General features: G+C 38.2%; 1 protein-coding gene across 19 annotated transcripts; it reads left to right on the top strand.

Annotated features, from left to right (window-relative positions):
- The first annotated feature begins 22,075 nt into the window (after nt 1–22,075).
- PUM2 (pumilio RNA binding family member 2) lies at nt 22,076–98,266 on the top strand. Of its 19 annotated transcripts, none has more exons than XM_058179329.1 (22): nt 22,076–22,228; nt 32,007–32,075; nt 43,035–43,140; nt 43,295–43,482; nt 44,335–44,507; nt 51,458–51,728; nt 52,647–52,740; nt 53,457–53,564; nt 61,260–61,402; nt 63,741–63,879; nt 71,045–71,188; nt 73,637–73,918; nt 74,042–74,104; nt 76,756–76,992; nt 83,116–83,383; nt 83,900–84,029; nt 87,183–87,317; nt 87,956–88,093; nt 88,799–88,924; nt 91,076–91,197; nt 92,610–92,802; nt 94,623–98,266. In XM_058179329.1, exons 2-22 carry the CDS (start codon nt 32,025–32,027, stop codon nt 94,752–94,754), a joined length of 3,243 nt encoding a protein of 1,080 aa, XP_058035312.1. In that variant the 5' UTR covers nt 22,076–22,228; nt 32,007–32,024; the 3' UTR covers nt 94,755–98,266. The 19 variants fall into 19 exon arrangements, with proteins under 19 accessions (XP_058035312.1, XP_058035283.1, XP_058035303.1 ...); XM_058179300.1 differs by having other exon boundaries at nt 53,442–53,564; XM_058179320.1 differs by having other exon boundaries at nt 51,455–51,728.
- Nucleotides 98,267–122,806: the final 24,540 nt, after the last annotated feature.

Here is a 122,806-nt window from a genome sequence, read left to right as displayed (position 1 = left end):
TATGGTGAACATTTTCAGTTTCACTGCTGGAGTCCTGGCAGCAACTGAACAGGTCTTCCTAATATTCCCTGGTTTTCAGAGGCAACAAAACCACATACCCTCCGCACTGTCAACAACAAAATCAAATGGGAGAAAAAGCCTCAGGAATGCCCTTGAGCCTAAGCTCCTAAAACAGTCTACTTTGCTCCCACACACACCCCACAAATGGAAACCAACACTAGTACTCAATCAGAGATATAGCCAAACCCCCCCATAAGAACCAAAACAACCCCTGTATGTTATTGTTATGAATAGTACCAGTGGCTACCAAGCTCTTCAAGAAACATCACATGACCTCCCATGGCCATCACCACCTTATGTTGCTCCGGAGGTGTGTTTGTGGGGGATTTTATCATATAGTCACCCTTAGGAAAACAAATACCTATTCCCACCCATCCCACAACACAAGCACACAGAAAAAGCTGTGCCAAGGCACGATTCTCACACTGTATCAAAGCAGTCTATCCTACTTTGGTATCAGTGCAATAGAACAAAACCTGACAAAAGCAGTTTGTGCCGTCTTTGGACTCACTTGCCTGTCAACATTCCAGCTAAGGTAAAACTACTGGTGACTTCCAGGGATGAGGTTTAGATATTGGCGAGTGGGAAAGTGTTGGTTTTTGGAATGTTCGTCACAATATTCAGCCAGAGCACCTCCAAAATATCTGCTTTAGTTTAACAGCAAGTCATCACGATAATCTGGCTGTCTCTGAGTTGCAAATAGCTTTGACCCTGTACAAAGTAGCTTTCAATATTACCTATTTTACTTCAGTACCATATGTGTTATGGTTAAAAAAAAATATGTATCATTTTCTGTTAGATGGTTTGTGTACTACTATATGAGTATTATGACTGTCATAAAATGGGTAACAAAAGGAAAGTTATTTAGGATTTAGGGAGTGAGGATATACCTTGGTGGTAGAAGGGGATAGATTCCTCCCACATTTGCTTCTTTGTATCAGGGATGTGTGCCACCACATTGTAGATAATAGGGAATGCTACTACAGCATAGTGTTTCAGGTTGTGGTGGAGAACAATGTGTATTTCATGGGTGTCTTATGCAAAGGGTTCCAGTTCTTGTGACACCTTATTTTTGAGGTTCCAACTCACACTATGGCTAGAAAAAGGCTTCCTATGGCAGAACCATTGATGCTAATGGATGGGATGCTATTTGGTTCCATTGTCTAGGAAAAAAAGTCTAAGCAAGCAGCTTCCGGTGATGAAAATGGCAGCTTATATGTTTCCAATGTTCTAATCTTGGAGATGATGGGATAGTTTGTTTTGCTCCCTGCACAGCAAGGGCGCCCTGTCTCTTCCTTTGGATTTAAAAAGAAAACCAAAATTGACCCATGTGAGCCCTGGACAGTCACTCCTTGCAAGTAAATTGCAGATATTATTTTTTTTTGAGATGACTGTCATGTCTTTCTCTCTCCCTCTCTCCCTCCCTCTCTCTCTCTCCGCATGTGTGCGCACACTCATACAAGTGTGGAGGGGTTTCCATCAAATTCACAGCTGTGATGTAGCCAACTTTATGGACCCTAAGGTAAAGCTTTCCCTCACACATATGTGCTATCACTCCTGATTCTAGAAGGTGGTGCTCATCTCCGTTTCAAAGCCAAAGAGCCAGCATTGTCCAAAGATGTTTCCGTGGTCATGTGGCCAGCATGACTAAATGACAAAGGCGCACAGAACACTGGTACCTTCCCACCAAAGGTGGTCTCTATTTTTCTACTTGCATTTTTAAGTGCTTTCAAACTGCTAGGTTGGCAGAAGCTGGGACAAGTAACGGGAGCTCACCCCATTACGCAGCACTAGGGATTCGAACCGCTGAACTGCCGATCTTTCAATTGACAAGCTCAGTGAACTCATCTAATTCATTTCTAAATCACTTTTTAGATGTATTCATCTTTGTAGTTAAAGAGAAATTTTCTTTCTTATATTTGTCTGAATTGCAAAAACTTGGAAACAAAAGAGACTCAGAGCATCCAAAGAGAATTAAGTTGATTTTTTATTTTTGAAACACTATTTTTTGATGAATTTATGTTCTTCAGCTTGGAGCATCAGATTGCTCTGCTTGTTTTGTCTTTCTACTTTTCCATCGTTTTGTTGGATTTATAAACAATTATTGCCTCCTTTGAATTAAAGGCTGTTAATAAATCTTTTGCCAGCAGTGTATGATATAGACCATGGTTCCACATAGGGGTATCAAGATCAGGGTTTAGAGATGAGCAGCAGCTTCCACTGTCCCTTAATATGATTATTTGACATCTTGGGTACAACATTTGCAAAATCTTTAGAAGTCTAGTTTAAGACTTTGAAACACTTTTTAAAAAAAGACTGGATAAGATTTCAATGGAAATTAAACCATTTTAATGTCAGGATGGAACTTTTGGAGGAAAAAAACCCCAGAAATTAGGGATCTGAGGAGAGGACTGGACAATTTGGCAGGCAAATTTGGCTCTGCTGAAACTCAGAGAGAAGGAACTCTGAGGTTTAGGGTCATTCTAAACAGAACTCTTTTGGAAATATATGAAAAATGTTTATTCAGGCATTAGTTGATTTGTTGAGCTGGGAAGACGAACAGATGGTGGGCAGGGGCAGGTTTCAAAACCCGTTGCTACTGGTTTGCTTGTGGGTGCGCTCGCAACACTTCTGCACATGTGCAGAAGTGTCCGGGTGGGTGGACGGAGCCTCCCATTGCCACCGCTACTTTTTTTTAAATTTGCATGTATATCCCGCCCTTCTCCGAAGACTCAGGGCGGCTTACACAGTGTTAAGCAATAGTCTTCATCCATTTGTATATTATATACAAAGTCAACTTATTGCCCCCAACAATCTGGGTCCTCATTTTACCTACCTTATAAAGGATGGAAGGCTGAGTCAACCTTGGGCCTGGTGGGACTTGAACCTGCAGTAATTGCAAGCAGCTGCTGTTAATAACAGACTGCATTAGTCTGTTGAGCCACCAGAGGCCCTACTGATTTGCATGATCCAGGGTGAACCCATCACTGATGGTGGGACAATTGGACAAGGTCTTATCTCATAAATTCACATCAGACTTCACTGAGAATTTCTTCATGGAATCAAATCAATGATATATACATCCCCAAAGGCTCCAATTATAGTTAACGGTGAATTGATTAACAATTTGATATTCAGAAGAGGGACAAAACAAGGTTGTCCTCTGTCCCCTTTGTTGTTTATTTTGGTTTGTAAAGCTTTGAATAGAGATATTAGACAGGATGAGAAGATAATGGTCTTAAAAATAAAAAAAAAGACCTTTAAATTGAGAGCTTTTGCTGATGATTTGGTTTTGATTTTATAGGATTCCCTGAAAGGGATTGATTCTTTGATGAAAAAACTGAAATGTTTTGTTGCGCCAGCAAGTTTTAAGATAAATAACTAGAATACAAAGATGTTGGTTTAAAATATGACTCAATCAAATCTTTATTCAGTCATAGACCAGCAAATAAAATACAAAAGTCAATTAAGACCCAAGAAAAATATAGTTATTCTAAAATATCTAAAAAGGGTTAGGGTTCATGCTATGGTATACTGTGCAGATTATAGAACAGTACTTGACTGTAGTCGAAGAAATAATATTAGATTGATGCAATAATATCACCTTGAGATAAAACAGATTGGACTGATCAGGATGTTTAATAAAGAGTAGAAATAATAATTGTTAGCAAGCACCTGCACGGAAAGGGCAATAAATAGCATGTTCCATTGATTCAATTATTTCTCCACTGGGAGAAAGGGGATTTTTTGGTATCTTCCTTCAGTAGCAGCTGTTGTGAGGGCATCGAATCTGACTGAGAAGGCCCTTCTGAATGTGGGGATTTTTATGCGATTGAGATGTCTAGTCCAGCTGGTTGGAGAGGATGTTCAGAGGGGTTCAAGAAGGTATTTCTGGGTAGGCTGGAAAGTCTGCTTGCAGCTCTAAATCAATCACTCGCTATTTGAGATCTTTCCGGTCAACGTACATTTCAAAAAAATCATTTTATCAGATATGCCATATTGAGAATTTGAAACAGCTATAAGGCAAAATTGTTTCCTAAAATTCCTTCAGGTTTGGCAGCCCCCAAACCCATTTTTATAAGGGAAATGATAGCTAAACAAAAACGACTTGCTGAATTTTTCTCAAGGAGTGCATAACTTAAAAAAACAAGGGAAGATTTTGGAAGGCTTTACATGCCATTGTTTTCCTTTTGTTCAGCTAATGGAAAGATTTAAGTTGGATAAGAAGAATTATGAATTTGGAAAGGAAGGGCCACCAAAGGGGCAGGATGAATGAATAAGGATTCTAAGTCATCTTTTGAATCAGTGCTTGTAATACTGTTTTTGGTGACTTTTTCTTTCTACTCTCCTTTCTCTTTCTCTTTTCATAGCTACTGTTGCTTGCTTAGTTAAAAGAAAGAGATGGGTGGTATCATGAAATTTTGCCAGCATTTTCTTTTAGCAAGAGTTCAAGGGATACCAGGAACCTTGTGTCCAGTGCCTTCAAACTGGTTATTTTTACACATGCATCCCTGCTAGAACCACTAAATGCTAATTGGGCCATGTATTATACAATGAGGCCAAGGAATATATACATATTACATTAAGCCAAAATCAGATGAACCACATTTGGGCTGTGCTTCCTTACTTGCAAGGGTAACCCTATCACATGTTGGTGGAAGAGACCACAATGTGGGTCAAACGGAATGCTTTACAGCAAAGCTAAAGACCTAGTTTCATTCTGGCATTTGCAGGAAATGGATTAGGTACCACAAGAAGTTATATCAGAGATCCTGGAAAGCTACTCCATAACAAGCTATCCAAAATCGGTGGTTGATCTATATCTTACTTTCTTTACCCAGCCTAATCTTATTAAAGTTTGTAGAAATATAAGATTACAGTGAGTCCCACAGAATGATAGTCTTGCATACAGAACTTCAAGATGAAGCTATCTTTTGAAGCTATCTTTTGCAATGATTGGCCAAGAATTCTGAAGTATTTATATGGCCAAATGACCAGCTTCTGTGAAAGGCCAAGTTTCTCTTCCAGTATTTCTTCAACATCCCGGGCATATTTGCCTGGGCTATATTACATGAATGTAAAGCAGATTAATATTTAAACTCATTTTTTGCATTCCAGGGACCAGCAAAGCAAGTTTACAATATGGTGTGAAGTTATCCAGTGTTCCAGCCAATCAGCCATGTCATCCTCTAAGATATTCTTTTTCTTGACTATTTTGTTTTCATTTCTCCTGGCATCTCCTCCTAAATTTCCAGTGTTGCTGCAAATAAGCAGTCTTACTTGGGCTTTCGGATTTTTAGGTCCTGGGTTTTTGATATTTTCCCTTTAAGCTGATATGCAAAATGTGTGTGGTCTTATGGCTCTTATCTTGCTTGGCTGTAGATAGTACGGGCAGTGCCACTGAACTATATAACAATGGTTCTCACTTCTAAGCATGGAAGATAAAGAATATATCTCTAGCCAGTTGGCTAAAAGAGACTGCTGGGCTTATTCTCCATTAAAACAGCATCCACCTGATAGTTTGCCCACGGCTGGTCTACTGTTCTGGAAGTCCTGAAGATAAAATGGAAGATTCATCAGAGAGAAACTATGGATATGGATGGTTCATACTAATCCTCTTATACTGAACTATACCTTAGAAAACCCTCAGCTGTCATTTACTTGAGAAAAAAATGGTACGAGGACTGGCTAAATCCTGACTTGTATGATTTGAGGGGATTAGCCCTGCTGAAATAATGCTCCTCGGCTATGGGTTTGCCCCAGCTGTTTCATCATGCACTCTACACACTTATATGCATTTCTCTATATTTGGCTATGAAAATATAGCCAAATTTTTGCCTAGCCTAATTTCTAGGCCCAAATTGGATTTCAAGTCTTTTTCCCAGTTTGGTTGATGAGTGAGTGAGCACTGATGATGTTACTTAGTTCAGTTAATGAAACATCTGCAAGAAAACAACCAAGCTCAGAGAGCACCAAGGACCCCATATTTCAATATTCTCCTTTGTTGGTTTATCAACCCTTTCAGAGTTAAGAAGCACTTGCAACATTTTGTAGCAGTGCCCACTTGCCATGGCTAATCTACATGGGTACAAATTTTCTTTCTGAATATGTTGAATTCCTTTTTAAAACGAATAAAATGGAAGCAAATTTCCAGCTGCTTATATAGACTTGTTCATTACTGTACAGAAACCCTACTTATTTCAGAAAATTGTTTTATCAAGATCACTATATTGGCAACTTCTACCTAAAATGTATTAGCTAGCAAGCACCATACCCTTGATAAAAGAATTTTCTGAAAAATGTTGGGTTAACACAACAAGTTATTTTTGTTTCTTATGGGTACTTGAAATATTCCCCAAGTTATGGTAGAGGTCAATAACATTCAGTGCCTGCCTTCTTTTCTATTTTGTTCTTCACTGAATAGATTGCTGTATATTCTGAAATAAATTGCCTTGTACTTGAACAAATGAATGTATAATTTTATCCTTCTTAAAAGCTGGAACTACTGGATACAGAAAAGGCAATCAGTAGATATATTAACTGGGTTCACATACTACTAAGCCATGATTTGCTTAGCCACGGTTTATTCAGTAAGTCACAATTGTTGACTTTACATGACAAGCTGAATTACAAGATTAAAGTTTAATACTTTAGACTTGGCATGAAAACCTTTTTCTGTAAAGGGTCACAAGACTCTAGTAATCAGCAATAAGAAAAATAAATAAGGTAAACAAACAAAAAGATCGTGAAGCTTTAATATAAAGGTATCTAAGCAAGGAAGATTTTGCTTTAGAAAAGTCTGATTGGTACATACGTGTGCCATTTTTAGAGACAATTATGAGCGGGCCTATTTTCTTGATACAGAATAAATGTAAGATGAGCTATACTTTAGAAGATAATGGATAATGGATATATCTCATGACATAACTCTTTAATGAAGACAGTAGGTGGCATCTGACCTTAAATGATTCTTAATAAAGGCACAACAGAAACACAGGCAGGAGAGTAACTCCCACTTCTAGTACAGCTAATTCTGGAAACCAGATGGGTACATTCTGTAGTGTTTCTGGAACTGGATTTTTACATCTAACTTCTTTTTTGAAATGAACCCCTATTGCCATCTACTGGTCTTTAAATAGTAAAAGCTTCATTTTATGAAATGCCTGCAGGTTGCACATAGCACTCAGAGACGGCTTCCATAAGCTTTACAGAGAAGGCGCATAAACCACAAAGGATTGTATTTTAACACTGGGCAGAGAAAGGCAGCTACCTTAAACAGCTGGTTTGAATTATCACAAAAGGCAAGAAGTTGTTAAATGCTTTTTCATAGCTGACGAAGGCAGTCACAGAAAACTTCTTGTTCAAAGGAATTGTACCAATGAAGAACTGTACCACAAAATTATAAAATCTTTGTAGAATGAGACCTATTATATTTCATTTCATTTACATTTATGCATTTACTTTTACTTTTTGTATTGCCATCCAAAGTCATCACTGGAGCCAAGAGAGAGCTAGTTGGATTCTGGGCAAAATAACAACTCGGTCTTCTTGGAACTTCTCCTTGCTTCTCCACAGGCCAATCCTTAAAGTACCAGGTCAAGGCTTCTCCTGCATCACTGCTCAGCATGTGTTGGAGAGGTATATCAGGGTACCATCAAAGTACTGATATCTCATCCCAAACTTAGAGATGATTTCTCCAAGAGGCTTCACATAAATGAAACTTGCAAATACATACACCTAACAGCTAAACATTTAATTGTGTTTACCTTCTGTCTTCATCTGAATTGCCCTATAAATGTTGTTGGGGGTTATGGACCAAAGCACCTGATGGTGTCAGGTTAGGAAGGCTTCTTTTATTTTATTTTTTTATTTTTTTAAATTTATTTTGTCACACAGTATATATAAGCATAAGCATGAAATAACTATACAATATATAAACATATATATAAGGATAAGGATATAACGAAAGAAAACAATAGGACAGGAACGGTAGGCACGCTTGTGCTCTTATGCACGCCCCTTACAGACCTCTTAGGAATGGAGTGAGGTCTTCTCTACATCTGCAATAACTTTTCTACTTAGAGAAAGTATAGTGATGTATATAAACAGCAGCGACAGAAACTTCGGCTCTGAAAGTTTTTACTTTTTCCTTCTCTGCTTCCACATAATCTTTGCAAACCAGGAAGGAAGGAACGCTTACATTTGTAATCAAGCTCAATAATGGCACTCCTAAATAATGGTAGCCATACATGGAATTCTTCCACAGTTCCCTTGATACCAGCATGCTGGGAGGGAGCCTATGAAATGCTTAGTCACCGCTTTACTGCCCAAGGTGGTGGTGGTGGGGGGACGACACAGTTCTACATTAAAGCATTTCTAGGATTACAGAGGTTTCTACATATGGTAAAGCTTAATGAGGAGCCTACTGTATTAATGCCAGAAAGAAACAGAAGTAGTATTTCAAACTGAATTTACAAATAATGCCTTGGAAGACATATACAAGTATGAGCCAGGCCTCTCAGAACTATAATTAGAATATAACTCTGACAGAGATGCAAGGGACAAGCTAGTATGTGGTTATCAGTGATGAAAAATTCATGACTACAACCTGAACCACAGTATCCATCTTTTGACGTTGCTACAAAGCTTCTCCAGGAATCAGTATAGAAGCAGTAAATAAAAGTACACCGTCTTTACTCGCTTTCAAAAAAATAAAAATGAAGGGTTTATTAATAAAGTTGTGAAATTTGCACCATGGAAAACCCAGGTAGTAGTTACATTAAAAGAAGATGTTCCTTGGTGCACACATGGTGAATAAAAATGTTTATAAATCAGATTTTCCAGCTGCAGCAATCACCTGCTTCCTAAAGTAGAGTTCTTTTGCAGTATTAATGTGCTACATAAGCCTTAGAATTAGGGCAAACAAGAAGCAAAACAGTTGATTTCATGAGCTTCAACTGCTCAGTTGCAAATCTTTCAACAGATTAAGAGCAAGCTAGTAGAATCTGAGAGCTGGAACAACCCATAGAGAACATTTAGTCCAACCCTTTAGGCTACGGGTGCAGGATTCACGAGTGAATAAGATAAGGCAGATAAGAATCTAGCCTCTGATTGAAAATTTTAGTAAAACAGAACTAATTCGGTCATTAGAAAACTTAGAACTCTGCCACCTTCGACAGGACCTGTGCTTAACTTATAGAATCATCTATTGCAATGTCCTTCCTGTTGAAGACTACTTCAGTTTCAATCATAACAATACAAGAGCTAACAATAGATTTAAACTCAATGTTAACTGTTTCAATCTTGATTGCAGAAAATATGACTTCTGTAACAGTGTTATTAATACTTGGAACACACTACCTGACTCTGTGGTCTCTTCTCAAAATCCCCAAAGCTTTAACCAAAAACTGTCTACCTCACGCCATTCCTAAGAGGTCTATAGGGGGCGTGCATAAGAGCACAAAATGTGCCTACCGTTCCTGTCCTATTGTTTCCTTTCATTCAGTCCGGCTTCAGGCCTGGGTACAGCACAGAGACAGCTTTGGTCGCGTTGGTTGATGATCTCTGGAGGGCATGGCACAGGACAGAGGCTGTTCCTCTGTTCTTGTCCTGTTAGATTTATCAGCGGCGTTTGATACCATCGACCATGGTATCTTGCTGCGATGGTTGGGGGGTTTGGGGGTAGGAGCCACCGTTTTGCGGTGATTCTCCTCCTACCTCTCCAACCGTTTGCAGATGGTGTTGACAGGGGGGCAGAGATTGACCGCTAGGCAACTCACTTGTGGGGTGCCGCAGGGGTCGATTCTCTCACCTCTCCTGTTCAACATTTATATGAAGCCGCTGGGGGAGATCATCCGTGGTTTCGGGGTAAGTTGTCAGCTATACGCTGATGATACTCAGCTGTACATTTCCTCCCCGAACCACCCCAACGAAGCCCTTGATGTGATGACTCGGTGTCTTGAGGCCGTTCGAGTTTGGATGGGGATGAACAGACTCCGACTCAACCCATCCAAGACGGAGTGGCTGTGGATGCCAGCGTCCCGGCACAGTCAGCTTACTCCATTGCTGACTGTGGAGGGGATCGTTAGCCCCCAGGGAATGGGTGCGCAATTTAGGCATTCTCCTGGACGCACGGCTGTCTTTAGAAGACCATCTGACGGCCGTCGCAAGGGGAGCTTTTTATCAGGTTTGCCTGATTCGCCAATTGCGCCCTTTCCTGGACCGGGACTCGTTATGCACAGTCACTCATGCCCTCGTCACTTCCCGTCTAGATTACTGTAATGCTCTCTACATGGGGCTCCCTTTGAAGAGCACCCGGAGGCTCCAACTGGTACAGAATGCGGCCGCGCAGGGGATTGAGGGAGCACCGCGTAGCTCCCATGTAACACCGCTCCTGCGCAGGCTGCACTGGTTGCCGGTGGTCTTCCGGGTGCGCTTCAAGGTGTTGGTCATCACCTTTAAAGCACTCCATGGCATGGGACCGGGATATCTACGGGACCGCCTGCTGCCATCAGTTACCTCCCATCATCCGGTGCGTCCAGTGCGCTCCCACAGGGAGGGCCTCCTTAGGGTGCCGTCGGCCAATCAATGTCGGCTGGCGGTCCCCAGGGGAAGAGCGTTCTCTGTGGGGGCCCCGGCCCTGTGTAACAAGCTGCCGGTGGGACTCCGTCTTCTCCCTGATCTTCGGATCTTTAAGTGCGAGCTCAAGATCTTTTTTCACCAAGCGGGGCTGGCCTGATTGATTTTAAATATTGTGGGTTTTTAGTGGGCTTTTATCTTTCTGTAATTTTCTTATTTAACTATTTTTAACATACGGCGTTTAAATTAGATTTTTAAATTTGGTACTGTATTTTAAAAATTTTCTGGATTATTATTGTTTTATCTGCTGTACACCGCCCTAAGTCTTCGGAGAAGGGCGGTATAAAAATGTAAATAATAAATAAATAAATATCCAATTAATATAGTTATTACATACTTATGCTCATTTATATGCTTATATATTATATAGTTATTTTCATGCTTATGCTTATATATACTGTTGTGACAAATAAAAAAATAAAAAAAAATAAAAAAAAATGGGAGCCTCTTTCACCGATAGCTCCCATAGTCAGGAAACAGCTTGACCTTCCTTCTATAGTTTTAACTGATCTGATTGTACTATGCTGGGCAATAGAGACTACGTCTACTACTGTTATATGATAATCTGATATATTTTTTTTATTTGCATTTATATCCCGCCCTTCTCCGAAGACTCAGGGCGGCTTACACTATGTCAAGCAATAGTCTTCATCCATTTGTATATTATATACAAAGTCAACTTATTGCTCCCAACAACCTGGGTCCTCATTTTACCTACCTTATAAAGGATGGAAGGCTGAGTCAACCTTGGGCCTGGTGGGACTTGAACCTGCAATAATTGCAAGCAGCTGCTGTTAATAACAGACTGTCTTAGCAGTCTGAGCCACACAGATATTGCCATTATATTTAATTATATATTTCATTATATTTCTACTTGGTTGTCTTTTCAGGAGACCAAACATATCTCATATGTTCCTTGTTAGGCTTAGTTTCCAGGTTCCTCCTTGGTTGCAGTCCTCTGTACTTGCTCCAATTTGTCATGCCCTTTTGGTGCCCAGGAATAGGACATACTATTTCAAAGGGGTACTTTTATCCACTACCCAAATTCGATAAAGATTTCAAAAAGTAAAATTCAGAGTTTCTGCCATGCAAATTATTTATTTGTTCATATTTATTACCGGAAGCTCTATGTTGCTTTACCCCAATACAGTTCTAAGCAGCAGCGGTAATTTTAAAAAATAATCAAATAGCACTAATCAGTGGAGCAGATTATAATACATACATGAATAAAAATATTAAAAATAAAAAAATAAAAGTTTTAAATATCATTAGTGCAAGCTCACTGGAAGTAATTGCAAGCTGAAAAGCCAGTTCATCTGAAAAAAAGCTATGGGGCCAAACATCTATGGAGACATTTCTAAAAACTGGTGCAAAAGTCAACTGCAAGTTAGTTCAGAGAGCAACTGACAAGAAACCAAAAGGAAATCAGTCAGGCAGGGAATTGTTTCAGGTACAGGAAGGAGGCTGGAGTGTTTTCTCATACAACTAGAGATTTCAACTTCACATAATTAAAGGAATACCTTCCATTCTCAACAACAGAAATTTTGGGCTCAATTGTGGTCATAAGTCGAGGACTACCTGTACAGTTAAAATGCAGTCCTTTTATCCTTGAGTCAGGGAAAAATAGTACATTTGTTGTCTCCACTATCAACTTCTGGCCTACCTCTGTTGGAAAAACCTGAGTTTAATTCTTCCATTTTTTTTTTTTGTTGTTGTTGTTGTTATTATTATTGTTTCGATTTCTATACCGCCCTTCTCCCAAAGGACTCAGGGCAGTTTACAGTCAAAGTAAAATCAATTAATACAAAGGAAAATTTAGAGTTGGTTGAAGAACTTAAAACCAATAAAACCCCTTATTAAAACCCCACTAAGCCAGTCCTGCACGGTGAAACAGAAATGTTTTCAGCTCGTGTCGAAAGGTCCGAAGATCAGGGAGTTGACGGATACCTGGTAGTAGCGTGTTCCAGAGGGTTGGTGCCCCCACAGAGAAGGCCCTCCCCCTGGGTGTTGCCAGCCGACATTGACTGGCCGACGGCACCCCAAGGAGAACCTCCCTATGGGAGCGCACTGGTCGATGGGAGATCGCCGGTAGCAGCAGGCGGTCCCGTAAGTAACCCGGTCCTATGCCATGGAGCGCTTTAAAGGTGGTAACTAACACCTTGAATTGCACCCGAAAGACCACCGGAAGCGAATTGTTAACGTCGAATTATGACCACAATTGAGCCCAAAATTTCTGTTGTTGAGACATTGGTTAAGTGACTTTTGCCCTGTTTTATGACCTTTCTTGGCATAGTTGTTAAGTGAATCACTGCAGTGGTTTAATTAGTAACATGGGTTATTAAGTGAATCTGGCTTCCCCATTGACTTTGCTTGTCAGCAGGTTGCAAAATGGGATCACAGGACCCTGGTGCATTCCAACTGTCATAAATATGTGTTAGTTGCCAAGCATCCAAATTTATATCACATGACCACAGGGATAATGCAAAGACCGTAAGTGTTAAAAATAAATCTTTTTTTTTCAGTGTTGTTGTAACTTTGAACAGTCTCTAAACTGTTGTAAGTGGAGGACTACTTGTATTCTGGGAAAAGAATGAATGCTTCCCAACATTTTGGTAACCCTGACCATCTGCAGAACATTGAGTGGGTCCTTATTATTTCATTTTTTTTAATGTCATGTCCAATGGTGTTGTTTCATGGTGATGAGCCATGGTGGCACAGCGGTTAGAATGTAGTAAGTACTTCAGGCTACTTCTGCTGACTGCCTGCTGCCAGCAGATTGGCAATTCAAATCTCACCAGATTCAAGGTTGACTCAGCCTTCCATCCTTCCGAGGTCGGTAAAATGAGGAGCCAAATTGTTGGGGGCAATAGGCTGACTCTGTAAACCGCTTAGAGAGGGTTGTAAAGCACCATTAACGGGTATGTAAGTCTAAGTGCTATTGCTATTGCTGTTCTCGTAACCTAACTTGTTAGACCCCTGTTGCAGTAAGTAGGTCCATAGCTACTAGTTGCAACTGTTCAATCTATTAAATGGTAACATTGAAGAAAATAAAATTCCTGTAATTTGTCATTAAAGAAAATTTTGAATGCTTTTGCAACAATAATGACATATAAAGTAGGGGTCTTGAGTCTTATAGCTATAATAGTGAAATAAAGCCAATTAATAAGATAATCTCACCCAAAAGATGCTAAAGCAATTATTGCTGGGTTTTTTTTTAAAGCCTCGTTATGGACATTCCTTTAACTTGTTCAAAGTAGCTCTTACAGCACAGACATATGAAGATTCAAGTATTTATTACATGCTCAAAATAACTGTTGCAAAAACCAGCTTGACAGAGAATTGGTTTTAAGATGCAAACATTCTTTTTTTTTTAATGAGGTGGGAAGATTGTTGGTCTGGAAAATATAATATTATTTGTGTTGCATATCTTGCCACTTCTGCTACATAATTATTCATGTTTAGACTGGAAAGAATACACTGTTATATTTACAGTGTAAAATTGCATAATAATGCACAGACTAGACATAACACTGGACTCACACTGGCATGCAGTGCCCTGACAACTTTGGTTTTGCTTGAGAATAAATTGAAAGTAATTCCTCTACAGCTGGTCTGCACAGCTGGGCTTTTGAATGTTTTTTTGGGCATAAGCAGGAGAGTAATGGGAGACCAGGAGACAACCAACCAAGTGGTGAAATCCAAATTTTTTTTACTACCAGTTCTGTGAGCGTGGCTTGGTAGGCGTGGTGTGGCTTGGTGGGCATGGCAGGGGAAGGATACTGTAAAATCTCCATTCCCATCCCACTCCACTCAAGGGGAAGGATACCGCAAATCCCCATTTCCTCCCCACTCTTGGGGGAAGGATACTGCAAAATCTCCATTACCACTTCACCCTGGGACCAGCTAGAGGTGATATTTGCCAGTTCTCCAAACTACTCAAAATTTCCGCTACCGGTTCTCCAGAACCTGTCAGAACCTGCTGGATTTCACCCATGAACCAACCAACCGACAAACAAAATTTCCTTCCTTCCTTCCTTCCTTCCTTCCTTCCTTCCTTCCTTCCTTCCTTCCTCCTTTCCTTTCCTTTTCCTCCTTTCCTTTATTTTGATTTTAAACTAATAAAATGCAATACTTATAAATATAAACTGTGTTTCCTACCGCTATAAACATTACAATTTGGTTGCCACACCTTCCAAAAATTGTTACTGAGGGGAGCTTCATATGGCAACTCTACAACTTTACCAAGCAAACAAAAATAAATTATCATGTTGGTTGTGACCAGGATAATTTTTGACATAGGGCACTTTGTCTCCCAATTTGTATCCCTCCAAAAGCTGCTAGCCGTTTTATTTATTTTTTAAAATTCTATGCTACTTCTAGTTTTTTTAAAAAATCACAAAACACTTTACAATTAACTAAGCAGGTATTAATAGTAATTAATTAATTAATGGTAACATTTAATATGATACAGGAGGATGTCAGCACAAATACAAAGGCTTAACTCTATAGATCAAGGGTGTCAAACTTGATTTCATTGAGGGCCATATAAGGGTTGTGTTTGACCTCAGGGGTCGGGGTGGACATGGCCGAGGTGGGCATGGTCAGGGTGGGCGTGGCCAACTCGACATCACTCGTGTTGGGAGCACCTGTGGTGGCCTGGACGGGGCTGGGGGAATCCACTGTCTCCAGCAGAGGAAGGTGAGACCAGGGAGAATGCCAAACCTTTGTCCTCCAGGGGAGCCTCCCTGTCCCTCTCAGGCCACGCAGAGGACCCTGGATGGTGGTGCAGACTGTACAGAGTCGTAGGCAGCAGAGGGCAAGCACCCAACCTGGCCCTTGAGCTCCCAGGGCACCAGAACCCCACAGTCCTGAGCTCCGTTTTCGACTGCGACGGCCTCCTGCAGCAGTCTGTCAGCGAAAATGGAGCTCGGGAAGGCAGCACATGGCCTTCCCAAGAAGGCCATTGCAGCTGAAAACAGAGCTCCCAAACTCCTTTTCGCTGGCAGACCGCTGCAGGAAGCTGTTGTGCGACCCTCCTGAGCTTTGTTTTTGCTGGCAGAGGCACTGCGGGCCTATCTTTCGATGTTTCCAGGGTAGCCCCACTGGCCAGATCTAAGCACCCCGTGGGCCGGATCTGGCCCCTGGGCCTTGAGTTTGACATCCTCTGCTATAGAATAGAATAGAATAGAATAGAATAGAATAGAATAGAATAGAATAGAATAGAATAGAATAGAATAGAATAGAATTTTTATTGGCCAAGTGTGATTGGACACACAAGGAATTTGTCTTGGTGCATATGCTCTCAATGTGCATAAAAGAAAAGATACGTTCATCAAGGTACAACATTTACAACACAATTGATGGTCAATATATCAATATAAATCATAAGGATTGCCAGCAACAAAGCTATAGACAAAGTATGTAATTGTCTATAGGAAGAAACAAGAAGAAGAGGACCACTGTCAGCAAGATTGATAGATTCAATTACAACAGCAATGAATACACTTTTAAAAGACCTAAGGACCACATTGGGAACAGATCCTCCTGGAGAAAATTATTTTTATGGTCTCTAAGGGTGTACCTTATTATTATCCTTTATTATTTTGTATAATGACAAACATACCTAATACTCCTTCCTTCTCCTTATTTTCCCCACAACAACTCAGTGAGTTGGGTTGGCCTGAGAATGACTTGCTTTTTTGTCTAAGGCAGGACTAGAACCCGCAATCTCCTGTTTTCTAGATTGATACCTTAACCCAGGGGTAGTCAACCTTTTTTATAGTATATTTTCAGAAATTTAAATTGTCACAGGGAATTTAATGAAAACCTAATGAAAATGTTTTTAAATAATGCTATGAAATTTTTTTAAAAAGTCAATTAAATTAAAAGAAAGGAAAGTGCTTCAGTATCGGACAAAACCCCTACCACCCACCATGAAAGTTGGAACGCCCACTAGTGGGCAGTAGGGACCAGGTTGGCTACCACTGCCTTAACCAATAGACCTAACCGGATTCTTATTCCACTTATTATGTTTATTATTATGCATATAACATAATTATTAGTACATGATAAAATATATTAAATATTTAAATTATACTGCATTATAAAATTATTGTAATAAATATATTAAAAATGGAGAACATAATCATTATTACCTGTTCAGAATATGAGAACACAGCTGCCAATTCTTTAGCTGGTATTGGCTTTCATGCAGATTTGAGTTTTTCCCAAAAACCTAGGATGTTGTAATGTATTGGCATAGTACATGTGTAGCTCCAAGCAACTCACTTTTGCAACTGACAGAAGGAAATTTTGTCAATTATTAATGATAATAATCATCAATAATTACCATTAATTATTAATCAATACTACTAATAATTATTTATTATACTCATGTCACATAATCATAAGGAAGCAAAAATTTTAAAATGCACCACAGACTAGCACTGTGAAGGCAGCGATGAAGGCCTTGGAAAAGGTATTCTGGTATCATGACATGTATACACAAGGATGAGAATTGTGGATTGTCATTTTCCTTGGAAGTGAAAATTAGACTTTGAAGAAGCAGTACAAAAAAATTATTGCCAAGAACTTTGTTGTTGGCGATGATGAGAATACCATGGATACCAAGAAAACAAACAAATGGATCATTGAACACATCAACCCAGAGTTTTCACCTGGGGAACAAACGACCAGGCTCAAATTATCATATTCTGTATACCTCATCCAAGAACCTAGCTCTTTTGAGAAGTGCAGAATGCTAAAAAAAAAAAAGTTCAAAAGAAGAGGATGACCTGTAACAAGGTGGATGGATTTCATTACAGCAGCAATGGTTGCATTGTTGGAAGTCCTGAAGGGCAAGATCATCCTGGAGAAGGTACTGGTAATCTTCAATTTACACCCATTACTGAACCCAAAATTTCTATTGCTTAAGTGAGACAGTTGTTAAGTGAATTTTGACCCATTTTATGGCTGTTCTTGCCACAGTTGTTAAATGAATCACCACAGTTGTTAAGTTAGTAATGCGGTTAAGTGAACCTGACTTTCTCATTGACTTTGCTTGTCAGGTCGCAAAAGGGATCACACGTCCCCGGGATCATAAATCACAGGGATCATAGATCACTGTCATAAATGTGAGTCAGTTGCCAAGTGTCTGAATTTTGATCATGTGATCATGGGGGTGCTGTAATGGTGGTTAAGTGTGAACAATGGTCGTAAGTCAATTTTTTTCACCACCGTTGTAATTTAGAATGGTCACTAAATGAACTGCTGTAAGTACTACCTGTATACATAAGTCACGGGTATCAAACTCATGGCGTCACATTGCCATCATGTGACATTTTGCAATTTTTCCCTCTGAGGAGCTGGGATGGGCGTGGCCTGTGCGTGACACATCTGGCCTGCAGGCCACCAGTCTGACACCCCTGACATAAGTGGTAGTACACAAACTATCAATCAGTTAATGACTGACAAACTTTAACAATGGGCCCTATCCAACAAAATGGAATTTAATGTAGAGCAGGGGTGTCAAACTCGCAGCGTCATGTCATGTGACATATCATGACTTTTTTCCCTTTCGATAAAATGGGGGTGGGCATGACCAGCATGTGACTCATCCGGTCCGTGAGCCGTAGGTTTGACACTCCTGATATAGAGAAAAGCAAAGTTTTACACCTGGGCAGGAAAACCCAAAGGTACAAGTACAGATTAGGTGAAACCTGACTCAAAAAACAGTAACTGTGAGAGGGACCTTGGAGTCTTAGTGGACGATCACTTAAACGTGAGCTAGAAATGTGCGGTAGCAGCCAAAAAAGCTAATACAATCCTTGGTTGTATAAACAGAGGCATAGAATCAAAATCATGTGAAGTATTAGTACCGCTTTATAAAGCCTTAGTAAAACCACACCTGGAATACTACAGCCAGTTTTGGTCACATTACAAAAAACATATTGAGACTTTTGAAAAAGTGCAAAGAGCAACTAAGATAATTAAAGGCCTGAAGACTAAAACATATGAAGAATAGATGCAAGATTTGGGTTTGGCTAGTCTAGAAAAAAGAAGGACTGGGGGGGACATGATAGCAGCATTCCAGCATTTGAGAGGATACCACAAAGAAGAGGGGGCCAATTTATTTTCCAAAGCACCAGAGGGCAGGACAAGAAACAATGGATGGGAACTAATCAAGCAATCTGGAATTAAGGAGAAACTTCGTAACAGTGAGACAATTAACCCATGCAACAGCTTTGTCTTTAGAAGTTGTGGGTGCTTCATCACTGAAGGTTTTTAAGAGGCTGGACAGCCACTTGTCTGAAATAATATAGGGTCTCCTGCTTGAGCAGGAGGATGGACTAGAAGACCTCCAAGGTCCCTTCCAGCTCTATTTTGATTTTGATTCTGAATTACTCCTGTATTTTCATTTTTCTTGAAAAGTGCATCGAGAACATGATTGCTAAGATCCCACGATTCTAAAATGGGAGTGAGAAATAAATGAACATGCCACAAAAATAAACGGGGTGGGCTGGGGGGAGGGAACACTCAGTATGCTGCAGGTGACCTTGGACTGTGGATGCTGAGGAAGCGTGGCTCTTCGCAGGTGTCCAAGATAACGGAGTAATTTTTGCACGCCTATTCGGAGGAAAAGTCCAATTATTTCAGAACACTCGATTAAAAGGCACCTTTAAGTTTGCGCAGCTTTGACTTTTCACGCCCTTTCCCTTGCAGTGGCATCCCACTTTAACACAGACTGCAATCCAGGGCCGGAAGTCTTCTTGCTACTTTATGACGACTCGCACTCTTTGCTTGAACGGGTATGGGCTTTGTTTGAGTGTATGCCCCCCCACCACCCACTTCGCACTGCCCCCGCCCCGGCGTCCGTCCATCCGTCGTACGCACGCGCAAAAGCGGACGCCAAGCCATCGCCGCACGCTTCGGAGAAATGCGCTCGGACGCACGCGTCCGCGCGCGCGCGCGCTGTCAACTCAAGCCATCCTACCGTACCTCCCTTGTGCCGGCGGCGCGCATGCGCACTAGTGGGCAGCTGCTGCCGCCGCCGTGTATGTCCGTCACAGCAGCAATGGTTGCATTGTTGGAAGGGCAAGATCATCCTGGAGAAGGTACTGGTAGTCCTCAACTTACACCCATTACTGAACCCAAAATTTCTATTGCTTAAGTGAGACAGTTGTTAAGTGAATTTTGACCCATTTTATGGCTGTTCTTGCCACAGTTGTTAAATGAATCACCACAGTTGTTAAGTTAGTAATGCGGTTAAGTGAACCTGACTTTCTCATTGACTTTGCTTGTCAGGTCGCAAAAGGGATCACACGTCCCCGGGATCATAAATCACAGGGATCATAGATCACTGTCATAAATGTGAGTCAGTTGCCAAGTGTCTGAATTTTGATTATGTGATCATGGGGGTGCTGTAATGGTGGTTAAGTGTGAACAATGGTCGTAAGTCAATTTTTTTCACCACCGTTGTAATTTAGAATGGTCACTAAATGAACTGCTGTAAATACTACCTGTATACATAAGTCACGGGTATCAAACTCATGGCGTCATGTGACATTTTGCAATTTTTCCCTCTGAGGAGCTGGGGTGGGCGTGGCCTGTGCATGACACATCTGGCCTGCAGGCTACCAGTCTGACACCCCTGACATAAGTGGTAGTACACAAACTATCAATCAGTTAATGACTGACAAACTTTAACAATGGGCCCTATCCAACAAAATGGAATTTAATGTAGAGCAGGGGTGTCAAACTCGCAGCGTCATGTCATGTGACGTATCACGACTTTTTTCCCTTTCGATAAAATGGGGGTGGGCATGACCAGCGTGTGACTCATCCGGCCCGTGAGCCGTAGGTTTGACACTCCTGATATAGAGAAAAGCAAAGTTTTACACCTGGGCAGGAAAACCCAAAAGTACAAGTACAGATTAGGTGAAACCTGACTCAAAAAACAGTAACTGTGAGAGGGACCTTGGAGTCTTAGTGGACGATCACTTAAACGTGAGCTAGAAATGTGCGGTAGCAGCCAAAAAAGCTAATACAATCCTTGGTTGTATAAACAGAGGCATAGAATCAAAATCATGTAAGTATTAGTACCGCTTTATAAAGCCTTAGTAAAACCACACCTGGAATACTACAGCCAGTTTTGGTCACATTACAAAAAACATATTGAGACTTTTGAAAAAGTGCAAAGAGCAACTAAGATAATTAAAGGCCTGAAGACTAAAACATATGAAGAATAGATGCAAGATTTGGGTTTGGCTAGTCTAGAAAAAAGAAGGACTGGGGGGGACATGATAGCAGCATTCCAGCATTTGAGAGGATACCACAAAGAAGAGGGGGCCAATTTATTTTCCAAAGCACCAGAGGGCAGGACAAGAAACAATGGATGGAAACTAATCAAGCAATCTGGAATTAAGGAGAAACTTCGTAACAGTGAGACAATTAACCCATGCAACAGCTTTGTCTTTAGAAGTTGTGGGTGCTTCATCACTGAAGGTTTTTAAGAGGCTGGACAGCCACTTGTCTGAAATAATATAGGGTCTCCTGCTTGAGCAGGAGGATGGACTAGAAGACCTCCAAGGTCCCTTCCAGCTCTATTTTGATTTTGATTCTGAATTACTCCTGTATTTTCATTTTTCTTGAAAAGTGCATCGAGAACATGATTGCTAAGATGCCACGATTCTAAAATGGGAGTGAGAAATAAATGAACATGCCACAAAAATAAACGGGGTGGGCTGGGGGGAGGGAACACTCAGTATGCTGCAGGTGACCTTGGACTGTGGATGCTGAGGAAGCGTGGCTCTTCGCAGGTGTCCAAGATAACGGAGTAATTTTTGCACGCCTATTCGGAGGAAAAGTCCAATTATTTCAGAACACTCGATTAAAAGGCACCTTTAAGTTTGCGCAGCTTTGACTTTTCACGCCCTTTCCCTTGCAGTGGCATCCCACTTTAACACAGACTGCAATCCAGGGCCGGAAGTCTTCTTGCTACTTTATGACGACTCGCACTCTTTGCTTGAACGGGTATGGGCTTTGTTTGAGTGTATGCCCCCCCCCCCCACCCACTTCGCACTGCCCCCGCCCCGGCGTCCGTCCATCCGTCGTACGCACGCGCAAAAGCGGACGCCAAGCCATCGCCGCACGCTTCGGAGAAGTGCGCTCGGACGCACGCGTCCGCGCGCGCGCGCGCTGTCAACTCAAGCCATCCTACCGTACCTCCCTTGTGCCGGCGGCGCGCATGCGCACTAGTGGGCAGCTGCTGCCGCCGCCGTGTATGTCCGTCCCTCTCTTTCTGTCTTTCACTCGCCATGTTGTGAGCTTTCTTCCCGTTGACAACGACGGTGGCGGCGGCAGAGGTGGAGGTGGTGGCGGAGGAGGAGGGGGAGGGGCGGTGGCAGGAAGGCAAGGGTGGCAGGGAGGGGGCAATTGGATCGTTGTTGGCAAGAGTCTTCCGGGAGGAAGAGGGAGCCCCCTCCTTTCCGTGTCCGTTACAACAAACAGCGCTGCCCGCTCACCCCAGCTCGTGAGTATCCGGCCGTGGCAGAGGAGGAGGAGGGTGGGGGGGAAGATGGAACGGAGGGGCAGCGCGCGAGGGAGGAGGAGCAAAAGGGTAAACACCCCCCCACCCCCACCGCTAACCGCGCGCGCCTTTCCATTTCCCCCACACGGCGGTTCACCCACGTCCTTTTGTTTCGTTCGCGGGGAAAGAGCGGCTGCAGCCGCCCGGGGCCTTGGCTGGTGGTTTTTCGCGCACGTCGCAGCCTCGCCTCCAACCTTTTCCCCCTCACCACCTCCTTTCTTTCTTCCCTCCCTCCCTCCTTTGTGTTGCGGGGAAGTAGTAGGCCTTGTTAGGCAGGCCCGGGCTGGCCGAAGCGAGGAGGAGGAGGAGGAAGCCGCCTTGTGTAAAAGGGGAGGAGGGTGGGGGTGCCGCCGAGAGAAGAAAGGAGACGGTCCGTGTGGGTGTGGTGGTTGGAACGAGCCAGTATGGTGGTGATAGGAACGTTCGACCGGGTGGGTTTGTTTCCGTCTCTCTCTCTCTCTCATTGTTATTATGGCTGCATTTCGGGCGAGGAGGAGTCGGAGAGAGGGGTGGGTGGGTGGGTACCTTGGCTTGCGTATAAAACGGTGTGTGTGGAAAGGAATGGTGGAAGTGGCTGATGGGTCGTCTTCTTTTTATTTTATTTTAATGGAAGGGCCGTTGAGGGGAGGGAACTGGGGGTTCTTTTCGTGGGGGGGGGGGGAAGGGAGCGAGGGAGGATGCGCTTCAGCTCTTCCAACCATTCGGTGGGGTTTTCCCCTCCCCACCAAATCTTGAGGAGGATGTGTGGAGTAAACGGAAAGGCGGTTGGGGGGGGGGAGCGCTCCCGCGAAGGCAGCGTTTGACCGAGCGGACATCATTTGCAGAAAGGAGTGCTTGAGGGCCTATTCTACGGGTGGGGGAAATCGAGCCACTGGAAGGGAGGAAGGAGGTCTCTTGAAGATATCATACCCTGGATCGGTCGCGAATAAAGTACTTACTGTCTTTGTTTCGGAGACGGGATTTGTCTCTGCGTACTGACGGGTTCTCCTCCCCCCCGCCCCCTTCCGCAAGCGTTAACGTTGGGTTGCTAAAATGTCAAGAACCTTAGCTTGGGTCTTTTAACCAGGGAATCGGAATGGTAACCGATCACGCTTTCGTTGTGTAATAAGCAGTCTGTGGTTAATCCGAGAAAGGGTGAATGAATGCAAGGAAAAGAAACGGTGCTGGAAGTGGAAGGCAATAATCATTAGAATTGCCTTCTGCTTGAAAATTTGTAAAAGTATTTTAAAGGTCTGTTGTAGTAAAGCCTAGTTGCAAATGGATAATGTGGTTTGTTTGCCCCTTTGAAGTATAAATGTTCCTTTTGGAAAATACAGACGGTTCAAAGGGACAATTTAGCTATTAATTTAGACGTGATCTATTTAGCTCCATTCTCCCTACGGTTAGGTTCACCGAACGTATTATGCTAAAATATGGGCTGCTGATTGTGGCTCAGTATGTTGTGCTATAATATATTAATTGTAGTGTTTGATGTAGTTGAACACATTCTTACAGATTTTTTTAAAAAAGCTGATCTTAAATGAAATGTGTAAGAACAGTTTGTTTTGGTGCCTGTGGGGAGAATCTCTGGAAAGTGCAACCAGATATTATGAATGATACAACAAAGGTCAATAAACAGGAAATAGTGTGGGGAAATTGTATACTATGGTTTTTAGGGTGTAACAAGATACTCAAAAAAAAGTTCTTGAACTTTTTGGTTTTAAAAAAAAGATATTCTAATACATTTGTGAAGCATAAAGTCATGATTTAAGCAAGGCAGATAAGCATGTGTTTCACTGCAATTTTAAATTCAAGTAAGTTAAATCTGAGTGATGTGTGAATAAAGCATTTGTTTAAAAGTTTGGATAAATATAGTTCTGAATATCATTTTCCTTTTTTGTCTTTTGTAGGATATATATGGTACAGATGACAATAACTTGGGTTTTAATTGGTTTTAATTAACGTTGCAACCAGAAAAAAACTTTTTCCAGAATTCTTGATGTCCCTTTCACTATACATTGAATAATGCAATTCAGATTGTTTAAAAATGGTTAGTTTAAATAGTACATGTTATTGTACATTTCATTGAAGAATCTAGATTATTGTTGCAGGTACAAGCCAGTGGAACAGGATATATAAACATACATTTGTTTACACACAAACCTATAGTGTTTGTCTCTGTCAAAAAACATAGCTTAAGAGATTCTTCATGATCCAGTAAAATTGAATATTCATTAACAAAAACAAACCAAAAACACTTTGTGGATTATATCTAGAAATAACATATTCTGAGAGTCAGTCTCCTGTACTTTCTGTATAGAGTTCTGTGTAGAGTAGCATTTGAAAAGGTATGTCCAATTAATGCCTCCTCCCAAATATTCTGTTCTGGCACTATTTTGGCTCTTATTATTTTTATTGTATTTATGTATCAAATTTATGGACTTTTCTCACTCAAAACAATTTCTTGGGAGATAGAACAGAAGGGAGATTTGGGAAGAGAGATGCTACCCTACATTCACAATAATTTTACACTCTAGCCTGTGTTGACAAACTATTTTCAAGAAACACTCCTTAACACAACTCATGGGAATAAAAAAATGGCACAGTTTCAATAGCTGTGATATTTTCTGTATACTAAGTCTAAGGGGAGAAGCATAATGTTTAAAACTCCCAACCCACAGCCTGTAGTGCACTTATAGCTCACATTAATCACATCTTTGCAGTCATTGTTTCTCTATATTATTCAAGACCTAGAAAGATTTTCTAGTGGCAGTGCGGTCCTTTTTCTCTCATAGTGATATAACAGTGCGTGTTACTCAGCCAAGATTGAACCTACCAGAAAGTCCAGAAAAACGTTGGACATGAGATTATGTCTTCTTGTACCATACATACACTTAATAGCTTTGGTTTGGTTTTTTTTAATCATGGTGCACAGATAAAAGGAAGAAGACTCATATAGCTTTCCTACATTGGATTTACTACATTGAAAATGCATGTCCCTGCTCAGTTCAGAAGAGAAAACAATTATGAAGTATAGGGGACTTGAACAGGCAAAGAACACAGCTTATGGACAAGCAACTTTTAATATCTTACTTGCTTGATCAGGATCATTGATGTCAGAGGCAAATGATGACTGAACTGATGGATTGAAACCCATACTGTAATATCAGGAGACAGTTTCATGTGGTTGAACATGACAGACATATAAATGCCAGGCATATGTTGCTCAGGCTAAATATCTAATGTGTGCTACAATCATGTGAATTATAGAAGAAGCCATTCTGGAAATTTCTTAATCACAGAGTGGGTCTTTCAACTCTGCATGGAACTAAGTGTGCTGTAGATCATATTACTGTGGAGAGCGGTCTATGAAGAGCAAAATATAAACTGAGAAAAGAACAGCGTTCAGCATGGTTCCTGGATGAACAATGGATTATATTTTGGTCAAGAAATTAGGGGTAAATGAAGTGAATGAAGTCACCAACATTAATTGATGGTATTTAAATCCTGTAAAGGCTGTCCTTGATTTACTACCATGTGTTTAGTGGCGATTTGAAGTTACAATAGTACTGAAAAAAGTGACCTATGACCGTTTTTCACACTTAACTGTTGCAGTATCTTCATCAAAATTTGGACGCTTGGCAATTGGCATGTATTCATGACCATTGTCCCAGGATCATGTGATCACCTTTTGTGACCTTCTGACAAGCAGAATTAATGAGGAAGCTAGATTCACTTAACTACGTTACTAACTTAACTGCAGTGAATCACTTAACTGTAGCAAGAAGGGTCGTAAAATGGGGCAAAATTCACTTAACAACAGTCTTGTTTAGCAACATAAATTTTGGGCTCAATTGTGGTTATAGTCAAAAACTACCTGTAGCTTTCCTGTCTGCAGAGTTGATAGTGGTGTGCAGTTAAATTATAGATTCGTCTGTTGCTTACAGACCTGGTTTTGGTGCTGCAAGGCAAATAAGGGCAATGAGTGTTGGAGCCTGCAGCTATAATTATTAGAGCGGAAGACATTATTTTTTTCACCAGAAAGTCCACCTATGTTGAAAGGCATCTTTTGTAGTTGAAGAGTAATGATTTCTTCTTATGAGGATGTTGTTTAGAGAAAAGCTGATATTCATACATGGGTGAAGGGCTTGAGAATAGGGGATACTTACATGTAGTTCTCAATTTAGGACCACAATTGAGCTCAACATTTATGTGCTAAGTGAGACATTTGTTAAGTGAATTTTGTCCCATTTTATGACTTTTCTTGCCACCGTTAAGTGAATCGCTGCAATTGTTAAATTAGTAACCTGGTTGTTAAATGAATCCAGCTTCCCCATTGATTTTGCTTGTCAGAAGATCGCAAAAGGGATCACATGACTTTGGGACACTGTAACTGTCATAGATGTGAGTCAGTTGTCAAGCATCCATATGTAAATCATGTGACCATGGGAATGCTGCAATGGTTGCAGTGTGAAAAATGGTCATGTCACTTTTTTTAATGCTAGTAATCTCAAACAATCACTAAATGAACTGTTGTAAGTTGAGGACTACCTTAAAGCATTTTTAAAATATTTACAGCACTATTTTTTCTAATTTTCTTACTTCCTGACCAGAACATTTTGTTCTCATCCCCACCCTATCCTTTATTAGAGAATGTAGATTATTGGTTGGATATACAGGCAGTTCTCAACTTACAATAGTTCTCTCAATTTACAACAGTTCATTTAGTGACCATTCAAAGTTATACCAACACTGAAGAAAGTGACTTATGACCGTTTTTCACACTTTATAACCATTGCAGCATCCGCATGGTCACATGACGCTTGGCAGCTGGTTCTTATTTATGGCGGTTGCAGTATCCCAGAATCATATGATCACCTTTTGTGATCTTCTGTCAAGCAAAGACATTGGGAAACCAGATTCACTTAAGACTGTTTTACTAACTTAAGAACTGCATTGATTCACTTAATATCCGTGGCAAGAAAGGTCATAAAATGGGACAAAACTCACTTAACAACTGTTTTGCTTAGCAACAAATTTTGGGCTCAGTTTTGGTCATAAGTAGAGGACTAACTATATATGGAGTCTCAAAGATTGTGATTAGAATTTTAGGATGAGAGTGCCTCAAAATACTTCACAATGGTTTCGTTCCTTCGTATGTTTTGAGTTTAGATTTTATCTGTTGCAAAGTATATTCCATTGGTTCCATCAGTAGAGTTTTCTCTTGTGACTGTGAGTCCAGAATAACAATCTGTATATTATCTGAATTGCGGATTACATGTCCAGGTTTTAATATGAACTGGTGATACATTGTTCTTGGATGCTGAATTACACCGTTCCTGATTATTTGGGGCATAGGGTTCTGGGAAACTCATTAATAAAACAACATCCTCAAAAATTTTGAAATATTCTGTCCCTCCTCTGGATGCTTATTCTAGGTCACAGGTGTCAAACCTGTGGTGTCAATGTTTTTCCCATTTGTGAATCTGGGGTGTGTGGCCTACGCATGATGCATTTGGCCTGCCGGCCGCCAGTTTAACACCTTCTAGGTGAAGCAATTGTTTTAAGTAAATCCTTCAACTGAAACCTTGGAATACTTCAGCTCACTTCTGGTTCAAACAATTTACTTTCAGAAATCAACAAACTATATTTAAGAACAGCCTGGTCTAGAGAAGGATCTGTTATGTTTCAGACTGCTCTATTCCTGAATTACTGGATTTTGTATGTTTCTATTATAACTTTGTCATTATTTTTTCCATATCCATGGAATTCATGAATTTGCCTTGTGCAAATTCATTGGGTTGCAGTTATCCTACTGAAGTGGAAGAATTTGGGAGAATAGAGATAGTACCATAACTGTGATATACTGCTAATACCTATACTGTAATTCATGTTTCAGCTTTTCATTTGCAGAACAATTCTAAGGATGTATTTTGCCCTCTATTCTACCTTTAATACTGTAATATAACATAGATTTCATCTATGGCGTATCTCTGCTGTTTTTACCCATTCCCACATTTCATAAATGTGAAGAATATGATATGGTGCCTATGCTAGAGTTCTAAGAGTTTGTTGAATATTGTTAAAATAGAGGACAGCCCTTGTTTTAGGCAGATTGAACCATGTACAATCTCACAGGAGCCCAAAAATCAGAAGTGTGCAGAGAGCCTGAGTTCCAAGTGATATTTTTTGAACCTCTGACAAAAATTGATGGAGCAAAGGTTTGTTTCAAGTTCTCATTATGCCTTAGGACAGAATACTTTAAATGGTTCATCTTTCATTCTACTGCGAAAGGATTCAGCTCTGACAGAATTTTGTAAACTGTTTTATCCGAAACTTGCACACTCATATAAATTTTTGTAGGATGGTGATTTTATGAGATTATGAAACGATTTCCAACATTTTAAAAGTAGAGAACTTTTTTAATGTTAAGTTGCGGGTATCTTGTTGCTAACCGCTTTTACAATAGAAATACATTAAACAAGATTTATATGTACCACATGTTATTTGATTCTGCGCCTATTTGTTTAGTTTAGTATTTGAATCATTAAGTTATTTTGGACAGGTTAATTCTGAATAGAAGAATAGCTGGAGAGGCATACTAGTTATAGCAGGTCACTTAACCAAGATTATAGTGATAAATGGAAACCATTGTTAAAGATTTTCATTTATGAGTTTTTCACTTTAAACTAAAATGTAGAATAGAATAGAATAGAATTTTTTATTGGCCAAGTGTGATTGGACACACAAGGAATTTGTCTTGGTGCATATTACTTCCCCACCATCTTCATGATAAGGAATTTGGATAAATTATAACTTAATCTTATTGTTTTTACCCTGTAGTTTTATAGAGACCTGGTCCCAAATCTGGCTTTCCATTTTAATTTTGCATGTTATTTTTCCCCAAACAACTATAATTGAATGATATAAAAATAATTTTCCCCTTTTTATTTCACTGCTGTCACTTCACTCTTTTTAAGAATGTGTATGAGTTAAATAACACAATTTCAAATGGAGTACTTATTAGTTGTATAATAAGTATGCTACAGAATATTTACAATTCAATACAGGTAGTCCTCGATGTACGACCACAATTCAGCCCAAAATTTATGTTGTTAAGTGAGACATTAAGTGAACTTTGCCTCATTTTACGACCTTTCTTGCCTCAGTTGCTAAGTGAATCAATACAGGTGATAAGTTAGTAACCCAATTGTTAAGTGAATCTGGCTTTCCCATTGACTTTGCTTGTCAGAAGATCACAAAAGGTGATCACATGATCTTGGGACACAGGTACAGTCATAAATATGAACCAGTTGCTAAGCATCTGAATTTTCATCACATGATCATGTAGCTTCTGCAAAGGTCGTAAGTGAAAAACAGTCATAAGTCACTTTTTCAGTGCCATTGTAACTTTGAACAGTCACTGAATAAACTGCTGTAAGTCGAGGACTGCCTGTATTCAAATTATTTCAAAAAGTAATGCCAATTAATATGGAGAAAAATTCTTTTAAAGAATTCATTTGCACAGAGAATATGATGGGAACTTCATACCTGTTCTCAAACTTGAAGGTGATAGTGTCATGGATTGGGGGTGTTTTGCTGCCTTAGGATCTGAACAGCTTGAGGGAAGCATGAATTCTGGCTTATATCAGAGAATTCTAAGGAAAATAAAGCTCTTCTTGATTACCAGAAGAAGGAGCCAACAGGAAAGATTTAACTTCAGCTTTTCTAGTTAGAAGGCAGTGCTTAATATTCTTTGCCATTTGGTAACTGCTTCTCAATCTTAGTTCTACCTTTTGCAGACCAAGAAAGGCTCTTTGGTATTATTTTCAGGCCTAGGAGTTTTAAAAAAAGATGGAGGAAGGAAAATCCTTTTTGGAAGCACAGTGCAAGAAGTGGCAAGCAGACAGCTCCAGCATCAGTACCCTTTGCTTCTTTGTCTTCAGTCATGGAGAGCCAGTTGATAGAAAGTAGCTGTGTTAGCTGCAATCTGGCCAAGAGAGTCTGTTGGAGTTCTTCTCCAATCCCCAATTCAGCAATGGGCCAAGAAGTCCCTCATGTCTCCTCCCATTTTTTGTTTAGTCTGCTATCATCTCTGTATACTTTCTACAAGAGTCAAACATATTGACTGGCACTAGCTGCAGAAGATCTAATTTCCCTCCCATCACAAGCAATAGAGACTCATATGGCTCAATATGACTGGGCTGATTGCAAAGAGACACAGGTAGTTTGGGTAGTTGAGTAACGTAGTTTGCTTCAGTTGTGGTGTCTTTTGATGGCCCTTCCTTCTCCAACAGGAGCTGGTAGATAAATGTAAATCCAATTTCCAGTTAATCTCCCATCCAGTGCTGGCTAATGGCTGGTGGTAGCGATTCCAGTTGTCTGCAACATAAAGCCTTCTGCAGCTTCTAAATTAGGACATGTACCTGTCCCCTCACCTTCTTCAAGTATTAAGATGAGAGTACTGAATTAGAGATGCTGTTTGCAGAGGATGTGGGCTAGGCTATAGCTGGGGCTAGTTCGGTCTAATGGACCTAGAATTTTGGGAAAGAGCAGTTCCCAGTGGAGTCAACGGCAGACTCTTGGGTGGATACAAATTGCAATCTCCCAAATATCAAGCGAAACAGTAGAATTCTTGGTGCTGAATCATTCATTGGACTGGTCCAAAGCAGTTCATAACTCATTTAGGTTTGAGGAGCCATCAACCATCACTTTTCTTATCTAAAGATCTTAGGGTGCTCTTAATATAACCAAATACTCACAAGAGTCCCTCTAGGAAAGGAGAGGTAAGAAAGATAGCAAAGGAACCAACAGAAGAAGCTCTTATCCAAACTCAGCTTTGAATTCCTTAAATGGAAAAGAAAGCTCCTCGCAGATACAGTGCATGAGTGTGAGATCTAGGAAATCAAATGGGCCAAAGGCTGCTTTTCAGCAAAGAATAGCTTTGTGATGGGGAAGATGGAAATACACTCTGGCACAAAGGTTCCAGAGGCTGTTCAAGTCAGATGTCTACAATGTGAAAGTCAAAAAGTTGGCAGAGTGCTACTGCTTACATTACTAAAAAGATCAGAGAGGTGCCAGGCACATCCACGCCAGACTGGGATTGCCTCTTCCTGATTTTCCCCCTGAAATGATTAGTAAGGAATGGGTGGAACCATTGAAGAACAGAACTGAGTCTTCCTTGTTTGACTAGTTTTATTTCCTGTCTGGGGAACATATGGACTAGATAAAAACCTGGAACAGAATTGGGGAGTGTACATGGGGCAGGAGAAAGTCCTTCTGCATAAGGATTTCATCTTTAGTTTAAATAATAAAATTGCATGTTGTCTCAAAATGAGTATATATCCTTAAAATGTTATTTGTTAGAATGGTTGATTCAGATTTCGGTTGTGCTGTATTTATTTATGTAGAAGTTTCTCAATATAAACTCATTTAATGTTCTGTGTTTGTCGTTTGTATTTTTAAAAATTCCTTAACATTTGAATGTGGCAAATATTTATTCACAAAGTTTAATATTTTTTTGAGGACAAATAATATAATTTATAGGAAATGTTTTCATAAAAATAAGTGATAATGGAAACAATTAGTAAAAACTATCATTCAAACAATCATTGTTTGAAAATAAAATAATTCAGTTTTATATTACCTATACTACAATTCTGTGCAATCTGATATTGCATAACATTTCATATAAAATCAGTCAATATTCTGTTTTGATTTATTTTTCCTGTCTCTTTTTTAGGTTTGCTCTGTGGATGAAATGAATCATGAGTTTCAAGCTCTTGCATTAGAATCTCGGGGAATGGGAGAGGTAAATATTTAAAAATGCAATTTGCAGAATATTTATATTTATTTGTTAATTGCAAATTTTAAGACCTAGAAGTGTTACTCTATTTAGAATATATAATCATTCTTCCAAAATGTGATTATTTTAATAATATATGCACAAATGAGATCAATTTTTAAAAATTCTCATTTTAAAAAACTGAGTTTTTGCTTGTTAATAGAAGTTTAATTATTGCAGGGTATTTCCTCAAGAGTTTTCAATTGTGTTTCTAAATATACAAAAAAGTAACGATCTTAATGTTTTTTCTTTAACTGAAAATACAAGGAACAGAGGCTTCCTGGAGTATGCAAATCATAGATGTATTTATTACAATAGAGGCTAACATTTGTTGCATGCAAATTTTTTGTTCTGCATGGCGTTAGAATGAGTTTTTAAAAACATTTTGGTGCATTGACAGTGTTAATTATTCCTGGCATTTACAAATTCCATATTCACCTAAAAGAAACATTGCCTTGAATTTAAGAGAATCCCTTTTAAAAAATAAAATAAGACAAGGTATAAAATTGCAAAAAATTCTACACTCTTCCAGTCTTTTCTGTTCTGCCAGCTAGAATTGTCATCTCTCCCTGAAACCAATCCTGAGTATGAATTCTTCAACGGGTGTATATTTGATTCATTTCGTTTATGCATAAATGGTTTTGTACACTCCAAAAAGAATACAGAACAAAATGTTAATTGAATTAATAAACACTGACTATTGATTAAAAGTGTTTTAATTTAATTCATTTAATTTACATAAATTAACTCCATCTATGGGAATGTGTATCTTGTATATATAGATGTGCTCACAATATATACATGTACATGCAAAGATGACATGCATACACATAATCAAACCATTCTCTAATATATAATGCTTCCTCACACAAGCACACAAATACATATAGTTGTGCAGAATAACTTTAAGATGGTTAATAAAGGTATGCAGGCTGACTGCAGTAAATCCCATTGTGTTCAGAGGTCATCTAGACCAGGGGTCCCCAATCTTTTGGACCTCAGGGACCACCAAGTTCATTATTTTAAATCCCACGGACCACTGGATGGGTTAGGGTCAGTCGCCTTTCGGGCCTACCTCTCTGCTTCTGCGAGGCCTCCGGGTGGGAGGGCCAAGAAAAAGTGCCTAGTCCAGGGACACAGCCTGGAAACCTCTTTTGTGTTGCTTCTCTCAAGAAGCTTGGTCAATCTGAGTGAAGGAAAACAAAGATGAGCAAACTGACGATGGCTTACTGACATTGGTGGGAAAGTCGGTCCCATATTCCAGAGCTGTGGTAGTCTCAGGACTGGCCCTTTGATCATCCCGGAGCAGCTCCTCCACCCGGGTGCACCAGCCTGCAGGGAAGCTGCCTGCTCCCCGGCAGGCCGATGCACCCAGGTGGAGAAGCTGCTCCGGGATAACCAAAGGGCTAGTCCTGTGACTACCACAGCTTTGGAATATGGAACTAGGCCGTGGTGGGGCTGGAAATCTCCGCCATAGGGGGTGGCAAGTGCAATGTGCAACTTTGCAGGTGATGCAACGTGCAAAAAGGAGTGCAGCCCTTGCCGGCCAGAACAAGATAATGGTTCTATTGTGGAGTGGGGGAGGGCGGTCCAAGTGGGCCGAAGCGGTGGTGGCGATGGCTGGAAAGTGCAGGAGCGAAGCACTACTTGCATTTTTGTGGCATCAGCATTCCACCTTCCCCGCGATATATTTGCGCCACCTGGTGGCGCCAAGGCAGCCCCGTCTCCTGCCGCTTGGGGCTTGGAGCAGTAAACCGCATCCAGGAAGCCCTACAGCTTTTTTCCATTTTATCATTTCTTCCCTACATTACAGTACGCTGTTCATAACTGTCCTATTTTAAATATAATGAGCATCAACCTAGAACCTTAACCGGTGCACCATTATTATTTTTTGCACAACATAATCAAGGCAATGCAGCAAAGAAAGCAAAGTTAACAAATCTCAGTTCCCCCGTTTCATACTAAATTTCTTTTAAGAATTTATACTCATTCCCATTTTAAATGCATAGGCATATTCATGCCTGGGATTTATCCACCAATCCAATACAAAGAGAAGTCTTTAAAGCCCGGTGTTTCTAAATCTTTGTTTTTAAATCACACAGGCAAAAAAAAAAAAAAAAAACAGATTGGAAGCAAATGGAGGACTTGGGAAAGTAATGGTTGGGGGGAAAAAATCAATGAGAAAAACGGAGATGACCAGAAAGGGACGGGCGATGTAAATAATAATAATAATCACAATCAAAGGGGATTTGGCAGCTAACGCTGGAAAAGCAGGCTTTGGAAAGCTCCAGTTGGGTACAAAAAAAGAAGGGGTCTTTTTTTCCCCAGAAGGAGCCACAGAGAAAGAAGGGGGAAAAGCCAGGCGAGAGATAAGCCTTTGTGCAGAAAAGTCGGGCAAAGATACCCTACTACCAGGTTTCCTCCTCCTGCTCCTGGAACCGTTGCTGCTCTTCTTCCTTTTCTTCCCAACTGTAGCCAGCCAGCCTACGGAGATCCAGTATTTTCACCTCATCCAAAAGTCTGGCTGGGGGCAGAAGGATGGAAGGGGTGGCGAGGGCTTTGTGGGGTCCCCCAATGGGGGATGGCTTGAAGTAGATGAAAGGCTCAGCTTGGTATACGAGAGCTGGGGCTGGGCTCAACCTGCCGGCTGGAGGGGAACTGCTGCAGGGGACTGATGAGGCGATGCTTGGGATTTGGAGCGCTTGGGTCTCGGAGCGGTAAATGGCGTCCAGGAAGCACTACAGCAAAGAGAAGCAGCCGGAGTCAACCCCAGCTTTGCTGTCCATTGCGGACGCTATGTCGGCCCCCTGCAAACTCTTGTCTCTTGAGGAGCCCGGCTGAAGTTTCCTGCGCCTCTTCAGCGAGCGCTCCTTGAGAGACAAGAAGTTGCAGGGGGCCAATCTAGCGTCTTGCAATGGACAGCAAAGCTAGAGTTGACTCCGGCTGCTTCTCTCCACTAACAGGCGGCCAAGCCTGAAGGACCCCATCCTGTCCCTGGGAGTCAAAGCGCTGAAGCACGAGCAGCACATGAAACTTCGGCTGGGTTCTTCGAGGAAAATGCAAAGATTTCTCTGCAGACTACCAAATTTTTCCGCGGACCACCAGTTGGTGACCACTGATCTAGACCTAGTATTATCTGGGATGCTGGCCTTGCTCCCCTCTCATTCCTGTCTCACATTGAGAACAAAAAACTTCAATGAAGAGCCTCTTTACAGAGTCCCCATTCAGTAAAGATCCTGATCTTCTTGTTTCCTCATTTACATGGAGAATCTCTATTGAATAGAAGCATTTCAATGCTGAAAAAGTTGTGCATTGTTTACACATTCAAGAGAACAAGGGGAGAATAGGGTTAGTATGTTTATCTCACGTGTTCTTCCTCTCCTCAGTTTCAGCCATGAGATTCATTATTTCCACTCCCTTTTCATGAGCTTGTTTTAAGCTGCTTCTAAAAATGTGTTCTCTGCTGCAAGAGATAGATAGGGCTAGCATATTCATCCCAGTTCCCTAGCTGCCATTTCTCTCTGTCCAGCTTCTGTTTCAGTCTCTTTCATTGCTTCTTCTACCAGTTAGCTTTCTATCAACAGCAGCTGTGATTATTACCAGTAATGTGATAATAAATACCAATAGCAGGATGAATCCCTGCCCCTCCCATCCATAAAAATAATTATTTCCATGTAAGAAGAATAACTTGGAAAATGTTTTGTTTTCCCAAGATAATTTGGGAAGCCCTTGTGTAAAATAAGATGTTAAATAAAATATTCAAATTATTGTAAATAACATTTATTAAAGTAGAGTTACATTATTTTGGAACGAAAAACTGTATTCAAACCTATTATTGTTTTCCCTAAGCTGTGTTACACTAATTTAAGAAAAAGAATGAATATAAAGCAAAAGATTTAAAAGAAATTCTATAAAGGTCTAGTTAAATAGGTTATATTATCTTGCTTCTAAATTAGTTTTACTAAATATGTATATTGTCTTTGAATTGCTTTATTTATGCATGCTGTTCCTATAGTCATCCATCTTATATCAGTTACTTTAGATGGTATAGAGAGGATTATTTTTTAAAAGGAGCACAATATACAATGTAAATAACCAAACTAATAATCTGAAATAATATTAATATATGCCTGCGGTCTAGAAAACATTCTATTTTCAATCATATAGATCAAAACAAATAAATCCGCCAACAGGACTGGTTCATCTCCCAGCCCAAATGTCTGAGGGAATGTCCATGTTTTTAATGCCTTATGAAAGATCAGAAACTTCGACGGTCATCTGTGTATCTGGGAGGACACTACTCTATAGTGTAGGTCCTGGACAGACAAGGTATAACTCTTTAAGTAAGTCCTACAATACGAAATTTCCTAATAGATTGGAACTGGAGCATCTATTTCTGCTGGCTGTGGTGAGGTAAACAGAAACATAGATGGTCCCAAAATAACTCTACCATGTAGAGCTTTGTAAGTAGCAAACAGAATCTTGAGTTGCATCCTGAAGCCCATTGAAAAGCACTGCAGCTCACAGGGCAGAGATGTCATGCGGCTATTTAGTAGTATACCCTACACTGCCTGTTCCACTGCATTCTGGTCAGTTGCAGCTTCTGAATGCTCTTTAAAGGTAGTCCTTATGTAGAACACATTACAAAAATCCAGCTGGGGCTGGAGAAGTCTAAGGCTTGAGTTACTACAAGTAGAGCCTCCCAGTAAAAAATGAACATGTTTGGTGCATAAGGCAGACCACCACAATAATAGCCTATCTCAATAAAATATAATTTTAGTCTTCCTGTGGAGTTCATTTTCTGGTCTGGTCTAAGTAATAGGACTAACAGAAAAGGGCCCAAAAACTATAGCCACTTGTTTTTACTAGGTTTTGCTTAAGCCTGTTCTTCCCCATTCAGATTCCCAAAGCCCCCAGACATTGGGACAGAACTTTGATAACATGACTTGGTTGGCATGGGACAGAGATGTATATTTGTTGTCAAATATACATCAACATACTGATGAAACTGTACTTTGCCCCATGCCAGTGGATGACCACCTCCAGGGGTGTCCAGTAGATGTTAAATAACAGAAAGGAGAAAGCAGAAGTCCCAGGGCCCCTCACAAAGGAGGGGCCTCTGGCTTGATCACCCATTTACCAACATTGTTGGAAGTGGCCTGGGAAAAAGGAGGAAAAATTTCCTGCTGTTGCCATTAAATAGTTGGAATAGTGAGTTTGCTAAAGTACATGAATGAGAACTAGTAGAATTCTGCTTATAGTTAAATGTATTGAATCTTTCCTAATGCATTTGGGAAATAGTGTGAGAGGAAGCAGAAGTGGAAATGGCCATGTCAATCTCCAAAGATGGCTTAAGAAGGACCTCACTTAGGTTATTGGAGGAATGTCAGAAGACTGAAAAATTGATGGGGAAAAAAGAAAAGATGACCTTGGGGACAAGGGGAAGAGATGCTGCCTAGGAAACAATTGGACAAGAGAGGGAGGAGCCTCCCAGTGGCTTATGGTCAGGAAAAGAAACTTAGGATCTGATCTAATTGATCAAGCAGTTAAAAGTATGGCAGGAAGTCTGTACCTTTGGACTTGCAAGATTAATGTAGCCTTGCAGTAAAGTAGAATTAGCTCATCTAATTGTGCTGCCAGTCTGGTTTATCTTGGAGGGATTACAGTGGGTGATTGAAGAATTCTTCTCTAGCACTGAAGGGAAGGAGAGAAGAAATTGGCAGCTAAAGTCTTCAGAGGGACTTTGCAGTTGATATAGACCAAACTGAAAGAAGAAGAGCTAATAGTCCAGATGGACTATTAGCAATCCCAGCTTCAGAGTGTTTAAGTCCAGATTCAACAACTGGCAACATGAATTAGATCAACAATAAAGACAGCCAAGCAAGAGGTAGTTGGTAGTTTCTTGGACCTAAATAGATGTGAGGTTTTGCTGGAAACCAGAAGTAAATACTGGTTTCCGGCAAAAACATAATGAATTGGGATCATGTAAGTGGAACACTGGAAATGGTCATTAATGCAAACCAGTTGCTGAGCATCCAAAAATCCTATTGTGATTGAGGTGGGAAGTGATGAAATGTTCTGGAATTTTTTTATTTTCACAAAAAAAAAGGAAACACAGGTAATTAAAAAATGGAGTATAATCCATTATCTGATAAAAAAAAAAGCAAAACACAATGATTATATTAATAGGGATGTATGTATGCATTGTCAAAGAGAAGAGAAATAAAAACACGTTAAAAGTGCCTTAACAAATAAGTGAAAAAATACAAAGCAAAAAATATAAAGCAAAGCATATATCAGTTTAAGTGTAAAAATTCATATTTCTATGCATACTATGCATACTTACCTAATTTAAGTACATACACATTTCTAACACATTTATGTGATAATAAATTCTAACCTATTTTATTTTGTATAAATGAGCAACATATTTTATTATATTTGTATATACAAAGTCTATTATAGGCAATTACTTACTCATAAATGGCAAGTGCGATCAGGTCTTCAATCCAGGAGCCATACATTTATCTTTCCTTTTTTTTCCCCTATACATTTATCTTTCCAATGTTGCAAATCTTTCGGATAATGGTATGGGCACAGAGAATACATTTATGTTGTCCATTTTTCAAATTGCATATACTAAGTATATAGTCAATAGTTTAGTATCCTCTGAAAATTTTAGCTTTTGTTGCTGTTCATTTAGTGACCATTCAAATTTACAACAGCACTGAAAAAAGTGACATGATTGTTTTTCACATCTATAGCCATTGCAGCATTCCCATGATCATGTGATCAAAATTTGAATGCTTGGCATTTGGCTCATATTTATGATGTTTGCGGTGTCCTGTGTCAGCTGTTTTACGACCTTCTGACAAAGTCAATGGGGAAGTCAAATTCAGTTAACAAACGGGTTACTAACTTAACTACTGCAATGATTCATTTAACAACCGTGGCAAGAATAGTAGTAGTAGTAAAATGAGGCAAAACTCACTTAACAAATGTCTCACTTAGCAACATAAATTTTGGACTCGATTGTGGTCATAAGTCGAGGACTACCTGTACTTTCTCCCAAAACTTGGCAAGTATAGGACTTTGTAGACGGCAATGTGATGTGGCAAATTTGATACCCATGCTCTAGTGTCTCAGATGTATCAGAAGCTGAAAATACTGCTGGTCCAAATAATGTTAACAAAGATTGTAACTGTAAATGTTGCCATTCGGTTACATCTGATAAACCATACTTGTCCCTTAACACAGAGTAAAAATTGCATCTTTATTACCTATCGATTAGTCTGAAGTCAATATCCCCACTTCCATCCAATTTTTCTAACATTACCATCTCTTCCACAATTTTTAAAGTTAGGTTTCTCCATAAAGTCAGTTTCATATGAAAAAGGGGCTAAATCTTTTATTAGACATTTTATTCCATAACTTTCGAAGTAACGTAATTGTTTCCAGAGATAACTAAAATTTAAGCATATTTAGATCCTTATACTATCTATTCAACTAAAGGTGCTCTAAATGTAGAAATTCTTTTCTAAACAAAGGATTTATTTTCTGAAAATATTTTCCAGATATATAAATTGGAAACTCCTTTCAAAACATGAATTAATTTGGGAATAATGTTCATTTTTAAAGCATTCACCTTTCCCCAGAGAGTAAATTTTAATAACCCCCATGTATCGATATCTGAAGAAATCTCTATATTTTATTTATATCATATACTACCCACTTAGTTGTATCCTAAATATTTAATGAATTTAGTACAAATATGGAATTAATGTGCCTTAAATGAATTTGTAAGCCAATTTTGGCATCAATTCCAATTTGGACCAGTTTATGGAGCAATCCTGCTAAAGGCATCTGTCTTTTACATCAACACTGGGATAGTATCATAAGCTTTAATAATAAACAAAAGAATGGCATCTGCAAATAAAACCAATGTGTCCAGTTGAGTTATCTATTACATAAATCTGCCTACATTGTCAAATAGCATAAGCTGAGGGTTCCATGGAGATAATCAAATCAAAAAGCAAAGGTAAATGTTGACATCCTATTCTGATTCCTCTGAATAGTGGGAAAGTAAGAGATAACATGCCATGAACCTTTACTTCACCTGTGGATGATTCATATCAGTCCATTTTATGAATTCCAAAAGAAATCGCAATCTATTTACTAGAGCGAATTTGCACTGTTTATATGTACTATCAAAGGTTTCTTCAGCATTTAATTATTAAATTACAAATCGATCTTTATTCAACTCTGTTAGAGCTACATCTTGAGATTACATGCTCCTTAAAAATAGAAACGAGCTAAAGACCAAGGAAATCTACAAAACTTCAATTCATAAATGTGGGAAAAATGAAAAATTAGGTAAATCTTACAAGTGGCAAAACCTGCAAGGAAGGTTTGTTCAGATATAACAGTAGAAGGAGGAAAACAAATGAGGCATTGGGCTCATCGTTTACTCCAAATGAAGAAATCTTCATAGATATCAAAGAAAATATAAAGGAATTCATATCCTATTTTGTTTATGTCTATATCCACAGCAATCATCTGAAACTAATCTTGTCTCCTTTGACAAGGTAGCTAATGGAAAAGGGTTTGGATATGAGTGCCTCAATTTCAGCTTTTTTAAGCAAGCTTTTTATAAGATTGCATGTGACAAGCTTATTTGGATGGCAGTATGTTAAGGTGGTCCATAAATGCCTGACAAAATTACACTCAGCATAAATGGCACTTCATTGAGCTAGAGAGAAGTAACTATTGGGGTCAAGCGGGGATCTATCAAAAGGCAAGTATTATTCAACATGTTATTAATGTTGGGGTTGAGTTGCTTGTCCAATTTGCACAAAATTCAGAGGTCTGGCCAACATCCAGGAAAATGGAATGAGATTACAACTTAATCTGGAAAGATTAGACGTCTCAGTGGAGAGTAACAAAATGCTCATCAGCAGGAAAAATATAAAGTATTACATTTAGCAAAGAGAGATATATGGCATATATACAAGATGCAGGATTTATAGCTTGAAAGCTTTGTGTCAGCAAAGGACTTGGGCCTATTCACTGATAGTCAGCTGAATGTGAGGTAGCTACTAGCACAAATGCAACTCTGAGCTGTGTTATAAAAATTCTTATTCTCTCCCCTATTGATAAAACAACTTCTGCAGACCTGTGTGTGGTTCTAGACTCATCATTTCCATAAATATATTGATGTTCCCTTAAGAGGCCGACAAAGATTTTTTGACAAAGGTTTTGTGATAAAGGCTAGAAGAACCTGAGATGTTGGGGCTTGAAACAAACACTGATGGTAGACCTGTGAGTGGTCAGGTCCTTAAAAAGGCATCATGAAAAAAATATTTAGAATCTATCTATTACTGCATAAGACAAAATCAGATATAATAAGTGCAAGTTGCAACTATAAATTCTGTTTAAAGAAAACCTTTTTGATAATAAAAACTGCACAGGAGAATAGTCTGCCTAGGGAGATTATGGATTCTCTCTCTTTGGAGATTATTTTAAGAGGCCAAACATTCATTCATTGATTCATTCTTCACAGTTTTGACCTGCCCATCTCTGTCAGAGAGGGACTCTGAGTAGTGTACAATAAAATGTTAAAATATACATACAGTATTTAAAAATGGGTTAATTTGTTTTCCTGTAGCCTACAGAGAGATTGACTACATCATCCTTGTGGTCCCTTCTAACTCTACAGTTTTATAACTCTACAATTTTATTAACTCTTGTTAATACTAAAAATTTTTTTTATAATAAAATCAATTTCCAGAAGGAATTGGTATGAATGCGACTTGGTTAGAATAGAATAGAACAGAATTCTTTATTGGCCAAGTGTGATTGGACACACAAGGAATTTGTCTTTGGTGTATATTCTCTCAGTGTACATAAAAGGACAAGATACATTCGTCAAGAATCATAAGGTACAACACTTAATGATAGTCATAGGGTACAAATAAGCAATCAGGAAACAATATCAATATAAATCGTAAAAATACAAGTAACAAAGTTACTGTCATGTAGTCATAGTGGGAGGAGATGGATGATAGGAATGGTGAGAAGACCGATAGCAATAGTAATGCAGCCTTAGTGAATAGTTTGACAATGTTGAGGGAATTATTTGTTTAGCAGAGTGATGGCGTTCAGGAAAAAACTGTTCTTGTGTCTAGTTGTCTAGGTGTGCAGTGCTCTATAGCACTGAGGGTAGGAGTTGAAACAATTTATGTCCGGGATGCGAGGGGTCTGTAAATATTTCCACAGCCCTCTTTTTGATTGAAGTGTATACTATCCTTGAAACTGTAACTCCATCATTTGGTTGGAAAACATTTAGCATCTACTGTATTTCAAGTTCATGTTTATTTATAAAACTTACATAGATGTTAATCTCCATACAAGACATTGGGAAACGGATAAATAAAAAGATAGCAAACCAATCCAAAAAAAAGAGTGACTTTAGGTCAGTCACACATACTCATCCCAACCTACATCACAGGGCAGTTGTAGGAAAAATAGGAGGAAGGAGTATTAGGTTTGTTCACCATCTTCTTATAAAGTAATAAAGGCAGGATAAAAATTAAAGATAGATAAAAGCAATAAGAACTATAAAACCATTTAAAGTGAAAGCAAAATTCATAACTGAGGTAATAATTTTATAACAGTCAATCTAGCCATTGCACCAACATTACCATACCTGCCTATCATCATGCTTCTCAAATACAAAAGTATAGCATGTAATAAAGTACATTATTGGTTTATTAAATGCATTATTGTTTAATAAATACATTTATATCAAAAGGGATAAATGCACAAACTCCAGGTTCCTTTCTATAAAAATATAATTTATGACTATACATCTGGGCATTAGTTTGTTAATAAATAATCATTAAATTTGAGATGTTTCTTTTATAACAGCTGCTACCTGCCAAAAAATTTTGGGAACCAGATGATCCAGCAAAGGATGGACAAAAAGGGATATTTCTTGGTGATGAGTGGAGAGAAACTGCTTGGGCAACACCTCGTAAGTGATACTTGTTTAAGTCATTATGTAAACTATACAATTCATTGTGGGAAAAAGACTGTTCCTAGGTTCAGTGATGGAAAAATCTGCATTGATCTGCATTGTATTAATTTGCATATTGAGTTTTAATATCTCTTTTTTAAATTTAAAATAGACCACTCCATGTCACAACCTATTATGGTTCAAAGAAAGCCTGGACATGTTTTTCATGGAACAAGTGAAGTAAACGCTGTCTTATCTCCTCGATCAGAGAGTGGTGGCCTTGGTGTGAGCATGGTCGAATATGTGCTAAGTTCTTCTCCAGCTGATAAATTGGACTCCCGGTTTAGGAAAGGAGCTTTTGTAAGTAACTTGTTTGTATCAGTAAAAATAATTGTAGGCTAGTCTACAATATTACTACCTGTTAGATTTCCCTCATGCTGCTATGTAATTTAGCAGCAAGTATCATAATTATTTAAGTTTTTGTGGTCTCTAGAAAGCAGTGCTTTATGCTAAACTAGATCTTATGTATCTATATTCAACTGTTTCATGCTACTGTTGGGAAAATGGCTTCAAAATCATATCTGTAACATGAAGTGTTGTATATAGATCTTGCATATGCCCTCCAAAGATTTTTCAAAGGCTTTCTGTTCATAATTAATCCTTTGAAATAGCTGTATTTATTCCAAAGGCACTTTCCATTATGAGAAAGAGCAAGATGTCTTGCAAAAGGACACACCAAGCATAAAATGGCATTTTGGTTATATGTTATTCAGTCATTCAGTGACTTCCAATTCTTCGTGATTTGATGAAGATAATTTTACCTGGATTGTCTATCTGTAACCGCTTCTTTGAGCTTATACCATTTTAATTTCATATGTTTTATAGTATTTCACTCTAGACAGTGTTGCAGGGAAGAAGGGAGTACCAAAAACTGCCTCTCTTCACTGTCTTATGTGCAGGATTAGATTCCTCTGGATCATCAAAACCTCTCACAACTGGAAAAGCCACCCTCACTTTGTAGGACATTTACCTTCAGCTAATGTTGATTTTTCAGTTTTATCCTGAAAACTAGCTTTATTTTATGTATGTACAACACACTTTATTTAAGACAATCAAGGTAGCTTACAACATTAGTTAGATTTGATAATGATACCTTGTGGGTGCTACATTTATTTTCTGCTAGATTCAGACCAAACATGTTTTTTTACTTAGGGCACTAGAGAAGCTGAAACAGATGGACCTGAGAAAGCAGACCAGAAAGGCAAGGTTTCTCCATTTGAGGAGGACAAGAACAGAGATCTTAAACAAGTTGATGATGACGATGTTACCAAAATAAATGGCAGAGGCTTGCCAAATGGAATGGATGCTGATAGCAAAGATTTTAAGTAAGGATTAGATTTTTGGGGGGTGGGGAGGAAGATATATTTGTTTTCAATAAATAAAAGTTATGGATGTATGGGTTCAGGTTCAAAGTTTCATTTAGGTTTTATGATATTTTGCATAATGGTTGCCATTTTTATACATGTTAAGTTTTATGTTTTAATTATGGGATCTGTGCGGGCTGTAATACAGATGGGTGTCCTGTTGCTATCACTAAACTTAATTAATGGAAATTGGAGTTTGGCAACAACTTCTGGGAGGCTGTAAGTTGTCTGTTTTGCTAAAAAAAAAAAAACACCCTCCAAGAGGTTTCCATTCTTTTGAATTGTAACTCAGTCTTCAAAATCCATCTTCAAGTAGAGAGCCTATTCTCAATCTTTGAGACTACATTAAAGGATATGATAATTTGTACTTTTTCTTTTCAAATATTTTTCCCCTGGCTACATTCATGGATGAGCCATGGTTTTCTGCATTGATCAAGACTTGTTCAGATCTACCTATATGTATGTATCCAAATAGGATATTGAACTCTCTGCTCGTGTTTCCTTTATATCATACAGAGTCTTTACTTAGCAACTGCAGTTGGGACTATCATTTCTATTGCGAAGCGATTTGGTCATAAAGTGCAGTATCAGATGACCTCATTGCTTAGCAATAGAATTCTTATTACAGGTCATTAAGTGAGGACCTCCTTGAAACTTCCTTCTGGTTTTAAGTGACTTTAGGATGCTGCGGCTGTTTTAAGGGTGAGGCTCTTACCAAGTGTCCATATTGTGATCTGACCCTTGCGGTCACATGATCAGAACTTTGAATCAGTCATGTGTACCCCTTTGATCAATGTTATAATTTGGAACAATTACTGAATAAGTGCCGTTTAACTAAGGACTACCTGTACAATAAATGTCCTGGTTAGCTTAGTTGTATATCATCATGGAGAACAGTCTGCTGAACAGTGTCAAATTCTGACAGAGATATTAGCAACTTAGTATGAAAGGAGGCCAAATAATGACTATCAGAAATCACAAAGAATGTGTATATTGTATTTCATTGGAGCATGGGTATGTAAACAGGGAGGATTAACAAATGTTCCTGGGAAGTTCAAAGAGAGAAAAATGACACACACACCCCCCCCCCAAATGTATGTTTGGAATGATTGTGTAAAGAACTGTAAGGGCTGAAAAGGTCATCTCCTGAATTAACTGCTGATCAGAAGGTGTATGTCCTGAGAATTACTTATCGCCCATTGTATATGATTGGGTGACTGGTAAAGGAGAATATTTGTAGCTCAAAGTTGAAATAAGTGTTTATGATTGGGTGACTGCTTTCTGTTGAATAACCAGAGTACAAGGAATATAAGGTAACTTGATTCCAATAAGATAAGTGGAAAATGAAATAGAACAAGAAAGAGAAACACAAAAGAGACAAGAAAAAGAGTGGATAGAAAGAGAAGGAGCAGGAGGAAGGGTCGTAAGAGAGACAAGAAGCACAAAAAAACAGATTAAATAAAAAATGGGAGAGGCACTCAAGCTTTTCTCGGTAAACATTAACGGCTTAAATATACCAAGAAAAAGAGCTCAAACGTTCAATAAATTAAACTTTCGAAGTTTGTACTTGGCTAATCCAGAAACCTGAAGGGGAGAAAAAATGAGAAATAAAAGATTTTCTAGTGATAGTTTAAGAAGTGAAGTTTAAATCAAGGGTCTGTCTCTAACTCTGATCTCCAGTGCTTCTGATGAGTTTAATTTCTTTTATTTTATCCCACTATTATTGCTCTTATAAATAACTTAAGGTGGCAAAAATACCCAATGTTCATTCCTCCTCCTATTTTCCCAACAACCACCCTGTGAGGTAGGTTGGGCTTTGACAGAATGACTGGCCCAAAGTCACCCAGCTGGCTTTCATGCCTAAGGTAGGGCTAGAACTCACTGTTTCCTAGTTTCTAACCTGGTGCCTTAACCACTGTACCCCAGACTGTCTTTTTTTTTTCTTTCCTGAAAACACATTGGGGTAAATTTCCCCAAAATATCTACTTATAGCAGTGCCTGAAGAAAATGACAAAAAATTGGTGCAGCAAGTAGCTAAACTCCAATTGATGAGAAAAGACAAGGAATTGTGTTTAAAGAACACAATTTAAAGGAAACTCTACAGTGGAAACAGACCCTGAAAGTTGTCCATCATATGATAAACACAGTGGATGAGAGTAACATCTAGAAGCAAGAGTAACAAAATATATGCTGCATAGCTGAAATTCCAAAGCAGCTTTCAGGCTCATGCAGAGGAACAGCTCTGAGCTTTGGAAGAAAGCAAGAAAGAGACTATATATGAGAAATAGGAGAGTGGAGCCAAGAAGGGCAGGGACAATGTAAGCGTATCAAAAGAGAAACACCCCAAAAGGGAAGAGAAGATTCAGAAGAAGTAAAAAAAAATTATGGTAATTGGTAAGTCATTACTATGAGGCTTTGAAACAAACATATCATATAGAACCCTTTACTTGTGACTTGTGCTATTTGTGAGCAAGAATCGGAGATGAGATAGAACAAGTCTAATAATTACTTCCTGCTGATATATATGGGAATTAATACTGCAAATGGTAATTCAAAGGACAACTGGAATGTTTTATCATAGATACTGAAAATCACAAAACAAACCCTGGGGGCTTGAATTGTGTTCTCATATTAAATGCTTTCACGCCATGGAAGAAGAATAGAAATGAAAAGAAAAATACTGCAAATCAATGAATGGCTATACAAGTTAGGTTAATAAGAAAGACTTAATTTCTGAGACTGGGGCCTGTGGTCCCATATTTACATTCAGAACTACTGACATAAGATACGTTATATGTCATAAAGGGTGGAAAATGTGTCTGAGCCACACATGATAAGGTTGATTAGAAGAGCTTTAAATTGAATCAATATATGTACACTCCTAAAGTAAGACTCTTCATTAAAGTCTTGTGTACTGTACAGATGTCAAGTACAGTACTGTACTTGAAATGAACTTTTAAGTTAGTTTAAAAAATAGGCTTGCTTTCATCAACTTCATTGTCTGTACTTTAATGTTCAGAATGTATAAAATAAGATGAGCTTGCTTCTCTTTGGACAGAAACGTAAATAAGATTTAAAGTTATAGAAATGACGGGGTGGTCTGACTCCTTTGACTGCATTGTGGCATTTGAAGAGGAAATCATTTTTTGTTAAGAAGAGAAGCAGTTGCACTGTCTGTTAAAAAATTGATTCCTACCCATAAAGCCAAATCAACCAATCTGGAATTGTTTAGCCTAGTATCAAAAAAACCCTAAACTCAGAATGAGCAGAGGTTAGTGGAGATGCTAAGAAGAACAAAAAACAACCTTGTTAGATAAGTTCAAAATGAAAAGAATCAATACACCAGCTGATCAATAAAGAAGGAAAAGTATTTACAGGCGACAAGCAGAATCACTGAAGCTACATAATTTGTTTCATTCTTCCAACCACAAAGAAATTGTGAAGCCAGAATAATAGAGTAGGATTGAAGCTTGTGATTGATGGAAACGTGATCGGGGGGGAAAAGCTCTTTGAATGGGTTTTAATCTTTTGGGCTAGATGAATTGCATGGTAGGGTGCTGAAGGAACTAGTTGATTGGCCTGTTATCCTGGTGAACAGATGACGTTCCAGATGAGTTGCGGAAGATAAAAGGGAGGAAAGGAAGATCCCTTGTGCTACAGCCCAATGAGTCTGACATCAGTAGCTGGGTAGGAGATAAAGAGGTTGGTCTGTAGGCTCTTTCAAAGCATTGTGATAATTGCTAATTGGGTTTTTCTTGGATAAATAAATTTTCTTCATTTTTTTTCCATAGGATAACTTCCATAATAGATTGTGGGAGTACTGTATATCTTCAACAAAAAAAAATAACAAAATACTCAGTGACCCTTGATTAAGGCTGGTCAGAAGACATAAATTACATTCGAAATCTTGATAGTGTGTAGAAATGGGCTGAAAAGGGTAGAATGAGTTTAGCAGAATCAATGATAAAGTTTAAACAAAAATCAGATGTACAACTGTAGATGGCTTGGTATTAATATTAAATAGTGTGGCTTGACAATAGTTATGGAAAAGATTGGAATATAGGCAATATTCTTTTTACGAACGGGTTGCATTCTGAGATGCTGTTCATAACTCTGTTTTGTTTGCAAGTTCAAACAAATATATATGTGGCATACTGTAAACTAACCTCCTCCCAATTTCTGGAACCTTTTCTGTTGTAGTTGTGGACAATTTTTTCTGTATTGGTAAAAGTTCATAACTCAAAAGTTTGTAAGTGGAATAATGTTTTGTAGTTGATTCCAAATTAAATATGAGCTAGCCATGTAATGCAACTCCACAAAAAGCAAATATAGTTGTAGGCTGCAGCAACAGAAATACCATTTCCTAACTAAGGAAAGAAATTATTTCACTCTGTTCTGCTTTGGTCAGATCCTATCTTGAGTATTACATCCAGTTCTGGAAGTTATAAGGAGTTAGAAAAATTTGAACAAGTTCTAGTAAGAAGAATGAAGCTAATCAAGGGACTAGAAGCTAGATTGTGTGAGGAGAGATTGAAAAAATTAACTGTGTTTGAGAAAAGACTAAGGATGACATGACAGTAACACTTCAAATAATCCTTTTTGAAGAAACTCTTCAAAAATCCTTGGTTAATGACCATCATTCAAAGACTCTTATTAACAATGCTGAACAAGTGGTACTTATGACTGTTTCTCAAAGTTCTAGCTGTCCTAGCACCACCGTGATCATGTGATTGCGATCCATGGTTTGGCAACTGGCTTGCACTTAGGAGGTTGCAGTGTCCCATATCACATGATTGCCATTTCCTTCCCTGCTGGCTTCCCACAAACAAAGTCACTGGGGAAGCTGGCAAGGAAGGTTGTAAGCCATTCCTGTAAATCATTCCCATTCAAGCCACTTTCCTGCGTGCCCTCCCACCTTCCACATGGCCATGCTTGCACCAGCAGCCTTGCACTGACTTGCTTATGAGCCGCCTGGTTCTTACGATTTTCTGTCAGCATCCCCATTAACGTTGCTTAAAAGCTGGCAGGAAGTCAGGAAGAGGTCCTGAGTTAAAGATGTTCGTTTCAGTTATGACACGAACATACTGCCAGGATTGCCATCACTAAATGATGGGCTTACATAATGTGCTTTATGACTCTATCACTTAGTGATAGAAATTCCAGTCGTAATTATCATTATTAAGAAGGATTACCTATACCCCAAAACAAATCACATAGAAGGAATTCAAGATTGTTCTTCCCTGTCCCGGGTACAAGAAACAGTTAATAGATTGTTACAGGAAGGCAGGTTGTGTCTGAATGTGAGGAAAAAAATATCTGTCTATAAATGCAGTTTGACGTGATACCTATTTCCCAGGGAGATAGTAGACTATTATCTACTAGAAGACTACTCTTCATTGGATATTTTTCATTGGATATTTGTTTGTTTGCTTATTAAATTTATATAGCAACCCATCTCACTATCATGACTCTGGGCATTGTACAACAAATCAAATAAAAATAAATCTTAAATAACCCAAACAAAATATAAACACAGGAGAATGCACAAAATCTCACTTACAGTGCAACCATCTTACAGTCTCTTCATTGTCTTGGGATCTCTAAGGTTTTTAAAAATTACCACGTTTTTAGAAATTTCTGGAAAAACAGTAGGTAGGACCTAGAAAGCCAAATTTGTGGTATACTTTCATTTGGATTCTTTCAGTAAATGGAGGTTGGAATCCATGGTTCTAGCTTACTTTATGTTCATATTTTAATCATAAAAGCTCTTTCTCTTGTAAGAGGAGCATGGTTGCTTCTTCGTCCTATAAATGACCAGAGAGAATACTTCCCAAATTGACTGACTGTGCTCTGATAGCTCTTAAATGTCTCACAATACAGAATGTACATTGTTTCTGGCTGCTGTATATTATTTGATCTCTGTTATGCCAAAATCCAAGTGTTTTTTAAAAAATACAAACTAATTTCTTCATTTTATCTTCAAAATATGATTTTGCCTGAAATGTTTTAGTAGAAATAGTATTCAGTTATGTATCTTTTTCAGTGTAAAAGAAACATAGTTATAACTCCTATAGGCCTGCTCTATAAATGACTCAGAATATGATTTCCTGAATGTTGTCCTTTTAAGATTCACAATTAAGTTGGTTTTGAAGACATGAACTTAGCTTTGAAGCCTGAGTTTCCCATATCCCTCCAAGCATGCTCTCCTACCACCACCACCCTCAAATTGTAGATCTACTCTTTTTAAAGTCTGAGCTTTCTACTACAGCATATTTATTAAGCATTTATGTTACTTTACCAGGAAGTACTGAGCACATACATGCTGTTTCATGACTTGGCTTGTTCAAGAAAAACAACAATAGCAGCAGCAAACGCAGGTTAATTTTACCAACTGTTTACCCTAGAAAGCAATATCTATAAACTTTGATCACAAACATTAACTGTAGCTATATTTATCATAGATAAAAGTAAAACAAAAATTTTAGGAAATTGAGAAAAAAGGGAAATGCATTTTTATAAGATTATCATATTTTTAGCAAAAAGTTGAGAATGTATATTTTAATGTATACATTTTTGTGCATTAATCATTCAAACATGCTAATTTTCCCGTTCGCTGTTAACATTCCATTGCTCCTGAAAGTAATTATTAACATAATATAAAATAACAAATAATATTTTGTTATTATTATTTGAATTACGGTACCAATTAAATGTAAAATTATAGATGGATTTAATTTTCAAACAATTTCATCATTAACTATCCTATAGAACAATTGTATGCCATTTTCTTATAAATCAAGGAGCAAAAAATTATTGTGACATCTTTACTTATATAAAGTTTTTCAACATCTTTTTAGCCAGTTTTTTTTTTTAAAAAGCTCATTTTTGTTTTTCATTTTTTTTCTAAGCAGTCGTACTCCTGGAAGCCGACAAGCATCCCCAACTGAAGTAACTGAGCGTTTGGGTCCAAACCCTAACACTGCTGAAGGCTTGTCTTCACTTTCTAATCCTTCAACTCACAAGCCACTGGTGGAAGAATTTTCAAACTCCGAATCTCAGAATTTGGATGCTATGGAACAAGTGGGTCTTGATTCTCTGCAGTTTGATTATCCTGGAAATCAGGTACAAATGGATTCTTCAGGAGCTACTGTGGGACTCTTTGATTACAATTCACAACAACAGGTTAGTTGTTGTTTTTTAAAGCCATATTACTGATTGGAATTACAGCTTTATATAACTCACTGGTTTCAACTAAAAATGGGAGCTTTCTAAAGTTCTTACATCTCTTTTTACTGTTGCTGTTGTCATTGTAGTAAAAAAAACTTGTTTACCCCATGTCTTTCCATATCAAGAGAAGACACTGTCTGGATTCATATAATCTCGGTCATAATGCCTTAGCTTTGAATTGTCATTCATGCCATTGTCATTTATGAATCATAATTCATTGCTCAATATTATGCATGGTGTTTGAGTTGCATTGGTGGGATTCAACCGGTTTGCACCACTTCAGCCGAACCGGTTGTTAAATTGCTGGCTGGCCCTGCCCCGCCCCTTTCAGAAGTCCCCAGGTGCCCCATTTTGGCTCCCAGGTAAGTGCAGGCCCAAAACGGGGCACGGGGGGGCAGCACGCCCTCCCCCCGCAGCCTGTTTTTGCTCCCAGGGGGGTGCAGGAGGCTGAGTGCTGCCTGTCACACCCCCTGACCATGCCCACCATGGCCATACCCACCCAGCCAGTCATTAGGGCAGAGAACCGGTTTTTAAATTATTTGAATCCCACCACTGCTGAGTTGTATGTTATTCAAGATAATTTAACTTCTACCACCAGCTAGATTGTACAGTATACTAAAGAGAAAGAAGAAGCAGAAGTGACATTTCCGATAGTAGTTTATTATAATGTGGAATTCTTCCATAATATTCTTGAAGAATTATTTCTATTTAAATTTGAAATTCACAGTGTTGAACAGTCCTGTTTGTAACACTCCATGGAATAACTTTGGGCCAGTCTTATGAATTAATTAGGACTAGAAATGTGTTTGTTAATATTGTAATATTATTCTCCAAAAATCAAATCCCTTTTGCTTGTTGTCATTTTCGTCTTAGATATTTCAGAGGACTAATCCTCTTACTGTTCAGCAGTTAACAGCAGCACAACAGCAACAGTATGCACTGGCAGCAGCTCAGCAACCACATATAGGTGAGACATTTTAAAATTTGTAATAAAAAGTTTCTGGATTTCAGCTGGTATAGGGAACTGTGATTTTTTTAAATATATACATATTTATAAATATATACACATTTTGAGTTTTTTTGCCAGTGGTAATAAGCAGAAATATGTACAATCATTTTTTTTTCCCCAGCTGCAAAAGCGCTCTTGTTTCCTCCTCAAAAGACTATCCATAGGATTGGTAGATCTTAACCAATCATAGTCGGCTGTGTCTTTAGCTGCTGCAGTTGGAGGGAAGGAATTATCTAAACTTGGGAACCTTAATGAGAAGTGCCAGATTCTTCCACTTGATCTTTAGCGGATGCAGGGCAGGCACTGTGAACTGCTTTCTACCTGCACTACATTGTATATCAGCCTTGGGACTGCAGTGCTTGACACTGAAGATTGTGAAAGTGCAAAGTAGAGTCATAATAATAGCAAAATAAAAATATTTTATAGGAATGTACATTCTATTGTGAAATAAGCTTACAAAATGCTCTTTGGCGTATTACTTATATATTTTACATACTGAATTTTTAATATCGGCAGACAAAATGAAATTGTCAGTTACATTTAAAGCCTTTTCAATTTCCTATCAATATTCTCTGAAATCACATTTAAAAACTTGTGTGGTACAACATTATGTGCGGTGTCTGTTTTTGGTGAAATTGAACCTTTTGTTACTGTAACAGGTGTATTTTCGGCAGGCTTGGCTCCAGCTGCTTTTGTGCCAAATCCCTATATTATCAGTGCTGCTCCCCCAGGTGCTGACCCATATACAGCAGCAGGCTTGGCTGCTGCAGCTACCTTAGCAGGTAAGGCAATCCTGTTTTTAAACAACTCTAGTATTGCATATTTTTAAAACCTTTGCTTTAAAAAAAGGACAAATCATCCAGGTTAGTCAGATTGTTCCTCTAGATTTTCAAATATCAAATTTACTATAGACAGCATAGCATTCAATCCTGTTCATTTTCTGTTGTATCCGTGTCTCTGGAATGAATTCAAACCAAGATTTTAATTTGACTTTTCTACTCCTATTTTTCTTAGTCTGCCAAGTCCCATGTTCCTCTTCATTCAACACTCGGCAGCAGAAAAGATAAACCAAATGCTAGGAATTTATTGTCTTTCTTTTGAATGATGTCACAAAATTGGGACAGGGCAGAAAAGAGGAACATATCACTATTTCCAATATTTTAATTATAAATTGACACCATCAGATAAAATTGATCAAAACTGACATTTGAGAACAGAGATTAAGTCATTCTTAGATTAAAATCCATAAGCAAAAAAACAGCATTATCTGACTTGCTACCTTAATATGTATAAATTACTTTTTATTGGGCTTAAATGATTTCTGGCTTTCTAGGGGAGTTTGTTATTTAGGAAGCTGCTGACTGGAAGGCTGATTCAAATCACAAAACTGAATATGATTTATCCTCAGTTTTATTCATCTATATGATTTGCAGACATAGAATAAGTTTTCTAAATACCAATTCCATGATCACAACCACAAACCTATGATCACAACCACAAACCAGGCTATCATAGAGTTCCTCTAGATCTAAAAGGAGACAGATATTATTTAAGGCTGAAAAAGACAGATTCTACTAGCACCTACCCTCCAATTGTTCATAAGTGCTGCTGTTTCTTGTTCTACTATTGTTGTCAGTTGATGCAAATTATTTGGTCTCATCTAATTTTATTTTTAATAAATATTTAGTTTGCAATCTTATTTGGGTTACTATAGCCCAATGTAATAGACTAGGTCTTTACAGCCTCATTATTTGGTTTATGATAGTCTGATTTCAGCCTTAGACTCCTGGCGGTTTTTACTATCTACACAGTAACCCAAACAAATGCTTTGTAACAATTTTGCTGATAAGGAGAACCTGGCAAAGTTTCTATAAAGAAGCTTTCTTATTCGAGGAGAAGGGCTATTGGATTAGTGATGGATTCTTATATTATCTTATATTATTATAATATATAATATATAATATATATATTATATATATATAATATAATATTATTATATTATCTTATATTATTAGTGATGGATTCTTATATTATCAAAAGAACTCTAAAATATTGACTAGAATTGGGATAAAATTTGAAAGAAAGGTACAAAGTGGCTGACAACTAAAACGAACCTAGACAGCTCTGGTTGTTGAAGATTTATGGTATTAAAGTGGTACTAATATGGTATAATACGGGTTGATATATAGCTCAGTTGGATTGGGCAGTGTTTATTAATTTATTGAGAGATCTGGAAAAGATAGCTGAAGAGTTTTGGGCACAATTCAGAAAAGAGTACTGAATGATTGGGAAGATACATTAGGTGGTGTGGTCTGCTCTGTCCTTCTCGAGGAGGGTGGAAAATCAAAGATTTGCCACTTGGAGAAAAGCCAGCTGCCCGCCTAATTAACAGAGGGAAAATTAGTGTCAGTGTCAGTAATTTATAATTCCTTCCTTAATTCTAAATAAGGAAGTAGTTAGGTTGCAGAAATAGCATACAGTCAGAGAGACAAGATTATAGAGTGCATTCATACTGTACCCATAGAAAAATCTTATGTTACATAATATTAAATAAGAGAGAAAAGTTCGGTCATTCTATAGTTTAGAATCTCTTCACTTGTCTAGAAATAAGTAGAAGAAGGTGGGCAATCAGAACTTAGCACATCGACCATAAATCTATTAGCACTGCTAAAGAAAAGCAGCTGTTGGATTGAAAGGAAAGGTTAAACAAATGGAATATACTTTTTTTTTACTTTTGTGTCCATTGTATGGTATTAAATAAATGTTTGGAAAGTATAGAACAAATCCTCCTTCCTATATTTGGATCTCTTAAGGAGTTCACATTTTTAGGTGGTTAAGATAATGATTCATGTTGTCCATCCTCTCTATTTTTTTAATGTGAAGTTATTTTTTTCTTTTTTATTATATTCTGGAAATCTAGATCCGTTACATTATTTCAAGGCAATGATGCTTGTACAGCATTTAATTAAAATATATTGACATTGCTTAGATAAATTAAGAACATTAGAAGTAAAAAAAGAAGATAAATACTCTTATCAGTATTCATTACAATTTAAGACATTGATACTGCAAGCATGAAATTATTTGACCTTTTTCTCCAGAACTGAAATAACATTAAAAAAGAGATTCCTATAGATCGCATTAAAGTCTGTATATAATGTAAATAAGAGGGGGCGGGGAATACAGATTTAGCAAGAATTATTAAAATACCAAATAAATAAATTGGGAGGGAGTGGGAGGAAAAAGAACTATTGGGTTTCTAACTTTCCCTTTTTGGTATATTTGCTGATTTACAGTATTGTAGACATTTAAGCCCCCTAGATGCCTGATGGTAAGTGATTATATTTACCTTGTGCCGTGATGTATGTTTGGGAACCATTCTTGCTTAAATTTGGTTACAGTTCTTTGCATATGTCTATATATATACTGTTAGTTTTGCCATTGCTGAATACTCCACGTCTAAGTTCCCAATCAGATAGAATTGTATCTTTCTTCCAGTGTTAAACACAATTCATTCTCACTGCTATAAACATATATTTCATTAAATTCTAATGTTCCTTGTTGATTTTTGCTGATATTGTAACTAATATAAAACAATTTCATTTCCACATAAAATTCTAAAATTATCTGTGTTGTGCTATATACAGCTTTCTAATACTTTTTGGGGTTTTTACATATCCACTACATGGTTTTGTGAAATTTCCAATACTTATTACTGTATGACTTGTCTATCTCTATTATAGCTAGAGTTGTATACCAACTGTAGAATATCTTGTACCAATTTTCATTTAAATTTTAATTTAGTGTGAATTTTATAGATTTAGTCGGTAATTCTTCCCATTGTGGTGGTGTAACTGTCTCTTTAAAATGTTGCATCGTTTTATCATACGGCTTTGTTTTCTCTCTCTTGGTGTAAAATATCTAAGAAAAATTTATATAAACTCCCTAACAGATGGTGCTGTTTTTGTATGAGTGTTTCAAAATTCTGTCTTTTTTCTTAATGTCCTTCGTTCCTTCTTGACATTTGATTTTACTTTCCAGTAATTTGTAAGTACATCAACCAGCCTTCACCAAGTATTCTTGCTCTCTTTTTAGAGTATGAGTAAATCATATTTGCATATGTAATTATATTTTTCTTGCTACAGTTGTCTCCAACATGAAAAGCATTTCAGAAAACCACTAGAGAGGAGCTTATTATTCCCTTCATTGAATTTCATGCTGTTGTCCCACTTTGTCTAATAATGTGTCCTTTTAAATTTTTATCATCCTTTGTAGTTGGCAACGACTAGCAGAATAAAATTCACAGGGACTCCTTTACCTTTTTTTAGTAGGTCCACACCATAATTATGTTCAAAATTATTGGCTAAACTGGTTCCTTCCAAAATTGCTGTTCTACAATCAAAGGATTTTATCTATTCTGTTATCCACTATAGGCAGCTTGCTTTATGATGCTGTTTAGACTTTGGAAGAGCAAAGATCTGGGGAATCATGTGGGATTTTTTTTTGTTTGCTTGATACTGGATTTTTCCCCTACATAAACTTACTGACAGTTTCTTACCATTCTTGTAGAGTTCTCTTTGAAATTCTGATTGACCCCATTAGGAATAGATAATTTATCTTAGTAGTACATTTATTTTAATCATTGTAACTCTTCCTAACTGCTTTAAGGAAATATTCTAACTTTCATGGTCTCTTTTAATCTCTTGCCATAATTTAACATACAAATGGTCCTCATTTAGAGATCTTTCCCAGTTATGAAGGTCGTGAAAAAGTAACTTTATGATGAGTCCTTACATTTACAATGCTTCCCAGGTTTGTAAAGCGAAGAAAAGCTGACAATCATAAGCATAGTTGTTTCACTGAGCAGTCATTTCACTTAACAATCAAGTTGTCAATCCCAGTTGTCACTAAATGAGGACCACATGTAGTTAGTTTGATATTAAAGCAAAGTTTTTCATTAAATGAGCCATCTGACAAAATGAGCTTCCTGCAGAAGATTGGTTTCTCCTTGTGTTAAAAATCTTGTAATTATTTTTGGTTTTGAATGCAGAATATACTCCAAAATGATGGTTTTCATTAACTATTTTAATGATTGCTTTCATTTAACTATTGTGGTATGTAATAATACCATATCTGGATAATGTCGTTCCACAAATTTTGAGACCTGTTATTTGTTTCTCAGGCTTTTTCTGCCATTATTTCTAAAGCAATGTTAAATAATAAAGTGGACATCCTAGTTTTCTTCCTTTATTTATTTGGAAATCTGAAAAGAGCTTTCCATTAGCCATAATTGTCATTTTTTTCTGTTAGTGTATACTGTTAACCTCCTTGAACATTTTCTCCAGGATTTATTTTATTCAATACCACCAGCAGGAATTGCCACTGAAAATTGTCAAAAGCTTTTTCTGCATACTCCCAAATCAGTGCATCTTTCTTCCTTTTCTTGTTTTTAGGTTTTGTTATATGTAACCCTATTGTTGTTCTTTGTATTTCTCTTTGGGATAAAATCAGTTTAGCCAATATGTGTGATATCTGATACACATTTCTTCAGTCGATTAGGTAATATTGTTGAACAAAACTTGTAGTCTACCTTCATTTCTCCTAGAGCAGGGGTGTCAAATTCAAGGCCCACGGGCCGATCTAGCTCATGGGGTGCTTAAACCTGACCTGCGGGGCTGGACTGGAAATATTAAAGAACCGGCCCGCGGTGCCTCTCCTGACCAAAATGTTTTTGGCCAGCAGAGTGCTGCTGGAGGCCGGGGAGGCCAAAAACGGGTTGTGCGGGGCCTCTGTGCAGCCTGTGCTGCAGGAGGACTGAATTGGATAGGATTGCAATTATGTGGCCTCAAGTAAGTGCCTGATCTGGATAGAAAACAAGCAATTGTAGTATGTTAATACTACAGTTTGATGCCAGATTTTACATACTATAGGTCCATTTAATCAACAATCAACAATCTATAATTGATGGCCATTTCTAGTTCTATCCTGGAAATTTACCTCTATTGTTAGATCTTGTATTATCATGTTATTTATGCTATTGTATTTTTATTATTAGTTGAATAATAAAAATACAATACCGTGTAAATAAGATAGGGTCATTTTCTTTTGAACCCCAAAATAAGGGCTTGGCCTTATTATTGGAGGGGTCTTATTATTTTGGGGGTGCTCATGGCTGCTGCTGTGTTGCGCTGCTGCTCGTCAGCTGTTCGCCTGTGGCTGTGCCCATATCCTCACGTCCCTGCGCCCAGCTCTTCAGGAGCCCACTCACAAGAGAGCAGCCAACCTGGCACCTCTTGCCACCTGGTGCCCACCGGGCAGCCTGCGCACTCACAGCCAAGGGTCCAGCAGAGAGAGAGGCTCCCTCCGCACGCTGCCATCAAGCCCATCCCCTCCCATGGGGTGTGTGTGGAATATGAGCAAGCAGAGGCACCAAGCTGCCTGTCTCCCCCCCCCCACTCACGCGCCTTCCTGGCCTCACCAAGTCAATGTTGGTGAAGCCAGTGAGCACCCGGCTGGTAGCAGAGAAGAGGCCAGTTGGGCCAACCGCCTCCTGCCGAGTCTTCCGGGAGCCAGGGCTGAGAGTCTTCTGCCCAAGACAGGGGAGCCGGGGCAGAGGGGCTGTGAAGGGTCAAGGGAGCTGCAGCCCTGCATGGGGAGTCCATGCCGCCACCATCCCAGCACTGATGATGGCTTCCTCTGCAGCTTCCAAACCCCGGCTGGAAGCTACAGGAAGCGGAGAAGAGGCTGGTCGGGCCAGTCGTCTGCTGCCGAGTCTTCCGGGAGCCAGGGCAGTTGAATGGAGCTGGAATCATAGCGCGGGAAGCGGACTCCCAGGGTGGCCGTTGTCGGCGCAGAGAGTCTGCTGGCAAATGCCCACCATGGCAATACCTACCCACACACACACACACACCGACCCTCCAAGGTCAAACACAATCTTGATGTGGCCCTCAATGAAATCAAGTGACACTCCTGTCCTAGAGGGTAGCACTGCTGTAGGAAAGTTTGTAGCAACTTGAATCCTACCTGGAGGCAAGCAAAATCAGTACAGCTCTCAAAGAAGAAGGGTTACATGGGCATGCTTATTTTAAAAATTAAGTTATTTAAACATTTAGAGAGTTAATTATCTCCACAATTGGGACCAGAATTTTGGTTGTAAATTGTGATAGCTGTAAATTGAGGCTCCCACACGAGCAGACTTGTTTTGATAATTGTTTTTATGGTGGTCATTAAGCAAATCGCGTCTTAGGTGTGAATCTATTCTCCCAATTTTTTTGGATCACACATCAGGGTCACACGACCATGGGATGTTGAAACCAGTTGAAAATGTGAGCCAGTTGCCAACTGCTTGAAATATGGTTGTGACTGTGGGGAGGTAGCACAACATTTTACAACTGCCAGAAGGACTTTACAGGCCATATTGTACCCCTTCCAAAGCCTTTGTAACTCCAAACAGTCAGTAAATGACCGGTCCTAAGTTGAAGACTACATGTGCTATAGCTACTACTTGTATTTTATAATAATACAGTAAAATGATATTTTTAAAAAGGAGAGGTAAATTAAGGAATTTTTGGCGAATCATAGTTTGAGAATCGTTACTGTTATAAAACAGCTTAGGATCCAAATATGGGAGGATTTTATTCATAATCCCACTGGTAACTTCAGCTCACAGTACAGTGGACAAAAGTACAGCTTTCTATAATGAAACTCCAATTAATAAATTTCTTCTAAGTATATGGCTTTCCCCCAGGGTTATTCTGTTTTAAACAACTAAAAATATGCCTATTCAATCAAGTATTTGTTAGATAACTGTTTAGACTACCCTGGTTGCTTTTGAAAACTGTTTTAATTTGTAGCATTTTTATTGTCTTGAATTAATTTTTTAATAATGTTACTTTTTTGTATGCTACTTTGTCTCCTTTAGGAAACATTGCAGTATAAAACAAAAATAATTATTAATATTAAATGGATTTTTTATTTTCCACTGTGTGTTTTCTACATTAAAGTTTTTAAAAGATTGCTTAGAAAGTGTTGCTACCTAATATGCTTCAGATGATGCATGGGTGGAAAATGAGCAAGAACTTTATAAAATTATAGGAAAGTTTCACTTGAACTGTTCTTTTTATGTTATGTATCAGATTACACATGAAACATTCATTTTAATGGCAGAAAGAAAAAACATAATTGCCTCACTAAAATCAAATTGTAAAAGATTCAATTTGACTGGCTTGTGTTTCAGATGTACTCTTTTATTGACTGTATACTAACCTCCCACATATTGGTTTCAACTGTTAGGGACAAAAGATAGCCATTTTTTGGTTGACAGGGGGCTTAAGGTTTTTCTTGGGGGAATTTTGATATCACATATGTAGTGATGTTTGCTTATTTATAATAATATTAGGATGACCAAGTTACTTTTGTTCCCAAAGCATTCGAAAGTAAAAATATAAATACTTTGATAAAAATCTTTTCTTTGTCAGGGCCAGCAGTTGTTCCTCCTCAGTATTATGGAGTTCCTTGGGGCGTATATCCAGCCAATTTGTTTCAACAGCAAGCCGCCGCGGCAGCAAACAGCACTGCCAATCAGCAGGCTGCATCACAGGCACAACAAGGACAACAGCAGGTAAACCAGACAGATAGACATGCCAAAATATTTTTTCACTTGTATATTTTGCCATCTAGCAAGCTATATATTCTGTGTGTGGGGTGTGTGTGTGTGTTGGGGAAATACTCCTGTATTGATACATTTCTTAGATGTAGCAATCCAAAATCTCTGATTCAAGTGTATTTCATTTTCAGGTTGGTCTGCAATTTTTAGTTTCTATAAACCAGGATGTTAACTAAACTTGATTTTTGAACCAGAGCTACTTAAGCTTTTTTTTCCTGTTCACTAGATGAATTCACATAGGTATCATGTTGGCTTTGTGTGTGTGTGTAGAACACCCCACAGCAACAAAGATTTCTGGCAGAAATCAACCTACCTGAAGGATGACTTGCTCTAAGTTTTACCTTGGAAATAAGTTGGAAAGCTATTGATTTCTCTCACCTGGTCCCTACTGTAATTTATATCTGAAAGGATCACAAAGACATCTGATCCCATTAGCATGCCCTACAAAATATTTCTGGATCATACTATTTCTCATTTCCATAGTTCCCTGCCAACTACCATACCAAACACACCAAGCTGATTCCACAAGTAGAGATCATGTTTTTAGAAGGGCTGCTCATCTAGCTCAGGGGTGTCGAACTGGCGGCCCACAGGCCAGATGCGTTGTGCGCAAGCCATGGCCACCCCAGCTCCGCAAAGGGGGAAAACGTCAAAATACATCACATGATAGCAACGTGACACTGCAAGTTTGACACCCGTGGTTTAACTGATATGATGGCCACCAATTTTTATTGCATGGCAAGGAAGAGTGCAGGATTTGCGGAGGGTGAAGGAGTTGGAAAAAAGTAGATTCCTGTCTTAAATAAATAGAAGTGGCTTTTGCTTCTTTAAAGCTGGAATCAGAAAATGCCTCTTGGCATTAAAAATTGAATTTATATCAGAATAATTATCCAAGGTATTGATCACATATTGCTGATGTCTCAGCAGTATTTCAGAGGGAATTGTATTATACAAATGTGTTTGAACAACATAATTTACTGCATTAAATTAAATTAAATGGCCTATTTTTAATTGTTTTAATTCATGTTAATGTTCTCTTGTAAATTAAATTTGTGCCTGTTATTAGGTGGTGAATCTTAGGCTCATACAGATGTAATATTTCCTGGCTCTTAATCATAATAAGATTCATTTCTCCTTTTACTCCTTTTTTTCACAGCTAACTTTGATTTATTGTTATATCAGTTTGGTAATAAGTTAATTGAAGGATAGTTAGAATGTGGCTTTAAAACTAGTTTTTAAATTTTTGTTAATGATCACTACTATTAAGCTATACACTTATTTCATGGTTAATTGGAAAAACACAGGAAATTTGTATGTGATACTGATTTTGAAGCAAAATGGCTGCATTAGACTTTGGCTGCACTAGGCCTTGGGACAGTACTTTATGAACGACACTTCTTGTTTCATCCTGTTTCCTATTACACATCAGAACTGAGAGATTTCTTTATTTCTCATCAGGATAATTAATAATAATAATTGAATATATAACTTTAGATAAAAGTACTAAACATTTCTTAAAACACCTGTCAATTGAAAAAATTCTCTAGTAATTTTTTAAAAAAAATAACTTTGATGAAGAAGACAGAACATTAAATCATGAATAAATGTATATGAAAATGTTTCTTTTTCAAGAATTGTTAAGGTCACGTGTCAGATTAGTTTATTAATTTTTTACCCCTAATGCCCTTTTTGTGATTTACCATATTATATGTTCAGTTTCATCTGAATAACAGGTGAAAGATGCTTATTATCTATAACTTGAAATGTTTGTAGAGTAAAAATACTAATTCAGTCCTCAAGAGTTCAGTCTGATCTGTACTGACCGTGATTGGCAAACCGTTGACCATGGTTAAAAGTACAGGTAAATTGCACTAAACAAGATGTGCTAAGAAAGAGATCATTATTATCTGTTAACAATTCTTTCTATATGATTTTGAGCCAGCAAGCATTACATCTGCAATGATCCAAAAGAGTAAATATTTCACTAAACCTAGTAATCCCAATTTTCTGATAACTGCAATTTTAAGAATGTTAAACATAATATAAAGGCTGGTGATAGCTATAAAGATGGAATTCTGACCTGTTTGCCATTCTTACCTACTGCAATGTGTGGAATTTAATTCCTTGCCATTTCTTGAATTATATTTAGCAGTATTGGATTCTACAAAACGTCTTGTCTTGAACCTGCACCTCTTATGCTATATATTTTCTGTCAAAATAATTTGCTCCTAGTACACATTTCTTTTGTTTATACACATAAAAAAATACAATGAAAGCCATTGGTCTTTTGTAGGTTCTTCGTACTGGAGGTAATCAGCGCCCTCTTACTCCCAACCAGAGTCAGCAAGGGCAGCAGGCAGAATCACTTGCAGCAGCTGCGGCGGCAAATCCAGCTTTGGCTTTTGGTCAGGGACTTGCCACTGGCATGCCAGGTATATAACGATGAGTCAAGAAAACTAAAAACAAACTCAGCCTAAACATCCTGAAATCTTGATATTATCACAATAATCTATTTAGCTGTAATTTCTTTATAACTGTTATTTAGCCTGAATAAAACTTTGAAATGTGATTTTGGCCATGTTTATAGCTGTCAGGATCAGCATAGAAGAATGCATTGGGAGAAAAGCAAAGATTTGGGAATGATATTTAATGTAGTAGCCTGGTTCCAGCCCTGTAACCTAGGGTGTTGTATCTATACTATCTCCCCCAAATTAAAATTCCCTATTTCTAATTTCCCACTTAATAGGGTTGGAAAACTAGGGAATGATAATAGTGTTCATGTGAAAATGGTCCTTGATTTATTTCTGTAGTTTGTTTTTTGCTGCAGCATTGGGAACTTTCCAAAATATCCATGTCAGGAATCATCTGAAATAGAAAATGAACCATAAATGAAAGATAGTTCCTATGTGCGTTGTATCCAGCACCATTTTAATGTGTTTACCTTAAAATGTATTTACTATTTGTTATAATATATAATACATAATTTAGAACTAGGTTCATCAACATTTCAGAAATGGTTTTTTTTTTTAAAAAGTGTTCTGCCTTAATCCATATTAATTATATTTATATATATTATATGTTGATTTTAAAATATGCATTGAGAGCTTTCCTTTGGTTAACATTAAATTAGATTTGTAATATATGTATTTCTAAATTAGAAACTGAACTTGCATGCATAGCATTTAAGCTTTGCACTGCTGATAATGCAGCTGTGTTTCTCTGCTTTTATGCAAACCACAAAGCTACAACTGGCTATTATGGAGTTTCTTTATTGCATAATAGTAAGATTTTGTAAAGCAGTTTAAACTTGCTGATAATCCACAGCTATAGTGGCTTTGCCTATGAGTGCAAAAAGGTAGCTTTTTGCACTCATTTGGATATTTTGCACTTTTCATTTGGAATATTTCATCTTCCTACCAAATGGATCATTGGATGATATTCAAATAGAAGGTGAAACTTTGTAGTACTTTTTGTGCAGTATTGCTGACCAAGTCAGGTGTTCCCTTGGCCAGTTGAATCACTCCTGTTCCACCAGGATTGCAGATTCAGTTGATCATTCAGTCAACCATTTCAGATTTCTTTCATTTGCTGCAAAGGAGTCGGAGAGCCTGTCAGTTCCTTCTCTCTTCTCTTCACCCTCTTGGAGCAAATAAAAAATCCAGGGTGCTTTGACCATGGGTTATGGGTTATGGTTATGTGTTATGGATATGGGTTATCCATGCACTCTTTTGCAGTAGATAAAACATAACAAGAATACAAATAAAATGCTTGATGAGAATCATTTTTGTAGTACCGCTTGGTGGAGATTGTTTGAATTTTTAATTGGTCCTATCTCTGCTATTAACTGGATTATCATATTCTCATCACACACTAGTGCCTCTTCTTTGATCTAATTAAGTTTGTTGTGTGAATATTCTGTATGTCCGTCCATCATCCCTCTCCCCACCCCATCTTCCTTGCATTTTCTTGCAAGCACTGGGTCCCCTTTTCTCAAATATAGTAATCTAATTTGTTACAGAGTCCTTACATGCAAAAAAAAAAAAGAACGACTTTTGCCCCACAAACATTTACAGTTGAGATTTACATATTATATTAGACAAAGTTCAGTTGGTATTTACATATACTGCTGTTATGGCATAAATTTGCTAGTGAGAAATTTGATCTTGGGCATTGCATAACATTGCTTTCTTAAAGTTATTTAGAATGTTTTATTAACTGCATTTAACTGTTAAACTAACAAATAGAAGGCATAGGAACCCTTAGCATTCAGAGATACAAGTATTCTCATATTGTATTACAATATAAATCATGCTGCATATAGCTTCATTATGTATCAGTGCCATGTAGTTTCACTCACATTGACTTCAATTTTAGTTGACAAAGCCAGACTGTTTATAATTTTAAGCATTAAAGACTCTAAGGGGACATAATAGCATTTTTTGCTAAGTAAACACATATAGTTCTACGTTATGATAATGGGTATCTATCCATGTATACATTTCCACCTCACACTCTCCTCTTTTAAAATTATTCTAGTAAAATAAAGATCCAGAGATTTTGTCCAATAAATTGCAGTTAGATATTTTTGGAAATTTAAAAAGGTAAATTCGTGTTTTTTTTAAAAAAAATTAAACAAAAAAGAATCAGCATAATTGCTAAAATACAAGACCAAAGAAGTGTTATAATGATTAAGTCAATAATGATGTTAACCAATTTAACATTGATTAAGTTTGTCCAGCAGTAATTGAAGTGGCTTAGGTAAATCAAGGAAAGATTAAATTCAGTGTTATGAAAAGACTCCAGGAAAACACTGTAGATCTCAACTTTGGATATTTCAAGTGTATTTTACCTGACTTGAGAATCTTTCAGTAAACAGAATAGAAATAAAAAAATGATCGGTGCTACAGCACTAGCATGCTCATACTTGTAGAATATTATGCAATCCCTTCTTTTTAGAACTCAAAGTCAATATGGAGTACAGATAGTCCTCAACTTATAGCCATTGATTTAGTGACACTTCAAAGTTTTGGTGGCATTGAAAAAAGAAAAAAGTTACGACCATTGCAGCATCCCTAAGATCACGTGATCAGATTTCAGATGCTTGACCAATAGCATGTTTTTATCATGGCTACAGTATTCCAGGGTCATGTTGATCAGCGTTTGTAACCTGACAAACAAAAACAGTGGGGAAGCCAGATTTTCACTTAACAACTGTGTTACAAACTTAACAGCTGCCGTGTGTCACTTAACTATTGTGGCAGAAAGGTTGTAAAATGGAGCAGAACTTAACAATTGTCTTGCTTAAGAATGGAAATGTGGGGCTCAGTTGTGATCTTAAGTCAAGGACTACCTGTGTATTCCATATAGTTAACAATTATGTTGTGAAATTATATCACAGCCATGAATGGCAGTCAAAGAGAAGTGTATTCATATACACCTTTTTAAATGAGTAGCTATTCTGCTCTGCTACCCTCTTGTCAAGTACTCTTTTTACTTGGCATAGTTTAGCTTTCATTCTGCCAGTGGAAATTTCTACAGTAACAAGTCTGATGCAAATCAATTTTGTGTTAGTAAGATCCTAATTACTACAGCTGTTTCAGCTAGTAGGAGAACCAAATAAGAAAAACTTAACATTGTTCCTTAGAATTCTTGCTTATTTTGGGGGGGGGGGGAGGGGGCTAGCTAATTTTCTTCTTTACCTCCAGATCAGACTTCAGGAATGGACAGATATGCATAATGTTAGGACCAGTGTCACCATACTAATTAGAACACCTTATGATGCTAACGTACTTATTTCTTACATATCTAGTACTGCTTATAATGCACATTCAGTTTTAAGTAAATTGTTATTTTACTTTTAATATCCTCTAACAGATTATTCTACATTCTTTACAGAGGAGCAGTGAGCAGAAAGCAGTGAAAACCTGATCATTTGCTAGCACGTGAAAATATTAGCGAAGGTAGTAGAACAGAACAGCACAGTTTAGCTTTGTATATGTATCTATAATACGAAACACAGTAATTCAATTTTTCAGATTGAATTCAGTACCTGAGTAGTGAAGACTTAACTCTGCATTATCTGTTTTGTTACCTTTTTGCCTATTTTATATATTTGCTTATTTCATGCTAAAGAAAGATGGATGCCAGACATCAGATAACGGTTCTTTCTAGGCTTATGTCTGTAGAACGTTGTCACGCGGAACATGATTAACCACTGCTCTTCAAGGATGGGATGCTGGATCATGTTGCTGAAGTTTCTATTTGCTTTAGCTTCTTTGATAGATGTTAGCATTCTTGTTAATAGGGATAGGTACAATATCATGAGAGCATTTTGCTAGAATTAAGAGAGAATTGTCACTATAACTTAGTTGTAGCATTTTACCTCATGAGACCAGAGGAATGATGGATCATATAGATTTGTAATTCCTTGGGAATTTTCTAGAAAATATAGCCTTGCTAACATTTCCTGCTCTTTATTTGGAATTAAGGAATATTCATACTAGTATTACATAATATTTTGGAAGGCTCGGAGCAATAAAAGTATCAAGGGTTCTCACTGAAGCATGCGTGCCAGGAAATTTGTAAGTCTGCCTTAGATCTTACTCTAGTAATGGTGATAACAGCGTGAAGTGATCACTTTGCCAACATAATTTTGTAGATCCCTTTTGGGTGGGAATGGGCTTTAGGTGAGGCCAAACAAAGCAATAGTATCAAAACTTAGAAGACCTCTGTCCTAGGTGCAGAACTTTCTGATATGTTGACTACTTAGATATATTCTAATTCAGATTTACTATTGGTTTGGAGACAGAAATAACTTCAGACTTCCTGGTACACCACAATTACATATCTATAATCATGCAGAAATTACTAACTATAATTACTATGCTATATTATATTATAGTTACTATATTAGTAACTATATTGGCCATGCCAGCTGGAGGAGTTAGGACCTGTAGCAAAACAGTATTCAGAAAATCACAAGTTATCATTACTTTGGTAAATTATCAGAACATAACTAGGTGGGATAACCTGGAAATTTTGACAGTTTGGAAAAAATTGGATTTGTAAATTAACGTTCTTTATTATGGTATTTCACTATACAGGAGGAGCACAGAATTCCCAAAGTCCTTGGAAACATTATCTTAGAATGTATTGCCAGCATGTGACTCCTCTACCATATTCATAGCCTAAGAAATGCCCTAAGGCAGTGATGGTGAACCTTTTCGGCATCAAGTGGTGAAAAGAGAGCACTTTGTGTGCTCGTCTGGGCCACAACCAGGAAGAGAAGCTGCCCAGGGGGCATGCACACGCCAAAAAATGAACTTGCAGTTTCCGGCATGTGCATATGCGCCAGCCAGCAAGTCTTCTGGTTACTGCTGCACATGCGCACATGCCAATCAGCTGGCCGGCGCGCATGCTCATGCCAGTAAATGGAAGACAAGCTCTTCCTGTTTCCGGCACTGCCACATGTACAAAAGCCAACTGATCGCTGCGTGCACATGTGCGCCAGATACCCAGAAGAAGAACGGACGATGCACGTGCCAAGTAACATGGCTCCGCATGCTACTTCAGGCACGTGTGCCATAGGTTTGCCATCACGGCCCTAAGGAATCAACATTATCCTTATGTTCTTTATTATGTACATTAATCTGCTGAAATAAACATTCATGATTTTGGAATGGCAAGCCAATAAAATGGATTAGACACATATCTTTCATTTTTATCTTTTGACTTTGGGGACTCTAGAAACTTTTGAGGTGCTGTGTTCAAATAAAATGTCCAATCTGGATAAAGGAATTACTGTGGCTGTAAATTGCTTTTATTTTCCCTGAATGAAGAACTAAATGATCAGTGTAGTGCTGTATAACTTGACACTACATTGGGGAAACTTATGGGAATTGCTTTTTTACACAGTGGGAATAGTACCCCGGGTGTAGTCCTGCCTGAAAAGGGCTGATTGTGCATATTTTGGTGACTTCTGAAATGGACAATTTTAATATGCTCTGCATGAGACTGCCTTCAGTGATAATTCAGACATTTCACCTGTTTCAGAAAAAGGCTGCACAAATAATGGTTGAAACCTGATCATTTATGTGATACCGATATTGCTCCAGCTGCATTTGTTCCAATGCATTTTCCAATCCAATTTAAAGTTAGGATTTTAACTTTTAAAGCTTAAACTATTTGGGCTCAACCTAAAGACAGTTATAAGCTTGCCCATTTTCAACAAGAAAGTCCCTTTACTTGGCATATCTTGCTACCTAGTACTCATTAGAAGAAACAACTTGATCTTCTATTGTGGATTTGTCAGGAACCGTTTTTACAATACTGCTTTATTCTTACTAATGTGGTTTGCTTTGTTGGGTGGCTAGAATCTGTTTGAGTATAATATAAAACAATATTTGGCCATAAGAAAAGAGTTGCCTAGGTTATTCCCCATCCTACACACACACAATAATATCTGCATCTTGCACTGATCAGAAATAATTTTGACTTTAATAGCTATAATATATAAAGTACGTTTCATAAAGTGGAAACTAAAAGCATGTGCTTGATGCTTCTTTGCAATAAGCTTTAGGAGAGTGCTATCACAACCTTATACTGCTTTATATGCCTGGAGTATATGCCTTATACTCCAATAATATAATTCGATATAAGAAGATCTTGGTGTTCTCCAAGCTTGGTTACTTACTTTGCTGATGTTTCATTATCCAACAATACCAGTGCAACAGTGAGTTTTGTTCTCTATATACAAAAGCTTGCCATGCCAGTTTTGATGGGGGTGAGGTTTTCTCCTTGATAGTTCCTTGATTAGGCTATGAAACACTCCCACAGATACCAAAATTGGCAGGGCAAGCCATACATAAACAGGGAGCAAACCCCACTCTCATACTGATGATGTTACCTAATTGGATAATGAAACATCAGCAAGCAAACAGCCAATCTTAGCAAACACTGAAAACTCCATAGTGTGATGTTGAGCTTAAAATATATGCTTTTCTATTATAATCTGATAGAGCTAAACCTCCCCTTTTCTCGCCTTTCCTTGACCAACTTGTTTGATGAAATATTTGAAACTCAAAAAGACTTCAGCTGGCCCAGTAAATATGTTGCTACGATGACCAGCATTTCTAATTCTTTTGTAGTTCATCTGTTATTGTTTTACTGCACATCTTTTACATATTCTGCTTTGAAACAGTACTATCTTCAGGCTTCCTTTAAAAGGTTAATCAACACTTCCGTAACATCATTTTTCCTGGCTAGGAAAAACAATCTGGATCCATCTTGCATTTTTCTCCTAGCTTGGAAAGATCAGGAGAGTGATGTCATAGCACTTGAGTGTCTAGATGAAGGCAGGAGGGAAGGGCAAGTGCATGGCATTATTTGTTCATTCTGGTATTAATCTATTTAGCCTGGAACAAAAACATATATAGTGTACTGTACTCAGTAATATTTAAGCACAAAAAGAATAAGAGTTTTCAGTTCTACAAAACAGATGACATCCACTACTTTGCTCAAAGTTAAAATAGATAATTAGTTGCAAAAAGAAATTTTTCACTCTAAAATTTATTAGATTGTGTGTTTTGTATTGATTAGGCTATCAAGTGCTAGCTCCCACTGCTTATTATGATCAGACGGGTGCCTTGGTGGTAGGTCCAGGGGCCAGAACTGGACTTGGAGCACCTGTCAGGTTGGTGGCTTCAGCACCTGTTATCATCAGTTCTGCAGCTGCACAAGCAGGTAAGTAGCTTTTTTGCAGTTTTATTTTTTAAATGGTCTAACAGTTCTTTTCCTGCTTTGCAATCTTCCAGATACTATTCAGAATACTTATTTGTTGCCACACACACATAGATGCAGGAACATTCTCATCTAGGATATTTCTCTTGACATTTATTCTGTCATTTGTCCCAAGGGCATAAAAGATTTCAGTGACTGTTTCTTAGGTTAATTCAGAAGTACTCCCCATTCTTTTTATTTGTGGCATAGTGTAAAAAAAATGTCTGGATGAAACAACAGTGAACAGAGTAATAAGCAATAGTCCCAGTGTGCTATAGTTAAAATATATGTTTCCATCCATTAAGAATGCAGGTAGTCCTCAACTTGCAATCACAATTGGGACCAGAATCTTGGTCACTGATTGAAGCGATTATTAAGTGAGATGTTACACTCAATGACAGCAATTCAGGCAATCCCATTGTCAATGGGCAATGGCAATGTGGCTATTAAGCAATTTTACAGGTTATTAAGTGGACAGAGTCCCAGATAAGGAGGATTGGGAGCCTGGGAGGTCCGGTGCAGGCTACACATAAGTGTTTCTGAGCTCAGAAGCTGCAAAACAGAGAGAAAAAGCTGCCTACCTAGTTAGATTTCAAGTCCAAGCAGCACAGAGCTAAATTCTGCAATGCAAGAGCAAGAGCTGCCTGCTGAAAGATGTCCGCTCTCAGGGACGAGGAAACCACCACCATCGTCCCCAGAATCATCCTTCAACCTTCCTTATCAGTTTCTCCATTGACTTTCTGAGAAAGTCAGCAGAGAAGGTTGCAAATAGCAATCACATGATTGCAGGGAACTTGGCAAGCGGAAATAGATTGGGAAGCACCCAGATCCTAGTCATTTGACTTGATGCTTTGAGATGGACGGAAGTTCTTTACACTGAAAAATATCTTTTCTGAGTCTATTGTTAGTGCAAACTGCTGTTGTTGGGACATAGAGAAGTGGTTCAGTTGCTAAAATTTCCCCCTTTTTTGGCATTAAATAATTGGGCATTGTGCAGATGTAAAGGTACATACCAAATTGATAGTAAAGTATAAATTTAAGATGCATTAAAAGTGCTACAATTTTTGTTCATTGAGATGCAGTTCAGGGGTTGAAGCTTATTTATGTGGATTGTGCATGTCCTGCTTTTGCCATATTTGGGTGTGAAATTCATAAGATTTAGAGTAAACTTTACTTTTCAAAGAACCATATTCTTCTATCCCCCCCCCCAATTTTTTTGGAGTTAATAAAGTCAAGAATTGTGATGTCTTTGTGATGTCTTTATTTATCACCTATATTTGATCTGCCCACGGAAATTCTTGACCCATTGCTTTCAGTTTATCTAACACGTATCTAACAGAGGGGATAGAAAAGTCAGCCTCCTGGCTCTCCTGTCATTCTCATTTAAACATATTTTATAGTCTATATTGACTTGCTAATTATAATTTTAACTCCAACTACATGGCTATGTCTTAATATTTCTTAATGCTTATGCAGGAAGATGGCTGTCGACCATATTATTAGTATAACACTGAAAGTTGAATTGAATATTTGTAATTTTTCTTATATACGTTATAGTATATTGCTGCTATCACAATAACTTTGTAGGGGATATTAAGTATTTTTATTTTGAGCCCTGATTAAAACAGCCTTAATACAAACATGTTGTATTCTAAGCTGACTGTTCAAAACGAACAAAATATGGAATGCTTACAATGTTCCACAATAGAAAATAATGGAGTAAGAAGCTTTTTCTGCATTCCTTTGATTTTCTTTCTAGAGCCACAAACATAAATAAAACGATAGTCCATATTGACTGCTACCTATCATCTATCTTACAGAAAAAATGGCAAAGGGAATTATTTTTTTAATAAAATCAAAAGCAGTTATAGATGCTGAGCACACACACAGTACTAATTAAATAGCAGTAGCAGCAAAAATATTATTTTCTGGCTATTGACTTGAGGCCTCTATTTCAAGCATTTGGTAACCCGCCGGTTTCCCTCAAGAAACAAAACAATGTAGTATTTATATTTAGCATACAGCATGAACTTTCACTTCATTAAGTGCATATAGATACATATATTAAAGCTCACAAACAAACCAAAAGGCCATTGCATTTGCATTTTAAAAATTTAGAATTGGATAATCTCAACACTATTAGCAATATTTGGCAGAGCCCAGCACAGATCTTTGCATTTGTCCATCACAGGATGCAAAACTTTAGGGACACTCAAAGCCATTTGACTGAAAAAGCCCTATTTATTTAAGACATTGTTCTCAGAATACTGATGTACCCCTAATACTTTTTCTTATTCATTGTAGCTCTTTGTATTGAAAATTTGCCATTATGGAAAATTATAAGTGCCCTATTTCTAAATCTTGAAATGTTCTACATTCCTACTGATTATTGAAAACTGTGGTGTTTTTCAGCTGCTGCAGCTTCAGCTGGAGGAACAGCAAACAATATCACAGGAACCACAAATGGGCTTTTTCGACCCCTTGGTCCTCAGCCTCAACAGCAGCAACAGCAGACAAACAACAGTCTACAATCTAATTCATTTTATGGCAACAATACTTTAACCAATAATTCTCAGAGCAGTTCACTCTTTTCACATGGTCCTGGTCAACCAGGAAACACATCTCTTGGCTTTGGAAGTAGCAGCTCCTTGGGAGCTGCCATTGGGTCTGCACTTGGTGGATTTGGCTCAACCGGTAAGTCGTTAACTTTTAAAGAAGAAAAAAAAAACGGGAAGAGGTTGTATGGGTTGATGTGATGCAAATAATTTTTCTTTGCATTATTTGGATGCCTTGAATTTCTATCTCTTGATCTGAAAGAAAGTCAGTTGGACCAGGCAGATCTTGCATATGAGGAACAACTTGCATTAGTGACTATGAAAGGTAACTTGCATTTTTAGAGCTTTTTAAATAGCCCATTTTTGTGCTCCCGTGATTTTATATTCAAGATCATTGCATAAGTATTAAAAGCGTTAATTTTGTCACAGAGGTGGGCAAGAAATATCCTTTCACTTTGCTTCCCCCTCTCTCCAGCTTGGTCAATTATCAGAAGGACTGTTGCTGGAAGTGAACAATAGTTTCCTTTCTCAGTGTTGGAAGGATGCTCTCAAGAACACCTGGAGGACTATGTTGAGCATTCTTCACTGTTTAAGCCAGGCATTTTACAGTATGCGAGAGTAGAAGTAAATACCTTCCATTTCCTGCTTAAAGACATTTTGCTTCTAAATGGAGGCAAGAGATGTTCTTTTGCAGTTGTCTTGGAAATTCATGTAGCATTTGTCTTTCAAACATCTTGCAGTAGGTAAACTTTGTTTTAATTGTTTCAGTTCAAAGATGCTAAATCTTGTCATTTTCTATAGTTTCTATTGTATAATCTTTACTACTTTATTCACAGTGTGATGGTACATGGCCCCTCTTTTAGAATTCATAAAGTTCTTAGATTGTGCAAATTGTTTTCTCATCGGAGAACATGTCAACATATACTGATGCAGATAATGTATGAATTGTTTATTTTGCATAGGCTAAGGCATGAAGAAGCACACACAATTTTGTGCACTGTATAAAAGTGGGCTTGCACACCTTGATCTTGGAAAATGTCCCATGTGAAACAATTTTTTATATATTTAGAGGACTTATTAAAGCTCTTCATATTGATTGTTATAAGCAATTCCTCATCACTTTTTTGTCTTGTAGAATTTGTATTTTGGTTGATGTCCACTGAAATTAATAAGTAGAAAAAAACACTATAAAAAGAAAGGATCTAATAAATGCATAGTCATTCATTACATGCTTTTAATTGAAAGTTATTAATGGCAAAATCAAGGATAAGGTTCCTGTGATTTTTTTTTTACTTAAGGAGAATAAAAAAATTTTTTAAAAATTGTAGGGTTTCAGTCTTATTTGCAGTTTTTCTACATTTTTATGAATAATTAATTAATGCTCTATATGAGTATTCCACTCAAACAAATCCTGGCTTTAATATAAATAAGTTTATTCAAATCCATAATTAGTTTTTTTTTAAAAAAAAACTGTATAAGACATAGTCTTTTTGTACCAATCACTCATTTTTCCCTTCATTGCATTTTGAATACAATTATTCTCAACTAGTCTTAAAGTGTAAATTTATGAAATAGTATTTTTAACGTTATATCAAGGAGACAAGATTAAGTGATTTGTCAGAGTCATCTAGTGAGCTTGACAGCTGAATCAGGATTTTAAAATATTGATCCATATTTCATTTTAATTTTGAAAGAACAATTCACCCCACCCCACCCCATATTTTAATGCTCAGTAAATTAATTGGCTCACTTATCTTAATCATCTTAATCTTTAGGAATCACTGTAGTTTCTTTTTTCTGCATTAGACGGAAATAAAGAAATTCTAAATAAAATATATATTTGCTAAATAGGGATACAAAATTGTTAATATTGTTAAATTGTTAAAGGGCCGTGGTGGCTCAGGCTGTAAGATAGCCTGTTATTAAAACACAGCAGTCTGCAATTACTGCAGGCTCGAATCCCACCAGGCCCAAGGTTGACTCAGCCTTCCATCCTTTATAAGGTAGGTAAAATGAGGACCCAGATTGTTGGGGGGGCAATAAGTTAACTTTGTAAATATACAAATAGAATGAGACTATTGCCTTACACACTGTAAGCTGCCCTGAGTCTTCAGAGAAGGGCGGGATATAAATGTAAATTAAAAAAATATATGGCTAAATAGCTCAATGTTCATAATGTGGTATTTCAAGATTTATATTAGTTAAATTGCTCAGATAAAACATTCTGTAAGATCAATATACAAGTATAACAAATATTAATTTAAACTTCTAAACCATACTTTTATGAACACATCCGATTTTGTTATTTATATTTGTTCACCCATCCCTATATTCTCTGTCTGTGATCCAAATCATTTAAAGACTTGCCTTCAAAGTATCTTAGACTTTTTTTTATTGAATTCCTTTATTTGTTGTTAACCAAGAATATATTGTGGCCACCATATCTTATTTCTGAAGAGTGCAGAATCTAAGGGTAATTTTAGTAACAGCTGTAAAACGATGAAGAAATTTATTATTTAGGCTAGCTCTATACAAAAACCTCTGTTGCATGCCTAGAATATGACTTGAGTAGTTCCCCCTCTCAGACTAGTATCTAAATTGAAAAGAAAAATTGAAGACATTTGCAGAAATTATTTGCACTTAAGATTCAACTTCATTGGTTTGTATTAACAGATTAAGACATGCCTAACTATTGGTCCCAAAGCCTGACTCCAGAATGCCAAATACTATGACAATGTGACTAAGTCTTGAGTGAATCAAGACTTGGAGATTGCTTAAACTTTTTCCATATCTGAGGAATGCTTGTACTCATTTGTGATTTATTAAATCATGTGTGGTTATCACAGTAATTGTCTCTAGCATAACTTGATTGTTATAACGAATATGATCATATCTTGTATTGCCCAGCTGTAGGTTGGGGCTAGGTTTTCTTTGGTTGACACTGTATGTAATAGGGTCTTTTTATTTCTTCTTCAGTTGGCAGTTCTGCAAGTAGTAGTGCCACAAGGAGAGAGTCTCTATCTACTAGTTCTGACTTGTACAAAAGATCTAGTAGCAGCCTAGCACCCATAGGGCAGCCATTTTACAATAGTCTGGGATTTTCCTCCTCTCCAAGCCCAATAGGCATGCCTCTGCCAAGCCAAACTCCAGGACATTCACTTACGCCACCGCCATCACTTTCATCACATGGATCCTCATCCAGTTTGCATTTAGGTAAAAAAAACAAAGCCCTTTTTTGTTTGTATATGTTTGTGTGTATATGTATTTTTATATGTATATCAATATTTTATGTTGGGTAAAGATGTCAATCTGCCTTTTTGGTAAAACACTGTATAGGGGGCCTAGTCCCAATATGTTGCTAATTGATTGGTCATTGAGAGTGATCAGCTTTGGGAGCAAAGTGTTGGCCCATGCCACCCTACAGATTTTCCACATAAAAATGAAATCCTGATACTTAGTAAAAATAAGAGTGGGTTGTCGTGGTGGTGTTGTATGACAGGCAAAGATATATTTTTTCCGTATAACTGTGTAAATCATGCATCCTTTTTAATGGAGTCAGCTTTAGGCTAATGTTTAGTACATGGTAATGATACAAGTTTTGCATCTCAGTTTTAAAAAAATAAAGCTCAGCAAAATATGCAGTAAAGAAAACTGCTTTAAATCAACAGAGTAATGAATTCACAGTAAATTTTACAAATTCACTTTCAAAACAAAGAAAACTAAAAATGAAAGGCTTTAGGGAAATAGTGGCATTCAATCTGTAATGTGTCCTTTCCATACACCTGTAGTAATTTCATGCTTGAACCAGTAAGGATGTATATAGGCATGGTTTGTATCTAGATTGATACTGTTGACTAATGTATGTTAAAATTACATTATTCTGTGGCATGCTTTGCAGTATTTAGTCATATAATTCCCTATTAATTATGTATTTAATGTAAATTGTGAATAAGTCACTTTATATGCTTTATTATATAGGCATTTTACTAGCAAAAGATCTCTCACCATAAATGAGATCTCAAACTTGAATACTAAAAATGCTTCAAAATTCACATATCATATAACTTTCTTAACCAAATTTGCTCAATTATGACACATTGTCCAAATAGATACTCTAAAGTTCAAGTGCATGTCTACAATGAGGAAAAAATGGACTAAATAATGTTCCAGTAATAAAATGGAATAGATAGACGATGAAATTCTACTTATAAATGGTCATGCATAGAGACTTATTCCAGTTATAATGAAAAGTGTTCTTGAAAGTATCTTTGCAAGTCTCCCAAGTTCTCTTGGAATCCTAAGGTAGATTGGCTATTGTTGATCACAACAAAATCTCTACTTGAGAAACAAAATCCTTTGTACACTGCTACTTAGATTTGGTCTATAAAACATTTGACACTGCTATATTTTACTTTTTTACCTATCCCTAATTTTTCTGCAATACCATTCTCATATCAAATAATGTATCATTTCTCACTGCAACTTCAACCTTGTGCCTTCTGGAAGGCTGTTCCTAAAAATATGGACTTCCAGAGCAAGAAGAAAATAGTTTTAATATTCATCCTTCCTATGTCATTTATGCACATGACTCTCTGGATTTTATTCAGAATCGAACATTATGTGAAGTATATATACTAAGTGATCCTAAGATCATTTATTACTTCAAGATAAACAATATTTCATCAAAATTAATGTGTGGTACTTCAAGCTTCAAAAGTATATAATCAATTTCACTTGTCTAATATATAAATGATACGCATTCTTCAACAAATGCTAGAATATATTTTTTGTGAATTATCTATTACTTATTGGACGTAATTTGTACTATACTGTATAACGTATTCTGCTTCTGACTGGTCATAGAGAAGAGCAAAAGATGAATGCACAAACATTTCAGCCTTTCTTTCTTCAGTGCTGGACTTGGAACATCCACTGGATTTTGGTGTTCCTGTAACAGCTTTATCTTTGTGTTCTCAGCCATATGTAGGCATAAACTTTCAAATTAATTTATAGCAAACAGTTTTAAATCAGTTAAAATGGCAATAGAACTGTTTACTCACTATATCTGCTGTAGGAGTTTGTGTTTGATCAAAGTTATAAAAAACACCTACGGAACATCATTTAAGTGCAAAAGCTTGATTCTGTGTAAACTTTGAAAAATAGCTGACTTTTAAAATAAGAAATACATATTTCAAATTTAGCTAGCCATCAACTGATGTTATTCTATGTTCATGTAGTTCTAAAATTTACCTTCTTGAGACAGTTTAGATAAAGCACACATTCTGGAAAATATTTGTAAGACTTCTCACAAGAACTGTATGTGTGTATCTGTTAATAACTTTGCAAATGTGCCATATTATAATTTACTAGGTGATACATTGTAAACCAAAAAATATTTTAATGTTTGATTTAAACATTTTAAAACATTTCCCATAAGTATTAAAATACATAGCATATTTAAAATTAATACACATTTTTATTTATAGTTTGTGGAAAGCAATTCAAATCCTTAAAAGTTTTTTAAGTAAGTAAGTTTTTATTGAAAACAATTTTTTTTATTAAATAATGTCTAAATCGCAAGATAGACCCATCATCTTTTCTCTTTCGCCAGCAAAAGCATACTCCTTAGCAGAATTCTGCTCGGGATGCTCTTCTAATAGAATAACACCCACCCACCCACCCCGCCGCTAGATCTGATACTTTTCTGCAAAGCTTGCAGTCCTGCGGAATACATCTTTGCATGGACATTTACAATAGGAAGGGAAACTATTAAAGCAGCTGCATGCATCATAGCCAAAAATGTTGCTTCTTTAACACTTTAAAAAAGAGATGCCTTGCTTGTGCTTCTGAATGCTTTGTACACCCCTAAAAACTAATATATCTTGAGCCAAAGACTTCGGGTCAGCCTCAGAGATTCTTTAGTAACAGAGAGGAGTTTCAATGATGGATTTTCCGTGTGGGCATTGGAAGTCTCCTTTGATGTTTGAGGGGACAGAATCTTATGTTCCAAGGCTCATAGCATTGTTGTCATAACAAGATAAACTCTCAAGTTCCGAATGGGTTAAAGACAAAGATCATTCATTACCTGTTAATTTTTTTAAATTATTGCCATGCAAACAAGTAGAGAGACATTTCCTGCCATGTTTGCTCTTTCCACAGAAAGAGGTCTTTAATTGTGTATATCTATCATTTCATTGTGCTAGAGAGAATAAGCTAATAGCAATAGCACTTAGACTTATAAAGTACTTCATAGTACTGCCTAAGCAGTGCTAAGATTTACAGAGTCAACATATTGCCCCCAATAATTTTACCTCATTTGAGGTAAATGAGGTCCTCATTTTACCAACCTCAAAAGGATGGAAGGTTGAGTCAATCTTGAGCTGGTCAGGATTGAACTCCAGGCTGTGGGCAGAGTTAGCCTGCAATACTGCATTTTACCTACTGCGCCACCATGGCTCCTAATGCTTTAATCTGATTTAAAGTATCTCAGAATAAAATTCATTTCTTTTCTTGGTGTATTAATCTTTGTTCTACCTGTTTAAATTAATTGTTATTGCAGCATTTTTGCTCACACTCTGCTTCTTTGCCTTTCCTTGCTCCATTTCCACCTGGACCAATAAGCTGTTGCCACCTCTGCTAATGTTATCCCTCCCATTATTATGGTCTTTCCATGTATTACTGAGTTTTAATTCTTCTCATAAACTTATCTGTTTATTTGTGTAATTATGTAATCATGAAGATGATGATAAAACGGATTTATTCATAGCTTATTTTATAGAAAGACAAGTCTGGATATTTTGTAAAAAATAAAATGAAAGTAAACTTGTATCTGTTCCATACTTAATAAAAACTGCCAAATATTAATAGAAAAAAATTGTTTCCAGGGACAATTTTCCGAATAAGTTTAGTAAGCTATTTTTTAATAACATTAATTATCATGTGCTAAATGCATATCCAGTCATATGGCACATGTTTTTAGTAACCTTGCTTAATGCTTGTATAAGATTTTATAATTGCATACATTTTATAAAAAATTACAAATATCTAGTTCATGACCTTTTGCTTAAAAACAAAGCAAATTGTGTGCAAGGTAGTCCTGATTTGTTTATTTTGCCTTGATTGTGTGCGCTGTTTACATCATTAAATCCATAAGAATTTCATTCCCATAAAAATCTATTACTGCAGATGGAGAATTTAGATAGTTATCTCAAATATTGGAAATGGTAAATAATGCTTTATTCTATATACTAAATGAACTTTGCTGTCACCTTTGGGCTTTACGTTGTGAATGTAATACACTTGACAAGGTTTCAACTAGTAATATTCCTATGCTTGTATTAATAACCTTATGCACATAATATATTTCATCTCTATCCAGGGTTATCTCCAGAACAAGAAACAATTAGTTTCATTTGCCAGTACTTTAAGAAAAGGAGCACAAACAATCTTTGAGATCTAGTTTTAGATACAAAGCTATTGCTATATGGTTATTTTCAAATAACTAATGCAACGGCAAGTTTTTTAAATTTATCAGATAGACACTATTGTCATGTTTCTAAAAAAAAAACCAGAACATTTTTGTGAAATATAAATGGGCAAGTTTGAGTAGTTTGAATGGTTTAAGTTGGGCAGATTCAGAAAAAACAGGTACATAGAATTTTCTGAGAGAATAGATCCTTCTAAAGACATCTTCGTGGATTTGGAGTTCCCTCTGCAACTGTGTGAGATATGGTATAGAGGAAAAAGAAGGAACAACTTTGAGCAACTCTCTTGATGCAAGTAGAAGGGTCTTCTATTCATCCAGGAGACTAGTCATATCCCAGTCTTTAAAACTAGAGATTTAGGTTGTAAGTTATTAAATGTCAATGTAACCTTTGTTAAATACATTAAATCTTTAGTTTTGAATTTGTTTCCTGTAGCAGAATAGTTTTTATAAGACAATAAATATAATACATTTCATGTATGAAATTGCTAGTCCATCACAAACCAATATTCCAAATTTTACAAAACACTTGAGTTGTTTCAACTGCATTACTATAGGAGTGTTCTCTAAACTCTTCAATAGCATGATGTTTTGGCACTGCATTCAGTTAGATAAAATTAACTCCTCCTCTCTTTTCCTGAGCTGCCTACACCTTTCTCCAAAAAATTTTTCTTGGGAGCTTGCCTGTATTGAAATTTCAGAAGTTTTCAATAGCTGTGCCATTTCCCATGCTATTCAGGAAAGCCTTTCACTCCTCAAAGTAACTTTTTTAAGGGACTTTTTTTAAGCAGGATGTAAAGAAGTCAACTTCTACTAATTTTATATTACATACATGTTTCTCTTGGAATGGCTATTTTAAAAAAAGTGAATTAGAGCAATTAAACAAGCAGAAAATGTATTGAGCAACTGATTTCTTCCCCCTCAAATACTAAGGGTTTCTTGTGAGCCATCCCCATGAACTTATAGTTAGACAATTAGACAACCAATCCACATTACTTAGATTTATATATATTTAATAATATGTAATTGATTCTTCTCCCACACAAAATGTTCTTTTTAATAGTTACATCAAAATGTGCTCATTCCCCATATTCCAGATTGATAAGAAACTTTCTGTAGTTCCGCATCTGATCTGTTGATGCACATGATTGCTGCCATGGTGGTTCAGTTGGAAGGTGTTCATCATAGATTTTAAATTTGCACTGAATTAGTATGTTTTGAATGCTGGCTATTGCACACAGATGAAAACATCTTCTCCAGTATTTCAGATTTTATCAATAACAATTATTTGAGGGCATGATTAAATATATGTAGCTCAGGATTGAACTGTGAAGTCTTTGGTAATCTTTGAGCTTGGCTGTTTGCTTACCGACATTTTGTTGCCCAACTAGATAATATCAGTGTGAATGAGTATGGGATGATAAAGGAACTATCCTCCCACCCAGACTGGCAGAACACGCTACTATTTATAAGTAGAAACCAATCCTCTCCCCACTTACTTGCACTGATGATGTTACCTAGCTGGGTAATGAAATCTCTGCAAGCAAGTATCCAAATTCAGATATCACCAAAGACTCCACAGTTGTACCTATTACTATTTATTTATTGAAATGCTTTATTTTGGTGAGTTTTAATATTTTAACTACCTTTGCTCTTTTATGTATATTATATGTTAACTGCCTTGAGCATATTGGTAAAAAGAATAATTTTAATGGGTTGTTTAGGAAGTAATATTTAGGAGGGATGCTTGAGTTATTTTAATCTAAATAATAAAGTAGGTAAAAGCATAATTGGAGTATAGTTAAAGTAGTGCATACTTAAACTGTTGTACTAACCAAACTGCTTCATTGTAGGGGGATTGACCAATGGTAGTGGTCGCTATATTTCAGCAGCTCCTGGAGCAGAAGCCAAGTATCGCAGTGCTGCAAATACCTCCAGTCTTTTCAGCTCAAGCAGCCAATTGTTTCCTCCCTCACGGCTACGTTACAGTAGATCTGACATTATGCCTTCTGGGCGGAGTAGGTTATTGGAGGATTTCAGAAATAATCGCTTTCCTAACCTTCAACTAAGAGACCTTGTTGGGCATATAGTTGAATTTTCACGGGATCAGCATGGGTCTAGGTAAGCATATATAGCTCTCCTGAATAAATAGGGGAATATATGTTTCTTTTAGTAATGTCTTTGGGGAATATATTGAATGTTGCATATATTAATATTTAATATTCAAGATGTGATGAATAATTCCGATTAAACATCTATTCATTCTTGGTGTACCCAGAGACCTAAATTTGGAGATTCATTTGGCATTCATAACAAGATGGGATGCACAATATGAGGTCAAATTTTGTTTTCAAAGTGAATCAGGGCCCACTTAAATTAATTTACTTCACTGAAGATGGATTGATGTGATTGTAAATAATAAAAGCGGTGCCTAACTTCGCTCCAACACAATCTAAAAGTAGCTTTTATTTTACTATTTCCCATATTTCATTCACAAAATAACTGAAATAGAATTTTAAATGTGTATATGGAATTCAGTTTCTCATTGGCTTGATTATAGTCATCATTGTACATGAAAAGCTTTAAAATACTTGCTATATTTATTTATATTGGCATGTACATTTCTGACATTTACAGATTTATACAACAGAAATTAGAGAGAGCTACTCCGGCTGAGCGCCAAATGTTGTTTAGTGAAATTCTGCAAGCAGCGTATCAGCTGATGACAGATGTGTTTGGAAACTATGTAATACAGAAATTCTTTGAGGTAAATATGTTAAGAATATTGTTTAAAATTTTAATCATATGAATGTATTTAAATAGAAGATTATTCGGGGATGGAAAACTTAACAAACCTTAGGGATAGAGTTACTTTCACAAGCAATGAAAATAAAAGTTAAATATGCACATTTTTGTCTGTCTTGCGTAAACAGCTACAGCACAGAGCTCAGTAAATAAGCAGCCGCAATGGATTAACCAGTAACACAACCCTTAAACAATGCAACATTAAATAGATTTTTCTGGTTGCTGGCTTGAGGCCTTCTAATACACATGCATAATGTATAATTTTTGTGTTTGACATTTTGAAAGCTGAACAGGATAGTAACTCTCTCTCTATAATCCATATGGATAATGGACAACTTCGTTGACTAAAAAGTAAACACAACATAAAAAATACATAGAGGCAACAGTATTGTAATCCAGGAACTCTTAACTTCTCCATAGCACAAAACTGACAAATATGAAGTACACCTACAGGTCAGGTAGGCAAAAATATTGTTTCTGAGCAGTTAGTTATCACATCTGATGCGGCGTCATATAGTCTCAGAACCAGCATACTCTAACAATCACCGGTTGGTCAGTGGGGCTTAGCCATATTTGTTAGGAGAAAAAAAGGTAGTGTGTGACTGCTAGTTGTCAGAGGGTGGGAGAAAGGCTTAGTTCTTAACTACCTTCCAATGGCATGTTGGGAAGTTCAGTAGGAGGAGACTATATTTCAGGGAAACCAGCTTCTCCACCAAGGCAGTGTTTAAGCATGAGATATGGAATGTCACTTGCCTTGGAGAACACAGTGTGCCAATGTGTAATCATTGATGAACTTGGCTAGACGCGTGCCATGATGACTAAAACAGTGTTTTGCCATTTCACTTTTTCTGGCTTATGGAAAAACTACAGTGCATATCCAGGGAGATTATAGTTAACTTTTACGCCCTTTTGCATAAGGAGCCAAGATTCCCTCCTCTTTCCTCACACACAATGGGGTACATTCTTATGCTTGCCAAGGGAAACCAACTGCTGGATCTGGTCCCCTGGTTGCTACTGATGCCAGAGTTGAAATGTGCCTTGATATTTTTGCTGTGCCTCCTGGCAACAGCCTAGTCTCCTGACCTCTGCATGGGCCACATTTAGAACTTTATTGTTTATGATATTTTCCTTCATTTGAGTACTCTTATCACATAGCTACTTCAGAAAGTAGATTACATTAGTTCCTAGTCAGCCTTCTTCAGACTCCAATTGAAGTTCAAAGAAATTGATATGAGCAGAATCTGCATTAATTTAGATGAGTTGATAGACAAACGTGAAGATGAATTTTTATTATAGTTTGTTAAGAAAGCTTACTTCTGTCTAGCCCTGTTGTGTACCCCCACCTCAGGCAGCCATTTAAACAAGGTAGGCAGACTTCTATTGCATGTGCACAGAAAGCAGGAATCAGAATACTGATTTCAGCCTTCCTGTTTTTTTACACAGGACTACTTTGTAATTTCACTGAACCTCATACGTTTCCAAATAATGCCAACTTCTACAGGGTAACTTTGGAACTGGCCATTTTAAGATCAGGACTTTCTGCCAAGCGAGAAAAAAATGTCCTTTCTAGTTGGTGACCCTGAACTCATGATTTAACTCCTCTAGACTACAACCATCATTCAGGTTATGGCCCACTGCAACTTATTTGCCACATGGGAAAAACCATCGTCTTGGAGTAAAGCGACATCTCCCTGTTCCTGATTCCTGCTGCACAAGAGATGCTACTCGATATAGACTTAATGCATTAATGCAGTTTCTATACTATATTCCCAACAATCTAATTTAATTCCTTCTAAATAATCAAAACGGAGATGAGAGTCAGCAACGACTAGCACGTATGTGCAAGGGGAACCTTTACCTTTACCTTTAAATAATCAAGCAGATCTGGAGTATGGATTAGAGATGTAGATGGGATGTAAATTAGAAGAAGGCTCCCTATCTTTCCCATTCTGAACTGTCCCGTGTACTGCTTAGTAAGTAAAGTTGAGTAAGAAAAAACATTATTAACTATAAGGAATAGAGTGGGAAGGGAATGATAACCTGTGCAAATAACCATTCTTCACCAATTAATTTCTGTGATTGCCAACTCAAGATTGCCTCTATGAGTCAACAATCACAAATAGCTCTTACTATTTAACATGTGCTCAACTGACTGTTTCTCAGCCTTTTTTCTTCCTTCCTTCACCAGCGCCTGTCAATAGCAGCTACAGTGGAACTTGTGCCTGCTGCTTATTGATTAAAGCAGTCTACAGTTTTCCTTAGCTTAGAATGTTTTTTAAGTTAATCATTAATGTTAGAACAGTTAAGGATGTGGTTCAAAACTGTTTTTTGTCTCAAACTCAAAACAAAGTTCTAGACTCAAAAACACTCTGTAGTTGTTCCAAATTTTTGCACATCCTTTATTTGAAGCACTTACATTCTGAGTCTCAATTTTTAGAATAACTCCTAGATTAATGAAAAAAATTAAACGTCTTATACTGTACCTCCAAACCCAGGGGAGCTTAATTTCCAATCCATGGAACCCTGGGAGGTATTTCTCCAGATTCTGAATGGCATGGATGATACAAAAGATTAAGATTCCCTATTCTTACCTAAGGCAACAATTTCAGGCCATACTAGTTTTCAGTCGTGTTTCTTACTTACAAAAACCTTCCTCCAATATTCTGTAAGCAGGAAACACAAACTGAAATCTCCTTTCTCTCCAATAATTTAAAATTCATAAAAATCAAGTTGTATTGCTTTAAAGCTATTTTGCTTACCTGAGTCATAAGAAATCTGAAGTATGCTACAACCCTTTAACATCTTCGTCCTTTGGTCATACTTCCTGGGGTTGCTGCAAGTTGTAGTTCTACAACAACTTGTACAGATAAAAACTGAATTTGGAGTTCCTTCACTGGATGATTTATTTTTGAGATTGCAAATTACATGTGCAGTTAATTCTCAAGTGATGAAATACAAATCCTTGGGAAGATACATAAGGGAGATCCTAGTAATAAGAAATGATAAAGTGCCTAACAATGCAGATACTGTTCATAAAGTTTTTAAACTTGTAATTTTCTGCAGATGAACATGTAAAGTTTAAATTTTTTAAATAGTGCTTTCACTTTCATTGTAGTTTGGAAGCATTGACCAGAAGTTAGCACTTGCAACGCGCATTCGTGGACATGTTCTCCCATTAGCTTTACAGATGTATGGGTGTCGAGTCATTCAGAAAGCTTTAGAGTCTATTTCACCTGACCAGCAGGTAATTGTAAGTTAGATCAATATTTTTGTATTTATATTTATAATCAAAATATAATCCCTTTTGATTAGTTCTGTAACATACTTATAGTGCTAATCTAATTTTTAGTTTAAGAATACTCATTGAATTCTGGTGACTTCATATAGGTTGATTGGTTGATAGGTTGAATCCAGCAATGAGTGGATTATAGTTACTTTTTTCTAAGTTACTGTTTTGACTTCTTAGTCTAGTCTTCAGCTCTGGGACTTTCTAGCGGCCCCTAATCTGAATCTCAGTCATCCAGGTCATGATTGTCCCAAAAGTGCTTTTTCAGGAGGTAACTGGTCTTTCTTGTTTTTCTTTGAAGACGTTTCGCTTCTCATACAAGAAGCTTCTTCAGCTCTTCTTCTTCAGAGCTGAAAAAGCTTCTTGGATGAGAAGTGAAACGTCTTCAAAGAAAAATGAGAAAGTCCAGTTGCCTCCTGAAAAAGTACCTTTGGGACTCTCATCTGAATGCTAACCAGGAAAAACCTACTTCACATTTTGATACCAGCAAATATTAGCTGGCTATTATTATATATCTAGACAATTATTTATAGAAATATTTTGTGAGAAGAACATCAATTAAGGACATGCATAACTTGATCTCTTGTGTTATTTCTTTGTAGAATGAAATGGTGAAGGAACTAGATGGTCATGTCCTAAAATGTGTTAAGGATCAAAACGGAAATCATGTGGTACAAAAGTGTATTGAATGTGTTCAGCCACAATCACTCCAATTTATTATTGATGCTTTCAAAGGACAGGTAATTTTTCATTTATTATTTTGTGAATGAGGAATTACTTTCATAATTTATATTTAGGCCAATGATAACTGTGAGCATACAACTTCAGTTTTGAATTTGTATTGTAACCTTTTATTCCATAAGAGATTTTTCCTTGGTGTCTGTATTGTAATTCTTGTACATGTACTGAAATTAGTTTAGTTTATTCAATTTACGGATATTTATGAAATACAAATTTCAAAATTTTCAACCTTCCCATTGCTTTTGACTTATCACAGAAATTTTTTTCTAGGAGGTGCTATGAACCATTTGATCCTTTAGCTGTATATGTACTGCACTAGGCAGAACTTATTAGGACTGGCGGATGGAATGTTTCAGAGTTTTCTGGAATGTTCCATTCTTGGATTGAGTAGATTTCTAATTACTATTTGTGTAGGTGCATTTAATAATATCTACCCATTTAGTATATTGCTTTATCAAGGTGAAATGCAAAATAACTATCCAAAATGCATTAGAGAATAAAGACAGATATTCAGAATAGTTACTCTTTCTTATTTTCTTCTTGAAACGAAATAGACTGCCTCAGATGTTATTAAATACATTCCCTGGGAGCTGTAAAATTAAAATATTCCCGTAATCTGAAATAAATAGGATGGAAATCATTCTAAAAAATTCACACAGGTGTGAGATAATATATTCTTACAATTAAAATCTTGTTATTTCAAGGTGTTTGTGCTTTCAACTCACCCTTACGGCTGCAGAGTAATTCAGCGTATTCTTGAGCATTGTACTGCTGAACAGACTTTGCCTATTTTGGAAGAATTGCATCAACACACAGAACAGCTTGTGCAGGTTGGTGTGTACTAAAATGCCAAGATGAACATAAACAATTGCAAAATCATTATAGGCAGATAATATTGGAAAAAATGGATATTGGATTATGTTGGGTAAATTAATTATACTAATTATATTATATGATTTAATTAGACAGGATTGTGAATGTAGGTATGTGCCTAGAATGTGCTCAGAGCTAAAACTAAGTTTCTAAGCCAAACAAAAACAAGCTGTGTTGTCATTTCATGATCAAGCTATGGGGACCACTATGAAACAAAGGCAATGTGCAGACCACAAAGCAAAACCTCCTGTTTTTAATCTCTTGGTTTGTAAGTCACAGGGTCTCAATAGCTCCAAGGAAGCCATATGCAACATTTCCTGGACCAGATTGCATGACCACAGTACTCTACCCTCTAATAACCTCCAAGTTAGACTACCGCAGTAAGCTTTGTGTGGCCCTGCCCTTTAAGAACACTCAAAAGCAACAGCCAGAACAAAAATATTTTTCAGACCATTTTGTACTGATCCTGAATGAATTATACTACCGGTAGCTACCTTTTACTGATTGTATTACATTTAAGACCCTATATGTTAATTAATACTTGAAGGAGCATTTTCCTAGTGTGCACATGAACAAACATTAAGATTTGCAAGGGAGAAGGGGCTCTCTTTACTGGTTCATAGCTGTAAAAATAATTATAGTCTCCCTTATGGTACTCCAGCTTCGGAATACCCTTTCCTTAAAGACCAAACAAATGCTAACACTGATTTTAATGTCAGGTGAAGGCTTAGTTTTTTACTGATTTATATGGGCTTTTGTTACAACCTACTCACGCCTTATTCCTCCATAATAATACTTAATGCCTCTCCACTAGGAATGTACATTTATTTGGATTCCAAGCAGAAAAGATGCTTTGCAAGCTGGGGAAGCTTTGCTGAATCTGTCAGTGCTTGCAGGGAACAATCGAGGGAGGGAGGGAGGGAGGGGGAGAGAGGGAGAGATCAATGAAGAAAGCACTATCAGAACCTTCTTAGATATATATTTTGTGGGGGACTATGTGTGTAAATATAGGAAAAGAAGCAGCTTTTTAAAGGAGGCACTGACGAGGCACTATAATTCCACCAAAGCAGATTTCCCATTTTGGATCTGGATTAATTGCACATCCTTAATCTCCAAGTGGTTCCCATTTATGGTAGGTGTAATTTGCCAGGTGATTGCCTTTCTCCAGCATCTCATCTTGGCCAAAGGAGAGCTAAAATGAATGGCAAAGGCATGCTACCTTTGGATTCCTCTCTCCATGTTTTATACCTGGGCTTCAGAAGTACAAAACCATCATATGAAACTGTTCCTTCCTCCCCCTCCCCCCCCCAAAAAAAAGCAACAACCAGAACGCACTGTTCCAATCTGCCTTTTCCAACCTGGGCCTATGGACAAAATGAGCAGAGCCAGGCAGCCTGTGTCTGGTGTATCTCCGAAGCTTTCCATGAGAGGAACCAGTCAGGAGAGCAGGTTGTTTTTGCTAGGTGAGAATGAGAAAGAGCTTGTTTGTGGCTGTTGTTGGGACAAAGAGTGATCTAGAACAACTCCAACTAGTATAGCGGTTGAAAGATGGATGGGATGGGTAGAAAGCCTGCATCTTTTTTAACTGTTGACTCTAGTGGCAAATGGCTTGGAACTTTGACCGGACCCACATTATAGAAGTAGAAGAGGAATAAATGTTTTCCACCCAAACCTATGTAGCCCCAAGACAATTTGAGTTTTAGAACCCAGATATCTCATCCTGCTTATACAAAAATCAATTTTTAAAATAATTCAGAAGCAATGTAATGACATATTGCTTCTTTTTCCATCAAAGGTGACTGGAATATGTGAATTTGGAGGACATAAGAAGTGTAGCGATTTGTATAATTGTCTAAATGGTGCCTCATGAGTGACCCATGCTTAGTTGATCTTGTTACTTAGCATATTAGATGGATATGCCCAGTCCAATGACATATTGTGCTTTTTTTTCTATTTATTTTGGCTTGGTATTTGTCTTGGACATCGCCATTTACTCATATATCTTTCATTTTTTTTTAATGCTGAAGCATTTTTATGCAGTGAGTAATCACCTCTTTGACTTTAACATTTTAAAAACTAATGATATGACTCTTATTAATTAATTTTAGGATCAGTATGGAAACTACGTTATTCAGCATGTTCTGGAACACGGCCGCCCTGAAGACAAGAGTAAAATTGTTACTGAAATCAGAGGAAAAGTTCTGACATTAAGTCAGCATAAATTTGCCAGGTATGGTAAATAACAAATTGTTATTTTACTGTACTAATTGTACTGGCCTTGGCTGGTTGAATTTTTTTTTTAAAAAGGGTAGCTGAGTTAATCCTTGAATAAGAAGAAAATTAAGAACAGCCCTAAGCAAAATGGAATACAAAAAAGTGCAAACCTTTATATTCTCCACACCTGTTAGGAAGATAGGAAGATAACAAAAAAAAAAAGGAATGGAAAGAAGCCAAAAAATCCAAATGTTTAGCCAGATACTTTAGTTAAAAGTCAGCAACAAGGCGAAATGCACTTATTAAGTGTTGAAGCAAGATAATATGTAAGAATATTGGCTGATAGTAGCATGACTGAAACCAGAAATTAAAATACATAACAGATTGTTTTGAGTTTTCCAAGTTAGTCTGTGTATAGCAGTGTAATATACATAAATGTATTTATAAATATAATGTGGAAGTGGAATTCTATTTGCATAGTAGGAATGTCCCATTCTCCCCTCCCTCTTCTAGTCCCTCTACCACCCAAAATCTGAACAAAACGTTCAGGGACTACTCAGAGTACACTTTGTGGGGAAAAAAGGCCAGAGAGCTAAATTGTTATAGGAGTTCCCAAATATATTGTATGTTAATGATGCGTAGAATGGAGCTGATTTTAATATCTTGGCTCCCTCACCTGCTCTGTGTATGTGAAACATTGTTTCACATACATGGAAAAAAGAATGCAAATAGTGTGTGTGTGTGTGTGTGTGTGTGTGAGTGAGAGAGAGAGAGCTGACAGTTTGGTGTAGAGATTAAGGCACCAGGCTAGAAATCAGGAGACTGTGAGTTCTAATCCCGCTTTAGGCATGAGAGCTGACTGGATGACCTTGGGCCAGTCACTCACTCTCAGCCCAGCTCACCTCACAGGATTGTGGTTGTGGAGAAAAGAGGAGGTGTGTTGGATATCTCCACTGCCTTGAGTTATGTATAAAAAAAGTTAAAGTGGGAAATTAATTAATTAATTAATCAATTTTGATCAGGAAGTTTTTTTCTCTACATAGGGATGTGGAGGAAATCTATTCATTTTGTTGAGGACAATTCTTCTGCCATTAAAAATACAAAAATGGTCCACTAGAACTTTTGATCTCCATTCTGTAATCCAATAGATCCCAAGTCTTCCTCATCAAAGGCAGGATTCTTATTTTTCAGATAAAAATTAGAGGGGGTGTATTTGTTTACTTTTGTGCAAGCAGAAAGGAAATCTCAATTTACTTCATAGCATAGTCTTTGGATATCAGATGGAACCCCAGCAGTTACTCAAGGAAAAGGTTAAAGGAAGCTCATATGAATTGCAGTTAGCACAAGGGCAATAATTTTGTTGTGTTGACAGAGGGCTCAGGTAAAATCTATGTTTATTTCTATTGTCCAATCTCATAACTTTTACAGCAATGTGGTTGAAAAATGTGTGACTCATGCATCTCGTGCTGAAAGAGCTTTGCTTATTGATGAAGTATGTTGCCAGAACGATGGTCCTCACAGTGCCTTATACACCATGATGAAGGACCAATATGCAAACTACGTTGTTCAGAAGATGATTGACATGGCGGAACCAGCTCAGCGTAAGATTATAATGCACAAAGTAAGAATGAAATCCTTACATTGCTCTACTTAAGAATTGCTCCCATCATCAGGTCAAGGAAAGAACAATTCCTCATCCCTTTTTTCATGTTATCATACAAATAGTTTGGAAGGAAGGAAGTATGTCTTGCCACAGGTGCTGGCTTTTTCCTGTGAATTTATTGCAAGAGTTTAAAATATCTTCACATAAAATTAAATATTTTCCAATATTTATAATTAGACTGATGCCCTTATGTCTGCCAAACATCTCCTATAATGCCATTTCTAATTTCTCCATTTTGTATAAACTAATAGCCTATATTAGTTTTACAAAAAATAGGATTTATTTTATTCTTCCAAATTTCTCTCTGAAATCTTTTTATGTTGACAGAAACTTTAATTACCAATAACTTTCCTTGTAAAATTTCAAATGTTACTGTATAGTGTCCAGTTAAAAATACAACAAGGAAGAACAATTTAACTACTTTAAAAAACCCTAGATTTTATATTCACCAAATATAAACTTGACTTGAATCCATACATACTCTTCTGCAGTCAGAAGTTATATCTTCTTGCACAAAGTGCAAGGTCTTTTATCAATTCTCTTTTTTTGCTTGAGACCTCTGAATCATCCCCCACCTTTATAGTGATACACAGGAAAGAGAAATAAGAAATCTGTATACAACATCCAGTTCGCTTTACATTGGATGTTAGGCATATTTTGGCCTCAGAGCTTGAGGACAGACCTTTTAAGGGCTGAAATGTTGAGTCTTTGAGTGACAACCTTATAACTGTTATCTCCTTTTTAAAAAGGTGAAACATACTAATGTTGAACATTTTAGAGTGCAACATTGGGTTCTATGGGAGAAAAGAAGGGCTAAGACTTCATGTAGCCATTTGTTTCTCAGCCTGCCTGTAGATCCAGTCCGTTGTCCATACTCATAGGGCTGCACAAAACTTTGATTCTGTGATTTTTAGACATATATGTCAGTTTAATTGAATCTCAAGAATCAAATTCAAAAATCAGATTGGCTGCCAAATCAATTCAGAAAATCAAACACCCAGTTTCACACACTGAATTGTAAAATCAAGAATTAACTTATTTTTTGAATTGGTTTGAATCAGATTAGAGCCAGTGAACACACCTCTGTTGCTTAACTGCTGCCTAAATGTATATTATCAAATCTTTAATCTAAAATATCTCAGTTTAATAATAAAATAAATAAATGAGTACCCCCATGTAATGGAATGAATAACTAACATTGGGCTAGCATGGTCCATTTGTGGATAAAAATAATTGCCATTCTTTACTGCAAGTCTGTTCTTTTCTTGAATTCAGAGTTTAAATCCATAACTTTTTTTGTCTGCACCAACATTATTTCTTTTGTCAGATATATAGTCACATACCTAAAATGTGGCATTTCTGTTTGATTGTGTTCTACTTTACAACTTCCTATCAGTGAATGTAACAAATTGCTATTGGGCTCTCTCTTTGATCCAGAAAACCTTGATCCATTTTACTTTTTCTTCACTTCTATATTTTACATGTAATATCCATTCTTGAGCATACTGAACCTGTTCCCATTCAAAGCAGAAATAGGAGAAAACTCTAGCTAATAGGCATTACAATGCCTATTGTACAGTATCTGTATGCACACTGATGTAGCACTTTTACTCACAGTTGGTTCTTCATCGGGGTCTTAACATTGTTCACAGATACTAAAAGACAACTTGAGCATTTAGTGAAAGTCGGGTTACATTTGTCTTTATCCTTCTAACTACTCTTCAAAATGGCGATTTTGATGATCGGACTATTTAATGGTCTCAATTTTTTCCTTCCAGATTCGACCCCATATTACAACCTTGCGTAAATACACGTATGGGAAGCATATCCTTGCCAAGCTGGAAAAGTATTACCTGAAGAACAATGCTGATCTGGGGCCAGTTGGAGGACCACCAAATGGGATGCTTTGAAGATAAGTTTAAGGAGCAGTCCAAAAGATAAATTGTATTGTGAATTATCAAAACACCCAACTTAACTAAAATTTTGTGATTTTTTAAAAATATATTTATTGACTTCATCCATTTGTAAAAATTTTATTCATGTGTATATTTTTGGGGAATGAATTACAACATATTGCCATTTCTTAATAGAGACCTATCAGATTGCAAGGCTTACAAAGCACAGAATGCCTGTAAATGATGTAACTATCGGAATAGCTCTCCCATTTTGTAAATTTTTACCTTGTAAAGTCACTGAATAAAATAGTTTTTAAAGGGAAAAGTACAGTATTCTTTTAATATACTGGCTTACAGTCTGGTAGGTCTATCCACCATCATTGCACAACATGTTTATATAATTGTATATAGAATTAGTTTTCATTTTTCCCCTTTGTGTGGAATCTTTTTTATAACAGTTGGAAATGAAGCAATTGCATAATTATTATTTAATCTGATACAGAAAGTTAAGTTCTGTATTTTGGTGGTTCACAATTTTATTGTCCCAAAAGCAATCAGGGTACTGCAAATACCAGTAAAGAAGTCGTAAAATGTGAACACTGATGAGTAGTTTCCACCTTTTACTCTGGAAATATTTTTTTTAAAAAACAGTGCCCTTTTCTCCGGCAGTGTACAGAAGCCATGTATATAATTTAATATTTAACTAATGGTGCAAGAATAGGGTATAAAATCAAGGTAGTACTTGGATCCAGCAATGTACTGTCTGGGAAAGAGTAAATTCAATAAATAAATAGGCAGACAGTTGGTGTAAGATGTGTGTTTTGCTTTGCATATACAATTGTAAAACGGGATTTGAAAATTGAGCATTTGCTTGAAGTAGTAGATGAATTTGTAGGCAATTGATGGAGGAAAGAGCCTATTTAAATTTGATAGTGCAACATCTAAAGCATGATTAAATATTCAGATAGGGTTTTTTTGCTTCCTTATAAATATAAGCATTATATAAGTATAGTTAATAGATGTAAGTTTACCGTTTGTAAACAGATTCCTTGTTTTCAATGTTTTAAAAGCCTTGCTAATTAAGTAGTGATGCTTACCTTGGTTGTACAGATGTACATTTGTAAACCTTCATGCTGTAAATGTAATTTGTTTTACCCCTTTTGGGAAGAAAATTTGCATTTTAGTGTATATTCATATCCCTGCCCCTCTACCCTGACATAGTGTTGTATAATGTAAATTTATTTCGGCAAATCAAGACTGGTTTTTTAAAAATTCTATCTTTATATGGTTTCAGAGATATGAATCAGCTTTCTTTGATCTGTTACAAAAATCTTTTGTTTAATACATAGCTATTCTGTTAATATGGACATTTTGGAAACTTAAATCAGTTTAAACATTAATGAGAATAAAGATAATTAATGGACAGAAATACTGATGACAGAAACCAGTGCTTCTTCCATCTTAAATGTGGCACGATTTGTTTTTGTATAGAAGAATGCTGTATTTTTGAACAGCTTGTTTCATCCTAAAGCAAATATGTATGATACTGTCAATTTAAACACAACACTGTAACAGTAAGATAAAGGTGTACATTTACAAGCGGCCTTATGTACATTTCCCAGTTTCCTTTTTAAGGCAAGAATTGTGACTATATGTGTATAATTAAAATCCTTTTTAATCCTTTGCCTTTGAAGATATTTTGGAAAAACATTTACTTTGTATATTCAGTTTCTGAAAGATAAAATGCATTGTATTTTGTTCAAGCTGGCATTTTGTATAAGCGCTTCTTCATTTTTGTGACATAATATAGGTGCTTTGCCTCAGAATTGTTGGAGGGAGTGACAGTTACAGCATATGCAAAAGTTTTGGGGTGGAGGTTCCAGGAAATGGAAGAGAATAGTGCATCTCGTTTATGCAGCTTCTCAATAGAAACATGCAAATACCTGCATACCATAAAAACATTTTATTCCAACGTTGATTTTTTAAAATAATAATAATACCAACTAAAATACCTAAAGTGTATGGTAATTTCTCTTCATAATAGCTTTCTCTCCATTTACATAATCGTTAAATATGTGATAATTATATTTGCTATAGAACAGTTTCCTCATAGAAGTTGCAACTTGATAGAACTCTGAAATTCCAGTAAAATTTATCTTCTCATCCAAAGAATATATGATTTGAAGAGTTGGAAGAACATAGATCTTTTGTATTCTCTTATATGTTAGATAGCCTACATGTGTATAAAACTTAATTCAAATATAATTTACTGCTCCTCAATATATTGCAAGTCTGTCCTACAACCTATTGGCTCAATGAAGTGTCATATTTATAATACAGGAAACACTGTTCTGCTATCTGACTGAAATATATTTACACAGTAGAAGTATAGAACAACAGGAATGGCTTTCCTCAGCTAGTAGCTGGAAACAATCTTACATGTGTTGAAAAATTCTCTATTCCCCACCCCCCACCCCAGATATCTCCTTTGATGTAGATTTGTTTAGGTCTGCTCAGCATCTAGGCCGCTATTAGTTCATATTGAATGATGTAATGTTCACTTGTAATATTCTGTATAGAAAAATGAAAATGTGTAAGTTTATGCAGTATGTTGGTCTTATGTTCTTCTTTCCAAAAGGTGGTGGTCCACTGACTATAATTATTACTCTACTTTCGTTGGAAACTTTAGCTATATTAGGCCGAAATAAGGTGCATCATCTTTTTATTTCTTTGTGGATTTTTTAATATTATTATGGTTGGTTGTGTAATCAGCCAGATGCATAGACTGGATTTGGCCTTTTTGTCCACATGTTGAGTCCTTCCTACGGTACTGGAATAAATAGATGTTGTTATTTGATATTAAAGGTATTGTTGCATTATTATGGTTGGTCACACAGCCAGATGGTTAGACTGGATTTGACATTGTTAATCCACTTACCAAGTTTTTAATTACCTGTTCACAACAATGTGAAGTCGCAGCTGCCCGTTCTTTAACTGCTGTTGGCCTTCATACACATAGAGTTATTCCTAAGAATGTCATAATGTATCAGCATAGTATATCTGGCAATCCAAGCAGTGTGGCCTTTTGCAATTGATAAATGGAAATGTTGTCAATGCACTGATTTTCTAAGTGCTCTCTAAGATAACTACTAGGACCACCATGACCGGTTTATTGTCACTTCAATTTCCAGATCTTGATATTAATATTATTATTATTTAGTGTTTATATGCCACCTATCAAATAAAGTACTAGTTATGCTTCAGTTATCTGTTAGTTTCCCACTTGTTAGGCCACTTATAAAACAATCCCTTGCAATTGACCTTGGTCGCTGAAGCTAATGGGAATTGTTTAAAATGAACCTTTGTAGTAATACTTGATCCATGTATTTTCTATAGACGCTTCTATGTATTCTCCTTGTAAAGTTTCCACTGGAAAGTACAGGACACCTGAGATCCCAATGTTTTGTATGTCCAAATTTGTATATCTGTCACATGAATGTATATATTGGATAAAATACATTTTAACACCCATTGTCTAATTACTATTGTATAAATGAAAATGTTCTTAATGATAATTAGATACCAATATCTAAACCAGTTACCTACCTCTGTATAAGAAAAGAGTCCACTTTTTAAATTAATAATGCGCTTTTTATAAATTAGAATTTACCTAAAGGATATCTCTTCTTTGAAATCTGACATAGATGCATAAAACATCTTTTCCTCTATAAAATTGGTGAAGAAATATCTCTGAGTGAATCTATTCAAGATAAGTTATCCTTGGGAAATTTGAGAAACTACATTTTACACCAATCACAGAACCCCTAAATCCTTAGAAGTGACTTGGAAGGCTCATGGAGCAGTAAATAAGTCAGAAAAACATATTGGATAAATAGAGTTCTCCTGCCTTTATTCTTCACAAGTCAGTTGAACTGTGGATTTTCATCATCATCCTAATTTTTCAAAATTGTTAGTATTGATTCCAGTTTACCCTATTGAACTGAATGAGAAAATGAAAATAGCAATTACTTAAGTTTAACTGGAATGCATTATTCTTGGCAACTTCTCAAAACCAGGCATGAAGTAGTTTATCAGTAACAGTAAATTCCATGTCTACTTAGTCTCTCCTAACCCTCCATTTTTCTTATTTCCATACATATTTCTGCATATCGTTTTGTCTTATAACTTCAAGTTGGCTTCATTTTGTCAGAAGTTATATGTTATCTGTGTAAATTAATCCCCATGTTCTTATCAGAGAAAAGAACCGTTTGGACTTCCAATTGTTTTGTTTCAGCCAAGTAGTTATTGATTCTGCTTTGCCTTTTCTTTTCTCAAGGACATAATAATTCTTAAGTAACATTCTTGAATATCATCAATAACATCTATTTTGGTTTATTTTGAAATAAATTCATTTTGTTAGTCTAAGCCAGCACATTAAGGCCTCACTTGCAAATTGATACTGTCAAAATAAATGAATGGAAGAACTTGAAAAGGTCTTAAATAATACCTTCCAAATGAAATGGCAAGATACCTATCCCATATGGCTCACTAATGCTGCTCTAACCCATAACCATCATAGATTTATTGGCTTTGTTGTCTAATGTAAAAAAGGTTCTCCAGCCTGCGGCTTAGCACTTTATATATAGCTGGAATGTATAATTTATTCCACAGCATTGAATTTCAATTAATTAGGCCCAGGCCTGGCACCAGTGCTCTTATCCAGCACACTAAGAGTCACATGTCAAAATTCTCTTCTGCACTAACAAAAAAATGGAAGGTCGGCCGACCACTACATTGGTATATAATATGTGATTTTTAAAAAACCATTGAGAATGTCAAGCTTGAACCAGGGTTGATATTTCAGTCTGGGTTTCTAGCTGTGCCCTAGTTGATGGTGATGGTAGCTCTTCAGTTTCACTGCACCCTCTGCATTACAGGGATCTAGCCTGACCTTTATTCTATCATCAGATAAGCTACAGCCATTGGGATCTTACATTATGCCTTTGTAAGACAAACTATTCATTTCTAAAACGTGGATACATTTACCATTGTTGCTGATTGAGAAAACATAATGACAGCGGACGCCTGCTTAAAAAGTAGGCCTTGGAGTAAAACCTCCAACCCCCTGAGGTTCAGGCTCCCCCAAAAGTCTACTTGGGAATGAAAATGGAGGCAGGAGCAAGCAGCCCTGGTTTAGTAAGTGATGGTCTTTCCTATAAATTCTTCTCTTCACCATTTTTAAAGTATCCTAAAATCAAAAAGTTTGTCAGCTAGATGTGTTTACAACAGTTTTCATTTTATTTTTTGTAACTAATCTTTTCTACCATAGATGCACAACTCATAATTTATTTGATTGACTGTTACAAACGGAAATGATAATTGCAAAAGTCTAGTAGAGGCCATCCTGCCTATTATTTGCATGTGAAACAACTAGGTAGTAACGGGCCTTCTCTGTGGGGGCCCCCACACTCTGGAACGAACTCCCCCCGGGCTTACGCCAGATATCTGACCTTCGGACATTCCGTCGCGAACTGAAAACATATCTTTTTATTCGCGCGGGGCTGGCTTGAATGAAATTTTAAACTTAAATTTTTAGCAATTTTAATGGGGTTATTGGTTTTATGGTAAATTTCTTAAATTTTTCAGGCTCATTTAATAAGTTTTTAACTGATTTTAATTTTGTATATTGTATATTGTTCTTTGTTGGTTTTATTCTGCCTGTACACCGCCCTGAGTCCTTCGGGAGAAGGGCGGTATAAAAATCAAATAAATAATAAATAATAATAATAATAATAATAAGCAAGACTTTCAATTGCACTTGGATTTTATTTATTTAAAAAACATTTTCTAAGAAGCAATGGCCAATTATTTTACTATCAGCACAAAAAATGCACTGTACAGTTACCACAGACTGAACTTGTCTTAAAGGTAGCCACCTTTTAATAAATGAACCCAGAAATACTTCTCTCTGGTGCTTAAATTCCAGCTAGCTAATGTTTTACCAAACTCATGGTAGTAGAAACATGAAGTCTGAATTTGCTTCTTTGGGGGAATGCCTCAGGTAATCTTGCCATGTTCCTGGCACAATAGTTTTGACAACCTTTAGATAATGGTTCAGTTAGCTTTCAATTATCACCATTGAATACACATTAACAATTTTCCCAGTGACTTAAACTGAATCATCAAAATTCCTTTTAACTTATTTTAGCACATGCTGAAAAGTTTTCACTTCTGGGCAGCAGTAAGCAGCAGGTTCTGAACTCCAGATTGCAAACTTGTTGAGAAAAAAAGGGCCATAGTACAATTCCAAAGCCCATTTGTGTAAGTGAAGTTAGGACTAAAGTTCTTTGAATCCAACTCCAGGACAAGAGAAAATTCACATAAACGAGGGATTCTTTACCCTGTCAAGTGCAAACAACCAGATGCACACATGCAGAATTCAAGCTAACTATTACGTACTTTCTACAATATAGGAATCTCCCCACAGTAGCAGCCTTCTCTTGGGAACAAATAGATACGGTTCCAAGGAACTTTGGGTCAGTCAGTTGGTCCTAGCCCATTTGCAGTTGGGTAGTGACTCCAGGTTAACTCCAGGCTGGCTGCTTCCCAACACATTCTCCTTATTAGCTAGAAAAGAAAGCAGAAGTATGAATAAGAAATAAGGTGATATGCTCCCTGATTTCCTTCAGATTTCATTATTGATCTACCTCAATAAGCTGCTTATAGTTCCTCATTATGCCTGTAAAAGTTATTTACACTTTGCCCAAGAACTTAACACCCTCTTCTTGACTCTTAAATTGTACTCCCAAAAACCCTTTGTGTTTTGCTTTCTCGGGCCTCTGCCTTCTGGAACATCCCACCATCCAAGAACATCTGGTCTTCCCTCAGGCCATGGTTACAAAAATTCTGAAAACTTGGCACTTCCCCCAGGCCTCAGGTAAGCATAAGTGCCAGGTCCTGGGTATTTCATTGTTGTCAAACCATTGTTCCTTTCCCAGATATTTAGGGTTTTACTTGCTTTTATCATATATGCCTGCCAGAGTTTTTATAGAGTAAGTTGGCCGTATAAATTTAATTAAGAGTGTTCTTTAAAGAAAGCAAGAAAACTCATACTGGATTAGGTCATCATTCTGATACTCTGGTTAAAATGTTGGATGTGGTCAAGAAAAAGTCTTATAATTAACCCAATTCAATTGTGATTTGGCCCGTTGTCATGTCTCAGCTTAAGTCTTCTTCAAAGGTTCATTGCACGCATAAAATTGAAGGGTGAATGGTATGTGCTCTGCCTTGAGTTCTTGGAGGGCAGGATGAATATAAAGAGAAAAAAAAACCAAAAGACAATCTATACCTAATAAAGGAGAGCACCATCTACCAATTGCTTTCAATGAGCCTTCAGATTATCTCCTTTCAGAAGACTTCTGTAAGGAATTATCCGAATGTGGAGGCCCTTTTCTCCTTTTTGAGGAACACACTCAGGTTTCAGCCATTATTCATCTAAAAAACCGTACTTCCAGTTTACTTGCAGGCCTGGATTAAACTGAGTATCTCAATGTATCTGAACAGCATCCATTTTTGGCTACGATTGTCAGAATGAGCTTGTTTTGCATACTTGCATGATTAACAAATGCCTACAAAAGGAAAATATATGCTCTGTATTCTGTACCACTGGTCACTAAATATTTTTTTTTAAAAAAATCTTAAAAGTAATAACAATTCTCTGGTATAAATACTAAATGATGTATAAATATTTCTCCACTGTATTCTAAAAGAATGGGGAGTATCTCTGCCACATCCGGAAAAGTTGGCTAAAAGTTCTAGTGATAGAAGAGAAAGTGCGCTTTGTTATCACAAAGATAGTAGACCACTGTTAAAATTTAACTCTTTAAAAGCAGGAAAGTGATAGGATACGCTTAGGCCTATTGTATTTTCCCTGTGAAAATTGAGATAGAAATAAAACATTTTGGAATGAAGGTAACTTTTCAGTGATAATAGTGGAATATCATAAAAAAAGTCTGCCAGAGAGTTTTTCCACATGATCCCTAAGGGATACATAATTCTTTCTCTGCAGTTCCAGGAGCACTTCAGTGTAGTTTCTTCTGCTGCTTAACCCTCCTTTTTATGTCAAGATCCTGCCTGTAAGTAAGGCCATCGTTGGTTATGCCACAATGCTTTGAAGATATGCCTTGCCTATGTGTGGAGGCATCCCTCAAAGAAATCAGACGCTGGGCCTGTGGGAAGCTACCAAATGACTGCATGAAATCCATGTTTTTAGAGGAGCCGCCTACAAAGAATTGGCTGCATGCTATCACTCTGTGTACCTCCCAAGAATATTGATTTTAGCTGATTCATATTATGCATATATATTATTTCATAATTCATCACTCAGTGATTTATAGTTATCAGATGCGGGATCAATGTCTGTGAGAAGTTGCATTAAACTTTTTATATGATAGAAAATTGTGTTGGCAATAATCTGAAGGACTTGTTCAGGCAAGTTAACACTGAAACCATCATAATTTATGCCTATAAAGTAATAAATCAATTACATTAAATGGTGGTCAGCGTTTCAGCTTTTTCAGCGTTTTCCCTAACTCCCTGCAGGGAAAAGAGGCAAGGTTGTAATGATCACTATAACAACAGTTATTCTCATATTTTATATCAAGCTATGTGTCGTGTCCCACTCCTCCGCTGACGGCCGGGTCAGGGAAATCCAAATCAGGCGTGCCTCTGCAGCTCTGCCAAAGTCCTAGCAAAGTCCTCAAGGCAGGCAGGAGACCAGAAAGTGACTTCAGCAAGATATGTTTAGACTTTGCCTGACTCAGAGAATGCCAGAAAGCAGGTCCTTTATATAGGCCATGGGGTGTGGCTCTATGACTCAGCACTTATCCAGGCCTGCTCCTCCCTTCCTTCTGTTGCCTCCGTCTATCAAGTCTTCTGACGCGAGGGTCACTCCAGTCTGGAGTGCTGCAGCTGTTGGCAATTGACCTCCCTCAGGCTCACATTCTGTGGAGGAGGGGGAGGGGTCTAGTTGCTCCGTTTGCCTGGGCATGGAGCCAGAGCTGGGGGCTGGAGATACTTCCTCCTCTTCAGCCTGTCTGGGCATGGAGCCAGGGCTGGGGCCGGGAGGCATACTAGGACATTTCTCCGTGTTCGGAAGCAGATAAGAAGGCCCCGGCTGTGGTGAGATCGGACGAGACACAACACTATGCTTATTTTCAAGTTATGGGGGGGAAAATTAAAAATATTTTTTATTGAAAATGTCAATAACAATAGCTAAAAAGTACAAACTAGACTCAAAAAGAAGAGAAAGTAAAACAAGAATACAAGGTGTACAGATATATAATCTGTGTGTGTGCGTGTGTGTGTATGTGTAATAAAAATAGAAAGAAGTAACTTTGGATCTTGCAAGCTGGGGAGTGGAAGTCCATAAATGTTAAAAGTTGCCAAGGTTGGATATCTCTGCCCTATAGCAGTGATGGCTAACCTTTTTGGCGCCGAGTGCCAAAAGCGCACCCGCACACACCCATAATACAATAAGGCCACGAACCACCCCCTGTGTGCCCCACCCCCGCACATGCACGGGCAACGCTCCCCGCATGCAACCCATGCATGTGCACAAGTCTCCTTTATGTGCCTCACCCCCCCCGCACATGTACGGCAAAGACCCGAAAACCAGCTAGCCGGCAGGAAGCGCAAGCATGCATGGCAGAGCTGAGCTGGGGCAACAACTCACGAGCCATAGGTTCCCCATCACGGCCCTCTAGCATTACATTCAACTATCTCTTTTTCACATAAACCATCTCTTATCCATACACAAATCCATAAACCATTAACATTTCACTTCCAGTGTTACCAAAAGGTATACAAGGGGATCCCAGCTTCATAGTGGTGGAAGTCTTGATGGGCTGCTTTATATATCACATGAAAAGCTGGTTCTACCATCCAGATGATGGGCTGGGATCAGATTTGAATAGGAGGTTATTTACTCTGGTTCCTGGGGGTAGTTTTGATTTTACCCATCTTTTTAGGGATTGTTTTGAGTGGCCTGGAGTCATAAAACAGAATAAAATAGAATTTTTTGTTGGCCAAGTGTGATTGGACACACAAGGAATTTGTCTTGGTGCATATGGTCTCATTGTATGAGACAGGCAGCCATACAAGTCTTCTAAATCAATTGTTCAATCACATCAATCCAGAGCTCTCCTGGACTGTTTGTTTGTCTATTTATTAAACTTCTATGCTGCCCATCTTGCAGAGGCATATAACGAGTGGCCCTCATTCAGTAAGTACTCATTCAGTGATTGCTCAAACTTACAGTGGCATTGAATAAGGAGACTTATCACCCTTCCTCATAGTTGTGGCTGTCACAGTGTCCCTGCAATCACATGATCATGATTTGGGTGCTTGGCCACGGGTTCATAATTACGATTAGTCGCAGCATCCCATGGCCACATATCCGCCACTGGTGACCTTCCCTGTCAGCATCCAACAAGCAAAGTCAAGCACCCAGCAAGTGAATGCAAAAGGCAATCATGGGACTGTGTGGCACTATGACTGTGCAGGATTCGCCTAACAATAGCAACCGGGACTGCAGCAACTGCTTTAAGTGGGCACAACAACCACACGACGTTGAGCTTTACGACTTTAGTGACGGAGTTGCCGGTCCCCATTACCATTGTTTAGAAAAAGCAAAATACAAGATAAACATCCATGCATTGAACACCTGTAATTCCTGGGGATGAAGCCGGGTCTTCACACAGGCCTCTGGATCACACCGAGAGACTCTTTTACCGGGCGGAGAAGATCAACACCTCAAGAGAAGCAATAAAAAGACTTTTCGATGGCTAAAGATAACTTGGCTGTGACTACAGGTAGTCCTTGACGTACGACCACAATTGAGCTCAAAATTTCTGTTGCTAAGTGAATTTGCCCCCCATTTTACGACCATTCTTGCCATGGTGGTTAAAGCGAATCACTGCAGTTGTTAAGTTAGCAAGGTGGTTGTTAAGGGAATCTGGCTACCCCGTTGACTTTGCTTGTCGGAAAGTCGTAAAAGGGGATCACATGTTCCCGAGACACTGCAACCATCATAAATACGAGTCAGTTGCCAAGCAGCTGTCTGGATTTTGATCACATAACCATGGGGAGGCTACAGTGGTTGCCAGTGTGAAAAACGGTCATAAGTCACTTTTCCCAGTGCTGTTGTAACTTTGAACGGTCACTAAATGAACTGTTGCAAGTCGAGGACTACTTGTATAGTCACATCTCGATGAGTGTGCTGGGAGCTACAGACGACCCCACAACCTCAGGCTGTACCTCCTGGTACACAAGAACCAGCTCTACTGATGAAAAGTTGACCCATAAAGTTGACTAGGGCAGGAATCTACAAACTTGGCTCTTTTAAGACTTGTGGACTTCAACTCCCAGAGTTCTGGCTGAGGAACTCTAGGAGTTGAAGTCCACAAGTCTTAAAAGAGCCAAGTTTGCAGACCCCTGGAGTAGGGGAACTGTCATTCAGCTGTCCTATGAATCAGAAAACCCACTTCCCCGCTCCCGTGGGATGATAGGAAACTGATGACAAACAGAAAAAAATTCCCCCTGGCAGATGCAGTTATAGGGATGGTAGAACAATGATTAACCTTATTGTTTCAATAAGCAACATTTAATATTTTCTTACTTCCACTTGTCCCAGGTTTTTGTTTTCCCATCTCTTCCATCAGTTCATTATTCATTAACTACATCCTGGATTCTTTTATACCATGACATTTTTTTTTTTGTTTTGAGATGATGATGATTGTTATTATTATTATTATTGCTCTGGGTAGTTTAAAGCTATTTCCTGCACAGTATTGGTTCTGCTAACAAGATTCTCGATTGGGTTAGGTGGTTGTGGGCATAGATTTATAGGTTTCTCTCTCTCTAAAAGCAGTTTCTCTATCCTTGCAAATTATTGGGTGTCCTGCGTTCACTAGTGAAAGCTGCAGTCAGCAGGTGGCAGCACCTAGCTGTACTTGGTTGATTTTGAAATGCTAAGCAAGGCCCAAGCCCATCCACAGGGCCCTGGACAGGCCTTAAAAAGGATTCAGAAATTCATCTGACCTCCGGGAAAACCCAGAAATGGATGATCTGATGCTGAATGGGAAAACACCAATTGAAATGGAATTTCTGCTGCTCAACACTGTCTGAATGTACAGCCAAGATACTGCAAAGGACTGGACAAATGTACCACCCTTACTAGCAACAGGAAGAAAATAGTGAAGACTGAAGGAATCAAAATGCCCTACGGAAATAACATCAAGAGTCTGGATGAAGACAATTGGGACAAATAGCTGGGCATCCTTCAGGCTGATACCATTAAACAAACTGAAGTCAAGAAAAAGGTCAGAAATGAATATATATCATGGGAAGGAAGAAGATCTTAAAGTCCAAAATCAATTAATGAAATACTATCAAGGCAACGAACATCTGAATAATTCCAGTCATTCACAGGGGTGTCAAACTAGCGGCCCGCGGGCTGGATGCATCCTGTGCAGGCCACGCCTACCCCAGCTCTGCGAAGGGGAAAAAAGTAGCGATAGGTCATGTGATGCCACGAGTTTGACACCCGTGCAGTAGAAGAGTGAACTGTACACAAGCAGAATCAAAAGCCAATCCACACAATGATATCACAGACTCAGTTCACCAAGGAAAATGGGTGTGTATGGAAAGTGGCAAGTACATCAGAGAGCTGAAGAAGGAAAAAAGGGCATTGGAAGAATATCTGAAGGACAGTGAAGAAGATGCACTGAAACAAGTGTACCATGAAGGCTTACTTGGTACTGAAGAGACCAACTGGCCTACACGAAAGCCCAAACAAAGAACAGAAAAGATAAATGGAAGGCAAAATATTATTTGTCCAGTACATGAAGAAAATAGAAGGCTTTGTATACGTTAGTTTGTGATTGTTGGTCATAATACCCGGTATTTGCTCTGGGAAGTCTGGGGGGGAAGTGGGGGGGAATGATACATGGATTGATTATTAATGTACAGTAATTTTTGAAGATATGAAATTAAAAATTTTTAAATGATATTGGGGATGCTCGACTGCCATTTCAGGAAGAAAAGGAGAGAGGAGTAGAAGGAGGGAAGAAAGTAGGTAGGAATGAGTAGAGAAGGAGGAGGGGAATAAGAAGGTTAGATAGGGTGGAAGAAGGGAGGAGTGGAGAAGGAGGAGAGGAAGTAGTAAAGTGAAGGAGATGAGGATGGATGGGAAAGTAGTAGAGGGTAGAGAGGGTGGTTGTGAAGAAAGGAAGTGGCAATCGAGCAGGCCTGAATCAGTAATAAATAAAAATTAATGATTAATGATGGATAATAGTTTGTACATAAATATGATGTTGGAAAATGGAAATAAAAATTATTTATCAAAAAAAAAAAAAGAAAGAAAATAGAAGGCAAAGCAGATAAGAAGACCTAGCAGTAGCTAAGAGCAGGAAACTTGAAGAAAGAAACAGAGGGGGTAATTCTGGCTGCACACATTACTAAGACTTAAGGACAAATGCATACAAAACCTGAACTGGGAAGACAGCAATGGACAGCAAGAAACTGAAGAAACAGTGGATCACCTGGCTAGTTGCTGCAAGATCACATAGATAGATTACAAATAAAGGTATGACAAAGTAGCAACAATGGTATATTGGAATCTCTGCAAGAAATACGACGTACCTGCAAGAACTGGTGGGACCACAAAATAGACAAAGTAATAAAAAATAAAGCTAAAATGCTCTGAGACTGCAATTCAAACAAATAAGTACCTGCTACAAAACATCTCACACTTAAAAAGCAGCTTGTAACAACTTACATCCTGTGACAATATTATTAAACAACAACATCTGCCTATTCCAAGTCCTTGAAAAGGCTTGGCAGGTGGACAAAATTCAGAAATTGAAGTCCTTGATAGGTGGACAAAATCCAAAACGCTAACTCAGTCTCAATATTAGGCTGATTATGGGACCAACCAGGACAATAATAATAATATGGCTGCTTGAACAGTACTTTCAATAACATGATTGGATTTCTTAAAGTAGCAGCAACTTTTTCGGGTTTGCGAGATTACTCTGAAGGCACCAAAACAACAATAACAACAATAAAAAGGAATTGGGAAAGACAGTTTTGTGGCATTTCCCATGAGGTCTCCTGCTTTGGCCACATGAAAGAACACAGAGATGTATGGCTGAAGCCTCAACACCAGGCACACTGATTATAGTTGTTTGAAAAGAGTGATAAGATTGACTGTGTGTTCACAAACTTTCAGTGTTATTGACTGTGGCACTCAAATCTTGTGACAATGTCGGTCACTTCTGGAGTGGAAATGTTTGGAGAAAAAGGAAGGGAGTGATTTTAGCCTGTTGGATTATGATTTCTGCTTGTCTTGTTGAAAATGAGAAGCGGCAGCCCAGAAGTTACTAATGGCTTAAGTGGAAAATTAACCATATGGTTACATATCCAATGAGCTTTCATAGCTCAATTTATCTTTTTGTTTGGACTTGGCAGTCGGCATCTTGGGGACCATCCTTAGAGCTTCCTTTCTGCCTTTTTCGCCAGACCGTGCTTCTCCAGACCCTGTCCCAGCACAAAGAAGACCTGTCATCCAACTTCACGGGGCACCTCCTGCTCTGGAGATGAGGTCATAATTCAGCAGAGAGCTTCTCCTTTTTCCACTCCCTTCTCCTCCTCCGCAGGTGGGAAGGGTGGGAAAAGGAACAAGTCGCAAGGCCTTTCCGTGACAAGGAAAGTAACCAGCTGTTGATAACAGAGGCTTCCTCCCACCTGAGTTGCTGTGCAGGAAGGACCAGGCGAGGCAGGTCCAGACAAAACCCCTAACAACTCTTCTGCCGGGTTTCCTGGTGTCTGAATCAGCACTTATGCAAAAGGATGAGTGAACTGGAACACAAATTGCTGCAGCAGTTACAATCCCTTTGAAGCTGCTGATCAAGTAGTTTATACCTGGGCTCAATCACAACGAGGTGATATCAGAACAGGATATGCCTTGGGGTTGGGGAGGACCAGTTTGGAGGCCAGAGAGACACTTAACAGGCAATGCAAGTCATGGCTGTCCAGTCTGAGAGGCCGGTTTGGTCTAGTGGTTAAGGCTCCAAGCAAGAAACCAGGAGTCTGTGAGTTCTAGTCTGGCAGGGAAAACTTTGGGCCAGTCACTCACTCTCAGCCCAAATCACCTCACAAGATGGTTGTTACGAGTAAAATAGGAGGAGGAAGCAGTATAAGATACGTTCGCTGCCTTGAGTTATTTATAAAAATAATGAAGGTAGATTAAAAATTAAATAAATAAAGCTTTCCCTTACTGCCAGCTTCTTTTGGCCTCAGAAGGGACAGGCAAATATTGTGACATTTCAAAGATTGTGAATTATAACCCCGACGCCTGGTATTCCCAGCTTGCATGGCTAATGGTAGAGAATTCTAGGAATGGTAGTTCAGCAACATCTTATAAATGACAAGTTATCTATCACTGGTCTAGCTTCAGTTCTAGACCACATATTAAGTTGAGGGTACATGCCACAAGCTGGTGGAATTTTTCTGGAGGCAATTCTTCACAAAGATACCTATAGATTTACATTGTAAAAGCAGAGAGATTGAGGGAACCCAGTTCAGGTATACATACAGCAGGCTACCTCTAACCCCACTATTTTAAGACTTCAATCAGAATTCTTGATGAAAGTGGTATTGATATGACCACCGCAAAATAGTTTTATATTTTATATCTTGCCCAATTATGTTCTCAACAACATTCAAATTCACCAGGTAGATGCACTTACACAGAACTTCCAAACTCTAGTGGTTATTCTACTTGATTCATAAAAAAATTGTCCTGGGAAACCAGTTTTGAAGGACAAGACATATTTTAGTTAGTATGAGTATAAATCAGTAAAATAAGTATAATTAAGCAAATTACCTGATGATCCCCACACAACAGGCCATGAGTAGCTTGGAGAAGTCAATGCTAATTTCTTGGCCCAATTTGCTGTCGCCAAGCGTTGAATTTTATGCAGGAGATCAATTCATAGTTTGATCCAACATTCTGAAAATATGAAGAAACGTTAGTGTGATTCTTCAAATAAAATCTGTTGGCCACATATACTCAGTCATCAGGAATTCATCTGAAGATGAATGTTGTGCAGCTGTGTATGTGTCATATATTTCAGCATACTTGCAAGACATTACCAAAAGCATGATTATTCTTCATAAGGAAGACCCCCAAAAAGCGTCTATCAATGAGAACAACCATCTCTCACTAAAATAGAAGACAATTTAGAGAGAAGGCAGTAAAGACAGTTTACAGCTTATTCCCATACAACGGTACATGGCAGTTGATTCTAATGGTGTCTTTGAGGTGAGAGGAGACAAAACCAATTTATTGAAACAGAGTAAGCAGAGGGAAGATAGCAATGTGTTGACCCATTTGTGGTAAAGTACTTTTTCTCAAAGCGGTATCTTCCAGAACCTTGGGCTACATTTCCCATCATTGCTGACCAAATTCTGTACTTGTGAGCTAAACTGTAAGGAAAGGGATGCTTGATCTGTTTCAGATCTGAATAAATCTGTTTAAAGTTCTCCAATTTTTAGTCCTTCAATTTTGACACGTGTGGCCTCCTCACCCTCAAATTTGCCTGTTCCCTGTTGTAACGACTTTGGTACAAATAAGGATCCTGCCCTATCTTGGCTGCTTGGCTAGCAGAGTTTCTTTGCCTTCCTGCCTTCCCCTTATGGCCACCTAACTCACAACTCTGGGCAGCTTACAAACAACTAAAAAATAATCATAAAAAAGTAATACAAATCAAGTCAAACAAAGCAAACTGGCAACCAAGGATGTGCCCAGAGTTAGAATCACTCAAAACTCTGATTTTTTCTCTTAAGCAGAGATCTTAACCAGAACCATATATCCGTCTATTTAAGGAGGAATTATTCAAACTGAATTTGTTGGCTTTTATACAGTGGTGGGATTCTGCCAGTTCTACCCAATTTGGACGAACTGGTAACTGCAGCTGCTGGAGGCCGCGCCCACCCATCCAGACGTCATCACGTCCTCTTTTTATGCTCTGTGCATGCACAGAAGGTCCTGCGCATGTGCAGAGGTGGCGCGTGCGGAGGTGGTTGCTCACATTTGCGAACCGGTAGCTAATAAAGTCAATACCACCCCTGGCCGCAAGCCCTGGTCAAGTTGATTGCCGGGCCGGCCTGCCCAGCCTCCTGCCACCGTGGAAAGCCTCGGTCAAGTGCTGACTCCTGGGCCGGCCTAGGCTGCCACCCCTGCGCTGTCCCCCCTTCTGTCCCCAGCCTTGCCTGGCTAGCTTCACCGCTGCTGCATCTCCATCATACGCGGTACTCGCAGCCTAGCTAGCTAGCTGCCTCCCCCTCTCCCGGGGCTTGCCTGTCTTGCTTTGCTGCCAGCGCTGCAGCTCCATTTCTGCACTTCCCGGAGCTTCCTGCTTGCCTCTGAATGCCGGCTTAGAAGCTGCATGGCCATGCTAGCTGGGAGAGCGCTTTCTTCCCCCTGGTCAGGAACCGCACGGCCATGCGGTTCCTGGCCAGGGGGGAGAGAGAGTGCTTTTCCAGCTAGCATAGTCATGCAGCTTCTCGGGGGTGGGGGGGGCAGCTTCCTCACAGAAGGTCCCGGAGCTGTGAGATGTGTGCATGCTCTCTGTGTGTTTCAGGCTGAGAAGGAGATGATTTGCCCGAACGTTTCCTGCCTTGGAAGCTGCCTTTAAGTAGCAAGGACAGGCTGTGGCAGCTGCCTTCCAAGCAGCTTCAGCCAGCCTGAAGAACAGGGCAGTGACAGCAGCGATGGGCCAGGAGAACAGCGGGACACATCAGGACAGTGCCAACCTGAAGCTCATCAGCAGGCTGTCCTCCTGGCCGTGTCTGGCCGTGAGCGACACCAACACCAGCAGGCAATGGGGTGTACAGCCAGCGCAAAGAAACAGGACAGGACTCACAAGTGAGTGACATCAAGTTGTCCACACCCACCCAGTCACATGCCCACCTAGCCATGCCCACCTAGCCACAACCACAGAACCGGTTGTTAAATTATTTGAATCTCACCACTGCTTATATAAATATATATTTCCTGCAAAAGTGTGAAGCAGTATTGACCAGCAGGGAAAAAGTGAGGTGCGAAATGAAGGATTTTAGGAAGGAAAAATAGCGAGGCTCTACTGTGCCGAACTGGAGTTGTCAGCTGTCCTAAAACAAAATTGCCCATCTGGATGTTTGAGCCAGATAATCTTGGTTCTGATTGCAATGGCAAGTGGCCTTTGTCAGCAATTCCTTAAAGTCACACTGTCACCACAGGAAAAGACGCATAGAGTCTAAATATTTAAGGACTAGAAAATGGGCACGTGATGGATATAAGATTAGTCATAGTGCACAAGCTTACGAAAAGTGCAGCGAGGTTAAACATGTCTCATCTCAGGGAGACTTATATAGCTTCTAAGCTCCTACCAGGGGTGTTAAGTCTGGAATTGATAAGAGCCAGATCCCCCATGAAGATATGCAAAGGGCCATGATGTGAAGGAAAACAACAACCCAGGCACCTATTCAAGAATCATAATTTCTGCTTGCTGTTCAGTAAACCATAGACTTGAGTGATCTTCACTCCGAGAAAAGAAATTATTATTTATCCTCAGAGGAATTCTTGCAAATAGGAAGTACCAAACCCAACTAAGTTTTCTCAAGAGCTGCTAGAAGAAACAATGGACCACAACAGTGTTTTTCTCATTTTTCCCCCCTCCTGGTATGGCAATAAAAACAAACAAATCCAGGAAGATGGTTCAGTTTGCAACAGCATTAAGCTTCTGGCTCATAATCCTCATTTATGCTCCCCACCAATCTCGAGCTCTCCCTAAATGCTTGCAATACATTTTCTCTCACCCTCGGACACTTGGCCCATTGATCTTGTTGGCTGGGGATATGTAGTCCAAAACATCTGGCTCACATCCTGATCAACGTGAAATCGCAGGAAATGTCAGTTCCAGATTGCAAACTAGCAGCAGACACCAACGTCAATATGTACGCTGTTCTTTCGTTACAGTGCAGGATCTCACCAGCACCTCCAAGGTGACACACATTTTTCTAACTCAACCTGTACAGCCAGAAAAGCTGCTGTAGGAAAAGCGTAGAAGGCAAAAAGAGTTTATGCTACAGTATAGTGATATGAAATCAGCAGCTCACCCCACCCCCCAGCACCCAGTGAAGGTTCAAGGAAAGCCTTAATGGCTGCAGTTAGACCCCTGTTTCCAGACACGTCCCAGCCTCCTCCTCTAATAATGCTGCCTGGAAACCTAAAACTGCAATGGTCCTGCAGTAAGGAAGCAAGGCTAATTCAGGGGAATACTGTGTTGCAAGGGGAAGTGATGCTAGAATCCCCACCAAAATCTTTTTTTTTTAAAGGGGATGGTTAAGGAATGGAGCTGAAATAATCTGGGTTAGCATCACAAAGCAAACGGCACAGAAGGTGCTGTGCAAAAATCTAAGGCAAGGGGTGTCTAACCTGGGCAACGTGGAGACTTCAACTTCCAGAATTCCCTGGCTGAGGAATTCTGGGAGTTGAAGTTCACAAGTCTTCAAATGTTGTGACCCAGGCCCAAGTAGGTAGTAGGAAATGCAGTCAGTGAAAAAACAAACAAACTTTATTCGAACAGCTGAGAATTATTTCATTCTCAGCGTAGTTCAACTAAAGTAAAGCAAATTCCTCCCAACACAAATTCCTCGGTCCTATCGCAAACCTTGGTCCAATTAGGCAAACTGCCAAAGGCCTTTCTTGGTAAACATTCAGAAGACATCGATACAAAAATAAATGCAAGAAGACAAAGCTACCAACATTGTTTTCCGGCAAAGCCCAAACGCTGTTGCTGGTCTGTTTTAAGCCTTATGGGAGGGGCCAATCATCTCTTGGCCCTACTCCCAAGTCGTCCTCTTTGCTTGAGCTGCTCTTGCCTTCTGGCAGCTCTTCTCATGCGTGCATTAGGAACAGGCTCCTCCTGTTCCTCTGCCTCACTACTGTCAGTCTCTGGAGGCTCTGGAGTCCACACCTCACTCCTACATGGCCCTGGCCCCACCTCAGCCTCCAATGCAGAGCCCTCATCTGGGCATTCCCCAACCTCCAGGACTGGCCCATGTTCTTCCTCAGCTTCACTGCTGTCCGACTCCGTTGCCCTTCCGCAGGCTGCTGGCGGACCACCCCAATCAAGTTGCCAAGTTTGGACATCCCTGATGTAAGGTATTGTCCTAAAGGTAGCTTTGGTAACTTTTTTCAGAATCAATTTGTCCTTGCCTCCTTCCTAGGGCTGAGAGAGAGGGACTGGCCCAATCACCTAGCTGGGTTTGTGTTTACAACTGAACTAGAACTCAAAGGCTCCTCCTGGTTTCTAGCCTGGTGCACTATATTCTTGATCTAGATGGCTTTGTGGACTGTGTAAGGTCCACTGCACCCTTTGTTTAAAAAAGAAACGGGAAAAAAAACCACCTGATTGATAATTTGCATAAGAAGCTTCTTAGTCACCTCGAGAATCCTAAGTGCTGCCTACATGGGATGGTGGTACACATTGATAAGACATTAGTCTATTGTGCTGATATGTCTTCTAATCCATAAGCTGCCTGGCTTCACATAGTATATGAAACTATAAACCATGTTTTTAAGCTAGAATGGCTAGATTCACACAACCAGTCAGCAAGAAACCAGTTATATGATGGCATATATCAACCATTCTTACGTTCTGAGAGCTAGTGACACCTTACCAGTGTGTTTCTTTACCTTGTTCCTTGGTTAAGCCAAGAAATGCTGGATTGTAGCACAGTGGCTGCAAAGTTTGCCAAGAAGTCTTCCTTGCCAAACTGTCCTGTCAACCATAATTCACTAAATGGTCCTCAGGTGATTAACCTTCTCAGCTTTCTATCTGCAATACCTTAAGAACAAGAAGACTGACTGGTTTTTGTCAGGATTCCTAAGTGGTATCCATGGGAAGGGCAAGAAACATCAACAAGCGTTGCTTAATTTTTAGTAGCAGAAGGATTAATATCGTATCTGACCTCTGGTTTGGAATTCTTCATTCCTTCATCCCACACATTATCTCTGCCTCCTTTTCACCTTGCAATTTCTGTGTTTAGCTAAAGAAGTGCTGTATTTTACTCAGGGTATCCTACTCGTGTTGTTCAGCTTAAAAATGGGTGTCGTCTTGGATACTCAGGGACTGTAATCAACAAGAAACAAACCAAAGGTATAACATCAAAGTTTAAAGCATTCTAAGATGGCAACTGGTCTGAGTTTGAATGACAGGCCAGTCTGAAACACTGACTGCAAAGGATTGGAACTCTCTCCCAATCTAGGTTTACTTAGTAGATTGTGCACAGACCTCCTTTATCCTAGGTTATATTTATTGTTTTAATGTTTTATGTTGAGGTTTTATGTTATAAGCTGCCCAGCAAGATAGTGAGATGCCTATGAATTTGAGAAATAAATAAAAATAAAATAACAAAATTTGCTTCTTACTCCATGCTTTGTTGTTAGTTGCAAAGTCGTGCCTGGCCCATCGCAACCCCATGGACAACGTTCCTCCAGGCCTTCCTGTCTTCTACCATCCTCTGGAGTCTATTTAAGCTCATGCTGACTGCTTTAGTGACTCCATCCAGCCACCTCGTTCTCTGTCGTCCCGTTCTTCTTTTGCCCTCAATCTTTCCCAGCGTTTGGCTCTTCTCCAGTGAGTCCTTCCTTCTCATTAGGTGGCCATGCTAAAGGAACCCAATTTCATTATGGTTTATGGTTTGGCACTTATGTCACAAATAGGAACTCAGCCAGCATGTTGGAAAGCAAAGCTCCAGCCTCAGGAATTTATCGTAGTGCTTCTGGGATTTATAAGTACACGAGAGTCATTCTTAGAAAATCAAGATGGTGAGGGATTGCAGTCAAGTGCTCTGTAAATCCAGGGGGAAAATATTAAGAGCATTCTGGAAGGCAAGAAAAGGACTTGAGAAGTAATTTCAGCAATATTGTGTCCCCTATGCTAGTTACATTTTCTAAATCTCAAATATGCTCTTTGATCCAGACTCCTGGCTCAGCATGTTTATTAACCTAGCCAATTCATGGTTAACCAAAGCATGCCTTGGCACATGTGTGCATCCATTTTTCTTTGTGCCCATGCTGAGGAAGTCCACTTAGAAATGCTGACCGTGTAGGCTTTTTGTCAAAACCTCCAAGTTCTTTTCCATCATCTTTCTTCTCTCACCACCCATCCTCTGTGTACAAGAAACAGCATGTCTCTACTCTGAGAAATGACTCATGAAGATCAGGACTCCAGACAGACTCTCTGGATAATTAAGCTATATTCTGTTTAAACAGAAATAGACCGATACCCGAGAATTAAAAATGGGAGATCCTCAGAAGTTTCACTAAAGGAAAGAGGAAGGTAATTTTGCTTCTTGGTACTTTAGATATTGTAGTCAGGCATAGCTCACCTATTAACAAATCACCCAAAGCCCGATCACTGGGATGCAAATTATAAAAGAAAACTGTTGTATTTCATCTTTTCATGTAACCTTTTTGGAAGCGATTGGTTTGCCCCTGCTAGAAACAGATTACTGAGCTAAGGTTTTGGGAGTGTTCAGAAAGTCTGCTGGGCATGGGGACTGACAGGAAAGGGGCAAAACGCATTTGTCAGCTGTCAGGCTAGCCGATTAGGAGTGCTAAAAAGAAGAGCATGTTATCCCCTAAAAGGGAAATTATGAAGAATGTAGATTTTGGATTTTGAGAAGGTCTGCTATAAGTTACATGGATAGAAGAGAGAGGGACTTAGCCCAGGGGTGTCAAACTCAATTTCATTAAGAGCTGCATCAGGGTTGTGTTTGACCTCGGGGGCATGGGTGGGGGGCATGGCCGGGGGACATGGCCAGCTTGTTGTCACTTGTGTTGAGGGCACTTGTGGTGGCCCAAGTGGTCTGCCAATGAAAATGGGCTCCTGAGCTCCGTTTTCAGCTGCAACAGCCTCCTGCAACCCTCTGCCAGGGAAAATGAAGCTCGGGAGGGCCACATGCAGCCCTCCCGACCTCCATTTTCCCTGGCAGAGGTACCATGGGCCAGACCTTCACTGTTTCCAGGGCGGCCTCACAGGCCAAATCTAAGCACCCTGTAGGCCAGATCTGGCCTGCGGGCCTCGAGTTTTACACCCCTAGCTTAGACTGAAGGCATTAGCTGTATTCTAAGCCAAGTCTCTCTTCCATTGTCTTTTTAAAATTATATATTTATATCCCACCATTATTATTTTTATAAATAACTTAAGATGGTGAACATACGTAATGCTTTTCTTCTACCTATATTCCTCACAACAACCACCCTATGAGGTGGATTGGGCTGAGAGAGCGACTGGCTCAAGGTTACCCAGCCAACTTTCATGTCTAAGGTGGGACTAGAACTTACAGTCTAACCTGGTTTCTAACCTGGTGCCTTAACCGCAAGACCAAACTGTTTCTTGTTGCTTCGTTCGGCCCCACATCACTGGATTTGATCCATTTTCAACTCCTTTACTTTGCTGACAGTCAGAGACCAAAACTCTTTTTCCATGTAATGTCTCCCCACAGTTCTATTGGGATGGAAAGAATAAATAGAGTGTTCACAGATTTGTTTAAAATCTGCATAGATTAATTTACAGGCACAGGTACAAATGTAGAAATGAAAATATGGTAAATTTAAACAGAAATATAACATACATCTGCTCCAGGGAGACATGTAAGCAGATGACTTGCATTTTATCCCATCTGCTGTCCAGGTGGCAACCATCAATGAGTTCCTTCAAGGACCCTGCTCTTTTTTTGTTTTTTATTTTCACTGATGGTCTTTTCTATTTAAACTAGACTGGACTGGACTATCCTTTAGAATGTCTTTACAGCCCTTCAATTACGCAGCCCTATAAATAAAAGTCTATATCGGACAGATGGCAGATGAAATATTGCATTCTCTCACTAGATAACGAGAAAGACAAAAAGTATTTTTCCCCTTCTGTTCTGACTAAATATAATTAGAGTAACCAGTTTGTGAAAGGAAACCATAGAGAAGAAAGTTATTAAAGGAGTGAGGATTTGTCTATATATTAATACATAGTGAGGCAAAGTACTACTTGTTGGTTTTTTTAATGAAACTGAATTTATCTGTTGTTTCAAGAAGAAATAAATGTCTACAACTTTCTTCAGACATCAAAACTCTTCCCCCCCCCTATAATACCATAATACACAAATATTAGAAGCAACTTTATAATGGGTTTGCAATTCCAAAACAGGAATATGGGATTTTAGGAAAAATGAAAAATTGAAGAGCTCATGTTTACATGCGGTGTATATGTATTTTTTTCCCATACAAGTAGTTCTCAACTTACAACCATTCATTTAGTGACTTTACAAAGTTACAGTGGCACTGAAAAAGTGACTTAGGACCATTTTTCATACTTATGACTGTTTCAGCAACCCCATGGAGATGTGATCAAATTCAGATGCTTGCAACTGGTTCATATTTATGACCGTTACAGTGTTCCCGGGTCATGTGATCACCTTTTGCAAACTTCTGACAATCAAAATAAACGGGGAAGACAGATTTGCTTAATAACCAAGTTACTAATTTAACAACTGCAGTAATTTACTTAACTGTGGCAAGAAAGATTGTAAAATGGAGCAAAATTCACTTAACTATCTCGCTTAGCAACAGCAATTTGCTAAATTGCTGAATTGTGGTCATACCTGTATTTTATGCCATTGAACAAGAAATATCTTTCAGATACATTGTTTCAAAAAATCCTTTAGAATGGAAAAGTAGGTTTACGTCTGCAAGAGTTTCATGTTAGACAGTAAAGACAAAAAAAAAAAAAAGCTCTGGAAAAGAGTTAGGATTGCAACCATAAACCCCTAATTTCCCAACAAACAACTAGTGCTTCACAGAACAGAAACTTTCATTTGTCTACAAGCCAATAAAAACTTGTGATCTGAAGGAAAAAAATGGTTTATCAAATAAAGAAACTGGACCTAAAATAATAATCGCAGTTAACTTTTAAACCCACTGTAAAAAAAATACATTGGCCACATGGCAAGTCAAACCTATTTTCAGTTTCAAATTTACAGATTATGAGCAAAAAAGCTAACAACGTAAACATGAAAGGAACATTCAACTGTTTCATAGTATGTATGCCAGGCATCATCATATTGTCATATTACTCTTGTGTTTGACAAAGGGAAATATTCTCTCTTTTATCAGCTTATTGGAAGGAATGTCTGACTGGTAAGAGAATACCAAGATATTGTCTTCCCATCTAGATCCAGCGGTCTTTTCTGTTTATGCTCTTAATAAACTGCTTTTGTTAACATTTATCCAATTTAATGGCATTCATCCAATAATGTGGCATCTAAAACTCTTTGATCTGATCAACAAAATGAAAATGGTTGCATATATTCCAAAATAATACATTTATATTCAGAATCAGATTTGAAGTCTAATTATTTCCTGGAAATTCTTTCTGCTATAGTTTCAGATTTTCTTTTCGGCATGAACTGGGTTATGTTTCCTCAGACCTAAACCTAAAATTCACCTAAAAATGTTAATTAGTGCAATTGTCTTGTAAAATGTCCTTCAGTTAGATCTCCCACAAGGAATGTATTCATATGCTAGAAGGTGAGAGGATCTTCGTTTTCTCACATCCCAAAGACATGACTGGTGTTTTGAAGGGGTTGTTTTCAACCACAGACCACTTATTTGCAGGTAATTGTCTACTAGTTAGACCACAAGTGTGATAATTTTCCCACAGAACCTGGTTTCTGCATGCATACATGTGTGTTCACTGGAGCAAATATTTGCCTTATGCATACCTTTTGAGGCAAGGTTACCCTGTGGTTTCCTTCCAGGTAAGTATAGGATGGGTACCCTTTTTATAATTTGTAATCATAAAAATTATAGCCCAAGTCCCCACATTACAACTAGTTCTGCTTACTCAGGAATTTGTCTATGAGCATATGCCAATAAAATAAAAAGCTTTTTTTTTTCAGGAAAAAGAATCAAGCATACCTAAGTTTGTTTTATTCTGGAATATTCAGGAAAGATGAGTTTTTAACAATAAGAATTGTGTGAATCTAATACTGAAAATCTATGCATGGTTACTTAGAAATAAGTCCTACCAACAGAAACTAGTCAGATTTATTTCTGTGTAATTGTGGATAAAGAAAAAAGGGATAAAATTGTGGATAAAAAAAAAGGGACGAGGTGGTTCAGGGGCTAGGACGTTGAGCTTGTCGATCGAAAGGTCGGCAGCTCGGCGGTTCGAATCCCTAGTGCTGCTGTGTAATGGGGTGAGCTCCTGTTACTTGTCCCAGCTTCTGCCAACCTAGCAGTTTCGAAAGCACGTAAAAATGCAAGTAGAAAAAATAGGGACCACCTTTGGTGGGAAGGTAACAGCGTTCCGTGCACCTTTGGCGTTAAGTCATGCCGGCCACATGACCACGGAGATGTCTTCGGACAGCGCTGACTCTTCGGCTTTGAAACGGAGATGAGCACCGCCCCTTAGAGTCGGCAATGACTAGCACGTATGTGCGAGGGGAACCTTTACCTTTTTAATTGTGGATAAGGTCTACATACACAATTGTTACATGTTCTCCATCCATAAAATAAAAATAGTCAGCGCCTGAATCCCCAAAATGCAATACGTGTGCGCCCCCCGCGTATACAACCCGCTCCCCCGAGCATGTGCATGGGCTCCCTGCACGTACCCCATCCCCACATGAGTGTGCGGGGCCCCCACATGTGCCCCACCCCCCATGCATGCGTGCCAGAGACTGGCGACCAGCTGGCCAGTGTGCATGCGCGGCGGAGCTGAACTGAGGTAACAGCTTGCATGCCCACAAAGAGGGCGCTGTATGCCACAGGTGGCACACATGCCATAGGTTCACCATCACAGCTCTAAACCATTTCAGACAAATAGCTATCCAATCTCTTTTTAAAAGCCTCCAGTGATGGACCACCCACAACTTCTGAAAGCAAGCCATTCGACTCGTTCATTGTTCTGTCAGGAAACTTCTCCTTAGTTCTAGGTTGCTTCTCTCCTTGATTAGTTTCCATCCATTGTTTCTTCTCCTGCCTTCAGGAACTTTGGAAAATAGGTTGCCCCCCCCCTTTTCTTTGGGGCAGGCCCTCAAATACTGGAACATTGTGTCATGTCATCCCAGTCCTTTTCACTAGACTAGACATCCCAATTCCCGCAACCATTCTTCATGGGGCTCCCCTTGAAGAACACCCGGAGGCTCCAGTTGGTTCAGAATGCAGCTGCGCGGGTGATAGTGGGAGCCACATGTTGCTCCCATGTAACACCTCTCCTGCGCAGTCTGCACTGGCTACCTGTGGTCTTTCGGGTGCACTTCAAGGTGTTGGTGACTACCTTTAAAGCGCTCCATGGCTTAGGGCCAGGGTACTTACGGGACCGCCTGCTGTTACCGAATGCCTCCCACGACCTGTACGCTCGCACAGAGAGGGACTCCTTAGGGTGCCGTCCGCCAAGCAATGTCGGCTGGCGGCCCCCAGGGGGAGGGCCTTCTCTGTGGGGGCTCCCACCCTTTGGAACGAACTTCCCCCTGGACTTCGGCAACTGCCGGACCTTCGGACTTTCCGTCGAGAGCTGAAGACCTATTTGTTTGTTCGCGCAGGACTGGCATAGGATTTTAATAGGATTTTAATTAGTTTTAATGTAATTAGTTTTAATGTTTTAACATTTTAAAATTTGGGGTTTTATTCTAAATGTTTTAATTCGGCCATTTGTATAATAAGTTTTTTAAATTATGGTTTTATGTGTATATTGTTGTTGTTTCTTATTATGGCTGTAAACCGCCCTGAGTCCTTCGGGAGAAGGGCGGTATAAAAAAATTTAATAAATAATAATAATAATAATGTTTTAGCCTCCAGCCCCCTAATCATCTTTGTTCTTCTCTGCACTCTTCCCAGAGTCTCTTCTCTGCACTCTTTCCAGAGTCAAATAAAGTGAGATTATATTTATTACTACAGG

The sequence above is a fragment of the Ahaetulla prasina genome, chromosome 1 (assembly GCF_028640845.1).
Source record: "Ahaetulla prasina isolate Xishuangbanna chromosome 1, ASM2864084v1, whole genome shotgun sequence".
Taxonomy (NCBI): Eukaryota; Metazoa; Chordata; class Lepidosauria; order Squamata; family Colubridae; genus Ahaetulla; species Ahaetulla prasina.
Note: the sequence above shows the minus strand (reverse complement) of the source record. Positions and strands in the feature narration are given on the sequence as shown.

What these genes read in the sequence shown, in the direction of transcription:
- PUM2 (XM_058179414.1), top strand. Translation starts at nt 22,690, where the DNA reads ATGGTGGTGATAGGAACGTTCGACCGG. An exon ending in TTCTGCAGCTGCACAAGCAG is followed by an intron (nt 71,189 to 73,636) that starts GTAAGTAGCTTT and finishes GGTGTTTTTCAG; the next exon opens with CTGCTGCAGCTTCAGCTGGA. An exon ending in TAATACAGAAATTCTTTGAG is followed by an intron (nt 84,030 to 87,182) that starts GTAAATATGTTA and finishes CTTTCATTGTAG; the next exon opens with TTTGGAAGCATTGACCAGAA.